The 113,646-nt window shown below is 34.6% G+C and overlaps 4 protein-coding genes across 6 annotated transcripts; 2 read left to right on the forward strand and 2 right to left on the reverse strand.

The window, feature by feature from the left end:
* The first annotated feature begins 17,454 nt into the window (after nt 1-17,454).
* On the forward strand, nt 17,455-27,076 carry LOC114303143 (aspartic proteinase 36). Its single transcript, XM_028248296.2, has 12 exons — nt 17,455-18,026; nt 18,115-18,235; nt 19,355-19,782; nt 19,891-20,047; nt 21,119-21,201; nt 21,278-21,374; nt 21,555-21,627; nt 22,717-22,923; nt 24,562-24,686; nt 24,799-24,900; nt 24,982-25,079; nt 26,606-27,076. Exons 1-12 carry the CDS (start codon nt 17,746-17,748, stop codon nt 26,775-26,777), a joined length of 1,944 nt encoding a protein of 647 aa, XP_028104097.2. The 5' UTR covers nt 17,455-17,745; the 3' UTR covers nt 26,778-27,076.
* Nucleotides 27,077-51,163: 24,087 nt separating this feature from the next.
* LOC114303127 (U-box domain-containing protein 4) lies at nt 51,164-61,489 on the forward strand. 2 transcript variants are annotated; one of them, XM_028248278.2, is made up of 5 exons: nt 51,164-51,353; nt 56,464-56,744; nt 57,968-58,084; nt 58,323-60,344; nt 61,113-61,489. In XM_028248278.2, the coding sequence occupies exons 2-5, from the start codon at nt 56,469-56,471 to the stop codon at nt 61,170-61,172; spliced, it is 2,475 nt and encodes an 824-aa protein (XP_028104079.2). In that variant the 5' UTR covers nt 51,164-51,353; nt 56,464-56,468; the 3' UTR covers nt 61,173-61,489. The 2 variants fall into 2 exon arrangements, with proteins under 2 accessions (XP_028104079.2, XP_028104078.2); XM_028248277.2 differs by having other exon boundaries at nt 51,186-51,353; nt 58,311-60,344.
* Nucleotides 61,490-65,955: 4,466 nt separating this feature from the next.
* On the reverse strand, nt 65,956-68,607 carry LOC114303126 (uncharacterized). Its single transcript, XM_082867296.1, has 2 exons — nt 67,704-68,607; nt 65,956-66,302 (listed from the first exon to the last, which is right to left on the reverse strand). Exons 1-2 carry the CDS (start codon nt 68,391-68,393, stop codon nt 66,219-66,221), a joined length of 774 nt encoding a protein of 257 aa, XP_082723422.1. The 5' UTR covers nt 68,394-68,607; the 3' UTR covers nt 65,956-66,218.
* Nucleotides 68,608-78,257: 9,650 nt separating this feature from the next.
* LOC114303131 (suppressor of RPS4-RLD 1) lies at nt 78,258-111,367 on the reverse strand. Of its 2 annotated transcripts, XM_082867297.1 has the most exons (24): nt 111,010-111,367; nt 110,761-110,870; nt 107,889-108,628; nt 104,101-104,145; nt 103,627-103,728; nt 103,434-103,514; nt 99,180-99,246; nt 98,578-98,678; nt 98,342-98,449; nt 96,606-96,676; nt 95,476-95,532; nt 93,707-93,815; nt 93,525-93,605; nt 88,441-88,527; nt 87,063-87,272; nt 84,015-84,337; nt 83,510-83,596; nt 83,327-83,426; nt 81,409-81,500; nt 81,222-81,260; nt 81,004-81,094; nt 79,361-79,458; nt 78,967-79,268; nt 78,258-78,533 (listed from the first exon to the last, which is right to left on the reverse strand). In XM_082867297.1, the coding sequence occupies exons 1-23, from the start codon at nt 111,132-111,134 to the stop codon at nt 78,980-78,982; spliced, it is 3,213 nt and encodes a 1,070-aa protein (XP_082723423.1). In that variant the 5' UTR covers nt 111,135-111,367; the 3' UTR covers nt 78,258-78,533; nt 78,967-78,979. The 2 variants fall into 2 exon arrangements, with proteins under 2 accessions (XP_082723423.1, XP_082723424.1); XM_082867298.1 differs by lacking the exons at nt 83,327-83,426; nt 83,510-83,596; nt 84,015-84,337 and having other exon boundaries at nt 111,010-111,335.
* Between the last annotated feature and the right edge of the window lie 2,279 nt (nt 111,368-113,646).

Raw genomic sequence — 113,646 nt, forward strand, 5'->3', positions numbered from 1 at the left:
AACCTAGAAGATTTTAAACAACCAACTAACTTAGAATTAATTTTTGCAAAAATAGGAAAAATAAAGAAAAAACCAATATACAGAAGAACAGAAAATGATTTAGATGAGATAATAAGATTAGCTGAAACAACAGAAATTTTAGGAGAACAGCCCATGAAATATTGGGAAAGAAATAAAATTTTAGCCGGTCTAGATATAAAAAATAAAGATTATAGGATTACCTCAACACAAATAGATCATACATCCGCTGACATAGAAGAATTTAGAACACAGATTAAGGAATTACTAGATTTAGGAGTAATTAGACCCAGCAATAGCCCGCACAGGAGCGCAGCATTTATGGTTAGAAATCATGCAGAGATAAAAAGAGGAAAAGCTAGGATGGTTATAAATTATAAAAGATTAAATGATAATACAGAAGATGATAAATATAATATACTAGATAAAGACCAACTCATAAATAGAATACAGACAACAAAGATATTTAGCAAATTTGATTGTAAGTTAGGATTTTGGCAGATAAAAATAGAAAAGGAAAGCATACCATGGACAGCCTTCTGTTGCCCTCAAAGACATTATGAGTGGCTAGTTATGCCTTTTGGATTAAAAAATGCACCTTCCATATTTCAGCGTAAAATGGATAGTATATTTAATAAATATAGTTTTATACTGGTATATATAGATGACATATTAGTGTTCAGTCCAGATAAAAATAGTCACATAGATCATTTGTATATAACATTAGAGGAATTCATAAATAATAGAATAATAATTAGCAAGAAAAAGATGGTATTAAATAAACCCTACATAGAATTTTTAGGAATGGAGCTAGGAGATGGGAAAATTAGGTTACAACCTCATATAGTCAAGAAAATTTTAGACTATCCAGATAAATTAGAAGATACAAAACAACTTCAATCTTTTTTAGGAATTTTAAATTATGCACGAATGTATATTCCTAACCTTAGTAAAATAATAAGACCCCTTTATAGTAAAACCACACCCACAGGACAGAAATATTTCAATCAGCAAGACATAGCTCTAGTTAGAAAAATAAAAGACATTTGTAAAAATCTACCAGACCTACAACTTCCCTTAGAATCAGAATACATAGTTGTAGAAACAGACGCAAGTCAATTAGGATGGGGAACAATATTATTAGTTAAACCTAGTAAATATGACAGTAAAAATAAAGAACGCATTTGTAGATACAGTTCTGGAAAATTTAAAGAAAAAGATACAACTATGACCAGCCTAGATTTTGAAATATTAGGAGTAGTATACGCAATAAATAAATTTAAATTATTTTTGCACAAACCTTTTACAATAAGGACAGATTGTGAAGCCATAGTTAGATTTCATAACAAACTAAACAAGCGTAAATTAAGTACTAGAAGATGGGCAAAGTTTTTAGATTGTATAGTAGGACAAAGATATAAAGTAGAATTTGAGCATATTAAAAGAAGTGATAATAGATTAACAGATTGGTTAAGTAGAAAAATTTATTTAGAAAAAGAAGATAACCAGTTTAACTTTTGTGCAGATAATGGAAAACAGCAAGACCATGAACTTTGGGGGATTTTCTCTTCCCATTCATGAAGGCAGAACCAAGTTTAGACCTTTAACAGGGATTGAGTTAGACCCAGTTCAACAGTGTCTTTTAGATAACTTTTGGACCAGTCAAAACCACTCAGCTAAACGCCTTTCAGCCCTAAACTCTCTCAGTATATATTTTTCAAAAATCCAAAACAAGCCCTTGTCTAAAAGTTTTTCTTTCTATGTAGTAGCTAAAGGAACCAAGCCTGGTATTTACCATGATTGGACAGAAGTAGAACCTTTAGTCAAATATTTTCCCACACCTCAGTTTAAAGGATTTTATGATTTTGAGTCTTGTAGTGGGACCCCCTGTTTTTTTTTTTTTTACCCATACATTCTGTCTGCTAGGTCGTCCAGGTCTGCCGCTGAGAGTTGGTCGTAAAAGTCATCCCCATCTCCCATGGGTGGTTCATCGTACCATTCTTGATCATTCTCTCCCATCACCGGTGATTCATGAGAGACGCCATGCTGATAGTTAGGGTATTGACTTTCATCGACAAATGTCTCTTTGCTGAATGGATATCCTGGGATGGCTAAATTACAATGTATCTTCTGATGTCTATCTTCACAGACTAGATGTCCATAATTTCCATTATAGGCTAAGAGAGAGTTGCTAGCAAATTTTCTCCATTTATTGAGCTGGTCTTTGAGTGGAAATCTTCTGCATGGCCAGGGTCTCCTATTGAGAAGTCCTGGGTATCCTGGGAATGTAGAGGTTCCTCTGAGGTACATTTTGTGTTTAACTGGATTGCACCATATTCCCTTCCACTCTGGTAGTTTGCTACCTATCAAAGCTTCCACATACGGATGATGTTCTTCCATTACGCATAGTACTGCATGAGCAAGCTATGTCCAAAGTTATCTGTCTGATCTGCATCTGTGAAAATTAGTCTAGAGACAAAGCCGTAATCTAACAATTTTGGGGCTGTTAGATAACGAGTTTCGCCCCTAATTTCTATCTCTAATGGCTCGACTGTAGCTAAATTTATCTGGCAAAGGCAAATGCTGAAGTCTAGGTTACACTGACATCTACCAAAATGTTCTGACCTCTTATTGCATTTTTCTTCGTCTAAGCAGGTGTAACAACCCTCATGCTGTTTACTGATTAATAACTGATTGATTACCAATAATCACCGATTACTGCTAAACGGAACTGATAATGACTGATAACTGACTGATAATTGAACTGATTAAAGTACTGAACTGACTGACCGAAATTTAAACTGAATTAAATGAATACATCTGTTTGAATTGCATTCTATCTGTTTGACTGTATGATTATCTGTTCATGCTTATATGTTTAAACTGCTAATTGAAGGCCTTATCGGCGGCCGAATCCAGAATTGGTCAGTGTTTTATGATCCTCATAATTAATGTAATTTTATGGTATAATTATCTGAAAACCGATTAGGTATGATTAAATTAGATTAAAATAAGCCAATTAAAGAGTTTGACGTAATTACACTTTTGCCATCTAGTGGGGCCTTTGTTTACTCATATTTGAGCCTTGTGTATGCTTTATCAAAACATTTCTTCAGCCATATTTTGAGCACACCACCGAACTAGAGAGAGAGGAAGTGAGAGAGTGGAATTGTTCTAGAGAATTGGCTTGAAAGGCTTGAAGAGATCATAGGAGATTTGCCTAATTGGACTCCTAAACCTTGAATACAAGCTCTAGGTAAGGATTTCATCTTCTCATTCTTGTGTTTGAACTGGTTCTTGCATGGTTCATGTCTAGTTGTAGAGCTAAGTCATGAATTGGTCCATTAATGGTGAATTGAAGCTCAATCTTTGCATGCATGTTAGTATTGTTGGATTTTGAGTTGAGTTCATGGCAAAAGGTTACATGCATGTTCATAATTTTGTAATGGTCCATGTTTTCACCATGTTTTGAAAAGAATTGGCTCCTTAGAGCATCACATTGGAGCTTCAAAATGGTTTGAATTCATGCATGTTTGCATGTTCTTCTTCTTCTTGAAAATTGTTTGAAATTGGGTTTGAATAAAACACCCTTGAGCTTTGATTTCCCAAATTGAGTTTTGAATCATGTTATTCTAAGTGTCTATAAATGTTTTCCAGAAAATGGGCCCAAGAGGATCGGTTTTAATGCTTTTGAACTTGGTTTTTGGCTTGGAGGTGCAATCTGGAATTTCCAGATTCTGCACTTCCGCTCGAGCGGAGGAAGTGCCGCTCGAGCGTAGAATTCGAGCATCCAGTATTTCTGCACTGTTTTGCAGTCCGCTCGAGCGGAGGATTGGGCGCTCGAGCGGAGTCATGTCTCACGCTCGAGCGGGCATCGAGCGGAGATTTCACCCATCCAGTACTTTTACAGTAAGCTCGAGCGGGAAAGTTTACGCTCGAGCGTGTACCTTTGTTGCATGTCCGCTCGAGCGGGGAAACCTGAGCTCGAGCGGAACTCTGTTTTTCTGAAAATGCTTTTAAATGTACATCTTTGCATCCTCATCTCATTCTAGGCATTCTTAGGCCTAGTTTAAGGCATCTTGTTGAGGATATAGATGTAGAACACACCGAGGCATTAGGAATTAAGTTATTACCGTTCCCAATTGGGTAGCTTAGTGTGTGTTCAATCTGTTAACTGTGTAGGGTTGGCGACTGGGGAGACACGCTCTAGCATACTGTAGCCCAAACTCTGTGAGTAACAATTGTGTAAAGATATGTTCAACTGATATCTTTTGAATACTGAACTGAACTGTTTACTGAACTGGTATTACTGAATGAATGTATGTCCTTTATTTCTGAACTGTACTGTGGCATCCTTAGTACCTACTGTTTACTGTTACTGTTACTATTACAGAGATCTCTGTCGGTTCCCTCGTGGAGCCACTACTGTTTACTGACTGATGGCCATCATTACTGTTCGGTCTTTTAAGACTTACTGTTACTGTTATGCTAATAGATGTACCACATATGACTGTTTACTGTACTGAACAACTGAAATACTGATTGAATTGAACTGTTTTCATTACTGTAAGGACATTCATTCTAAACCCCTTTACGCTTTATGTTATTCACTGGGCTTTAGCTCACTGCTCATATATATATGTAGGTGTACAGGCACCAGATCGGAGCTAGGAGCGTCAGGGTAACTCCAGTTTTGTCAAGCCAGCCTTTGTGCCTCACTGCGAGGTTCCGAGTTGCCATGCTATGGCTTTGGGGTGTTTTGTTTGTTTTCCCCCGCCTGTCTTCATACTGTCTAACTGTTCTGTATGGACTGAATGTTTACCGTACTGTTATCAAGGGATTAGGTCCCTGTACTGTGTGACTATAAATTCTGTATAGACCGTACTGTTTGTATGTATGAATGCATGAAAAATCTTTTTGGCATACAGACCGTCACAGCTCATTGGACATTGTTTAATTACTGTTTTGGCTTCCGCCAGGCCCTGTACTCTGTTTTACTGTATTACTGTTCAGCAGGCCTTCGGTAATCTCGGATTACTGGCCGGTTACGGTGCTAAACCCATAGGGTCGGGTTTGGGTCGTGACAGCAGGGCTGCTCTTCATCTTCATAGGTATAGGTCCATTGATAAGCTAGGCCGGGGCAGTCAACTCTTGCTATGGAGAGATCTTGAAGAAATTGCTGAATAATGACTAACTCGTTATTTCTGCTATCTTCGGCTAAGGTATAAATATAGGGTTTTAGGTCTTCCATGACTTGGCTTTTCTCACAAAAGGATCGAATGATAGAATGCCTGAAGAAATACATTCTAGCACTCAATTGGTCAAATTCCTCACTGGTGAGTTGTTTGATTTCTGGGCTAGGTAAGGAGGTAGGTGTTCTTTCTGGAGCTAATTTTTTAAGCTGGTTGGTTAGGGTTCGAACGGTTGCTCTCAATTGTTTTTCTTCGTCTCGGAGCTGGTCTAGCTCTTCACTGACCTTCTTGCCTTTATCCATAATTTTCTTGAAATTTCTGGAAAGGCCTTCACAATGTCTGCACATTTGGAGAGGATTCTAAGAATCTATCTGAGGGTTAGAACTACTACTGCCTGTACTACTGCTTCCAATTGTCTGGCTAACTGGAACTCCATCGGTAGCAAGAATGGTTGATCTCATCTTGCTCAATGTGTCCAGGTAATCTTTAGCTATCTGGCTAATAAAGTAACTGGCTCCTATTTGTTTTCGGGCATAGGTACTGGCTGACTCAAAATCATAAAATCTTTTAAACTGAGGTGTGGGAAAATATTTGACTAAATGTTCTACTTTTGTCCAATCATGGTAAATACCAGGCTTGGTTCCTTTAGCTATTACATAGAAAGAAAAAATTTTAGACAAGGGCTTGTTTTGGATTTTTGAAAAATATATACTGAGAGAGTTTAGGGATGAAAGACGTTTAGATGGGTGGTTTTGACTGGTCCAAAGGTTATCTAAAAGACACTGTTGAACTGGGTCTAACTCAATCCCTGTTAAAGGTCTGAACTTGGTTCTGCCTTCATGAATGGGAAGAGAAAATCCCCCAAAGTTCATAGTCTTGCTGTTTTCCATTATCTGCACAAAAATTAAACTGGTTATCTTCTTTTTCTAAATAAATTTTTCTACTTAACCAATCTGTTAATCTATTATCACTTCCTTTAATATGCTCAAATTCTACTTTATATCCTTGTCCTACTATACAATCTAAAAACTTTGCCCATCTTCTAGTACTTAATTTACGCTCGTTTAGTTTGTTATGAAATCTAACTATGGCTTCACAATCTGTCCTTATTGTAAAAGGTTTGTGCAAAAATAATCTAAATTTATTTATTGCGTATACTACTCCTAATATTTCAAAATCTAGGCTGGTCATAGTTGTATCTTTTTCTTTAAATTTTCCAGAAATGTATCTACAAATGCGTTCTTTATTTTTACTGTCATATTTACTAGGTTTAGCTAATAATATTGTTCCCCATCCTAATTGACTTGCGTCTGTTTCTACAACTATGTATTCTGATTCTAAGGGAAGTTGTAGGTCTGGTAGACTTTTACAAATGTCTTTTATTTTTCTAACTAGAGCTATATCTTGCTGATGAAATATTTCTGTCCTGTGGGTGTGGTTTTACTATAAAGGGGTCCTATTATTTTACTAAGGTTAGGAATATACATTCGTGCATAATTTAAAATTCCTAAAAAAGATTGAAGTTGTTTTGTATCTTCTAATTTATCTGGATAGTCTAAAATTTTCTTGACTATATGAGGTTGTAACCTAATTTTCCCATCTCCTAGCTCCATTCCTAAAAATTCTATGTAGGGTTTATTTAATACCATCTTTTTCTTGCTAATTATTATTCCATTATTTATGAATTCCTCTAATGTTATATACAAATGATCTATGTGACTATTTTTATCTGGACTGAACACTAATATGTCATCTATATATACCAGTATAAAACTATATTTATTAAATATACTATCCATTTTACGCTGAAATATGGAAGGTGCATTTTTTAATCCAAAAGGCATAACTAGCCACTCATAATGTCCTTAAGGGTAACAGAAGGCTGTCCATGGTATGCTTTCCTTTTCTATTTTTATCTGCCAAAATCCTGACTTACAATCAAATTTGCTAAATATCTTTGCTGTCTGTATTCTATTTATGAGTTGGTCTTTATCTAGTATATTATATTTATCATCTTTTGTATTATCATTTAATCTTTTATAATTTATAACCATCCTAGCTTTTCCTCTTTTTATCTCTGCATGATTTCTAACCATAAATGCTGCACTCCTGTGCGGGCTATTGCTGGGTGTAATTACTCCTAAATCTAGTAATTCCTTAATCTGTGTTCTAAATTCTTCTATGTCTGCGGGTGTATGATCTATTTGTGCTGAGGTAATCCTATAATCTTTATTTTTTATATCTAGACCAGCTAAAATTTTATTTCTTTCCCAATATTTCATGGGCTGTTCTCCTAAAATTTCTGTTGTTTCAGCTAATCTTATTATCTCATCTAAATCATTTTCTGTTCTTCTGTATATTGGTTTTTTCTTTATTTTTCCTATTTTTGCAAAAATTAATTCTAAATTAGCTGGTTGTTTAAAATCTTCTAGGTTCCAATAATCTCCCTTATAATCAATTTCTTCTAAATCATAATTTTCTATATCTAAATTTTCTAAAGAAGTATTTGCTATCTCATTACGTATATACTTTTGGGCTAGGTCGGGAAAAATATTTCTACTTGGAAATAAAAAACTAGCGGGAACTGAATCTACTCCTATGGCACCACCACACTTCGCACGCAACTCTGAGGAATGGGCGATGGTGCCAAGGGCATAAGCTGTTGGGGTATGTACAGTTCGCTTAAAGAAACTAATGTTGTGTTGATTGAGAAACATGCCACCTTGTAAACTAAGTATGAAATTAAGTCCTAAGATGAAAGGATGATTCTGTCGGGTATTTCCAATCCAAACCTGAGGTAAAGGAAACCATTCTATATGTTGATCTTGAGAACCTAGATGATGAAAACTAATCTGCGCTCCATTGATGCAATGTGTGTATATCTGTTTAGTGTCGTCGGCTATACTAACTAAAGCTGGGGTTGTTAAAGTTGTGCTCCATCCTGGGGGAACTACTTGTTGTTCAATATATGATTTACTAGCTCCTGTATCTATCATGGCATCTATACTAAGGGTTTTTGCTGCAAACTTGATTACACATGAGATCTCAACTAAATTTGGTTTAGGTATAACCGGATAATTGAATGGTAAAGATGTAGTATCTGGTTGGGCTTTAGAGTATTGGCTAAAGGGTTGAGAATCAACTAGGTTGACTAATTCTAATGAATTCATATGTTCTTCAATCAGTTTGTCTTTTAAAGGGTACTTATTGTGAAATTGTTCTAGCTGCTGTTTAAGCTGTCTATTCTCTAATTCTAAACATTCTATGTCAAAACTAGTCTTAGGTTCTATCTCATGTATTTGTACTTTAAGTTCTCTTACTTGTAGTTCTAATTCTCTAATTGTTAAATGTAATTCTCTGCTTTCTAGACTATGATCTTCTTTAGTATTTCCTAATGCTATCTTATGTGTCATATTTAATTTTTCTAGACAGACTATACAATAGGTTATACTGCATAATAAACATTGAGCTCGTTTATCTTTAGATGGAAACCAATTACAATAGCTGCATCTAGTGGTATCAAATCCTAATCCTATTTGAAAGTTATGCTGACATTCAGTATCTGTATTACATTCCATCATAAAGAAAGTATCTTGGGAAGGTGTTAGTCCTATTTCTTGGTTGAGTTGTCCTAAAAGATTATCTATATTCGTATCACTTTCTGAATCACTATCTGAACTTATGGCTTCTATTTGATATTCATAATCGCTGACTATACTATATACTTCTCAATCATCACTAGTTATGCTAACTATATCTTCTTCTAAGTCTTCTATAATATGTAATCTTTCTATCTGTTTATTAGTATTTGGTCTTTGTCTTTTTGGGTAGTTTTTTGCAAAATGATTGGGTTCTCCACATATAAAACAATAGCATTTTTTACTGTTGGGTTTTCTAACATATCTTTGTTTTCTTTTATCTTTTTCTTCTCTGGGTAATTTCTTATAATTTGTCCTATTAAAAGTTCTACTTTTTCTAATGAAATTTTGTTTTTTCCATGGTTTTCTATATTTTTTCTTCCAATATTTTTCTTTTCTATATTTTCCATATTTTTTTGTATTTTTTCCTATTATATTCATCTTCATATTGCTGAGGAGTATATATTACACTGCTACAAAAGCCGTAACTTTGTTTTTTCAAGTCTTTCTGTATTTTAACTTCTATACATTTTTCTCTGAGCTTATAAAATGTAAAAACTATTCTAGGTCCTATTCCTAAAGTTCCTCTTATTCTTAATTCTCCTGTGGCTATTTTTGCTGGTAAACTTGCATAATAAATTGACCATTTGTTTTCTATCTCTCTTCCTAATTCTCCTGGTAATTTTCTAAAATATTTATTTCCTATTTCTTCATCAAAACTTTTTCCAGTTCTTGCTGCTATGGCTAAGTATTCTCTACTAAAAGGTACAATATATTTCCAACTTCCTAATGTTATTTGGTCTAACTCAGTTAATGCTACGCTTTGAGCGGAATCATTTTCTCTAGAAGGATCATATCCTATAAGTATTTCTTTAATAAAATTTGTAAAATTCCACGGGTTATTTCCTAATTCTTTGAGCTGTTTAATTGTTTCTTCATATTTCCCTTTGAATGTTAAATAAATATTATAAGCTGAATCTCTTAGAAGTGTCTCCATATATTCCCACATATCCATTGATTCATAGGGACTAGTCATCCATGCTTTTACTGTATCTTTTTCCCATCTTTCTATTACTTCCTGCCATATCTGAGGGTCGAATCTAGCTAAATCTAAAAGGGTTCCTTGATTATGGACTGGCTGTAATTGTATACTCATATCTAGTTGTCTACGCTTTCCATGAAACTTATAGCTTTTATTTGGGTCTGCGTGACTACGTCGTGAACTGGCTAATGGTCGTCTTCCTCCTACTGCATAATGCATTGGTTCTATTGGATCTTCTACAGTTGGCTGTGAGTTATTGGTTCCTGAGCTTTCTGTATTCATATAAAAAGTATCTTCTAGGTTAGATTGTTCGGGTATTCTAAATATTTTGCTAGGATGTATATTATCTTCTATGATATCATCTACATATTCCGTATGAAATTCCTGATCCAAAAATGACACTGCTTCGTCATGGGTATCTCCTCTGGCTAAGTATTCATAATATCTAGCATCAAGTATTTTATTCATGTCTTCTAGGGTAAATTTTTCTAAATCTCTCTCATAAATATTATATATCTTATTTTGTGATATAGTTTTTTCTTCTGTCATTACGTAAAGCTGATTTATTTCACTACGATTATCTTGATTTTCTTCCCTATCTATACTATTAAATTCATCATCTTCAGATTTTTCTGGTGCTACATAAGTATACTGAGTAAATCTTACTGCATAATTTCCATCTGCTGTTTGGTATAATAAATTATCTTGAGGGGCTAATCTCTTTTGTCCTAGAAAATCTCCTAGTTTCCAATCTAGTGCTGCATTATCTTCAGAATTAAATTTTTTAGCTGGTAATGCTTTTATTCCTTTTGCGCCTAATAATTTAACTATCTGATCATTTGTAAGTCTATAGTGAGTATTGCTTTCTGAGACTCCTAAACCTAAAAATCCTGTGCAAACTAATAAATTCTTTTCTCCCTTTTTCATTTTATATCCTCTACTCTTTATTCCTATTTTTATCTTTTTATGAAAGGTCGAGGTTGGTAGTAAAAAATCTGGTATAAAATAAACTATTCTTCCTTTTGAATTCATATCTAGTTCATAGTTACCTAAAATACTCTGTCCGACATCATTAAACTTATCATCATAGAGACATACAAACACTTTAGTTCCTAAATTTTTTCTGGTTAAAGCCTTAACTCCTACCACTACTAATCTTAAATGAGTCATTTTAAGGTGTTCATTCACTGCATATTTATAGCTTTCTCTTTTTATTAAATTTAGCTCTATTTTCTCATCTTCTTGAGTTACACTAATCATCTGTTCACCATAGTGTTTAAATAAATATTGTTTTTTATGAATCTTACCTAGCTTATACACATATTTAGCTGGAATTAACTCTAACTTTTCTTTTTAAAATTTTTCTATTTGCTGTTCTACATCTATAAATTCTTCCACTTTAACATCTTCATCTTCATTACGCTTTTTACTACTACTTCCTTTTATTAGCTGTTTAAACATTTTTATTTTCTGTAAATTCTACAGGTGGATTTTCTTGGTAATTTAAGCTTTTCAAAATATCTGGCTATATCCTTTTCAATTACCTGAGATTAGGGTCTATTAGTTTGTCCTTCTACTCCTTTTCCTTTTTGAAGTATTATTTTTTCTAAAGAAGCTAGACGATTTTCTAAGATGTGTAGTTGTTCTGATAGATATTCAAATTTTTCACACAATCTAATTAAAAATAAAATTTCTATATTATTTTATCTTACTGATATTTTATCTGATTGATTTATTCCTTGATAACTACTAATTCCTTCCGGGTTATTATGAAAATCTTCTGCTTGTTTTAAAATAGTCTGGTAATCTCTATTAGCTTTCTTATCACTACTTATAAACAAAGACCTTACAAGTTGTTCTAAAATTTCTAATTTTTGTTTTAAATTATCTTGAATTTGATTAATTTGTTCTATTTGTTTAGCTATTTGATTTGTAGCTGAAATTAATGTTTCTATTTCTAGCTTAGTAGGAAATTTTTCTAAATTTAAATCTATTCTTTTTTGTAGGATAGAACTACACTGATCTTGGATATATTCTAATTTTTTATCTTGATCTTTAATTATACTACGATTATTACGGAGATGATCTATAGATGAAATAAAAAGATTACTAATTTTATCTATGTCCTTTTTAATATTTTCTGCAAAATTAATCTGATAATCTATGATACTATTTAGCTGAGGATTATGTTCACTATGAAGCTGATGTGTAAACGTCTCTTCAAAATTGCAACGGAAATTATTTTTATTTATGCTAAGGCGACGGTTATGGCTGCTGAGTTCTAAATCTAGATACTCTACTCTTTTCATGTACAAAATTAACTCCTACTTTAAAATTATTACAAGCTACTATGATATGAAATTTATAACTAAAATTCCAAAAATAAAAACTACTCTATTACCATAAGAAAAATGCATAAATTAATTTAAACTGTCCTAAAACCGAACACTGCTCTGATACCAATTTTTTGGGGGATGAGTTAGTGGTCTACCACTATTTTAAAATTGGGCTGAGAATTATCTAATTAATTCTGCAGTTATACTAAAAGGTCTTCTAGCTGTTGTATGGCTAATTTTAAGGCTTCTTGTTTTACAGTTAGCTGTTTATTTATCTGAGTAATTTTTAAACTATAATTTTCTAAGGAGCTACCAGAAGCTAATGATGAGAGAAACTGATATCTTGATATTTGATCTTCTAATTCTTGTATGAGTTCAGTACTAATTTTGATTTTAATCCTAAGTTTATCTTCTAAGGGCATAAAGTTTTGATTTTTTAAATTTCTTTTATGGACAATATTTCCCTAATATTTCTACTGAGGTTGCTCTCCTTTTATTCTAAAATTCTTTTTCTTTGGTAAAAACTATTTTTAGGCAATGTTTGTTTTCATTACATGTACTTTCACCTTGAAGCTAAGCCTCGTTTAACATCGTATATTTTTATTTTCTAAATTTTACCTTTCCCTTTCTGCCTACAATTTGCCCTCCAATGCCTAACCACGGCTCACACGGGCTCTTCAGCTAAGGTCACTCAATAATAAAATAGAAAATAGCAGATATTACGAAGGTTCAAGGCATGTAATATTAATGAGCAAACAAGCATTCCATAAACTTAGTTGTAAATCAAAGTATAAAAAATGCAGCGGATAAAATATTTAGATCATACCTTTAGATGATAGAACCTGAATTGAAGGATCTCGTGGGTAAATCACATGCTTCCAGAATCTGATAAACCAACGCAACAGTGAAGTGATATTACAGAATGAATATCACCCACACAAATCACAGTGCAAATGACTTGATCGTTGTTTCTGGAAAAGAGTCAGTATATGGGTAAAACTCAAACATACGTTCTTTCTCTCTTAATCACCCATAACCCATATACCAGATATATAATGTGTTATTATTATCTATCCATATTAGTTAATGGGATAATATCTGTATCCAGAGTGGTTATCCTAAATAGGTTTGAATTCAATTTCAAAACCTATTTGGATAAGATTTAAATTCAAATTCAAATGGTCATGCCACATGGGCACCCATTACTAACATTAGTTTTTCCAAAAAGAAAATAAATTTTTAGAATAGAAGAGTTACCCTTTTGAAATATTTAAGGAAAAAGAGAAACTACTCACACTTCATATTAATAAGAAGTATACTTACAAAGATTATATTACAGACTCTGGAATTCTGAAAAACTTAATACAAGTAGAGGTTTTTTGAGAGGGGTTGGAGATTTTTACAATGCAAAGTGAAGGGGTGTTTTTTCATTCTGCCTTCTTCGTTGGCAAACATGCCAATTTATACACAAAGTTGAGTTGAAACAATCCAAAAAATCTTTCGTCAAAAGTTCTGGCAAAGAAAACAAAAAAGTCTAAAGGCTATTTTACCTAGACCATAGACTCCTACATAGACTACCTAGATTCATACAATAATATCTATGCCATAAATGCATAGATTTGGACGTAAGTTATTATTATGGATAAAATCTTATCAATAAAGGATTAAAATAATGATATCGGGTACTGCTTTGGGGCCCATCGCATATCATTCAATCCTCATTTTTTGACAAAATTTTGACACTATAATTTATTACAAGACACGTATAAAGATTTTCACAACTTTTCTTTAATAAAGCAGGATAAGAAATATCCACTTTATTAAAGTAGTGAGTGAAGGAAAATCCTTATCACTAACAGACTCAAATAATTACAGACACAAAATATTTGCAAAATCTTTTTTGTCTTTTCTTGGCGTGCATTTTTCTGATATCTGAGGAAAATCCTTATCTTCTATGGATTTTGTCTTCTTTTGCTGGAGCGCCAATTATTGATGTCGACCCTTGGAGTGATTCTTCAAAGTTGGGTCTTCGTGGAAAATTTCCAAAATGTAAAGAGTCAAGAAATAATCTACTACAACATGTTCAAAATATATTATGAGTCTTGTAGTGGGACCCCCTGTTTTTTTTTTTTTTTTTACCCATACATTCTGTCTGCTAGGTCGTCCAGGTCTGCTGCTGAGAGCTGGTCGTAAAAGTCATCCCCATCTCCCATGGGTGGTTCATCGTACCATTCTTGATCATTCTCTCCCATCACCGGTAATTCATGAGAGACGCCATGCTGATAGTTAGGGTACTGACTTTCATCGACAAATGTCTCTTTGCTGAATGGATATCCTGGGATGGCTAAATTACAATGTATCTTCTGATGTCTATCTTCACAGACTAGATGCCCATAATTTCCATTATAGGCTAAGAGAGAGTTGCTAGCAAATTTTCTCCATTTATTGAGCTGGTCTTTGAGTGGAAATCTTCTGCATGGCTAGGGTCTCCTATTGAGAAGTCCTGGGTATCCTGGGAATGTAGAGGTTCCTCTGAGGTACATTTTGTGTTTAATTGGATTGCACCATATTCCCTTCCATTCTGGTAGTTTGCTATCTATCAAAGCTTCCACATACGGATGATGTTCTTCCATTACGCACAGTACTGCATGAGCAAGCTTATGTCCAAAGTTATCTGTCTGATCTGGATCTGTGAAAATTAATCTAGAGACAAAGCCGTAATCTAACAATTTTGGGGCTGTTAGATAACGAGTTTCGCCCCTAATTTCTATCTCCAAGGATTTTACAAAATAATCAAATTAAGAAAAAATATATGATAAAAACGGGTGTAGGTGTCATCTCATTAATAATATTAGGGTTCAAAAAGTATTATTTGTGAATAATAGAAGATAATTTTGTAACATTTGGATGAGTTGACTTGGTTTATAGAGGATGGACAAATTTGAAACTGTATGTCAATTAGCTTATCGATTTTTTATTATATAACCCTCCCAACTCGACTTGTTCTTGTTATACTACATACATGGAAATTGGGGTGCCTGTTGTGCGGTTTTATGGACTCATTTTGAGGTTGATTTTGATAATTTAAATCATTCATATTTTAGAGTATATTGAATAGAACATACTTGTCAAAAATCAAGTTAATCGGATATCGTTAACTCTTTCATTCACTCACATTTATATCTTGAAAAATAAATAACTTTGTGATTTAAAATATTAAAATGAATACAAATGTAAGTGGATGAAAGGGTTAATGATATCCGATTAACTTAATTTTTGGTTGGTATGTTTTACTCGATATACTCTAAAATGTGAACGGTTTAGATTATCAAAACGGACTCCAAAATAAACTCATAAGGCCGCACAGTAGTGCACCTGGCACAACAGACACTATATAAGTTGGTCTGGAATAGACAAGGTTGAATTTTTTTTGGTACACATTGCTGTATTTTTGTAACTAACATATAATTATATATATTTTATAATTAAAATAAAATATTATAATGCAAATTTTTCGCAACCATTGATCATTAAATAGAATTTCAAAATTAAATGCATGATTATATTGTCTAATGAAGTATTTTAAACAATAATGACATTATTTGATGAATCAATTAAGAAACATTTTGACTAGAAATAATGACATCATTTGATGAATTAATAAAATAATACTAGTGATGCTATTTTATAAATAAAAAATAAAGTCTATTAAACAAAACGATTAGTGGCACTGGCATGTAAAAGCACTACGTGTGTGATAAAACAATACCGATTACCTACTCTATAAAAAATAAAGAAATATAATGGTGTGATACACAGAAAGGATCACCTAATATTACTCAAATCATTTATCCTCTAAAAAAATTACCAATTATGTTACGTCTCACTAATATGACACCTCTAACTTACTTTTAATGATACGAAAGAGAGATAAAGAAAGGAGTGCGGGTTTATCCCTTTGCATGGTTCATTTCATATCACTGAGGGTGAATTTGTGATGCTAAATTAGTACTCTCAAATATTTTTTAATTAAAATAATTATGTGAAGGGCTAAACCCACACTCTTCTCTATATTATCTCTCTCTTTCACGTGCAAAGTAAGAGTGCTATATTAGTGAAATGTAACATAGTTATTTTTAATTTCATATTATCAATACTTGGTGTAACTTTTATTTTTATTTTATTTAATTTTATAAATATCTTTTTGATGAGATTTTATAAATAAAAAATGTTAAATATCTCAAAAGTTCTATCAATATTTTCATATGAGTGTGAGACCCACATAATATAAATCTCATATAAATCTCACACTCATATAAAATATTTAGGGCGAATTACACTAACAGTCCCTATGGTTTAGGGGTTGTGTTACTTTGGTCCCTGACTTTTCAATTGTAACACATTTAATCCTAAATTTTGAATCTTTTTCCAAATAAGGACAATTGAAGATACCATTACTTAATTTCAAGGGCAAAATTGTCAATTTGATAAAATATAAACTAATTTGAAAAATAAATATCAAAAAAATATTTTGAATTTTTAAAAATTATTTATACCCACTAAAGATAAAATTATGTAAAATTAATAAATATTTTAGACATTTATTTATTTATTTATTTACCAAATTAATTTTTATTATGTGTTGGATGATGATCATGTAATGAGTGGTTTTTATTTTCATTAAATTAGCTTATATTTTTTCAAAAGTTAAATATGGCGACAATTTTGATATCATTATTAAACAAATTCATTAAATAAAAAAATTCAAAACTAAAAACAATTCATATATTAAATATACAGATTACATATTAAAATCCTAACAACCAATCATTACATGATCATCATCCAAACACATAATAAAAATTAATTTGATAAAATAAATAAATATGTAAAAGATTTATCAATTTTACATAATTTTATCTTTAGTGGGTAGAAATAATTTTTTAAAATTCAAAAATATTTTTTTGATATTTATTTTTATCAAATTAGTTTATATTTTACCAGATTGACGATTTTGCCATTGAAATTAAGCAATGATATCTTCAATTGTCTTTATTTGAAACAAGATTCAAAATTCAAGATCAATTATGTTACAATTGAAAAGTTAAGAATCAAAATAACACAACCTTCAAATTATAAAAACGATTAATGTAATTCACCCAAATATTTAATAAAATTTTAAAAATTTCAAACATTATTCATTATGTTTATATCTTGATAATAGTCCAATGAATATCCCACCACTCATTTTCCAATCACATTAGAAAAAAACAAAAAAAAAACAAAAATCCTGTGTCAAACCAGCTTTTCTTTGGTTGCAAGGTTGCATCATACCATGGAATTTATTAGTTAGTTTGGCAAAGTTGAATCTACAAGTTGTGTGATAGATACATACATAGATAGATACACATAAGGAAGGTTGGAATGGAAAGTCAATTCATCTATCTCCTATCTCTCTAGCGAGAAGAGAGACCTACCGTGTTCTCACTTCTCTCATTGACCTCCAATTCCACCCACCAATGGCGCGGCCGCGGTCACAGGTCGCCACCACCACTGCCGTCTTGATCCTATTTCTCGTGGCCGAGGTCGTTTCCTCCGGCGAAGCAACCACCATCATCCTCCGACCACCCCACGGCGGCAGCAACCGCCACACCATGTTCTTCCCCCTCTTTCTCTCTCCTCCTCCTAGCAGCTCTTCCCGCAACTCCTCCTCTCCCTCCGTCCGCCGCCAGATTCAGGGATCCGACCCTCTCCACCCTAACGCTCGCATGCCCCTCTACGACGATCTCCTCCGCAACGGGTAATAGATCTTCACATCTTCTCCAATCTCTTTCATATGTATTCGATGGAATTGAAATTGTGTGAATTGAAAATTGGTGTTGTTGCAGTTACTATACCACTAGGCTTTGGATCGGAACTCCTCCCCAGAAATTCGCTCTCATCGTTGATACAGGGAGTACTGTTACATATGTTCCTTGCTCTACATGTGAACAGTGTGGTAGACACCAGGTGATCATCTAATCTTCAATGTTAAATCATTTGAAAACCCATTGTTCATTGATTTACACAACTGTATGCAACAATTTTAGGTGTTGGTATGGTATTGTTATGTCAACGTTAAAATTTTTTTTTTTTTTTTTTGTAGATATAGGTCGGCTTTGCCTTTTGAGGCAAGAACTTCAATACACGTAGTCGGTACTTGTCACTTGCTCAAACTGAGTGCCAAAGACCCAACCTTTATATCAGTCATTTAAGAGAATGTTGTATTCCCAATTTCATTTTTAAGACCGTGACTTAACTTGATTTCTTTCTGTGATTTTTTATTTTCCATCTTTTCTTTTCATAAAATGTATTTCATCTTTCTTGTCTGTTACTGTAAATTTTGATTGTGTTTGCTTTGTTATTGGTTAAGTTATTTGGTTGATGAATGAATGAATGAACATGTTTTTCTGGAAAAGTTGTTTTACGTGCAAGCTGTTTGGGCACATAATTGGCCGTATGTGGTGATTCAATTGGCTTGTAAACCTATTAGGATGTTTTTACACAGAAGGTGATTGATTTGTAATTCAAAACTGTTTGATAGATTGATAAGCAAAAAAAATATCTATACTATATTGTATAAAGTGTACACCTGAGTTTTGTCACACTTCTTGGTGTTCCTAAAATATCCTCACGTAAAAGCCTGTAACTGCTTGCCTCATGTAATTCCCCAGATCAAATATAGATAAAAATTTGTAACTTCTTGCTGTTTTAACAGCACACATATCATGGCTTCGTTTGGGAAGTTGCTAATTTAGTAGGCTATTTTAGTTTTTGGCTATTTTAGTAGGCTAAAATTTTTGTGTTTGGGAAGATGATTGAATTTTTTTGTGGTTGGATGTGATGTTTGTGAGAGAAAAAGTGAAATGATTATGGATTTGATGTGATATATTGTCTTATTAGCTATTTTAGCCTATTTTGTCTTTTTGTGAATTTTAGCCTAAAATAGGCTATTTTTTTCCTTGCCAAACACCCCCCATGTGTGCACACACAATTAGTATGTATATGTATGTCTTTTATATTTGGAGTTTTAAATTTTTTTCTTCTTTTTTCCTTTCTATGGTTTGAGACGTATCATTTGTTCACCAGGATCCAAAGTTCCAGCCAGATTTGTCTAGCACCTACCAACCTGTAAAGTGCAACGTTGATTGCACCTGTGATGGTGATAGGGGTCAGTGTGTTTATGATCGACAGTATGCTGAAATGAGTTCTAGCAGTGGTGTCCTTGGTGAGGACATTATATCGTTTGGCAATGAAAGTGCACTTGCACCCCAGCGTGCTGTTTTTGGTTGTGAAAATGTGGAAACTGGCGACCTTTACAGTCAACATGCTGATGGCATAATGGGTTTGGGCCATGGTGATCTCAGTGTTGTGGATCAACTTGTTGACAGAGGTGTAATTAGTGATTCCTTTTCCTTGTGTTATGGAGGGATGGATGTTGGTGGTGGTGCAATGATTCTTGGTGGCATTTCCCCCCCTGCTAACATGGTATTCTCCCGTTCTGATCCTGCACGCAGGTATGTTTCGTAATATTCATATTATAGATCCAAAACATTGTTTATTTTCCTAACATATATACACTTGATACATCTCACACATTTACTCTAGTTTCGGGATGGCAACAGTCCATATTACAATATTGAGCTGAAGGAGATGCATGTTGCTGGGAAGAAGTTGTCTTTAAACCCAAGTGTTTTTGATGGAAAATATGGAACCATCCTGGATAGTGGCACTACTTACGCTTACCTACCAGAAGCAGCATTCCAAGCATTTAAGGATGCTGTAAGATTCACTTTATTTAACCTTTACCTCTTCTATTTATATATATATATATATATATTTTCCATTTGAATTAATTGTGTTTATTCTGAGTTCAATTTATGTTTAAACTCCTAAACATGCTGTGAAATATATTCTTTAAAAATAAAAATAAAAATAAAAAAGGAAAAGCAAATGGTCTGTGAAACATATTCTAGCTTGACTGAATTCTCTCTGTGGCGGGATGTGATGAAATTATTTGGACTAATAATTTCTGGCTCTTATGTAACCGATGGTAGAACGACATAAAGTTTTTGTTAGGTGAACATATTGTTGATGCATTCTGACAGAGATTTAGATTAGTATTCTTTAGTTATTGCATAAAGTAATTAGCCCTGGGAGACAAAAAGAAAATTTGTAACAGACTTGAAGGATGTATAGACATTCTCCCTTTACTCCCTCTTTTTATTGCATATCAAATACCTCAAGCTTGCATTGCATTTTTAGAAGTACTTTCTTATTGACAACAAGGTTTATTGCGGCCTCTTAGATCCTAAACTTTAGTAGTTCTATGCTTTGAGAAGCCAACATATATAGCATACCTCGGGTTTATGCTCCTCCTAGGGTAGGCCCAAAGGACACTGCCTAGGACATGGTTCCCGGGTATAAAAAATAAAAATAAAAAAAAGGTGGCATACCTGAATTTGACCACATGCAGAAGTTGAGGTTTTGTCAAGCAAGAGGAAAGTTATACTTTTTATGTTCTTTCTTTTTGTTTAGAAGACTAAGTGAATTCTCATGGAAACAAATTATCGAGCTTCGTCAAATTTAAAAAGAAAAAATAAATAAAACAAAGAGTAGCAAATAAATAATGGAAAAAATAAATAAAACAGGAACAGAGAGAGCATATCTTCTTGCCCATGTCCTTCGGAGATTTTAAGGGAAATCAATTGATAGTTGTTGAAGTGTTTAAATTAATTTCATCCGTTTTTAGCTTATCACTTGTGTTTTCATTTTGCAGCCATACTTTTGGCCTCTTTTAGTTCATTTATCTTTTTTTCTTTTATTGTGATTTTTTTTAGTGTTTGAATGCAGATTGTGAAAGAACTCCATTCACTCAAACAGATTCGTGGTCCTGACCCAAATTATAATGATATTTGCTTCTCTGGTGCCGGGAGGTTGTGTTTATACTATACTAGTTTGATTGCTTATCTTTGTGTTGCAAGTAATGCTTAACCTTTATGTTTACTCCAGTGATGTCTCACAACTCTCAAAAACATTTCCAATTGTTGACATGGTATTTGGCAATGGGCAGAAACTGTCACTCTCTCCGGAAAACTACTTGTTCCGGGTAAGCATCTGAGTTCATTGTCTTCTTTATTTTCTTTATTTCTTTTTTTTTTGAAGAAGAAAAATGGCCCTTTTGAAATGACATATTTGGGTGGACTTCTGTTGTCCTTGCAAACATTTATTTAATAAGCAGTGACTGATGTTCTTTCTTTGCTTTATCTTGTTTCATGTCTACATAAAGCATTCAAAGGCACATGGTGCATATTGCTTGGGGATTTTCCAGAATGGAAAGGATCCAACCACCTTGTTAGGAGGTATATTATGCTTTACCAAATGTGTGGCAATTTTTCTCCATTATACTCCTATTTGATCTTTTTGTTTCCTCGGTTATGACTTGTTTTAGTATGTTCGTGCGGATAGGAGTACAATATAAGTAAACAAATATACCAAGGGGAAGGCATGTCCAAAAAAAAAAAAACACGCATTGATTTAATATGGTTCACTCTAATCAGACTAAGTTTGGGCAAAGATGATTAACAAACATCATTATGAAAGTAGATTACAACTACCGAACTTTTCCCCTAGAACTCCAAAATTTTATCCAACCTTAATTCAAAAAGAGTTGAAACCCAGATCCAAAACTTTGTAAGTTGGAACAACAATGGCACTAAAAGCAAAATCGTAACACGACACAAAGTGCGGTGCCTTTTAGGAGTATTTCCACAAAACATGTTTCCCTTGTGGGTTGGACCCCTCCTTCACTTGGGCATTACCAAATTCTCACTCCCAATTTTTATCATGCTCAAAATAAATTCCTTTTTGGATCAGAATATGAAAATCTTTTTTGGATGGAGTAAAGCGAGGAATTTGAAACAAAATTTTAACAAACTCCTTCCTTTATTTACATGTGTAAGCTTCACAAATAGTTAGCATATTTTCCCCTGAAATTTTTTACACTTACTAGAATAGCAATGCAAGAACTGGAGTTACCATTAGCTGAACTTGGAAACATATAAATGAACTTTTATGCTATAATGGAAACTCAAACCATTCACTCATAATTTTTGTAATTGCCAGAGACACCTCATGATTGAGTCCTGATGCACTTGTTGTGGTGTTAAAACGAAAATATAAATAGGGGTTGGTATAAAAGTGAAAAAAAGGGTAGAAAAATATTGCAAAATGAGAACAACATTAATCATACTAGGGTTTGTTGTGATTTTCCTACAATAGACCTTAATGTTAAATCCTTGTTAAATAAGGGGTAAGTAATCTTTCCTCCACAGAAGAACCCTACAAAACAAAATCCAATAAAATTGCAAATTTGAAACAGATGTTTCCAAAAATATGATTTTCTTTTCTTTTTTCTTTGTTATTAAGTTCGTAAATATAATTTTGTACAGGAATCGTTGTCCGCAATACTCTTGTGATGTATGATCGCGAGCATGAAAAAATTGGTTTCTGGAAAACAAATTGCTCTGAATTATGGGAAAGGCTTCACATTACTAGTGCTCCTCCACCTGTGCCTTCAACTTCTGATAGAACAAACTCAACTGCAGATGAGTCACCCACAGTGGCTCCTGTTGGACCTCCACAGCATAATTTTACAGGTATGATAAGCTGCAACATTTTTAATAACCTTTTCCTACCCATTTTATTTGAATCAACAGCTTTGTTTATCCTTTGTCACATTAATTTGGAACCGAATGTGTCTTATAAATACTCTCACATGGTGGGTGTGGTCATGGTTGGGTATATCAATTGAAAATGCATTCTTCGGCGTTGGAGGGAAGAAAAGTTTATGCAATCTAAATTAATTTTGCCTATCAAAAGGAGACAACTACATCTATTCTTTACTTTCCTTCAATAAATTTTTTTACGACTTTGATTGGTGTAAGATATTTTTGGCATGTTTCTTTCCAAATTCCGATAAACCTCAAGTTTCACCAATATTTTGGCACTTTTTTTTTGAGATTAAGAATTTGTTATTTGATACTTGCAGTATATGTCTTTATCCTGTTTGATTCTTTATCCCTTTTAATTATTTACATATCCTTTTCCTGTATACATTTTTCTCTCACAAGCAAGCTCAATTTCAGCTTCAAGCTGGAGCATGGAATCAATCCAGCTTGGTCATGTAATCGATTCATGGGCCAAGCTTGTCTGTGCTTTAGTTCATGACTGCATACATTATTCTCTCACATGCAAGCTCAATTGGGTTTGCTTTAAGATGAATCATAAGTTCATAACACTTCAAACATTGTGCTAGCACTGAGCGTTTCAAGAACTCCATTCAAGGATTAAAACTCAAGAAGTTATAACAGTTTACCTAGAACAACCTATCCTAAGACTAACAGAGGTGGAAAAAGAGTGCAGTGACAGTTTTAGGAAAGTACATTGCTAGAGCTATTTTATCTTTTCTGATGTCATTCAAAGTAGTTGACACCATGGAAGCAACTAATGAGTTCTGGAAATGGTCATTTTTCTTTACTACATCATATATGCTTGTAGATTAGGATTAGCATTAAGATCTTCAACTCTGATAGATCATAGGTTTGCATTTCTTCTTTCCTGAGTATAAATATCATGGATTTTATAGAATCATATATCGCTGCGCTCTCGAAGGATGGGAATGACACCAGTTGCAATCAAATGGGGGAAAGTCATTTAAGTGTGTTTTGGACATATGCATAGATGAATGGACCAGCAAGGAAGATTGATTAGCATTTAAAGCTAAGGTTCTAGCGAATTAGAGGAGTTGGATGAAGTCAGAAGAAAGTGAAGCAAACATGATGACTTACAATATAGTTAATGATGTGACCCCAGATGGAGCTGAATGCTGAAGAATTTATGTAATTCGCCTCGAGTATTTGGGATTTTAGTTGGTGAAGTTGACTCTTGACTTTAGAAGTTGAGTAAAAATTTCCATATAATGCCCACTTGGGTAGTGTAGGCTGTAAACTTCTAACATTCATTTCTTCTATGGCTATTATTTGCTAAATTGCTAACTTATCTGACCATTTGAAGCTCCTATGAGGTCAATTTTTATATTCGTGAAAACTTTTCAATGTGTATGTTAATCTGCTATGTTTATTCCGACTGAGCTCAAACTAGCTGTTGCATTTTGAAGGACATCAGGAAGGCAGTTCTTCGATATGTTATGAACTTAAACCATGTTCTGATAACATAATTTTCCTCATGAACTGACTTGACTCTGATGTAATTTTCATGTAACCTTTGATGTACAGGACAGTTTCAAGTTGGTCTTATAACAGTTTACATGTCTTTGAGCGTCAAATACCCAGATCTGAAGCCTCACATCACAGAACTTGCCCAGTTCATTGCCCAGGACTTAGATCTGAATACATCACAGGTAGCTTCATGTTGCAGCATTCAATCTGGAATTTTTTGCGTCACTTGTTGATGCATCCAGTTTACAAACTGTCTTACCTCGGGTGCCTGTTATCTGGGGTGAATGGTTTCAGGTCCAGTTATTGAATTTTACAGCTGAAGGAAATGATTCCCTAATAAGATGGGCCATTCTGCCAGCTGGATCTGCCGAGTACTTTGCTAATGCCACTGCAATGGTGAGTTTGCTTTTCAGAATTGCAAGGATTTTGCGTTCATAAAATTAGAATCATTTGCTCAGTAACTATGCTAATTGGCAGGGTATTATTGCACGGTTAGCTGAACATCGTGTCCGGCTTCCTGATACCTTTGGAACTTATCAGTTGGTCGATTGGAACATTGAGCCCCGACAAAAACAGTAAGCTATATTATTATTTATCTGCTGCAGCTCTCTTTGCATTATTTTTCTCCCATTATTTTCTGTATATGCATGCTCTGTCTCAAGGGCAGTGAGGTGGGGAGTGTTGTTGGCCATCTTTGTTCAAAATATGCTACTGGAGTTTGGTACTATTGTATCATAAATACTAAACTCCGTGATTAAAGTTTCTTTTTTTTTTTTTTACTTGTTTCTTTTTTCTCTTTATTATTTTTATTATTATTATTATTAAAAGGATGCACCTGGTAGATGAGAAGTTATTAGAATTTTTCAACAATCTCATAAACTTACTAGGATTTTCCATGTTTCGAACTTTTTTGTTTTTTGTTTTTTGTTTTTCCTTTTTCAAGAGCTACACCTAGTAGAAGAGATGTATGGTTTTGTTTGGGGTGGGTTTGAATGGTTGGGTTAAACATATTTTCAACAATCTTATATACTATTAGAATTTGGCATTTTTTGTCGTATGAACTCTCTGTATGGAAGTGTGGTTAAATTTAGTCTTCTCAACTTACATTTGGAAAGAAACAGTAGGGATTGGGGACTCCTTAATTTATAAACAATGCGTCCTTTGGTTGTTAGGAAGACTGAAAAAGATTGTGATTTGGAATAATATGATAGGTTTCTGTTCGAATGGCTATTGCAAAATTTTATCCTTTTTTCCCCTCCTCCTCAGTAGTGATCCCATGAGCATAAATGAAACATTGAAGAAACCGTTGGCTTCATTTTATTGAATGCATTATATGGGAAGTGGCATATGAGTATCTGAATGACATTGTGTTAATTCATATCTCTTCTGGAAGGCATCCAATGTTTGGTGTGAAACCAATTTCTGTGCCGGTCACTTATCAGATGCTAATGTGGTTTAACCATTGAGTGTTCATGTTTTCTTTTAGCCCCTGGCCCATCTAGTTTCATTTCAGCTGACATTATGAGCTTAGACTCCCCGCTTAGTGTAGTTTGAGCTCCAGCCCTCCATTGTGGCAACAAGAAAAAGCCTCTTGTTGATATTCAATTTAAATTTGGATAATGCAAATCACCTCTTTACTCCACTCCTGGTTTCTCTCTCTTTCAATCTAAAACAGTAAATGAATTTATAGGTTCTAGGGGATGTAAAAGGGTATGAACTGGTTGTAGAATGTGTCAACGACGCAAGTATTATGCCCCTCTAAAATAAAATAAAAATAAAAAACCCACAGAGACATACAAAACAAAGGAACATAAATTTTTAATAAAAATATAACTATGTTCTAGACAAACTAGTTAGCTTTAATGCGTGAGTGATCTAATGTTTGTTTTGCATTTAGGAGCTTCGACTGTGAGGTAATTATTTCAGGTCCGTCATATCTTGTGTTCTGACTGTGGACCCTGATTCTTTTTGCATTTTCTTTGCGACCCCTATTTGCTTCCTGAATTGTATAGAGATACAAATACCATATGATTCATATCTAAGGCTTTTTCTTTGTTTTCGCTGCTTTTTATTCATATTGCTTTTTTCTGGAACGATGCAGGACGTGGTGGCAGCAACACTACATGGTTGTGGTTGTAGCAATCATCGTTATGCTAATTATGGGATTATCAGCTACCGGGGGATGGATTATTTGGAGAAGGAAGCAACAAGCAATTGGAGCATACAAGCCTGTTGATGCTGCTATTCCTGAGCAAGAACTCCAACCGCTGTGAACACAAGTTGTCTTCCATGTTACAATTTATGTATAGTATGGTGCAGCATTTTTAATTCCCAAGTCATGATGACTGATTTCTGGAAGCATGGGTACCAAACTGATACAATTTTTGTCGATACATGTAAACCAACGAATCTTTTAGGGCTTTATATATGTTTCATTAAACTGGAATGGAACTGGAAAAAAGGGAAATTGTGCACATGTTTAGAATATCACATATTTATAAATTTGTATGTGAATAATGTAAGAAGACATCATAGAATCCAAGGTTTGATCAATAAACTAATTTTTGTGAAAGGTTTCTCTGTTGTGCTATCATTTTTAATGGTTAAATGAATATATTGTTTTATGTCAAAAACAATGTAATCGTTTTCACGAAAGTGTATCAACTTCATTTTTTGTTCTTTTTATTTTTTTTTTCCTTAAATTAATCAAGGGTTTGTATTTGCCACCACCTATCATGGCTGCAATTAGGGTAACCTGTAAATGTAAATGTGTGTGTGTGTGTGTCTCTCTCTCTCTCTCATGTATGTATGTATTTGGGTAAAATGTGTATTTTCTCCTCCTATTTTTTTCATCGTTGATTTTTTTACTATATTTTTTCTGTTTATTGTATTTTCTAAATATACGATGAAAGAGGTGGTCGGTAGTTGTGACGAGTTTAACCCAATGGTTTTGCCCAAACCAGCTCATAGATTGATCCAATCTTTGTTGTAGGAATGACAATGGAGGGCAATGGGGTGGATATTAATTCTCCATCCCCATTCTCCTATAATAAATTTTCCTCATTCTCCATGGGTACCATCCTCTCCATTTTTTAATGGGTATGGATTTTTTCTAACCCATTTTAATCCCCATTTTTATTTTTTATATTTAATGTTAACAATCACTTTTTTTTTTCTTTTTTTTAAGGTTCACAACAAAAATTAAATATACCTTCAATCTTTTTTCTTTCTTTTTTAATAGATTTAATGTTAACAAATTTTTTTTTTTTTTTAAGGTTCACAACAAAAGTTAAATATGTCTTCAATCTTTTTTCTTTTTTTTTTAATATATTTAATGTTAACGACCTTTTTTTTTTTTTATAAAGGTTTTAGCTAAATATACATTCAATCTTTTTTCTTTCTTTTTTAATATATTTAATGTTAACAACCTTTTTTTTTTTTATAAAGGTTTTAGCTAAATATACCTTCAATCTTTTTTCTTTCTTTTTTAATATATTTAATGTTAACAACTTATTTATTTATTTTTTTTTTTTTTTTTAAGGTTCACAACAAAAGCTAAATATACATTCAATCTTATTTTATTTTATTTGGTTCAACAACAAAATCAAATACACATTAATTAATTAATTAAAAAGTTTGTTTTATAATAATCAAATATATAATTTTGAGACAATCAAATAAGTTTTAGTAATTGAAAAAAAAAATGTGGAAGAACGTGGAAGATTAAAAAAAAATTACAACCATCTCTCTCTCACTCTCACTCTCACTCTCTCCCCTACATGTTATAAGAACCTGATTACAATGTTATAAGAGCCTGTTGGAAGAAATAAAATCTGAAAGAACCTGTTTGAAGAAAGTGTTATAAGACTCATATTAAATTGCATCAGGGCATAAACAAGGAATTGTTTGTTGATCTCTTAGCCACGAACATTTTAGACATTAAACCATCTTTCTCTTAGCAAATTTGAACCATTCATTTTAATTTATCCAAAATCTAATTATACCTTTAACAAATCTGAACCACTCATTTTAAGATATCTATGCATTACCACACGCAATCCATCCTCCATCTTCTTCCTTTAGTCCCCCACGAATTTTGTTATTTGTTACTTTTAAAAAACAAAAAATATTTTTTCAATTAAATTTTTACTAATTTCACAACACCATCACCACTATTCTCACTTTCATTGTCACACTACCATCGCCATAGCCACTACCATCATCACTGCCGCCATCACCCCACCACTATGTAACAATCTCTACTTTCATTTCGTTCCATCACCACCACCATCAAATATAAAAAAATATATTTTTAATTTTTTTAATAAAAAAATTTTTTCATTAAAAAATATTTTCTATCTAAATAAATAAAGCATAACATTGGGAAACAAGCTGATTTCAGTTAAATCTGATCATAACTAAGAAAAATTCTTTTAATTTAAAAAAAATTATTTAGTAAGACTTTGTATCCCCTTTTTATTTTTCTAGCAAATAAATCTTTGTACCCATCATTTCTAACCAATCATGACTCATGCTTGTTTTGATTCTCTACAATTTCCTTATTTTCAAATACATTCACATATATATATATATATATGTTGTATAAATTGTGTGATAACATAAAATAAATAAATTCATACTCGTTAATTGAAATTTCAGAACAAGCAAACCATTCTGAAAATTACAATACATAACAAAATAAAATAACATAGAAAAGCAAACCGAAATTTACACTAGACAGTGTCCTTAATTTTTTTAAATAAATTTAAAAAATTCTAGATATGCATAAAATTTGACAAGAATAATGTGACAATGTTAATTAATGTGTATTTGATTTTATTGTTGAGCCAAATAAAATAAAATAAGATTGAATGTATATTTAGTTTTGATTGTGAATCTTAAAAAAAAAAAAAAACAAAAGAAAAAAGATTGAATGTATATTTAGCTTTGGTTGTGAATCTTAAAAATTAAAAAAAAAATGGTTGTGAACCTTAAAAATAAAAATAAAAATAAAAATTGGAGGTATATTTAGCTTTGGTTGTGGATCTTAAAAAAAAAAAAAGGTTGTGAACCTAAAAAAATAAATAAATAAATAAAAGAAAAAAGATTGAATGTATATTTAGTTTTGGTTGTGAATCTTAAAAAAAAAAATAAAAAAACATATGGGGAAATTAGTGGGTACCAATCCCCAACCCATTCCCTGTAGATATTTAAAGAATATTATACCCTACCCAATAGATAAGAAAGAGGAAAAAACCCATGTATTTAGGTTGGGTCTCCATAAATACCCACAGAATAGGTTATCCATTGTCATCCTGTTGTTTTTTTTCTAACAAATTTTATTTCGTAGCATTATTATTAGTGACTGTAACAATATAGAATATAATAGGCAAAGGAAATAAAAGAGATATATGCAATTGTTTCTAATGACTAAAAATGTTTTTTTTTTAAATTAATTAATTTTTTTAAGATAATGTATGTATACTAAAAAAATCTGTACAAATTTGATGGTCCCACTTTTGATTTTATCAACATTCCATCTAATTTCAATTCATTAATATTCCGAAGAAGAAAAAAAAAAAAGAGCATTTCCATCAACAACTAATTAGAAAAGTTCTTGGTGAAACAATCATTAATGCCCTCGTAATTTCAGCCATTACTAATCACATACTTTAGACATTTATGCATACGTTGGTCCATTAATAGACCTGGCCAATTAGAAGGGTGGTGATTAAGAGCTCTAATAATAGAGCTCTAATAAGAGCACTAATGACGTGATAACTTTAAAAAAAAAAAAACAAAACAAAATAAAAGCAAAAACATCAAATCATACAGTAGGACCCACAAGTTAGAGCTCTTCTAGAGGTCACAATTTAGAGGTCTGCAGCATTTTTCGGCTTATAATTTGATTCATTTATCTATTAAGTTTTTATTTGTAATTATTTATTAAAAAATTAAATTGACTTCATAATCATAAACATATAATTTTGTCATAATTATTTTTAAAAAAAATCGATCATCTAATTTCAAAATCATATATGCTGTTTGTTTTTTGTTTTTTTAAATAAATATAATAAAAGCCATGTAACCATGATTATAGGAGCTTTTTTTTATTTATTTACAAATAATCCATATATAAAAGTCTAAAAATGAAGAAATCAAATCATTAAATAGGAGCCGTGATGAAAGTACGACTTCAGACTGTACAATTCAGTCCATTAAAGCAAGCAGATTAGAGATGAGTAAAAATTATAGTGTTCTTTTTCAATATATAATCACTTTCTTTCTTATTTATTTTTGGTAAAATCATCATGTGTCATTTTTATTAGGGCAAATTACATATATACCCCTCGAGGTTTGGCTAAATTACAGATATCCCCCTGAGGTTTCGGAAATTACATCCCGCCCCCTGAGGTTTGTATTTTTATAACAATTTGCCCCCTGAGGTTTATATTTCATAACAAATTACCCCCTAATTTCTTATGCAAATATAACATTCAGGGGGGAATTCGTAATTTCTCAAACCTCAGGGGGGCATCTGTAATTTAGCCAAACCTCGAGGGGTGTATATGTAATTTGCCCTTTTTATTATTAAGTAAACATACAACTATCTAATAAGGAAAATGTCTCGTAACTCAAATTTTGTGGTTCAAAAGTGACTCAAATGGCCAAAACGACGTCGTTTTGGCCATTTTTATGTTGTTCTGTACTCAAAACGACATCGTTTTAGTCATTTGAGCTACTTTTGAGTCACAAAATTTGAGTTACGTAGCATTGTCGATCTAATAAGTTGGATTTATTAGTCAATGGGCTTGTTCAGTGTAGTTTCTTTCAAGTTGATAACTGTTAATAATGTTAGAAATGGTTTTTGAAAAAATCTGATAAAATAGAATTTTTTTTAAACTTTAGTCTAATTTTTAAGTGAGACCCGTATGCCAAATTTGGCGGGTCTAAGTGGTAATGCGTTCTATGCCGTGTTGTGATTCATGTAGTATATTTGGTTGCTCAAAACCATTATCAGGTGAATGAGAAATTGAAACCAAAGTGTGTTCCATAGAAATAGAATTTTGGTGGAAAATCCTTAAAGGTTTGAATAAAGGCTTGTCCCATATTGGTTTTGGTGGGAAGAAATTTATGGGTTTATAAAGCTTTGAATTATAACTTGGGGAGGGCCCCAAGAGGCATTCCAAGTTTGTAGAAAGGAGAGGTTATGGACAAATTGAGTTAGACCCATTAGACCAAAAAATAGCCACACGCGCGCCGCCGTCATCGTCCTGGCAACCTGGGCTTGGGTGTTGGGTTGGGCTTGTCTGGCCCATACTTATCTTTTTAGGCCAAAAACATTTGAATTTTACTCTTCTAAAATTAAATTCTAAATTTTTTGAATTTGAATTTCGAAAATTAAATTCAAAATTGGCTTCGGTTTTTTTCCCATCCGGACATATTTGAATCTATTTAAATTTCAAAAAACCCGGTTGGAATGTTGTACAGGTTGATATCTATCCAAATTCAAATTTGAACCCAAACAGTTCCAATTCAAACCCAGCAGGTTAAGTACCTGTTCAAACAAGTATGCTACCTGTTTAATTCAAACTAAAAGGGTACCACTGCATTTATAAATAAGACAAGTCCCTTATTTGTTTTTCACTCCAATTTTCGTCCTCATATTTTGCTTTGCTATCTCTGAATTTTGCTGCATTATTTTCTTGTGAGAAAGAGTATAAACACAAACTGTGTTCGTTGTGCGAATAAATTGTAGTGCTGCATTTATTTGTTATTGATCATTTTATCATGAGAGATAGACGTCTGCAAATCTGAAAGTACCGTGGAGATGACGAATATATCTTAAGGACATAGTGTTAAACACTGAACTTGATCAGAATATTGTTCAAGAAATTAATCAAGTAAGTTGTTAATTTATTTTCTGATTTATTTATTTATATAAGATTTTGATTTTATTTTTATAACAAAATAAAGTCTATTTTTATTTATTTATTTTAATTTCTAGTTTGATTTTTTGTAATCAAACAAACTCTCTTCTTTCCTATATTTCTTTTATATTTTGTTTGTTGTTTAGTACACAAACACAATTTATTTTACTAAACAGTGAAGATTGTCCAACAATCTTAAGACATACTATTTTTTGGTGTCTTCATTGTATTTATTTTCCTGTGTTTTTACAAAATGATATTTTGGTTGGAAAATACAAATAGTAATAATATACTATTTGACAAATAGTAGTAATATACTGTTTATTTTCTTTGACAACTAGTAGTAATATACTGGTGTCATTAACAATTGTAGAATATTAATTTGTGTTCCAAAAAATTATTGTGGTATTTTATTTTTCTAATTTTAGTGACAAGGGAAAATAAAATTATTTTGTGTTATAATTTATTTTCTGGTTTTAGTAACTAAAAACTTAATTTGTGTTTTGGTTTTTTCTAATTTTTGTAATCAGATATCATGGCTACTATAACTGAAACTGCAACTGAAAGTGGTACTCCAATTGTTACACCAACTCTGGTCTCTATCCAGAACCATGTTCAAATTCCAATAAATCATGGAGAAAAATCGAAAAAATTTAACGGTACTGAGTTTAAGAGATGGCAGCAGAAAATGTTGTTTTATTTTGCAATTCTAAATTTGGCCCGGTTTCTCCGTGAAGAGGCTTCAGCACTTAAAGAGGGTGAAAGTGATTGGCAAGTTGTTGCTGCTGTAGACACTTGGAAGCATTCTGATTTCCTGTGCAGAAACTACATCCTCAATGGCCTTGACAACATGCTGTATAATGTGGGTGCTTGGGAAGTTACTATTTTAGTTTTTAACTATTTTAGTACGCTAAAAATTTTGTGTTTGGGAAGATAGTTGGATTTTTTTATAGTTAGATGTGATGTTTGTGAGAGAAAAAGTGAAATGATTATGGGTTTGATGTGATATTTTGTCTTATTGACTATTTTAGCCTATTTTGTCTTTATGTGGATTTTAGCCCAAAAAGCCCCAAAAAAGCCCTTCCCAAACACCCCCAATGTTTACAGCCCTCTGAAAACAACAAAAGAATTATGAGATTCTTTGGAGAAAAAATACAAGACAGAGGATGCCGACATAAAGAAATTTGTTGTCAGTAAATTTTTGGATTTTGTTATGGTAGACTCCCAAACGATAATTTCTCAAGTTCAAAATTTTCAGATAATTTTGCATGATATTCATTCTGAAGGTATGTCTCTTAGCGAGTCTTTCCAAGTCGCTGCTTTAGTGGAAAAGTTATCACCGGCTTGGAAAGATTTCAAAAATTATTTAAAACATAAACGCAAGGAGATGACCATGGATGAATTGATTGTAAGATTGAGAATTGCGGAAGATAACCGAAAGGCTGAAAAGAAGAATGGTAAAAATCCCATTAAGTCTAAGGCTAATGTGATTGAACAAGTGCACAAACCACATAACAAAAAGAGGAAGTTTACTAAAGATGGTCCTAAACAAGGTGACAACAATAGTAATAAGAAGTTCAAAGGAAAATGCTATAATTGTGGCAAGACCGAACACCGAGCTTCTGACTGCCACTACCCTAAGAAGGATCGCGGAAGTACAAACAAGAAGACCACCAATCAAGCCAATGTGACAGAATTAGATTACATCTCTGACGGGATAAATGACATCAACCTCTCTGCTGTGGTGTCTGAGGCTAATTTGGTTGGAAATTCCAAGGAATGGTGGGTTGACACTGGGGCAACTCGTCACATATGTGCGGACAAGAAGATGTTCACTACTTACAATGAGGCTGCAAATGGTGAACAACTTTTATGGAAAATTCTTCTACTTCTACTGTGGCTGGACAAGGAAAGGTGATCTTGAAGATGACATCAAGAAAAGAACTTACCCTCAACAACGTACTGCATGTACAAGACATCCGGAAGAATTTTGTTTCTAGTTCTTTGTTAAGTAAAAATAGTTTTAGGCTTGTATTTAAGTCTGATAAATTTGTATTAACAAAGAGTGGTATGTATGTTGGTAAGAGTTACATGAGTGATGGTCTCTTCAAATTGAATGTAATGATGGTTGTACCAAAACTTACTATGAATAAGAATAACACATCTTTTGCTTATATTCTTGAGTCGAATTTATGGCATGGTAGATTAGGACATGTGCATTTTGATGCTTTGCGTAGATTAATTAGTTTGGATTATATACCAAAGTTTGAAATTGATCCTAATCACAAATGTGAGATTTGTGTAGAAGCAAAATTAACTAAGGCTCCATTTAAATCAGTTGAAAGAAAAACTGAACCTCTAGAATTAATTCACATTGATGTGTGTGATCTTAAATTTGTTCAAATTAGAGGAGGCAAAAAGTATTTCATAACATTTATCGAGGATTGCACAAGATATTGTTATGTATACTTACTTAGAAACAAAGATAAAACCTTAGAAATATTTAAACTCTACAAAACAAAAGTTGAAAATCAACTTGAAAAAACCATTAAAATGGTTAGAAGTGATAGAGGTAGTGAATATGATGCACCATTAAATGAATTTTGTGCACAACATGACATTATTCACCAAACTACAGCACCCTATTCTCCACAACAAAATGGAATTGCTGAAAGAAAGATTAGAACCCTTAAAGAAATGATGAATGCCATGTTACTAAGTTCAGTCTTATCGCAGAACTTGTGGGAGGAAGCAATATTGTCTGCTAATTATGTTTTTAACAGAATACCCCACAAGAAAACCAACAGTACTCCTTATGAATTATGGAAAGGTCAACCACATTCCTATAAATACTTAAAAGTGTGGGGGTGTTTGGTAAAAGTAGAAGTTCCTGTTCTGAAAAAGAAAAAGATAGGACCAAAAACAATGGATTGTATGTTTATTGGTTATGCTCAGAATAGTAGTGCATATCTGTTTTTGACTTATAAATCAGAAATACCTGATATAAATGTGAACACTATTATAGAGTCAAGGAATGCTATGTTTTTTGAACATGTCTTTCCTTACAAGAAAGGACATGAATCAAGTTCACAGAAAAAGAACTTATGATTGTACACAAAGTCAAGAGACTAATGACAATCAAACACAAGAGACTAGTAATGGTCTCGACTAACAGGATTTAACTGATGATAAACCAAGACGACGTAAGAGAGTAAGAACATCAAAATCCTTTAGTCTAGATTTTCTGACATGCCTGTTAGAAAATGAACCTCAAAGCTTTAAGGAAGTAATGACAGGTCCTGAAGCACCTTTTGTGGAAAAAGACTGTTAATAATGAAATTGAATCCATTATGCAGAATCATATCTGGGAATTGGTGGATCTTCTACCTGGTTCTAAACCTCTTGGATATAAGTGGATATTCAAGAGAAAAATGAAAGCATATGATTCAATAGACAAGTACAAAGCAAGACTTGTAGTAAAATGTTACAAACAAAGAGAAGGTCTGGGCTATTTTGACACATATTCTCCTGTGACAAGAATAACGTCCATCCGTATGCTTATTGCCATAGCAGCGTTGTATAATTTAGAGATACATCAAATGGATGTTAAGACAGCTTTCTTAAACGGTGATCTAAATGAAGAGATTTATATGGAGCAACCCGAAGGGGTTGTAGTGCCAGGGCAAGAAAAGAAAGTTTGTCGGCTTGTAAAATCTCTTTATGGTTTAAAACAAGCACCTAAGCAATGGCATGGAAATTTTGATCATGCTATGCTTACTAATGGGTTTAAGATAAACGAATGTGACAAGTGCGTTTATGTTAAAAACACTGACCAAGGATATGTCATAGTTTGTCTTTATGTCGATGACATGCTAATCATTGGAAGCAGTCAAAATATGGTCAAATCAACTAAGCAAATGCTGAATAGAAGATTTGATATGAAAGATATTGGGGTCGCAGATGTAATATTAGGAATGAAAATAACTAAAACATTTGGCGGGTATGCATTATCTCAATCACATTATATCGAGAAAATTCTTGGTAAATTTATCAAGGATGATATGAATGTAGCTAGAACACCTGTAGACATCAGTTTTTATTTATCGAAAAATAAAGGTGATGCGGTGTCTCAGTTAAAATACTCCCAAATCATGGGAAGCCTAATGTACCTAATGAATTGTACTCATCCTGATACAGCTTATGCTGTCAGTAAATTGAGTAGGTATACTAGTAATCTCGGAGAAAACCATTGGAAAGCGATCATTCGGGTTCTTAGATATCTAAGATTTACCCGTGATCATGGTTTGAACTTTACCCGATATCTAGCAGTACTCAAAGGTTATTGTGATGCCAATTGGATATCGGATATTAAATATTCAAAATCCACTAGTGGATATGTCTTTACTTTGGGAGGCGCTGTTGTTTCTTGAAAATCCACGAAACAAACATGTATCGCACAATCCACAATGGAATATAAGTTTATTGCTTTAGACAAAGCAGGAGAAGAAGCAGAATGGCTTCGTCACTTCTTAGAAGACATTCCAATGTGGCCAAAACCTGTACCAACTATCTGCATTTATTGTGATAGTCAATCTGCAATAGGCAGGGCACATAATCATATGTATAATGGTAAGTCACGACATATTCGTTGTCGACATAATACCGTAAGACAATTGCTCTCAAATGGAATAATCTCAATAGATTATATAAAATCTAAAGAGAATATTGCGAATCCGTTAACAAAAGGTTTGACAAAAAAGCAAATGTATAGTTCATCAAAGGGGATGGGATTAAAACCTATTACATAAGAGTCATCATAATGGTAACCCTACTTATATGACTGGAGATCCCAAGAACTAAGTTCAAAGGGACAACTAAGTTATGTGTGGCTCAACAGAAATCACCAAGGGATTAAAATTTCCTACCCATTCCTATGGTGAAAGTGATATCTGCAACATTTGTTGTTTGCAGGGGTCTAAGGATAAGCTTTGCTTTTAATGATTACTTATATCTTGATCTAGGCATAAAAATCAAGACGAATACAAACTGGGGCCGGTTTTATGAGAATGAAGAGGCTAAATTCTCTAGAAGCACTCACGAACAACCAGGAGCGTTCAAGGCCAAAATGAACACAACCATGAGAATCACAATGTGTCAAAATATATTTTGTGTGAAATCTATTATCTTGGCTTACAAAAACGGCTGAACAATTTAAGGCATCACGTCTATTGGTTAGCTAGTAAGTCCAATAGGTTATAACTAGGGAAGGTTCAAAGTCAAAAGCTACCTATCTTGATGCAAGATATTTCGATTTATACTCTTTCGACAAATTCTGCATATTGTTGCATTTCCGTTGTCATCAAATTTCATTCATGTGGAGGATTGTTAGAAATGATTTTTGAAAAAATCTGGAAAAACAGAAATTTTTTTTAAACTTTTGTCTAATTTTTAGGTGCGACTCGTGCGCCAAATTTGGCAGGTCTAAGTGGTAACGCGTTCTATGCCACATTGTGATTCACGTGGTATATTTGGTTGCTCAAAACCATTATCGGGTGAATGAGAAATTGAAGCCAAAGTGTGCCCCATAGAAATGGAGCTTTGGTGGAAAATCCTAAAATGTTTGAATAAAGGCTTGTCCCACATTGGTTTGGTGGGAGGAAGTTTATGGGTTTATAAAGCTTGGAATTATAACTTTGGGAGGGCTCCAAGGGGCGTCCAAATTTTGTAGAAGGGAGAGGTTATGGGCAAATTGGGCTAGACCCATTGGACCCAAAAATAACCACACACGCACGCGCCGCCGCCCGGCGGACTGGAGCTGGGCTTGGGTGCGGGTGCGTGGTGTGAGGTTGGGTTGGGCTTGTCTGGCCCAATACTTATCTTTTTAGGCCGAAAACATTTGAATTATACTCTTCTAAAATTAAATTCTAAATTAGGTTCGATTTTTTCCCACTTGGACAAATTTGAATATATTTAAATTTCAAAAAACCCGGTTGGAATGCTATACAGGTTGATATCTGTCCGAATTCAAATTTGAACCCAAACAGTTCCAATTCAAACCCAACAGGTTAAGTACCTGTTCAAACAAGTATGCTGCCTGTTTAATTCAAACTAAAAGGGTACCACTGCATCTATAAATAAGATAAGTCCCTCATTTGTTTTTCACTCCAATTTTCGTTCTCATATTCTGCTTTACTATCTCTACATTTTGCTGCATTATTTTCTTGTGAGAAAAAGTGTAAACACAAAGTATGTTCGTTGTGCGAATAAATTGTAGTGCTACATTTATTCGTTGTTGACCATTTTATCTTGGGAGATAGACGTCTGCAAATTTGAAAGGATCGTGGAGAGGACGAATCTGTCTTAAGAACATAGTGTTAAACACTGGACTTGATCAGAATATTGTTCAAGAAATTAATCAAGTAAGTTGTTAATTTGTTTTATGTTTTATTTATTTATATCAGATTTTGATTTTGTTTTTGTAACAAAATAAAGTATGTTTTTATTTATTTATTTTAGTTTCTAGTTTGATTTTTTGTAATCAAACAAACTCTCTTCTTTCCTATATTTCTTTTGTATTTCATTTGTTGTTTAGTACACAAACATAATTTATTTTACTAAATACAGTGAAGATTGTCCAACAAATTAAAAATGAGTAATGCTATACAAATAAAAAATTTATGGGTAATTTTATTTACATACCATCAATCCTTTCAGTACACATCATTATTTAGTACATATACATAATAATTTTTAGATTGTTAAAATATCTCAATTCACACAATTATTTAGTAAATATACATAATAATTTTTAGATTGTTAAAATATCTCAGTTCACACCATAACTTTTTCTTTTTAACCCTAAGTTAATAAATTGGTACACACCACAATCAAAATGTTCAATTTTTTATGTATAAACATTTAATATTTGATCAATCTTAATAATTTGAACAAAATAATTTTGTTCAAATATAAATAATTGAACATTTTATAAATATTCAACTCTAATTCTTTGAATACGTGACGAACAAACAAGCCATTTTCTATATGGATGAGATAAATAAAAATGTAAAATAACCTTTTCATTGTTGTATTGTTCCAAATCAGCAATCTGAATGTTATTCATGGTATACAAATCTTCAAAATCAATTGACTTCAATATTCTTAAAACCCTAAATCTTCAAAGACAATAATGTTTTGAGTTTAGAAAATAATAGTGAAAATTACATTGGTGAAAATGATGAGTGTTGTGTGTTAGGTTATAATAGAAAATATGATAAGTGTAATGTATTAGATTATAATGGTGAAAATGAACAATGTTGGAAGAGAGATTTGTTGATATAGTGTATAGGTGATTGTGTGGAGAGATTTTTGTTTTCGATAAGAATTCATGGTATGTAAATAGAACCTTTCAAAATTCATACAGAATGAGGTGGGAAATTCTGTTTCCACACACTTAAATAACTTAGAGCACATATTTTCTCAATACACACCTATTAATTTATTTATTGATTAATTTTTTCAATTCACATATTAAAAATTACAATTATAACCTTGACTCAAATATTATTGTACACGCCACTTATCCCTCTCTTTCTTTCCGCACACTTTTTGAAAACTTGAAGACCAAAGTCTGAAAACTACCACCCAGGTGAAACCTTGAAAGCTAAAGTCTAAAAAATTCCAATAGCATATTTTAACGTCAAGAAAATTACTGCAATATATAAATATGTGGAAGGTAACGTCATGATCCAACAGCATACTTTGTGCAGGGGTATAATCTGTTGGACAATCTTCACTGTATTTAAAAGATTTAATTCTATTGTGTACAAAACAACAACTAGAATTTAAAGAAATAAAGAAAATGAGAGAATTTGTTTGATTACAAAAATCAAACTCGAAATAATAAATAAATAAATAAAAACAGATTTTATTTTGTTACAAAAATAAAAATAAAATCTGATTTAAATAAATAACAATAACACAAAAATTAATTAAATAACTTACTTGATTTAATTTCTTCGAATTATAATCTGATCAAGTCTAGTGTTTGACACTGTGTCCTTAAGACAGATTCGTCCTCTCCACGGTGCTTTCAGAATATGGACGTCTATCTCCCAAGATAAAATGATCTACTACAAACAATAGCAGCACTACAAATTGTTTGTCTAACGAACACACAAAGTGTTTATACTCTCTCTGACAAGAAAATAATGCAGCAAAATGAAGAGGATGTTTGCAAAATTATGAAGGACGAAAATTAGAGTTCTCAAAATCCAAATGAGGGCTGTCCTATTTATAGATGGAATGGTGGCTCTAGGTTTTTGAATTGAACAGGTATGATACCTGTTGGTTTTGAATTCAAACAGATTTGAATCTGTTTGGTTACAATTCAAACAGATAACAAAAACGAGAAGGGCCTTGTTTGGGTGTACAGTAAATCCGGATCAGGATATTTTTGGTTTAATACGGGAAGGGCTCTGTTTGGATGTATAGAAAAACCAAACCAGTTTAATTTGAATTCTGAATTTTATTTTACCAAAAATAAAATTAAATTCAAATATTTTTGACTCAAAAAGATTAGTATTGGGCCGGACAAGCCCAACCCAACCACACACCACGCACCCGCACCCAAGCCCAGCCCAGCCCGCCCAACCGGACAGACGGCGGCAGCGGCGCGCGCGTGCGTGTGGTGGTTTTTTGAATCCAATGGGTCTAGCCCATTTTGCCCATAACCTCTCCCTCTAAAACACTTGGGTACCCCTTGGGGCACACCCCAAGTACCAAACCCAAGCCTTATAAACGCATTCAAAACCTCCCACCAAATCAATGTGGGACAAGCCATTTTACAACCTTAAGGAATTTCCACAAAAACTCCATTTCCATGGAGCACACTTTGGCTTCAATTTTCCATTCACTTGGTAATGGTTTTGAGCAACCAAATATACCACGTGAATCACAACGCGGCATAGAACGCGTTACCACTTTGACCCGTGAAAATCGACGCACGGGGCCCACCTAAAAAATAGACCAAACTTAGGAAAAAATTCTGGTTTTACCTAGAATTTATAACCATTTCCAACAATCCCCCACATGAATGGAATTTGATGACAACGGAAACCCAACAATATGCAGATTTATCGAAAGAGTATAAGTCGAAAATATCTTGCATCAGGATAGGTAGTTTTCGGCCTTAAACCTTCCCTAGTGATAACCTATCGGACTTACTAGCTAACCAATGGACGCGATGCCTTGAATTGTTCAGCCGTTTGTGTAAGCCAAGACAATAGATTTCACACAAAATATCTTCTAACACATCGTGGTTCTCACTGTTGTGTTCATTTTGGCCTTGAACGCGCCTGATTTTCAGAAGTGTTTCTAGAGAATTTAGCCTCTTCATTCTCATAGAACCGGCCCCAGTTCAACACTCATATAGGTGATTCTTATTGTGAGTATCTCCTTATACTCATCTTGATTTTATGCCTTAATCAAGATATAAGTAAACATTAAAAGCAAAGCTTATCCTTATACCCTTGCAGATAACATATGTTGCAGATATCACTCTCACCATAGAAATGGGTAGGAATTTTAATCCCTTGGTGATTTTTGGCGAGCCATACATAACTTAGTTGTCCCTTTGAACTTAGTTCTTGGGATCTCTAGTCATATAAGTAGGGTTACCATTATGACGACTCTTATGTAATAGCCTTTAATCCCATCCCCTTCGATGAACTATACACTAGCTCTTTTGTCAAACCTTTTGTTAATGGATCCGCAATATTCTCTTTAGATTTTATATAAGCTATTGAGATTATTCCGTTTGACAACAATTGCCTTACGGTATTATGTCGACGACGAATATGTCGTGACTTACCGTTATACATGTGATTCTGTGCCCTGCCTATTGCAGATTGACTATCACAATGAATGCAAATAGCTGGCACAGGTTTTGGCCACATTGGTATGTCTTCTAAGAAGTAACGAAGCCATTCTGCTTCTTCTTCTGCTTTGTCCAAAACAATGAACTCGGATTCTATTGTGGATCGTGCGATGCATGCTTGTTTCGTGGATTTCTAAGAAACAACAGCGCCTCCTAGAGTAAAGACATATCCACTTGTGGATTTTTAATCTTTAGTATCCGATATCCAATTTGTATCACAATAACCTTCAAGTATTGCTGGATATCGAGTAAAGTTCAAACCATGATCACGGGTGAATCTTAGATATCTAAGAACCCGAATGATCGCTTTCTAATGGTCTTCTCCGGGGTTACTAGTGTACCTACTCAATTTACTGATAGCATAAGCTATATCAGGACGAGTAATATTCATTAGGTACATTAGGCTTCCAATGATTTGGGAGTATTTTAACTGAGACACTGCATCACCTTTATTTTTCGATAAATAAAGACTGATATCTACAGGTGTTCTAGCTAAATTTAAATTATCTTTGATAAATTTATCAAGAATTTTCTCAATATAATGAGATTGAGATAATGCATATCCGTCAGATGTTTTAGTAATTTTCATTCCTAATATAACATCTGCGACCCCCATATCTTTCATATCAAATCTTTTGTTAAGCATCTGCTTAGTTGATTTGATCATGTTTTGACTGCTTCCAATGATAAGCATGTCATCCACATAAAGACAAACTATGACATATCCTTGGTCAGTGTTTTTAACATAAACGCATTTGTCACATTCATTTATCTTAAACCCATTAGTAAGCATTGCATGATCAAATTTTTCATGTCATTGCTTAGGTGCTTGTTTTAATCCATAAAGGGATTTTACAAGTCGACAAACTTTCTTTTCTTGCCCCGACACTACAAACCCTTCGGGTTGCTCCATATAGATCACTACATTTAGATCACCGTTTAAGAAAGCTGTCTTAACATCCATTTGATGTATTTCTAAATTAAACAACGCTGCTATAGAAATAAGCATGTGAATGGATGTTATTCTTGTCACAAGGGAATATATGTCAAAAAAGTCCAGACCTTTCTTTTGTCTGTAACCTTTAACTACAAGTCGTGCTTTATACTTGTCAATTGAACCATCTGCTTTCATTTTTCTCTTGAATATCTATTTATATCCAAGACGTTTAGAACCTGGTGGAAGATCCGCCAATTCCCAAGTATGATTTTGCATAATGGATTCAATTTCATTATTAACAGTCTCTTTCCACAAAGGTGCTTCAGGACCTGTCATTGCTGCCTTAAAGCTTTGAGGTTCATTTTCTAACAGGTATGTCAGAAAATCTGGACCAAAGGATTTTGAAGTTCTCGCTTTCTTACTTCGTCTTGGTTCATCATCAGTTAAATCCTGTTGGTCGAGACTATTACTAGTCTCTTGTGTTTGATTGTCATTAGTCTCTTGACTTTGTGTACAATCATAAGTTCTTTTCTGTGAACTTAATTCCTGTCCTTTCTTGTAAGGAAAGACATGTTCAAAAACAACAGCATTCCTTGACTCTATAATAGTGTTCACATTTATATCAGGTATTTCTGATTTATAAGTCAGAAACCGATATGCACTACTATTCTGAGCATAACCAATAAACACACAGTCTACTATTTTTGGTCCAATCTTAGTCTTTTTAAGAACAGGAATTTCAACTTTTGCCAAACACCCCCACACTTTTAAGTATTTGTAGGAAGGTGGTCGACTTTTCCACAATTCATAAGTAGTGCTGTTGGTTTTCTTGTAGGGTATTCTATTAAGAACATAATTAGCAGACAAAAATTGCTTCCCCCCACAAGTTCTGTGGTAAGCCTGAACTTAGTAACATGGGTGCTGTAGTTTGGTGAATAATGCCATGTTGTGCACAAAATACATTTAATGGTGCATCATATTCACCACCCCTATCACTTCTAATATAAATCAATGAATTTTAAAACAAATTCAAGAAAAAACCAAAATAATTATGACTACTCAAGTCAGAATTAATGTTTTGACAAAATCATATTCTCATAAAAAATTTTGCCTAAGAATCAAACAATTCAAAAACCCATTTGATTGTATACATTCTTGCAACTCAATAACAAATAAATGTCACTGTCATAAAAATATTTGTGACAGAAGAAAATTAAATTATCTCAACTAATGCAAGAGATACACCCCCATATTAATAAAATGGTTCATGGTTTAACAAATTCTACTATGCAAGTAAAATAATTATTAATGACATCTCATGTCACATAATTCAATAATCAACATAAAAGATTTCTTAAATTACTTCCCAATTAAACGGATCGATATAATTACATACATCTTCATGTTTAAATTTCTCTGATGTTTAAACACCCATTCAAAATTGATTAGAAATATTCAAATTAACCTGCTTATGTCCAAAGTCGACATAACAATTTATCATTCCAAATCACTTGAAATTATTGTTAAGAAATAACTTGAATTGATATCATACATGCATATCAAACGCATCAACTAAAAATAATGAATTAACAAAATAAATTAACAATGCATGATCCCATCACTTGCATCATGAAATAAAAAGATTCTCAACTTATAAATAAAATTTAACGCATTTAAACTTTAAATTTCAAAATGACAAAACATACCTTTATTTAATAAGTTTGATTTGTACATAAATAAACAAATTAAATATGCATTAAAATGTTCTTGTGAATATATATATATATTTTCCGACTCAAGTGCAGAAACAATTCAAGACTATGAATCCACATTGTAATAAAAATAAAATTAGTTTGTAAAACTAATATTTTACTGTAGAAACAAATTCTTCCATGTATACTCACGATGAACTGTGATAAAGTTAAAATAATTAACACATTTTCACAAAGGGTTAAAAAAAAATGGTCTACCAAACGAAACCATAAGTTACTTACAAAATTAATAGATTGTGACCGAGTCACAAAGTTACATGATTGATTACCAAAATTAATTTTCTAGTTACTAAAATCAGAAAATAAATTACAATACAAAATAATTTTATTTTCCTTGTTACTAAAACTAGTAAAATAAAATACCGAAATAATATCTGACTACAAAAATTAGAAAACCAAACCACAAATTAATTTTCTAGTTACTTAAACCAGAAAATAAATTATAACACAAAATCATTTTATTTTTCTTGTTACTAAATCAATGTGGGACAAGCCATTTTACAACCTTAAGGAATTTCCACCAAAACTCCATTTCCATGGAGCACACTTTGACTTCAATTTCCCATTCACTCGGCGTAGATACCCCATTTTTGACCGCCCTTAAGACTTGGGCACTACTGATGGTTTGCTCGGTGTTGAGAGATGTGCAGGGCAAAGAATCAATTTCTTCGGCTAGAAGAGAGGCAAATCTTTCAAAACACTTTGTTTAGGGTTTTGGAGTTGAAGAAAAGAGGAAAGGAGAGGAGAAAACTAGTTTGGGAGAAGTTCGGCATGAATCCGGGTAGAAGCGAGTCGAGCAGCCCTCGCTGAATCGGGCTTATCTGTCTGTACACTTGGAGTTTAGCTATGGGGCCACCACCATCGGAAAGCTTACTTCCGAGGCTTCATTTTGCACTCAAGAATCTCCTAGAGCCAAGTCCGGGTGGGGGAGATATGATCAGTTGAAGTCGGGCATCATCCCGGTTGGATCGAATCTGCGCGGCTTCACGAAAAAGGGCATAACTTTTTGCACAGGAGGAATTTTGATGCAAGGTTTGCGCCATTGGAAAGTTAACTTCCGGGGCTTCAATTTGCATACCCACCGGCCGTTTTTTGACATTGGAATCATCTATCGGCAATCTATTTTTCCGACCGGCAAAATATTATGCCGACCGGCACTTTATTTTGGCCGACGACCAAATTTTCTGGCCGGTTTGCACCATTTGCACTCTCCAAGCCTGGTGCATCCCAGCTGTGCCAGTTGGAATGCACCAGCACACTCCCCCGTGCATATTAGTTGCTATTTTGAACCTTTGCACACCCTTTGGCCCCTTTTCTTGCACCCTTTGCTCAAGGCTTCTTGAGGAAGCCTTGACCCCTTATCTTGGCTTCCTCAAGAAGCCTACCAGCTGTCCAAGCTTCTCCAATAAGCCTTGACCTCCCTTTAAACCCCTTTGACCCTTTGAAGCTTGTCTTAGAAGCTTAGTATTGCCTATATAAGGAAGCCATCCTCCTCCATTGTTTTGGTTCAGCAAAAACCAGACCTAATACATACATATAACATATATATCACCTTCTCTCTCTATATCCCCCTCTCTCTCTCTACATTTGGGTGTGTTAGAGTGATCAAACACCCTTGTTCTTGGGCCATTTCTTCATCAACTCATAGCACAAGGCATCCAACGCCCATTCCAGCAGCTTGAGGTTGTTCTCCAAAGCTTAGGAGCACCTAAACTTGGTCCAAGAGGTGCTGATTTGCTGGTCTTCAAGGGTGAGTCCTCATCTTCCCTTTTCTAGCCTTTTCTTGCTTCATATCTAAGCCATAGTTTCTTGCATCTTTGGGCTCCGACCCAAACTTCAAATCATCATATTTTGAGGTCCTCTTCATGTTTGATTGAGGACCTCTTGCTGTTTGAGGATAGTAGCTAGCACTTCCTTCTTTATCTCTCCTTTAGGCCCTAATCTTGCATGTTATTTTTGGCCTATGTGTAATCTGTTTTTGGGCATGTAGTAAACTGTAGATAGGCTTATTTTGAGCCCTTCTTCAACATTGAAGAAGGGCTCAACACTGTTTCGGACCTCCATGTTATACTTGCCTTTATATTCTCTTTTTGGTCCCATTTTTTGCATGCCTTGGCAGCCCCTGATGTTGCTGTTTTTGGACCTTGGTCCGAACTAAAAGTGGCTTTATTTTGACCTCCTGAACATGTTTTATTAAGGGCATTTTCTTGTTTGGTGAATGTTTTGTATACCTCATGTTATAGCCACTTTTGAGCCTCATTTTTGCATTGCATTTCTAATATATTTGTATACTGTTTTTGGGGCTGCCATAAACTGTAAATAGTCTTATTTTGGGCCCCTCTTCAATGTTGTTGAAGGGCCCTAACCTGTTTGGAGTTAGAAGCCGTGAGTTGCTTCATAACCTCATGTTTAGGGCCATTTTTGCATGCCATTGTTGCCCTATCTTTGCTTGTTGTTTGGCCATGACTTGTACTAGAAAAATGCTTATTTTGAAGCTGTTTTGCTTCTGTCTTCATGCTCCATGTCCATATTGTGCATGCTTTGTATAGCTGTAAGCCATTTCGGGTGCCAAAAGTCCATGTTTCGGGACTATTCCATGTATCAGTTGTGTTTTCGCATCATTTCGGGGCTGTTTTCCCCCACATTTCAGTGCTGAAATTCCATTAGCATGATTGCATGCCATTTCCATGCTATTGCATTGCGTATGCCATTGCCTCGATTTGCGTGCCCGTGTGCACGCATTTCGAGGCACTCCATTTTCATTCATCGGCCTCTTATGTGAGTGTGGCTGAGGCTCTCTCATGTTAGTATAAGTCCATGTTGCATTCTATATGCCGTTTTAGCCATTGCATTGCATATGCCATTGCCTCGGTTTGCGTGCCCGTGTGCACGCGTTTCGAGGCACTTCATTTTCATATTATGGCCACTGTTTTGGGCCTAACTAGAGCTGCCTAATTCATGTTTAAGACCATCCTTTGCTTATTTGCATGCTCATCTTGCATGTTTGCTTGTATCGGCATGTTGCATCCTTAACTCGTATGCCTAAGTTGCATTGCATCTTGCATGCATCACCTTGCCTCTTGAGATGAGTATGATAGAGGTTAGGCCTCCTTGTGTGTTTATTTGGTTTGCATTGCATTTGAAATCAAAGTTGCATACTTGGTTCTTTGGGCCATCATGCATGGAAATGCGTGATTGGTGGTCCGAGAATCGAGGCACATGTCCCTTTGAGTCATTACAATGATAAGAGACATGGTTGGTGCATATATGCCTTGAAATGTGCTGCCATGCTTTGCCTTGTCCTCTGTTGCTGTGGGTTGCAGGTTCTGCAGGAATACTCTGCCGACCGGCAGTGTAAGGTGCCGGCCGGCAATCTTTTCTCTGCCGACAGCTTCAATTTTGTGCCGGTGGCAACATGTCAGTGCCGGTGGCAATTTCACCCAGCCGGTGGTGTCTCCCAGCATCCAAGGAAGCAGTCCTGAAATTTTGGCAGCCTCCAGAGGAGCATAGGAAAGAAAACAGAGGCAGCCTACGCATGGCGGCGCGCTTCCCGAGGCGGTTTACTGTTTTCTTAGAATAATTAATTTGTAATATTTAATTAGCTCGCGTAGTTAATTAATTTGTAATATTTATTTGGTCCCTCCGAGCGAGGGCAAACTTGTAATAAGTGTGGGTGTGTGTGTGCATGTCTTCCAACCCCCACTTCTTTCTCCCTTTTATTTACCTGCTTATGATGGTAGATTAGGGCACATTTATTTTAGCATACCTTATGCTATGCATGCGTGCATCCATACATTTGTACTGCATGCGTTAGGCTCGGTACATCACGCTAACTGCATTCGTACTTCAATTCAAAAATTGACTATGTGATAGTTGATCGCATTTCATATGCCATGTTTAGGGCTAGCCGAGCCTGCCTAGATCGCATTTTGCATGTGATGCATTAGCCACTTTTAACATGAACTAGGACATGCATGTTTGCTAACTAGTTTACTGTTTTGGCACGGAGTACGATGTAAGTATTTTTGCTTTAGCATCCAGCATGCGTGTGAGTGTTGCCATGACAGTATGCTTGCCATGCGGCTAAGTGCTTACATGAGATAAACTGCTTGAATGCCTGTGGGTGGAGGTCAAATTGCTTAAATTGGGATAATGCGTTAAAACTGCGATTTTTAAGCCCACTAGATAGTGGCAAAACCATCTTTTCCAAAAGCCCACTTGAAGGTGGCAAAACCTCCATTTTAGCCTACTTACGAGTAGCAAACCATTTTCAAAACGAACATAAAATGTTTTATTTCCAATTTGGGCGATTCGGTCTATACTTGTTTGCCGCGCGCATAACATAGTAATTCTAGGCTAACAATTGGTTTAAGAACACATAAAGTTTTCAAAAACGGATATCGCGGTTAGTAGAGGCCGGTCTTCGGACCGGGCGAAAGGGGGTGCTCATAGCTGACCTTCCCCGATCGTACCCAAGCTCCCGAGCCGAGACAACTCCGGTGATGACGGACATGTGGCCTTCGGCACCGAGTCAGGGTTTCCTAAATTCTCCCATAAAAAATATTTAGGTGGCGACTCTGTATCTGGCAAAGCAGTCCATGTTTGGCACTACTTTTTCAAAAATCTGTTTCTCAAAACGATTTGCCAGATTTGGACTCTTTGGTTCAGATTAAGAACCGTGACACAAATCGAGTCCGAACTGTAGTAGCGAGGCCCCTCCGCGGGCGCGTCTACACTCGGTAATGGTTTTGAGCAACCAAATATACCACGTGAATCACAACGCGGCATAGAACGCGTTACCACTTTGACCCGTGAAAATCGACGCACGGGACCCACCTAAAAAATAGACCAAACTTAAAAAAAAAATTCTAATTTTACCCAGAATTTATAACCATTTCCAACATAATCCATGGGTTTGATTTGCTGTAGAGGAATCAGATCAGAGTCCCAAGAGAAAAGTAATGTCTCCATCCAAATCACCCCCCCGAACATTCATCATTTGGATGAGGCCTGTTATTAGAGTCAACTGATATTAGTAGTAACAACTAACAAATAAGAAAGTTGTTTATACCAATCTGATATACTTACAGAAAAAGAAAATAAATCAAGCCAAAAATAAATCAAGCCAAATTTAACAGTCATTTAAAAACATCACAAGTGACTATAAAGTGAATAAAAAAATTAGGGTTTAATTTTTTTAATTCAAAAGGTGTCAATTGAGATTTTTTTTATTCCTAAAAGTTGTGTATAGAGAAGTTTTCTATATAATATTATGGGTATTGCTGGTAATTTTTATTTAAGATATAATTGTCATTAAATTAATATTTCATTAAATGTGTGCCCTAAGCTAATCAGGTGTGTAGAAATAGAATTTCCATAATGATATGGCTTGTTGTAAATTTTTCACTTCAAAATAAAATACCATTGAAAATGAATTTATTTACAATAATGATATTATCACATTATTCTTGTCAAGTTTTATATATGAATTTTATATAAGAATAATTTTTTTTTAAAAAATACAAGTTAAAAATAGCTCTCTCTTTGCTCATCAAGCCTCATTTATTCACTCTTTCATTTCTCTGTCTTCCTGTTTTGTTGTAATTGTAAAAAAATGAAAACTGGTTTAGTGTATTAAAACTTTTAGAATAAAAAATGTGTTTTTAGGTGATTTAAAAAAAAAAATTTACTCTCTCTATCATTTTTATCACCTTTGACCACCACTGATCTCCAACACTTCTAGTTGTCGACGAACCTTGACCACCTTTCGCCTGACCACTCCACTGTCAGTCACTGTACAATTCCACCCTCACAACGTACTATTTCTTTTTTAAATATATTTTTATACACAAACAAAAGCAAAAACCAAAACCAAAACGAAAACAATTTTTATTTATTTATTTTACATCATAAACACAAAATTTTAACAATATTATCATAATAGTAGTTTAATAATTTATTTATTAAATTTATTTAAATTATTTTTTGTCTACGCTAACACACACTTGACACACGCTTCAACTGTAAGTAACTTGTTATTTTGTTGGATACAAAGACAATATCTTTAATTAATAAGAAAAATGTAATAATATATAGTATTTTTCAACTACTACTAGACTAGAGTGGCATAAAATGAGTAATAAAAAAGACACCATGACAAAGGAAAAACCCAGCAGAGAGACCCAAACCAAAATTTCAGAGCTCCTTGTGGAGTAGGGGTTGCGAAGAGGGCCAAAGACCAACACTTTTGCTCTTGTCTTCTCTCCATTCTGGTTCTCTCTCTCTCTCTCTCTCTCTCTCTCTCTCTCTCTCTCTCTTGGTTTGATCCATCTAGGGTTTCAATTTTTTTTGTATCTGAATTTCGCTCTCATGCTCATGCTTCGAGAGATTGATCGATCAAGTTCTGCTCATCATTCCAATTAACCTGTTTCGATTTTGAACAGATGAACAAAGATCCATCTCATTTATACATAATTTTTTTTTTTACAGTTCTCTATATATATGCATACGAATTCAAACTCTGTATCGACTGAATTTATTGATCAGACTGTATTATGTCTTCAATTTTGAGTATGTTTCTGCTTATGTCTGTTGTTTTCAGTATCGAAAAATCTGTCTTTATGTTCTTTTTGATGGCTAGTTGTTCCTGGCTGCAAATTTTTGCCTGACAAACTGTTTTCTTGGAGATTTGTTGTCAATGTGTATGTTACAAGTTTCAACTTTGTGAGATTGTAGGATTCTGAATAACTGGTATGGATCGTGGTTTGTGGCATGGTCATATAGATGGGTTTGTAGGTTTTGGCCTCTCAGTCTCATTAGCTGCAGCCTGGCTTAATGATTCATTTTAACGTGATTAGATTATGTGATTGCCGAAAGCACCATCTTTCAATTTATTGAACAGTTTATGGAACGTCAGCTTGAAAGGAGAAAGGGAAAAATAACTAATTGGTAAATTTGTTATTATTCAGGTTAAGTGGGTATTTTCCTTGGATGAACAAGGGAAGTTCTGTCCCATATCTATATATTGGTATAGTTATCTTATTGTGCCGTTAATGAGAGTCGAATACAAAACAAACCACAACATGGGAAATTCGTACTTGAAATTCGAGACGTATCCGCCACGTATACGAATTTCCCACATTCATCTAGCTCTTGAATGTAACCATGGAATTGAATACAGGTTCAAGAAGCCACATGTGAAATTCGTCACCATCCATGAAAAAAATTTAAAAACAGTCATTAATTCAAAGGCATGTAGTATGTACAATAAGTGTCCATCCAATCAATTTTTTTAAGATACACATATACAAATAAAAGGACAAATAAAACTAGTCAATCTACACCTACTTGCAAAACAAAAATATAATATCTTTTAGGTTCTCTCTAATTATATAAGAAGCTTGTATGTATGCTGTATAAATGCCAAGCAATGTAGAATGAGGACAAGTTCATTTAAGCAAAAGGACTGAGGGGGAAAAATAATAAAATAGTTTTAATTAAGCTTCAAAAGCTGCTGATAAAGTAGTGATGAATGATGATGAGCTTCTTTTTATTCTCAAAAAAGAAACTCAATATAGTTTTAAATAATTTGCTTCTTTTATGAATAATGTGCTTTACTAATCATTGATTATTGTTGTATACAAAACAGGATACAAATAAAAATGGTCTAAAATCAATGTCTCCAGGCTTAGTTTGTCATCATTATTTAAAGGCCAATATATTGAGATGACCGTCATAGTTTTTCATCCCCACTGTCTAATCTTATCATAGCCCTTATCTCATAGATATTTTCTACATAACAACCATGATATCACCTTCATTGATAGCCTATTTGAGATAGCCCTTAAAGTCATTAGGGCCCACCTTGCCATCATTTCATAACCCCAAACACCACCTCCATCACACGACATCCCCCATTTCTTCGTCCTATTAGTCCTCGAAATCCTCTCGAATTTAACAAGCTCCATGTAGTCCTCCCTGTTTAAATGCCCACTGTTACGATTGACTAGATTACTTCTTCATCCAAAGCTGTTCTGCTAGAAAACTTAGTACAGAACATAGAGAGGGCATGTACTAATGTCGTGGTTGACATCAATCACATACCTACTTCTCTAGGCTTAATGTTTGATCTGGTTCTAGATTTATATATATATATATATATAGCAGGCATTTGTTTGTAGATGTTTCATTGTCTAAGAAGGAAACACGATATGTTAAGGAATGACAATTCTCACATAATGTCCATTTGGTAGTTTAAGTGAACTAAACTTGATTTTGTGACTTGGCAGTTGGGTAGAGGTTGTCATTCCATGATGTCTCTCTGGGTTCTTTTACATAACCAACTTAAGTGTCACTTTGGGTGGTTGGATATAGATGTAATAAAAAGAAAATGGAAAATAACGTAAGCATCAAAAGACTCAGATAGGAGAGAAGAAAGTGTTGTTTTTATAATATTATATAGATTAAAGTTAAGTAGTTGCTAAATTTCGTAGCTATTATGCCCTTGTTTGAATTAATTCCTAATTTGAAATCCCATCATGAGAATTGATGTGAAGAATTTAGATTTGATTTGTCTGCTATTGTGTTTTCTAATTGACTTTCTGTCTTTAAGGGGATTTTATTCTTTTATTCTTTTATTATTTTTTATTTTTTTAAATTATTATTTTTTAAGTGAGGAATTCCCTGATTCTACCTTCGGTGAAACTTGGGGTAAAACACCGGATCTAATTCACCGATCCGCCAAGCTGGAGTGCAAGAGTGTCTTTAATAAAAATACCCCAAGAGTGGGAGTGCCTCCAGAGAGTGTATAAATATATATTGTAACCCATATAATAAAGTGTTGCAGTCTGTTATTGAGTAGGAAAAATTAATAAAGAAGTCTGTTTTAAAACTTTCCATGTTGTTGCCAAACTATTCAGTGAGGCTTCTGTTTCAATATAAAAGCATCGCCCCAATAATTTCAATCCCACATCGGCAACAAACTAATGCTTGAAAGCCTTTGATCATTTTAAAAGCTGACTCTTCTTGTACTACCATTGTGAATGAGCTGTCTTGTGAGTAGGGAACCTGTGCCTTAATAGCATAGGTCCCACCTTGTTTCTGCTTTGTCAGAAGAAGTATTCTTACAACATTAAACTAGTTTAAACAGAATTCAATGACCATACAAATCCGCAAGTTTGACCCGTTTTTATATCAAATACACTAATTCACATTTTGTAGCGTGATCTGTCCACTATATGGACATATTAAGTGACTTAGTTCCGGATATGTGATGCCATCTGCTAGCCTCATATATCAAACAAAGTAAGGACTCTAACCTAAAACCTCCTGGTTGTTTATTTGGGAACTTACCATTTGAGCTAGCCCTCACGAGTCTCTCCTTAAGTTATTTCACAGTGATTTTCATGATAGAAGGGGTGAACTTGCCATAGTTTGTTAGAGTTGATGTTGACCTAGCCTCGGACAAGAGGTTGGGGAGGATGAAGTAAAAGGGGGGAGGGGGCATGACCCATGTGGGCATAATGTGTAGAATTTTTTTAGTGGGATACTTAAAAAAACTATGTAATAGAATAGAGGGGAACCAACTTATAATGATGTAGCACCAAGAAGAAGAGAATAAGAAACCGGGGATTCACAATTCCAAAATCAAATATCTCAATCAATATTCAAAGCATATCATAGACTAATTTTCTAAACCATTACATGGAGCCATATAAATAGATATAATCACTATCTAATTACGAAAGCACAATGAATAGGAAACTAATTAATAAAGAAATAAAAATACTATTAAATCATAATCACTAATTATACTAAAATTTTCATATTGTTATCTATTGCCTTTCCAATCCCCATCATATAATTTATTGTGGGATCTCCATATGAAATGCTTTTAGTGATATTACTTTTCAGGCAACCCAACCTATCTCTAGATCTGCTTCTGCACAATTTACCAATCTATATACCTTTGATTAAATTTATATAGAACCCACCAAATTACTTTTAAGGACCCAAGTAGATGCATCTCATTGTTTAGAATAAAACTTCTTCCCACATTGTTGCCAATATCTATAGACAACCAAAATACTTGAAAACACACGTTTGAAAAAATTAGAAAAATAACTAGACCCAAAAAGATAATAAGGTAAAAAGACACAGCAAAAGAAAGAGTACAAGAAAACACCAAATAAATCACAAAATAGGTGATTCACGAAAAACAGTGAGAAATTTATACATAATTACGACAACGATCGTATTGAAGCAACTAAAAAACAAAATTTTGGGTTCAGCAGATTCAGTTCTCACAGTATTTTTTTTCTTCTTCTTTTTAGCAGATTCTGTCATCATTTTAAATATATAACTTCATTTGACGATAAATTTATTACTTTCTTGTACTGGGTATCACCCGTCAGATAATTTAAAATGTGGAGATCGTCTCAATATGATTTTAATCTCTTGATACTCTGGGACGTGCTTTCTTCTCTAGAGTGTTCAAAAGAGGTTTTCTCATATTTTTGGTGTAATTTAGTTTCTGAAGGATCAGTGATGTGAGAAAAATAACTGGGGACATCAAATTGCAGGTATCTGAACTCTCCCCCCCCCCCCCCCCCCCCCTAAAAAAAAAAAAAAAAAAAAAAGAAAAAAAAAGAAAAGAAAAAGAAAGTGTGTCTCTTTTCTATCCAGTTGGTAGTCTGGTTATTGCTTGTATCAAAACTTGGTTGGTATTATGTACTAAACATCTGCGTTTTAATTTGTGTTCGATTAATTTTTATTTCTTCCTTATTGTGGCTGAATGCTGTAGTTTACAATTTTTTCTATTAGAGTTGTGTAACATGCATGTTTGCTTTTTTAGTTCCATAATTGCTGAGCCTTTCATGTATTGTGTTGGAGGTGCTATATTCAGCTACAATTATTGCTTTTGATTATTTTTTATTCTTCACCATGACTTCCCTAACTTTGTTAAAAATCCACTTGCTACCTCTGTAGTCTTGATAATTACACTGGCCTCTATTTATGACAGTTCATTTGGTGAAAAGTTAAAGATTCCTAGAACTCTGTGATCAATGTGCAAGCTTAATAATAGTATTTGTAACTTCTCTATGAGTTTGGCTTGTTATTTCCCATATAATCTTCAGTTGAAACAAAAACATAGATGATGAAAAGCCTAACATAACAGCTTATTCAACACATCAAATTTGTATTGCTGTTTATTTACAACAGTTTATTTGGTGAAAAGTTTCCTAGAACTCTGAGATTAATGTGCATTTATTGAAGAAGCTTAACTTCTCTATGGGTTCGGCTTGTTATTTCCCATATAATTTTCTTCATCCATGTGACTCAGTATCAATAACTACTTGCTTATCTGTTCTGTTCTTGACACAGGCGTGATGGCGATATCATTGTTAAAAGTACTTCTCAACAACATCTCTTCTTTCTTTCTTTTATCCTCTCATGACTACATAAATCATGATCCAGCTCAGAAATATTACCAAAAGATTGAAGAGATACTGAAGTTGCTACAGACTCTGCTTGATGCTGTTTTTGGCACTGACATAGTGTCTGAAGATCTGCCCCAAAAGGCATTTGCAGAACTGGTTCATTCTGTCAACGAATTGAGGGAGCTATTTGAAAATTGGCATTCATTGAGGAGTAAAATCTATTTTGTATGATTTGATTTTATACATGCAGTTTTAGTTTTCTAATTTTGGAAAAAGCATATCTATCTTGCCATATCATTTAATCGAGCCAAAATACCAGAAGACCTTGTAGGCTCAACAATCTCATGCTTAGAATGTTAATCAGTACAAAGATTGATTAGGCCCCTTAATTTCTTGTAGAGTTTTAATGACAGTGGTGTGGTGTTGCTAGTGATAGTAATAGTGATGGCATTTGCAAAGTATTGAAAGTGAGTCATGATGGTAGCAGTGGAAGTTCATTTAAGGTGGTGCATTGCTGGATGTAGAGATTATTATATATATTTTTTATTTATTTATTTTTGGGGGTTGGGTGGGGAGCCCTCCCTTTTCTCCCAATAGACTTCTTTTCTACCACCACCACATTCAGCATCATATAACCACCATCACCATTGGTTGTTGCTTCCAAAACTGGTTGTGGTAATGGTTGTTCTTGATTCCATTTTGTTTCTTTCTTTTTATTCTATGTTTCAATTGTTTCTTTCTTTTATTCATCTTTCAATTGTTGGTAGAAGGTTGCAAGGACCTTATTCCACTTTAGGATTGTTACTTGTTAGTATCATTTTCTGTTAAAACTTTATTCCTGGACTCGCATTGTAAGACTTGTTCTATGGGAAGGGTTCTACTGCAATCACAAAATCCGGAATTATAGTGACCCAATTCCAATTCTTCCTCTGGACAGTTGCTTTGATGTTTTGTAGACCCAATTTTTCTGGCAATGGTTTTCCTTTACCTGGTCTTACTGAGTTTACGGGCAATTCCTTCTGACTAATACTTTGTTTCTAAATAGGATGTAAACCTTCGTGACAAAGTTGGTGTTTATCTATATTGTGTTGGTGATCTGATACTGCCCCCTTCATGATATTACTTCTCCGTTCTGAACTCCTCTTTCCCACTTAGAACCAAAAAAGTTAGGTTTTTGGTTTGAACTTGGTGTATAAGATAGCGTCTCTGTGGATGGTTAGGATTTGTCTTTGGTTTGTTGTTCCTAGATCAAGGAGGAATACTTACTTTTCTGTGGCCTGTTATGAGATATATAATTGGATGCTCAGGTGTTTGAGTTAATTTCCTCCACCAACCACCCCCCCCCCCCCCCCCCCCCCCCCCCCCCACTAAAATGCTTATGGTTTGGAGCTGCTCTTGTACTGAACTCATTTTGTTCTAACTAGCATATTGTTGTGGATGATCTCTAGGTTCTACAAGTTGAATCATTAATATCTAAGGTTCGAGCTTCTGGTGTGGAAATCTTCGAGGTGCTGAAATCTTCTGATCAACATCTCCCAGTTGAATTGAATACATTATCTCTTGAGGTATCTAGTAATGATAATTTTTTCCCCCAAGTTTTACCTTCTTGAGCTGGTTTTACACTGAAGACACCTCATGCTTATCCAGTTCACTGCCCATTAAACATTGTTTCTTAGATGAAAACTCATCTTAGAGTACCGTAAACATGTGAATTCTTGGTCTTTGCTAATTGTAAATTAAAGACTAGCTCTTTCCATAGATTTCTATGATTAGAAAGTTTTATGGTTGCAGCTTTTTGTACAGAAAATAAAACAAATGGGTTTGGAACAAACATCAGCTATTATCAGTAAATCCATTAGGGAGCACGTGGATGGCTCCGGAGCCAGCTCAGAGTGCCTGGAAAAATTTGCAGATTGTCTGAGCTTAAGGTCAAACCAGGAGCTTCTGATTGAGGCTGTGGCCCTTGAAAAGTTGAAGGAGAACGCTGAACAAGCTGAAAGGAACGGTGAAGCAGAGTACTTTGATCAAATGATTGCTCTTGTTATCCACATGCATGAGCGCCTTGTTATGATGAAACAATCTCAGAGCTCTAACCCTCTTCAGATACCTGCTGATTTCTGCTGCCCCCTTTCACTTGAGCTGATGACGGATCCAGTTATTGTGGCTTCAGGACAAACCTATGAGCGAGCTTCTATCAGGAAATGGATTGATCTTGGGCTTATTGTTTGCCCCAAGACACGGCAAACCCTGACCCACACCAATCTTATTCCTAATTACACTGTAAAGCAATTGATTGCAAATTGGTGTGAAACAAACAATGTGAAGTTGCCTGATCCCATGAAGTCTATGAGCTTGAACCAGCTTTCTTTACTTGCACATGCTGAGAATATTGCCTCCAAGGATCCGCATATCCTTCCTCATTCAAGAAGCAACCAACATATGTCACCCGAATCAACTCGGTCTACAGGTTCACCTAGAAAGAACCTAATTTCATCTAGTGGAGGCCATCAAGAGGGAACCTCTCCATCACATCCCCGTTCATCTTCAGATGGAAATGGGCATGGATTGGATATTGATAGATTATCAGTAAATAGTTCTGAAGACAGGCTGGCTAACTCAGGAGAGCTAGGTTTGGAATCAGGTAGCCAACCCCCCATTTCACCATCAAGAACAGAACTTTCTAGTGCTTGTGTGGCTGATGAACGGTTGCCTCATGGCCATAATCGAACTGCCGCAACGTCCAGTGCACTTTCTAGTGCGAATATTTCACAAGGGATGTTGGCTGATGGCAACAATGTGTCTTCACCAGCAACAGCCTACAATAGTGATACTTCTGGGGAGCTTCCATCAGAGCCACAAGCTGCTAGCACCTTGACCACCCCACAGAGACAACGTGAGGTTCCACTAAGATTGGAGACAAGATCTCGAAGCCAATCAATGTGGCGCCGTCCTGAAAGGTGGTTTGTTCCAAGGATAGTTTCTTCACCTGCCATTGAAACAAGGGCTGATCTTTCTGAAGTTCAAAGCCAAGTCAGGAGGCTTGCTGAGGACTTGAGGAGCACTTCAATCGATGCGCAAAGAAATGCCTCAGCTGAACTTAGGCTACTTGCCAAACATAATATGGATAACCGAATCGCAATTGCAAGCTGTGGAGCCATTAGCTTGTTGGTTGATCTACTCTATTCAACTGACACAATGATTCAAGAAAATGCCGTTACTGCACTTCTCAACTTATCAATTAATGATAACAACAAAACTGTAATTGCCAATGCTAATGCAATCGAACCCCTGATTCATGTTCTTGAGACAGGTAGCCCTGTGGCTAGGGAGAACTCAGCTGCCACTCTTTTTAGTCTCTCGGTTATTGAGGATAACAAGGTCACGATCGGAAGGTCCGGGGCAATAAAACCTCTAGTTGACTTACTGGGAAATGGGACTCCTAGGGGAAAGAAAGACGCGGCTACAGCTTTATTTAATTTGTCAATATTTCATGAAAACAAAACTCGGATCGTGCAGGCTGGGGCTGTGAAATACCTTGTAGAAATGATGGATCCTGCGGCTGGGATGGTTGATAAAGCGGTTGCTGTTTTGGCAAATCTTGCTACTATTCAGGAGGGAAAGATTGCTATTGGCCAGGAGGGAGCGATCCCAGTTCTGGTTGAGGTAATTGAGTTGGGTTCTGCAAGAGGAAAAGAGAATGCAGCAGCTGCTCTTCTGCAGCTTTGCACGAACAGCAATCGATTCTGTAGCCTGGTAATTTCAGAAGGTGTTGTACCCCCATTAGTGGTATTGTCACAGTCAGGCACCCCACGAGCCAAAGAAAAGGTATACTTCTTTACACGCTCCCTCTTCCCCATGTGTTTAGCCAAATTCTATTTCAGATTAATTGCACAAATAGTTCCCAAAGTATGTATTATGTATTATCTACCCCCATTAGTGGTATTGTCACAGTCAGGCACCCCACGAGCCAAAGAAAAGGTATACTTCTTTACACGCCCCCCCTTCCTCATGTGTTTAGCTAAAATTCTATTTCAAATTAATTGCACAAATAGTTCCCAAAGTATGTATTATGTTATACACTTTAATCTCTAATCTTTTAATTGTTTTTGCAATTTGTTCCGCTTTAGTCCCTAGCATCAGCAATGTCCAAAAATCAATATCAGAAGGGGTATTTTCATAATTTTACAAAAAATAAATAAATAAAACAAAATTAGAAGATTAAAGATGAAAAATGAAAAATGCAAGAAAGTACATATTTTGGAGACTAAAATAAGACAAAACAGATATTGTAGGAACCAAAATGTTACAAAATGGATACTTTTAGTATTTGGTTATTTTGATTTTGTTGAGGCTTGTAAGATTTCAAAAATATCCCGTTGTTATTGATTTTGAATGACGCTGACGTTTTGGACTAAAGTGTAACAAATCACATACTTTGAGGACCCAAAGTTGGAACAACCAAAAGATTAGGAACTAAAGTGTAACAAGATGTATACTCTGGGGACTAATGAATGTACATTTTGGGGACCATTAGTGTAATTAAAGCCCTTCTATTTTGGAATACTAATGCATTAAGTTTTTAATTGGTTGCAGGCTCAGGCACTGCTTAGCTTCTTTAGGACCCAACGACATGGCAACGGTGGGAGGGGCTGACCAAAAAATGACCTATGGATGTATCCAATGTTTTGTGGTAAGATTCTATATGTTTTATGTACATCTTCTGATGTTGCAAAAAATGCTTGTGAAGGTTCTATTTCTCGAATGTTTCTTGATTTGATAAGAAAATGAAAAATACAAAAATGATCTGTGGAAGGCTTGATTGAGTCCTCTCATGAATATAACTTCATATGTGAATTTGGGAAATTCTTATTATTATTTTATTTTAAAATATACCTGTAAGTATAGTCTTTGAGCCTTGTGTAATCTGAATTTTGGCCAGACAATTGCAGATTAATAATCGTGTTTATTTTATTTTCTTTCATTATTGTTGTAGTGGTTGTTTTGTGACATGTGACTAAATATATACATATTATATTGTTATTGTTGTTGTCTTTCCGTCTCTCTCTGTATATATATTAATGCAAACCTGTGCTCTGGAGATTTTCCATTGTCGGATGCTTTGTGGGCTGTGCCCTTTACCAAAGTCTATAGGAACATAAAAATTGATGACAAAACTGGACACAACTTTCTCACTCATCTCTGTCATGTTTTTGGAGTTTTAATATATCTTCTAGTTGTTTTCAGCCCGCCCAGGGCACGGGCTCAGGCAGGGAAAAGGCCAATGGGCCATGCAGGCTTGGACGAGGTCGTAGGCCTTTGAGCCACATGATGAGTTAGTGTTAAGCACCTTGCAGTGCTCAAAATATGGGGACATCTGGCTTCAGGCCTGCCTAATAATCCCCATAAAAGTGAATTTATTCACGTTAGAATTTGACTAATCTAAAATTGTAGGCTAATCCAAAAAAATTGTGAGAATGTCAGTAGTGGCTTTTTTTTTTCTTTTTTTATAATTTTTAATGAGGTATAACATTACAATATTTATCCATCCTGAAAAAAGATGAGAGGAGATGACGGCCCCGTTTGGTAGAGCTGTGGGAAAGTGCTTATAGCTTATGCCTAAACAGCTTATAGCTTATAACTTTCAGCTTAAGCTGATTTCCAGCTTATTCTTAAAGCATCTCCTGCCCCACTCAAAGAATAAGCTGTTTTCTGACTTCCACAAAGCTATAAGCTATAAGCTATAAGCTAAACCAAACACATCAAAATAGCTTAAATTAAGCTGAAAGCTGAAATAAGCTGAAATTAAGCTGTACCAAACAGGGCCGACATGAGAGTTAAAATCCAAACAATGTATGGTAATGGAGGGACTTGTGAAGATCACTATATTCGGCAATTAAGTGAGTAGCAAGTGGATGGAGGCCATAAAATAGCAATAAAAGCATTGCAGAGGTTGCTGCCAAAGTTTTTAATTGGTGAAAGGGGGAGATTGAATCACGATAGTGTATCTAAAAGCCAATGGTGAAGGTAAAGTTCAATTCTAAATTTTATGAAAAAGGAATAAACACATTAAAAAATCACGTTAAATTAGTACACATTAATATGTATTTGGAAAGGAAAAGATTGAGTACACATCTTATTTTTGGTATAGTGCACAAAGTAGTTATTTTGTGACTTGAATCCATAATCTCAAGGTTAAAAAAGGAACAAGCACATTCTAATCAAAATATTCATTAAGGAACAATTTCTTAGAGATTGATAGATAGAGATTCATAGATAAAATTTCGTAGGAGGAGAGGCGTGACTAGGGCTTCACGACAATGATGAAGAAGGTGAGAAGGTGGTGGTGCCTAAGGTCGGGTGGGTTGGTGGGTGGATGGGTATCGGAGGTAGAAAGGGGCAGGGTTGTCGAGGAAGATGAGGGTGCTAAGGAGGGACACCGTTCGTGGGAGAAGGGATTGGGAAAGTGGCGAAGGAGGAAAAGGTTGGGAAGGGTGGCTGCAGGTGGTGGGTGGAGTGGGGTAAGGGTTCGGTTTGGAAGGTTAAGAATGAAGATAAAATTGTAATAAAAAAATAAAATGTGTTAATGTGTTGTATTAAGTTGATTGTCACCTAGTAAAGAGTGCAGCTAATTGAGGATAAAATTATATTTTTTGTTAAAGGATAAAATAAAGATTGATTATTCCTTGGATGTTATTTTTTAGAGTAGTTGTTGAACTTGAGTTGTATATAACTTTCCCGGTTGTTATTTTTTAGAGTAGTTGAACTTAAGTTGTATATTACTTTCCCGGACTTGTTTAGGCTCTAGCTGCTACTTGTTGAATTATTCATGTACTACTTGTCAAGTTTAAGTGTGTGTTTTTTTCATTATATGAGGCTATTGGGGTTCTAGTTATGTGATATTGAATCATAATCATTTCGTTTAATATACTTTTATTTATTTATAATTAATCTCTTAGCGAATGAAAAAAAATCCTTGGATAAAATGAGATGGAAATTGATAAAAGCATGTTGGGTCGCATTCACTTTTTTTCTTCTTTACTTTGCCTACGGGTTTAGAATGACTTGCGGTTGGAAGTAAATAGATTCCCTCATCTTATTGCTAAAAAATTATTGTTCGCTTTCGGACATTTCATGCCAAAAAGAATGTCACATTCTTACTATTAGACTAGTACAAAAGTACTGGTCTCCCCATTATTCACTGCTTTTTTTTTCTTTTTTTTTTAAAACGTATAGCCTCCCTATACCAAATCCACACAACTTGTGAGAGTTGAATCCTCAACTTCTTATTCATTAGAGTTGGGTCATACCACTGTACAACAAATTTGTTAGACCATCTCAAATCCTATATCAAATTCATCATTAAATTTGAATTTGATGAAAAATGAATACTTTTTCAACTTCAACGGTTTTATCAAACAGGTATCAAATTGAGAATATCAAAAATATTTCATGAAATAGAAGATGTCTAGAGCTTTCAGTATTTCACTGTTTGGTGCCGTTGATTTTGCAAAACCGGACGACTGGCCAGATATTCCCCAGTCATTTGCTTAGTGCTAGAAAACCCAAAGCAAAGCATACTCAAAGTGAGGAAAGATTACTTTTGTCGATTGAAGGGCTGGATATCAAATGAAATTTTTACTCAAATTTGATAAAATAAATGATGTTGGAGATGATCTTAGTCATTACTTATCTCTTAAACATCACATAAACAATGGGTTTTACTACTAATCATACGGTTTGGTATATGGATTGGATACATTTATTTGGAATTTTTCTCAATCAATTTTAGATTTCTTTAAATTAATTATATACTTCTCATAGTAATGGAACAAGTTAAAGAAGAAGCGACACCGATCAATCAAAGTACTTCCATCATAGCCGCTGAGAGTTGAGTAGAGTACTTAGAATTGAACGTAGGAAGGAGGTCCTGCGGCTTCGTTCACTTCTGTTTCTAAAGTAAAAGACATGCTGAAATGACAACAGTACTCCATGTAAATAGTGCCAATTTTTTTTTTTTTTGGTGTTTGAATCTTTAAATTATTACCAAATGGGTGTGTTTGATTGGACAGACTGGAAAATGGGGGATTAGAATCCATCGGACTTGAGTCCTGAGACTGTGAATCCCCCGGACTATTTGGTCGGATTGGATATGTATCCTGTGTTTGTTTTTTCATGGGATTAGATGTCTGGATAGGACTATTTTCAGTGAATCCAACGTTTGGTTGGACGGACTGGATAGGATAAATGAACAAAAGACTATTTTACCCTTTTTAATTGTTTACTAAGTAATAGCAATATTAAACATATCTTTAATATTTTAATTATTTTAAATTAAATAAATTCATTTTTTTTAAATTAAATAAATAAATAAATAAAATATCAATAAAATTTGTTTTAAATCATTACTGTATAACAAATCATTATTTTTTTTACATGCAAAACTTTACTGTGTTTGTTTATTTACACAATTAAATAAATTTATTTTTTTACACAATTAAATAAATAAATAACCACTAAATTTGATTTAATAAAATACTGTATAACCTGTATAAAAAATTTATATTATTATTTTAATTAAAATTTTAAATAAATTTTAAATAAAACACATATTAAAATTTAAATAATGAAATTAAATAAATTATAAACAACATTTTAAAATAAAACATCAATAAAATATCTATAAAAAATTATTTTAAAAATTTAAATAAATAAAACATCAATAAAAAATTAAATAAAATTATTTTATTTTTAAATTGAGACATTTAAATTTTATTGAATTTTATTAAATATAATACATAATTAAATAGTAGAGGGTCAAAATGGTCATTTTCGCATCTAATCCCAACAGTGAATAGTCCTCCACATTCTATCCCACCCCCCCACCCCCCACCCCCTAGGACACAATAGTCCCCCATATGGGGGACATGGAATCCGGCCGGACTCCATGTCCGGCGGACTAAAAAAAAATCAAACGACGGATAAGGAACACTATTTGGATTGTAATCCAAATAGTGGATAGTCCCCCCTCCAATCCTCCCAATCAAACACGCCAATGTGTAATGCAATTATATATATATATATATATATATTTTTACTTCATTTCTCATTTCCATTTTCTTTTTCTCTCTCTTCAAATTTCTTCACAAATACATAAGCCAAACACAACCTTCATAACTTTCATAACAGAGACAATTATTTTGATCTTCCTTATACATAATATGCCAAATCATTCGCAAATAAAGGTAAGGATGAGAAAAATGTTAGTGCTCTTGGATGGTCCAAAGGGAAGACAACAGTCAATATAAAAATCATATGGTTTCCCTCAAACTGTTGGGTAAAAATTATATTTAATAGGAATAATACAAAATAATTGTATTTTTATAGAACTGCAAATGAAAACTATGTTTTATGACATAATTTTTACATGCACCGAATCTGAATAAAATTTCACTTGCACTTCCATAAAAACTTATATTTTAAATTGTCCCCATTTAAATGTAATTTTGACCCAAACACTCCTAATATTACAAAGCCAATGTGTATAAATACCCACATAAGATCCAAATCAAGCCAATGAATAATTATACAAAAGTAAACATGGGGACACATCAATTATTTAAAAATAAAAAATAAAAGATAAAAAAGAAGCAAGAGAGACAGAGAGAGAGAGAGAGAGAGAGAGTAGTAACCAAGACTAGTCTAGAACAACCAACAGAAGGCAGCCCATCCCAACACCAAGCTTCCGACCACCATCTGCATGCACTTCAACTTCTCTGTCCCACTCTGCATATGCATATATTTATCATAGGGCAAAATCCAAAGATTTTTCAATCCATTCTACATACAGATAAAATTTTCCCAAAAAAATCCAAGAAATATTTAGAGCTTGTTTGGGAAGATGTTTTGGGTTAAAATACTCATATATGACAAAATATGTTATTTTAATAAATAGGATAAAATGTCACATTCAATTCATAATCATTTTATTTTTTTCTCACAAAAGCTGAAAAAGCCAAAAAACCTATTCTAAACAATTTTTTTTAATCCCAAATTAAAATAATTAAAAAATCAAAATATCAACCCAGATGTAATTGCGCTTAATTAATTAGATCTACCAAACTAAAAGTAGACGGTGAGAATAATGTCACTGTGCTATCATGCACCTGATCCGTGTTCATTTGCCCTCTCCCTCCCATTATTATAGCTGTCTTTGCCTCGGGTTCTGCAACAACTAGTTTTTACTCGATTTCATAATATTTTGAGTTCCACATTTGTTTGGATTCAGCTGTTTTTGTTCACAGCCCAAACAATAACAGAGAAGAAGCCCCACAAACTATGAAGGCGCGTGGACAACACATTCATGTCACTTAATTGTCGGCGGAAACAAAACTATCCATGCAATTGTATTTCATTCAATTTTTTCAATTTTAATAAAGAAAAATTGGAAGAACATTGATTGATAAGGATCGAGTACTAAAGCTGTTAAAGTTATTGATAAAATTATGTGAAATTGTACTATTAAAATAATTAAATTTAAAATTAAGAATTTAAGCGAAAATAAGAAAAAAAATTGACGCGTTTGTCATCACAACGCCTCAAGGAAATGTAATTGGAGCCTCAACTCACATGCCTAGAAGGCAAGCGGTCTAAAAGAACAATGCTATAGACCACTAATTTACCATCATTAATACCACCACTAGTGAGGTGGCAATTAAAAAAAAAAAAAAAAAAAGCACAAAATACATGTAGCAGTGGGTGGGACCCACTGCCACATTATTAGAGCCACCACTAATTAGTGGTCTAAAGCATTTTTGCGGTCTAAAATTGTGTTCAGGTTCCATGAATAAATTTAAGCAAAAATTTAAAAATAAAAAATAAAAAATATAAATAAAATATAATTACATTTTAATTATTTTTTTATTCTCTTTTAAATGTTTACTCAATTCCTAACACAGCCTAGAATTATGTGAGGGACATCGTCACCATTTGCTATGAAACCGACACACTGCACCGTTCTCAAGTGTTTACGTGCCCATGAGAGCAATGGCTCAACACGAATTTGAAGATAAACAAACAACTATTTTCATGGAAATGTAACTTTCAATGCAGATCTGGATGTATATTTGGCACAAAGTCGCATTTTAGAAGCAATGAACAAAAGATAAGCGAGCATAGAGTACACACCTGATCTGCCAGAGCTGGACCGGGCGAGATCGAGTCAGAACTCGGACCAGGGGCTTCGCTCGGCGGTGCAGGAGGGCTGAGCATCTCTGAAGACGGTGCCGGCGAAGGTGCATTGTGCTTCTTCTTAGTCTTCTTCTTGCTCGGAGCCGGCGATGAAACAGCCACAGCCGGAGGAGAAGAAGCCGGCACCGGAGGAGCAACAGCTGGCGCGGTGGCCGGAGAAACGGCTGGCGTGGTGACCGGAGCCGTAGCAGGAGAGCTTATCGGAACCGGAGCCGGTGGCGAGCTCACTGGTGTCTTGGCTGGCGGAGATGATACAGGAGCTGGAACAGTTGGTGTCGTCGGAGCCGTAGCTGGAGGAACTGAGATCGCTGTAGGCGGGGCTGAAGTTGGAGCCGTCACAGGAGTTGGAGATTTAGGCTTCGAAAGCGCCGGAGATTTAGGCTTCGAAGGCGCTGGAGATTTAGTAGGTGAGGAAGTTGGAGCTGTCACGGGAGCCGGAGATTTAGGCTTCGAAGGCGTGTTCACTGGAGCCGGAGATGTAGGCTTCGAAGGCGCCGTCGCAGGAGGTGAGGAAGGAGTCACTGTAGCCGCCGGAGTTTTGGTCGGAGACGAAGCTGGAGACTGAGCTCCGACGCCGGACACTATGAAGAACAGAAATGCAAAAGCGAACGCAGGGTTCCGAGCCATGGCTTCTTCTAGAAAGAGAAAGTAGAGAGAGAGAGAATGACAGTAGTGTAAAGTAGTTGTAGTAGTGGTTAGAGTTTTAAATCAATGTGTTGTGGAGAACAAACAGTATAAATAAAAATAAATAGAGTTAGATCAGACGCATAAGGATTCTTAAAGGAGGTTTGGATGGGCCATTGCAAAAATAAACGTCGTATTATAAGGGAGTGTTTTGAAAAAGTTGGTAAAAAAATAATTTTTTTGTTTTTATAATTTATTTTATCTTTTGTGAGTAAAAAATATAAAAAATAATGTGATTTAAAATGAATAAAAAAGTTAAAAATTAACTTTTTATCCTTTTCTCAAAAGATCCCAAGGTGGTGTTGGGTAAGTTTTACAGTTTATTTATTGTTTTTATTTTATATAAAAAAAATTAAATATGTTTTTCTGTTAAAATTTAAAAACAAAAATCGTTTGTTATATATATTTTAAAATTTAATTTGTTATAATTTGAAAATAAGTGATGGTAAATGTTGTTGGTGACAGTCAAATATAGAATTCGTTTGTAGATACCTTAAAGGAGTTTTTTTTTTGAAAAATGCTTGGGAGTACTAATTAGTACTCCCACTAATTAGGTGGCAGTGGATCCCGTTATTAATGATGTGATATTTTAGTTTTGGAGTTGTGTTTTTTTTTTTTTAATACTTTTTTAATGCATTAGTGTTATTAGTGGTGATATTTTTAGTGGGATGAATCATTGTTGTTTTTTTTTTTGGCTAAAATAATAACAAAAATAATAATAAAATAAGTTAAAAAATCAATAAAATAAAATATTACATTTAAATTTTAATTATTTCACTTTTTTCTCTCTCACAAAAATTAAAAAATTCAAAAGCCTAGCCCATATGAGATTTTTAATCTCAAATAAAATAACTAAAAAATTAAAAAATCAAGAGGAATTTGGTCAAAACCCCCCTCATAATAAAATTTTAATGCATTAAGGACAAATACAAAAAGTTTTTTTTTGAAAAGTCCAACAAATATTAATATTATCAAAATATTAAACTTTAAAATAATATAACTTTTAATGTAGATGTCGGTTTTTAATAAAATTAATATTTTTAGAATTCTCTCATCAAGATCTATCAAATAAGATCTATGTTGAGTGTGAAATTTTTTATTAAAAAAATTATTACCATTGAAATTGATGTAAACAGCAACAATAACATGTTACTTTGTTTGATAATTACTCTATTTGATATTAACATATTACTCTGACAATATTATCCAAGAAAGAAAGGAGGAAAAAATATATATTTTACTTTGTCCTTACTCAATTATGTGCTTTCTCCTTAGGGAGTTTATGAAAAAAAATAAATTAGACTATCATTTTCACCAAACAATGGTCCAATAGAAGAATTTTAACTAAATTTCCCAAAAATGAAACCACTTTTTAAACGAAGCCCCAGTAATAATGGCAAGATTTTATTGTTGGCCATCAAAAACCGTTTATGAAAGTAGTTGTTGCTAATAGGGCACGGTTAGCGGTGCCAAATAGGATTTTGAACACTAGTAGTTAGTAGGGATGACAATTTGAACTCAGCCTGACGGGAACTCGACTCCCTGACCTCGATTTGAGCAGTTTTTTCCCGAAAAATATCCCCAACGGGACGGGAATGGTATTCAAAAATCAATCTCCGATCAATTTCAGACCAGAGATATGGATAAGTGTCCTAGCCTCGTACCTGGCCTATCCCCGTCCCCGTTAGTCCCCGAAGTGAAATTACTATTTTACCCATCCATATGTATATATAAAAACCAAACCCTAATATCATCTCACTCGCTCACTCACTCGCTCAGACCGCATCTCTCATCTTTCTCTTTTTCACTCACTCATTCAAATTTCTCTCTCTCTCTTTCTTCTTATCATCATCATCATCATCATCATCATCCAAATCCACCACCGTGAAGCCACCGATCTGAACAGATCGTGGTCCGTGAACCATGAAGCCACCGATCTAAACAAATCGTGGTCCGATGTCTTGATCAATGGACTCGTCGGTGCCGGTACCAGTGCCGATAGAGGAATCAACGCCCAACTCTTTTTTTTTTTTTCTCTCTCTCTCTCTATATATATATATATATGTTACTTTCACACAAGTTCCATCTTGATTGTATATATATATATGTGTGTGTGTGTGTATAATAAACAAATCTGTTTTTTTTTTTTTTTTTGATGATTGTTGTTCATATATAGATTAAATTTTTTGATGATTGTTGTTGATGAAAAAATCTGTCTATATACACAAATCTGTCCAAATCTATTGTTGATGAACAAATCTGTCATTCTAGATTTGTTATTGATGAACAAATCTATCCATATACAGATTAAATTTTTTTGTTGTTGTTCTTGTGTGTGTGTGTGTTGAACAGATCTGCCGGAGATTTTTCAGGGTCGAGAAAACCCAATCCCCGTTAGGGGGGCGGGGGAGGTGATGGGTTTCCCATCGGGGATCGGGACGGGGATTTTTTATCTTCGGGAATTGGAGACGAGAAGTGTCATCCTTGGCCCCCTCGACCTGTTGTCATTCCTAGTAGCTAGTCATTAAGGCCCATTTTGGCTCCCCAAAAAAAAAATTGCTTCTTTTTTTTGGAAATTTTTTAAAAATTATGTCAAATTTTTCTTTTTTAAAACTTTTTTTGTTCATTTTGCCAAGACGAATATAAAATGTCTATTTTTTTTGAAAAATTTTAGAAAAAAATCATTAGAGACGAAAATAAACAAAAAAAATTTGCTTATTTTGGTTTATTTCTATCTTTTCAAAAAAAAAATTGAATTTTTTTATAAAATATTATAATTTTTCGATTCGTCTTGAGCTGAATCTAGAGACCTAAAACTTTTTGAAATTTAAAAAAAAAAATCATTAAAGTTGAAAATAAACCAAAAAAAAAAAAAGTAAAAAAGATGGTTAAAAGCGGACTTTTAAAAAAAAAAAAATTTTGAAAAATGTGTAAAAATAGAAAGATAATATAGCTCAAAATACATTAAAAGCCAAAAATTAACTTTTAGCCAAGTTTTCAAAATAGCCCAAAACACCCCTAAAGATGATAGTCAAAGGTGGTTACAAGCATAAGATGGTTGTTGGAAGTAGGGGTGTGCGCAGTATGGTTTAGGCGGTTTGAGAGTAAAATTACAAACCGAATAACAGGTTGGCAGATTTGCGGATTGTCAAATTGTAGTTTGGACGATTTTTGACGGATTGACAAATTGAAACATATTCTAACTAATTATCATATATTTACATAAGATATAACAATAATTTGTATAATATTATATATATATATATATATATAACATAAAGTAATTTTACATAATATATTTCATATATATAACTATTAATTTGTAATAAATTTCATATCTTAAATCTCTCTCACATTCATTCTTACATTGATATTTTATTGGAGGTTAAAAAATATATATGTATTAATTATAACAAAGCGGAACGGTTTGAAAGGCGAATTATAAATTTTAAAATTTAACCCGTGATTAGCGGTTAGAACAGTTCAAATTGATGCAAACCGGTGCGATTTTAACAGATTTGACGATATTTTACATAGTCCTAACTGCAAGTAAAATATGGTTTAGGTGCAACCAAAAGGAGTTATAGGTTGCAAGAGATAGTTGCTAGAGGTGGGGATAGTCACAAGGGGTGTGAGAAGAAGGGTTTTTATTTCCTAAACAAGTGAAATTATTATTTTTTTTTGGGTACAGAAATGTAGAATTTTTTTTTTTTTTTTGAAATGTTACAAATTTTCAAAATCTAAAATAGACACAAAATAAGTTTTTGTTTATAATTTTCAAAATTTGTAAATATAAAAGAAGATTTGTAAACATAACATTATACTGAACAAGCCAATTTGTAAAAATTTGAAGAATGTGTACAAATTGTATGGAAATTCTAATGTTTTTTTGATATTTTATTCCTCTTATTGATAACCTAGTGGACTATCAACCCTTATTAATATCACTGTATTATGATAAATTACACAATTCGTCTTTGAGATTTAGATAAGATCTCACTTTATTCTTAATCTCATCAATTTTAACTTATGTTCCATTGTAGTTTTTTTTTGGGTCAAAATTCAATAAAAATGTGTACAGTAGATGTCAAAAATTATTTTGAGTTAAAATTATTTTAATATGAAGATTAATAATTATTTTTTAAAAAATATTATTTTAAATTTTATATTAATTTATTAATAAAAACGTGTGGCCAAATATTCTTTAGAATAATATAATAAATTATAAAAATCTATAGGCAAACATTATTGTGATAAAATTTGACATGATTAGAAATTTGGCACAATGTTCCTATCGTGTCAAATTTGACACAATAAATAATATCACGCTATATATAGTATGATGAATAATATCTTGTCTGAATAGATTTTTTGTGTCCGTTATGCTAAATTTTAACAATAGCATAGTGAATGACACACTACTAAAGTTTCTCTTAAATCATAAAGTAAATGACTCACATTCCCTTAAGTTTTGAAGGAAATATAATTAATTTCATACTTTTAATATAATTATATTACTCTCCTATAAAATTTTAATTCACACAATAGTTAGGTTATTTTTCATTAGTAATTCTTTAGTCATATAAATAAAAAAATAATTCTGTCATATGTTTTCAACTAAAAAATGTATATCTTTATTTATATATATTAATTTCAGTCACATTTCATATTGAAAAAAAAATTACTATAATTGTTATATATTTTTTTTAAACCACACATGAGGTGAGTGTAATTTACCCTAATTTATATAGTTTTTTCCAAAATAAAGTGGGGGGTGAATTTCTCAAAATTTTGACTATTTCATGCACAACAGGGTCCAGAGCTTCAAACAAAAGTTAGATTAGTAATTGTAGTCATTGTGTGTGTGGATCATGAAGAAACAGAGTATGCCCTGTTTGGGAAGTAGTTTTTTTTGGTTAAAATAGTTAATAAAAACAAAATATGTTAAAATAGTTAATAAGATAAAATATCGCGTCTGAACCATAGTTATTTTAATTTTTTTTTCTTACATCATCAAATCAACTACAATCAACTATATATAATTTTTTTAATCAAATTAAAATAGCAAAAAAAAAAAAAAAAAGAAAACCAAATTTCCAGGCCATGTGGGGTCCCCAACTCCAACAACTAATATTATTATTAGGGTTGCATACTCATTAAAGAGAGATATCACCAAGTGACGACTCACGATTCAAACTCAGTACGACCTTTTATCTTGCAAAATGCAATGATCAATTAATTGATTATTTTCTGGCGTGTTTGGGTTTGTTTTTTTCCTTTAACGGTATTTCTTCTACAGCTGGAAATGTTTTGGTGGGGACAAGAGTAGGTGATCTTTAAAAGTGGAATGAGAATCACATTACTAATAGTAAAATTTGTCCATCGATGCTAGTTAAGTGTTTGATTTCATTAAGAATTTTCCAATGAAAACTATAATAAAATTGAAAATATTGTGGGTTTAATTGTCTTTTCTCTTGAATAGTTAACATTTCTCTTGAAATGTGAAATTTCCATGGAGATTAGGAGAATCGGACTATTACTATTTAATTTGGAAATATAATTCCTACTAAAATAGATAATAAACAATCACTTTTTCATTTTAATCAATTTCAAACGCTCGAACCATAAGACCTGAAATCATGTTCTCATTCTCCTCGAGACTACTATCATTAAGTTCATCCTATGCATAATCCTACAATATACCAATTCAATAAGAGCCACACTTTTTCTAGGTAACTAGGTTTACTACATGCTTTTTTAGCACACAAATTTTGGCTTAATTAATCTTTCAAGTATGTATAATATTCTGTCGTCCCACATATACTCTCTCACAAAACTCAAAGTCTCACATTTTCACCAATATGAAAATAATTTATACTCTCTCACATAGCTTAAGATCTCACCTTTTCACAGTATAAAAAGATAAATCATGATACAATATCTTCCACGAATCATACAAAAATTTGTATAAGATAAAAAAATAAAAAGCAACAAATCTCACTACTGTTATTTAATTAGTAAATTGTCTAACTAGGTGAATTAGGTCATCATCTACCCTAAGAACACAATAAACTATGTGAATTGGAGTGAAGAGGTAAATTGCTTTGTTGATAGAGCAGGAATGTTGAATAATTTTGAGTGGTGCCAAAGGTGAATTTGAGTATTTGACGAGTAAGAAATTATTTTTATGTTGTTCTCAATGAGTATGTCTAGAAGAAGAGTGAAGACAGTGAAAGTGTTTAGTGTATCTGTTAAAATAGATTATACATTTTAACTTAATAAATTGTAAATTATATCTTTAATTAAAAGTTGTTAATTTGTTTAATATAACTACTAAATTATAAATTTAAATATTGAATTGTGTTTGGTAAATAAGTTATGAAATAACTTTTGACTGGTGCTATTAGCATTTGATGAATTATTTTGGATCTTCCATTTCTTTGGGCCCCCACTTATAAATTTTGAAACCCTCAAAAAAAAATTTCCGTCTCAAGTAATACCAAAATTATTCTTGTAAAAACATTCCATCCATTAAGTGTACACCCCCCCCCCCAAAAAAAAAAAAACCTTCTTTCAAATAACCTTAACAAAGCCCACCAAAAAGAAAAAGAGCCAATGTGATTACTGTCTCTGCTATCTCATCCACTATTGTCACAGTTGATATGCTCTCTCTCTCTCTCTCTCTCTCTCTCTCTCTCTCTATATATATATATATATATACATAATTTCTTAGTTTTCTCGTAATAATTTCTTCTCCTGTAAGAAAAAAAATTATAATAATTGGTTTGATTGGTTTTGTTGATAGATTTTATAAAATTATGAGCTCAGCAAAGAACTACACAGCAATATTATCAAAGCTATGCATGAAGGAATAACTTTTGAACTTGCTAATAGATTTGGGCTACTTCTGATAACTTCTACAAGTGTTAAAAATTTTGACTATTTAATGTGTTAAGAAATTTCGATGTTCGGGCTTGTATTCCCGAACTTGAAATAATGAAAACTTCTGCAAGTATTAATAATTTTGACCATTCAATATATTAAGAAATTTTCATGTTTGAACCTGCATTCCTGAACATTACTTATTACCGAACAAATAAATAATGTTCAGGACCTGTATTCCCGAATTTAAAAAAATGAAAACTTCTGCAAACGTTAACAATTTTGACTGTTCAATGTGTTAAGAAATTTTCATATTCTGACCGGCATTCCCGAACATTACTTATTCGTTCGAGAATGCCTTTCCGAACAAATAAACAATGTTCGGGCCTATATTCCCGAATTTCAATCATATGTTTGGGAGTTCGGCCCTGAAAAAATGACGAACATATTTTATTATTTTTATCAATTTTTTAAAAGAAATTTACCTTTATAAGACCAATTTCCTTTGAACTAAGAACAACCTCAAGTTATGAACCTCTTCTAGGCCCCGTTTGTTTGGGGTTATAGGGAAGGGATTGGGATTGATAGTGAGGTGGGACTACTAAATGGGGTGTTTGTTTTGAGAGATGGGGAGGGGACTCCTAATCCCTTGGTATCATGAATGGCAACAGGGCGGGGCGGGGCGGGGCGGGACCGGGGATCCTACTCCCCGTCCCCGATCCCCGATGGCCAATACTTCCTCGTCCCTAGCCCCGATCTCGACGGGGAACCTATCACGGTCCCCGTCCCCGCCCCCAACGGGGATTAGGTTTCCCTGACCCCGAAAGTTCCCCGATCCAAATCCGTTTCAACATTCAACACAAAGACATACTCACATGTATACATTCAACACAGAGACATTCAACAACATTCAACAAATACATACATACATACATACATACATACTCACATGTATACATTCACAAGCACACACATGCATTATACATACACATAGAGACATACACATACATGTATACACAGAGAGAGAGAACGACGGAGGGGATCGGCGTAGATCAGCTGATTGGCGACGGCAAACGGCTGATTGGCGTAGATCGGATGAGATCAACATAGATCTGAGAGAGGGCAGCGATGGAGGTAGAGCGAACGGCGGAGTCGACAGAGGTGAAAGCTGCGTTGAGGAGGAGACAAACGGTGGAGACGACGACAAGGTGGACAGCGACTCTGGCGTCGCGGACAATGACGGCTACATTGAGGAGGCGGAGAGGAGAGGTGCGATGCGAGAGTGAGAGAGAGGAGAGGTGCGAGAGTGAGAGAGTGTAGAGGGAAGAGAGAGAGTGAGAGAGAGAGAGAGACAGAATAGAATAGTTGAGGGTTATATATTAACTATTAAGGGGCATATATAATAAGTTTGATTCGGGGGGCTAACGGGGACGGGGTCGAGGCCGGGGGTGAAACATATATCACCGTTCCCGGCCTGAAAATCATCGGGGCTTTATTTTTTAGTACCATCCCCGACCCGTAGGAGATATTTTTCGAGGAAAAACCGCTTTAATCGGGGTCGGGGGGTTGGGTCCCCGTCGGGCCGATTTCAAATTGCCATCCCTACTTGGTATTAGTAAAGGCCTTGGAAGGAGGATTGAGAAGGAGAAGGTAGAAATGATATTAGAAAAATAGTAAGCGGATTAGAAATTTTTTTATTTTTTATATGTTGGGAATTTTTTTTAAAATATTAATGTTTAATTTTTTATATTTTTTTATTTGTTTTATTATTTTATATAAAAATAATTTAACAATTCCTACACTAACAACTATCATCAAAACAAATATAATTTTACTTAATCCCTTCACTATTAATCACCTCACTATAAATCTCATCCATTCTACCTCTGAAAACAAACGGGACCCTAAGCTTTTATTGTTGTACTCCTCTCGTTTTATGGAGTTGTGATTACTAAAAAAACTTTCACTCGTTGTCATTGTCGGAGAAATATAGGCAGTCAAATGGTTGCCACTGTTACCACTGAAATATTGCTGCCAAAGAATTTTTCAAGTTTTGAGGGTGGATAAATTTTAAAAGTGATATGTGAAAAAGATGAATGGATGGTGATGGAAGTAGATGCTCTTATGAATCCTAATTCATGATATAATAAGTGCGCAAGTTTAATTGTGAGATGGACTGTCCTAAAAGTAATAATTTTCTTTTTAGTAATTTTATTTGAGATTATTATTGCAATAAAAAAAGTTAAAAATTGGAAAGTCCAAACTAATTTATATGGTACTAACAACAGTGCTAACTTTTTGATATGTAAATATCTTTTTTATCCCTACTAATTGTAAATTAAATTAATCTTTGTTAGTCGTAAATTGAACTAAACTGTTATTTTTTTTGTTATTCATTACTAGCCCACATTTCTCATTAAATAAAAAATAAAAAATTAATCCACAATCTATTTGGGTCTTTTTCTATTTTTATTTTTATTTTTTTTAAAAAAAAATTCTAAATGTATAATCGTAAATTAACATACCAAAAACACAAGCTGATAATCAAAAGCAAAAGCAAGGGGTAGACAGTTTCTAAAATTAATTTTTTTGGATTAAAATAAATTATTAGAATTTGAAATTGTTTGAAATAAATTTAACCAAATAGCACAAAATAACTTTTCCAAAGCTAGAGAATCTATAAGACCGCCAAAAAAAGCCACACCAAACACCCCTAGTAATGAGTAGAAGAAATCTAAATAACACAAACCAATCACAAAATTGGATATGAACAGACAAGATTTTTTGAAAGTGGATACTACCAATAAATCCAGTAAAATCTTTGTCATTGATGTTTATTTTGTAGTCCTTTTTGGGCTTGAATTTTATGAACTTGTTGGATATATTAAAGCAATGCATATCACACAATTGACAAGAGATCCCATATGAAAAACAAGTAAAATTTTCCATCTATGACATGATGTATATATAAACCTTAATCTGAGACAATTACTGAAGGGAAGAGGAAGGGGAATCAAACAAAGAAATACACGTGCAATTTCATCCTGAAGCACTACATAAAAACAATGTATTCAAACATGCATACATGTAATAACACAATTATACCTTGATCTCTCAATTGGTTTAAGACCCAGAGTAATCTGATCCACAGTGGATCACCGACCAGAAAATGTTGCTTGCTTGCTTGCTGCTGACAATATGCTGCACAGAATTAAATTCTGAGAAAAAGTCCGAATATTTAAGTAAAAGGGGATCTTCGTAATTCCAAAACAAACAATATAATTCCATTAAGTTTCAATTTTGCATGGCATTTAAACAAAGATATCCCAAGATTAGGGCTTCAAGAACTGACTGACGGTTTGTCATAAACTCAGTTTTCTGCAATGACACCACTGTGTTTGCACATGTTTAAGCAAATTTCTAAACAGAATTATTTCATGCCAAATGATGTTGCGCATACAGCTACACTTATTTTAAAAATAAGGTCTGATAAAAAAGAAAAACCTTGCTGCAATGTTATTCGCAGTTCTGTTTGTATAACATTTCTTCTTTATTAAAAATCCAATTTAAATAGAAAATTTTCATGATCGAATGCATTCATCTGACTTGTTAAGGATGTTAAATGCTCCCTCACCTTAAGGATGCTCTCAATCACTGTAGGTGCTCAGGGCAGCAACAACAGATCCCGTTGTCTCAAAAGTTGATACCACGTCAGGATAATCTTTCCACGATGTGGTGACCTTGAGAGATGGATACAACCAACTTTTCACGGAATCCACAAAGGAGTTTGGATCAGAGTTCAGAATTGCTTCCCAATCCACCTGAAAACCTTCAGGGATGCTCCCAGTGAACTCCATATTAGCAGCAAGAAGTAATCCAAGCAAAACTACAAACCCCACGGCAGCAGAGCCTCTGGAAAGTGGCATAAAATTGTACCTGAAAAGGATTACAACTTCGTTTATGCAAAGAACCTAAATATATTGCCTAGAGAACAAAAGATTTTCACGAAATAAAAATCACATGTTTACCAATAATATGTCATCCTCAAGATTGCATCTCTCACATTTTCGAGCAAACTGAAATCTGAAGACCCATATGTCTCACCACAATAAGCATTGCAAAGAGCCTGCATTTCCACAGGTGGGTACATTCAAATGTCAAGTTAGATTCAGTTCTTGCACATTCAAAATTGGGTATTATTATACTTTTATTATGTTAATTCCCTCAAGTTGTGCTTAGTTATGTATTTAATAAAATAATTTTATTTTTGTAGGAAAGCTTGGCAATTAAGATGATGATCAAGGAATATAGTTTATGGTGGGCCCTGAAGCAGCGCACACAGAATGGTAACCCATATTAATACACAAGTTGTATGACTTAGCAGCAAAAGCAAAGCTTGGCCAAGTGTTGATTGAGTAATCAATAAAAAGAGGATTTTATCTTGTGCCTCACGCGCATTAAGTGCAGTGTGATGTAATTCAGCAAGACAAAATAATGCCTGACATTACAAATGCTCCAGTGGTTTGGCTGCACAACACCAGTCATCTGGCAAATCCTAAATCATACAGAATATGGATTTCTCTTTCTTATTATGCTAGTTTTTAAAATTGTCCTTGTATTATAAATACCTATAAAAGTCATTATTGGGATCATCCTTCATCATATATTATTTTTCAATATGTAGAGTTTTTGTTCCATGGAGTTCTAAGCTTCTTGCTAAGACTAGTGGTGACACTCCAATGGTTCCTTTGTAAGTATTCCTATAATTCAATAATGGTTTTTAATGCAAGATTATTTTGATTCATTGATTTAATTATTTTTTAGAAAAAAAGAGTGTTCTGTATAATTCCTTACTCTATCATAGACCTTGGGCATAGAAGAAGTTTGAAATTCCCTGTGAATCAAAATACCAGTTTTTTGTTTTTTATTGTGGCATGAGATCAACTAATCAAAATAATCAATCTTTTTATTTTTATTTTTATGATATGATACTCTTTTTATCTACCAATTGAGAATACCCATTGTGTATGTCTCAATTGAGTTACAAATTAAATCTATAATATTTCAAAGGAAACATCAGTGGGTGATCCATTATGCCTCAGTGTCTTCTTGATATTATTTTTCTATCTTTATTTTTAGCTACTTAAATCTCTCAAACTCATTCAAATGAATACAACCAATTATTTATTTTCTTTTATTTCTCAGTTACTGCAATTGAATACACTGATCCCTCCCTGTGGATTCAAGACATCTGTTGGACTTATTTCAAGCCTTGGGTAATCTGCTTGACTAGTTCTGAAAGTAACATGAATTTAATAGTAGTATAAACAACCCTAGGCATGGTTGATATTCATATCTCATTTTTCATCTAACCTTGAAGTTGTTGGTTCGAACTTGAGGGCAACCACTTTGTACAAATTATGCCAAATGTTAGATCTATACCCATTTTCCCCCTCCCAGGCCTCCATCCAATGGGGACTAACTTGGGCGTACATTTTTTACCAATGCTTCTTACCGGTTTGACATGGTGTATAGCAAGTGCATAAAATACATCCAGGTGAGGTCAATAAATGACTCAAGTGGAAACATTCACAGCTTGGATTTCAGTCTTATTAAGTAAATTGATTAAATAAAGAGCCATCAGCTCAAGTATGAGTCTAGAGTGACTTACTTCCCATGCCCCTGCCATTTCTGCATCAAACCCTTCCCATCTGGAAGGTGTACAAGGTGTTCTAATGGCGAAATCAAAACCATGTTCTCCCCTGGAAGAATCATACGATGAATCTAAATCAGTAAACAATTAGAAAAATGATCCGTAATCAATATAAAGGGAATAAAGAAATAATAAAAAAAATTGGAACCAGCTATGTTTTGAAATATATAAATTACATTTTCACAAGAGTGATCCTCGTTCCTTCAAGATGTCTCCTAAAAACAAGGCAAATGATAAAAAACTTGAGTCAAGTCAACGAATTACAACCACTTAAGATATTATGTTTATCTAATAACTAGCAAGCTCATCAAAACATGATAGTATAAGCAATGAAAGGACTACAAACTCTTAAGTCATGATTACCCCTCGAATACTGTACTGTCACACCACGTTGCCAACCAGAAGTCCTCACCGACAACTCTGTAAAGATCGGAGCAGGATTCCGCTTTCATAATCTGCAGGTTATATTTAAAAAGAAAATAATCATAGATAAGTATTTTTATTTGTAGAAGTGGAAGAACTATAAGGTAATTGTTGAATAACTTGATATACATTGTTGGGCCTATTTTTCAACATCTTAAGCTTTTGTGACAATTAGTGGTCTAACATGATATCAAAGCAGAGCTCAAGTTGGGGGATATCTTGGGTACAAATCTCTCTGTTTGTATTTGTTTTGCGTTTGCATTTTGCTTCTCTATATGCAGTATATTTGCATCTCCATGTGCAGGAGGGGATTGCATGTGAGGGAGGGTGTTGCATAACTTGACATGTATTGTTGGACCCATTTTCCAACAACTAAAGCTTTTGGGACAAAAAAAGTGGTGATCTACAACTAATCAGAAGTTTGCATCATCAGACAACAGGGAAACAAACAATCCACTAATTTAGCATCCTGTTTTACTGTTTTAGTAAGTGAAGGCTTTTCATTAAAAAGTGCCAAGGGGTAAGCAACTCGATTATTAAAAAATAAATAAAAATACACTCTGTAGAGGAATCAACCGGTCATGTAACTCAACAAAACAGTGCTCCAATAAACTGACATTCCAACATAAAAGTAGACACCATGCACAATTAGTTTCTAATTTTTGGAGTGGTGTGTGGGTCGGACTTCTTTAACCGTTGGTGTGGCTGAAGAACATAAAGTAGGCTCTCCCACTCCATCAAAAGACCATTGATTCCACTCCAAACACACCAGATCAAACACAAAAGGGAAGGAAAGCCTCCCTCACTTTCTTCCTCCACCTTGGCACCCGTGCCTCTCTCCAACTACAAAGCCAATCAGCCACTGTATGATGGAACACTGCTTCAGACTAACCAATTCTTGTATCAGGCAGTCAACCATGAAACTCATGTCCCAGACAAAATAAATGTACCTTCAAAAGAATTAAAGACCACACAACTTTATAGGCCTGCAAGACCTCACAACTACTCTTAAGTAAATCAAAGCACTACCAGCTACAACTAGCCCACCACCACATCATCGCTTCCATCTACACTCCTATGGATGGAATTCTGAAAAGATTTAACACCACTACCAACTCCCGACATGAAAACACCTTGTAAAGAAAGAACTTCAATACATTACATGTCCTGACCATCACATAATTCTCCGCTCAGAAAACTATATGCACTGCTATGCCAAACAAATCAGAATATTCTTCCATTACAAGGACCAAAATACCACACTAAATAAACTTTTAAATCTATTAATTGTCCACCCCAGGGCTTTCATTATAGGCTTAAAATATTTACCGCATAGCTTCCCTATGCTCACTACAGATGGCAACACTCAAGTTTAAGAAGGGATGTCCTCCTTAACCCCGCCCAAAGAATGGAGTATCCCTTTCCAAACCCACATCAGGGTGAGATGGCGAAATTTTAAAATGGGGCAACTTTCCTGGCAGTTTTTCAAAAATTTAAAACAATAACATTGATTATTTCTTTACCAGAAATAAAGAAATAAAGATCAAAATATTTAGGGAAAATCACAAAAACACCCTTTCCAGTTTCAGACAGTTAAAGGGGCTTGCCTTAAATTTCGGTAACAACAATAGACAATTTAAGGGACCCTTTAAACATTAAAATATAGTTCAAAGAGAGTTGAATTTAAAAAATGATGTTTCACTAATACTCATCTGTTGTGAAGCAAGACAACGAATCTTATGGTAGAAACTAGCCTATTGGCCTATGGCCCCATTTTCATCAAATGGCAACCAGTGTAGAAATAAGAGTAATGCCCTCATGCAGTTCAAAAAGCAACAATGAAAGTAATATAACTCACATCTTGCAATTTTCCATCTTCGGATAGATCAATGACATTGTCTTCCTTGTTGAACACATGCATTTTTTCCTTAATGACAGCCTTTGCAACATCTAATGTTCTGCAGCATTGGGCAATTGACAAATAATGATTTATTTTTTTTTTTAGTCAAGTTTTAGAATAAAATAAGGGTATGCTGCTCACCTTTGAAAATTTGGGAAGTAGCGAACAACTTTCGCTTGCCCTAGAATAAGTGGTGTGTGAGACCCAAATCCTGAGTTGAACTCCTCACTGAATTGAAGAAATGCCCACATTGACATCAGCAATCAACACGAGCAACAGTAAGACTTCTATTTTGAAGAATTCAAAAGATAAAAACAACAGATAAAACTACTCCACAAGGGGGCAGAGAATGACCAGGGAATCATACTCTAGGGAGAACTGGGCAAGAGAATGCCCAGGGTTTTCTCAAGTAATCAAAAAATATAAAACCCAAAAGAAAAAGGATGCCGGTATTGCCAGCACAATTCTAGCTTTTGCCAGAGCAATGGATAATTATTTAGAGCATTGAATGGCTGTACATTGCTGTGGCAAAGGAGCAAAGGGCACAGCTGCTTTAGCCAGTGCTTCCATGACAATAAAGCTACACAGAAAAAGAACTCTTTTATTTGGGTCAGGTTCAATAATGAACAAAATCTAGAAGGATTACCTTAACTTGTTGACCCACACAACTGGGTCACAAGGTTCAGAGATCTGTCTCCATTTTACAGCCGACGAATAAAGATCATGCCACGATTTCATATGACGACCCGAAGATCTATCTTCTGTAATGCCATACGAAGTTGATGTTTCCAAGGAACTGCTGGTACAACAACCAGAACCACCTCTATTCTGGCTGGGAATATTTGTTTTTTCCTTTCTCCGGGCATTCTTGCCATATTTTGATGTGTTTTTATTAGAATATTGCAAAGAACGCCATGCCTTAGAGACCTTTTGTGCAATCTCAATAGCAGCAAATCCCGCCATACGATGCTGGTAAACATCAAATTAGATATGTCATCAATAAATACAGTTCAACTAAAAAAAAAAAAAACAGCACAATGAAATATTACTGCATTGCTGTGTCCATTTTAGCCTTCGACCCAAAGGCATTATCACAAATTTTCATCTTTTTGTGCTAATACTGAAAACCGTTTAAAAATAGAGTTGTATGTCCTTTATATGTTGAAAAAACATTTGCATCATCCATAAATTTAAAAGAAGATAACAAAAATATCCAACTTCTAAGGATACAGAAAGCTTACTTAAATGAAGCATATAATTGCATAGATGTGCTTGCTCTCTAGTTTTGTGCTTTTGAAGTTTCTTACTACATCATTGAAGGATCTTAAATTACCATCACACTAAAGAAGGAATTTTTATTTATTTGACCATTCTAGAAGAAAGGGGAGGTATGGGGGGAGCTGTAAAGGGGAACAGGATGTAGAACTATGAAGGGGAAGTTGAAAGGTTTTTTGCCCTGCTGCTGTGTGTAAACTGGGCGCATTTTAGAATCATAATGTAAGATTGTTCATTTAAGGGGAAATTTTTTCTACATGGAAACAGTCTCGATGAAGAAGTGGATAATCAAAATGAGGTGAGAAGCCTAAAATAATATGAGAAAGTTCCATAACAATTAATGTCAAGATGCCAATTCAATTCTACTTTGAGGAGTTGTTTCGATGGAAACTTCATTTGGCATTAGTCTTCCCTACGCACAAACACTGATTAAGTTTCCAACTCAAACAAGTTGAGAAACTAATCCAAATGAAATAATGTCTACCTTGACTTTCTAAATTTCAATCTACGAGTTTGGTTACATGGTCTCTGGCAAATTAGACCAAGGTATCCATGTTGAAACAACATGACACAGGTGTGGATATGGGACACGCCTCAACACAGTTGTACCCTAGTCTGGTTGATAGAAGAAGACGACGATGATGAGAAGAGACGGAGAAAAAATACAATTCTTTTCATGAGATCTAATGTCGTAGAGCCTAGATCTGCTGCTGTAGAGCCAACAAATATGCTGTTGTAGCTCGCCAAATGAGACGGTCGTTAGGATTTGATCTGGTTCAATGACTAAAGGAAGATCAAACCTGTTTGTATATAGGGTAAATTACAGTGGCCTACTGAAATTGACTTGTGACACTAAACCCCCTGGAGTCAATATCAAAGTGAAAAAATGAATGGACAAACGTAACTCTCTTATTTCTCCTCTTATCCTATCTCCTCTCTTTTATCTTTCCTCTCTCATCCCACCACCCAAAACCACCATCACCCTCCACCACTACCAATCACCTCATCCATCACCACCAATCCCCAAAATCACCACAACCACCCACCACCACCAACCACTGTGACCTATCACCACTCTTCTCCCATATATTCAATACAAGATTTCATACCCAAAGATCTGAACCTAGAAAATGATTTGCTTGTATTTTTATATCCTTATTACTATACCAACTACTATCACCCCATAGACGAATGATTTAATCAGCAATGCACAATTTCCAATGTTCATATCCCTGTTGCAGCCCCTCCCTCACCCTTCTCACCATAAAATACTCGCATACAGTCACACCTTCAGTTGCAAAATTATCTCGCTTGCAATCTTGAATTCCACATTTTGACCCATGCTACCCATTAGTTGCCCAAAAAATGAGCAATCATCAAAGCAATAATCATCAAAGATGAACCCACCGAATTGGTTCAAGTTGTTCTCATTGATGCAGGTGTAGAACTACTTAATTGTATTAGATGGAGAAAGCAGATTAGAATAGAGAGACTCCCTTCCTTCTCCCCACCCCTAGGCTAAAGGGAAAAATATTTAATTTTCAAAATTTTAATAATTCAATATTAAACTTAAAAATCAAATTTTCATGTGTTAGGCAAACACAATGTTGTTAATTTAGATGGAAAATTGCATTTTTATAGTTTGGTATTGACCCATGGGGCTTTAGTGTCACAAATCAAACTTTAGGGGGCATTGTGTTTTTTGGCCTAATCCTAGGGGCAAAGTGTAATTTACCATTTTATATAATTGCTAGAGATTGCCAATAAAGAGCCTCACACTTCAAAGAATTTCCAAGTTAAAATTAATTTTGAGCCCCTCATAATTTAATCAAGGACCTAAATAAATAATTAAGCTATTTAAAACAATTTCCAACTTAGCAAAAAGATTTGCAAATTCACCCTTCCTCTAAAATTCTTTTTCTTGTCATTAATACCCATACCCACTTTAAGACAATTCAACACTAATATTTGTGTCCCCATGTCATAAATTTGGAAACTTGGGGGATTACAAAGACACAAACTCATACTCAAAACCATACACGAGCCCATGTAAGAATAACTCAATGAATCTAACATTTTAATAGATCTCGACAACAAAAATATGCTATTAGTGATTGTTTGATTCAATTCATTAATCAAATTGATACTGTTCCATATTCTACTTGTGATCCCAAATTGAGAGGGGGGATCACCAGAGCCGGAAATCAATCACTTTCCACAAGTTGATATTGAAGGTAAAGTTTCAGACATGTTTAAAACTAAGTGAAGGTATGAATATATATTTCAAGAAGACGACATGTTAATTATGACGAACGTCCAAAAACAAAGAAACAAAAGAATATATCATGAGAATGAATGGAAGGCAAGAAATGATAAACTATAAGAAATACTGATTTTTTTTGTTCTAAACATAAATCACCTGACGCCTACTGGGCAAGAAGCCAAGGCAACTATATTGAATCTTCTTGCCAATAGAGTCTGCAGCCCGTGTGAGAGCAGTCTTCTGCTTTGTGACAGCAAAATCTTGCTTTCTTAGCTTATTACCCTTCTTCAGAGAATCGCGCAAGGTTGGTTGCCTATAAACCTTTTCACAGACATTTTTGGGGTGCAGCCTTTTGCACCAATACTCCTGGGAAACAAAAAAAAAAAAAAAAAAAATCATAAAATAGATGCAATAAGGGCACACACCATCAACGTTTACATCTTGTGAACTCTTTCATACAAGATCATGTGCAATGTCTTAGATAATGAAATCTCAGACACATACACTTCAAATCCATGGAGAAGAAGAATATTCAACCCTGCTTCTCTACTCATAGAAAGGTTAAAAGACTACATAATTAGGGCCGCAAACGAACCAAACTATTCATAAACAGTTCGAAGCTTGGCTCGTTTACAACTCGTTCAAACTCATTTATTTATTAAACGAACCAAGCTAGAGCCTAACAAACGAGCTCAATTTGAGATAAGCGCCACTCGATTAGGTTCGACTCATTTATATTAATTATTAATATTATACATATATTTTTATTTTTTTATTATTTAATATATATAACTTCATATATGGTCAACCAATCTTTATAGAGAACTAGAGGATGCCTAATGTCAACCAAGCAAAGTTTTCAAAGGCTTTACTGAGGCTAGCCTCGATGCTCACCTCGCCTCGAGGCTAAGGTAAAACGCATCGAGATTTTGATTTTTAGGCTACTAGCCCTAAAGGCTAGCGCATCACAATCTAAGGCATGCACCTTAGGTGCGCCTTGTATGCCTTTTGTGCACAAGCCTATGACAAGTATGCATATGAATAGGTTGCCTTAGACTCTTGTTAAACTTAGTCTAGTAGATAGTTTAAACATCAAAAAGCCAAAAATATAAAAGAACCCCTTTTTGTGACTATATTCTATAGAAAAAATTAAGTATCTTTTATAGAAAAAATTAAGTATCTTTTATATATTGTTTTCCAAGATATGATCTATTCCTATCCTCCACTGCTCTCACTGACAACAAGAAAGAGGATTGACCCTTCCCCATGTCAGTCCAGTTAGAAGGGGAGGGCCCACTGATCAATCGATCTATGTTTCCTGTCAATTCGCTAAGTAGACTCACTCTGCCGAACAATATTTAAATTTATTATTTGCAGCACAGCTCAAAGGAGTAAAAAACAAAACAAAACAAAACACAAAATGGAAATGTAACTTCTGCTCTAACACTGAAGCATTAGTAGTAAGCAGACATAGACAGAGAAATAAAAGCTCAAATTAGTAACATACAGAAGTATAATCTTCATCACATATTACCTTAAATAGGGGATTAATATCTCCATCAATATCAAACCAACAGAATTCACTATTGATCTTTGAAGCAGTATATAGAGCAATTTCTTTCTGCAAGAGAAGGTCATAAAAGTATGAAAAACAGAAGAAATAATAACTGTAAACCTTACAGAATAAGCTATGGTTTACAAAATCAATAATTAGATAAAAAGTAACCAATATTGCTATGAAAAATGAAAGATTTAGATTATTTCATTCAATTTACATAGAAAGCACAAATTACAAAATTAAAAGTTTACAAATATGAGTTCATATCGCATTTGTATAACAAGTTATGTATACACATAAACAGTCATCACACATACAATAAAGATATATGTATGTGTATGTGCAGAAAACTTGGCGCTTCTATAGTGCCTATATATATGTCCAAATGTGGATAATAGTGGTTGGCTGGTGAGTGTCAACTAAGTATGGTAGAACATGTAAGATTCCACTAAATCAATAAAGACAAACCAGGTGAAAGCTAAGGCAGCCTGAGAGAGAGAAGAGAGAGAAAGAGTAGTGAAGAACCACCAATGAAGGTGTGGAGAAGAACCAGAACCTTTAGGCAGGAGAATATTGCTTAGAGATAAAGGAGATCGAGACCTAAATATATACAGTTTTAAAGTGGGGTTAGCCATGTAAAGGCCAGCTGGAGGCATGTATCAGAAGCAAATGCCCGAGCCCATACAAGGTATAGATGGTTTCCTTTACTTAGCCTCACTACTTTAGTAACACAGCTTCAACTAGTGGTGGTCCCAGTGGAGTCAGCCTACAAAGAGAATGGGTGAACTCAAATTTGGGGCCATATGGAGCATATGGAGGATGCAATGTAGAAAAAGTAACAGCCAGAAAAAAATATGTATATATACAGGTTATACGTACATAATATGCCACATGCACCATGAGAGAGGTGGCTTATCAAGTTACAAACTTACAATTGTTACTGCATGTTTGTTAAATGTAAAAATATTGATGTATTATTGATTGATGTATGTTATGTTCACAATGAGTCCTATATATAGAAGATTAAAGAAGGTAGGTATGTAGTAGGTGGAGTAGTAGGTGGAGTAGGTGAAGTGGGTGGAGTAGGTGTAGTGGTAGGTTTTGGTACATTTTAACAGTCCCCCGCAAACTCAAGGGGGATAGGAACTAACCAACTTGAGTTTGGAGAGACTAACAAAACAAGAAAATAGACGAATACATAAAATAAAAGAGGATAGGAGACACTGTATGGTCGTGTCAGACCGTTATAGAAGACTGTATGGTTATGGCAGACCGATGTAGACGACAGTTTATGGGGTCATGTCGGACCGTTGTAGCAGACAATGTTGTGACAGTTGTTGTGACAGTTTACGGAGTCTTGCTGGACCCTTGTAGAAACTAACCGGAATCAATGTCGGGACAGTTTCCAGAGTCTTGTCGGACCCATAAAGGAGCTAACCAGAATCAATGTCGGGACAGTTTACAGAGTCTTGTCGGACCCATGAAGGAGCTAACCGGAATCAATATCGGGACAGTTTACAGAGTCTTGTCGGACCCTTAAAAAGTCGCACCCTCAAAAGGTGTGCCCAATCTTTCAAAAGGCGTGCCATCAAAAGGCGTGCCCAATCCATAAAAAGGCGTGCCATCAAAAGGCGAGCCCAAGTCATAAAAAGATGTGCCGGACATGATGGCGAGGCGCGTCACCACATTGGCTTGCGCGCCCGTTTTGTCGTCTGGCGTCAAGTGGCGCGCAATGCGCGTGTCTGCCTTGGCTATTTAACTAAGACGGATGCTGAGGCTGAGGCTGAGGCTGAGGCAAAAAACTGGCTAAAAACCTCTGAGAAACTCTTCGTTGCCTTGAGAGAGATACTCTGTAACACTCTGTAACCACCCTTCTCTGAAACACTCAGCAACCCATAACATGGCCTCTTCGTCCCGTAGTCTGCTCACTCTCTTTCCTGACCTCAACGAGTCCACAAGAGAGGTAACTGGTGCGGTTGCCCGTGAACCTCAACCAAGCGCCCCTGAGTTTGCTCCGTTGACCTTTCCTATGCGGTCTGTGGAGCAAAGAATGGCAGCGCAATCAGATATTGAGGCGAATCAGTATACATTGAAGTCATGTGTTGAAACCATGACTGCGGTCACAAACTTGTCGCACCGGCTGCAGAGTAGGACAAATGAGGTGCAACAGTTAAACGCCCAACTGGCTTTGCTCCAACGCATGTATAAGAATGCGCGAGCAGAGATAAGTGTGCTAAAGGCGGAAAATAAGGAGCTGAAGCGGAAGGCCACCGTTATGTTCCGATTTGGAGGGCCGCCATATGCTGCAGTAGAGGAGCAGGGAGTAGTGATCGTGCCCAGTGGAGTGGGAAACACGAAGGCAACACCGTCAAGGGCCGCCCAGGACGGAGGCAAGAAGAAAAGACCGGCGGAATAGGCGAAGAAGTGAGGTCGGTGGGTGGCCGTCTGCAGAAAAGAAAACAAATCTTTTGGTGTTGTGTTTTGATTTGTTGTTTTTTTTTTTTTTTTTTTGTGTAAAATTGTGATCGGAGTTGATCCCTGAGATGAATAAAATATGGTTTGGTGTGCAAAGTTATATGGTATGAATGGAATTGGAAAAAGATTAAAAATAATGTGAAAGAAAAATAAAGAAAGAAATAATAAAAATATATTTGAAATCAAAAATGAAAGATGGAGGAAATAAGGAAAGTGGTTTGGAGAAAATAAATAAAAATAATGGAATTTGAAATCAAACGGAGGAGAGATGATTTTTTTTATTTTTTTATTTTTAATATAATATAATAAAAAGAGATATATATATATATATATATATATATATAAAATAAAGAAAGTGGGGAACAAGAGTGTATCAAGAGCACCAATCGGTGTCCCCCATGTTTTCCTCCTCCAACTGAGACCCAGAGAGAGGGAGATTGAGTGGGTGCATGATGAGGATGTTGGGTCCATGGAGAGAGAGAGAGAGAGAGATTGCCCTCCTTGAGTTTGATCTGGCCAGATCCAGATCCAGAACAGGTACCCCTCTCTGTTTGACCTTTTTCTTCCCCACAAGTATCAATTTTCAAAGGCCTTGGATTAGTTTTTATACTCGAAGCTCTGATTCAGGATCTTCAGTCCAGCGTAGGAGTATGATGAGAAATCTTGCAGTGGGAGTGGTGACAATCTTGCTTGTCGTGGCACAGCTACCGTCGGGGCTGACCCTCCCATCCACGGTACCTGCATTTCTCTGGTCACCTCACCAAGATGGATTGTTAAACATCAGAGTGAAGGAAGCTGTAAAATATCAAACTCTCTCTTCAAAGGAGTTAGCCAATTCTGTGATGTCTGAAAGGGGGCTGTTCTAGCTTACTGTGTTCGGGGAATGAAGCTCAACAGCCTCTGGATCTTGCACTTCTTTTTGTTGGGAGAGAGTTACAATCGTCGGATATTTTTGGAGCCAAACATGCAGACTCAGAACTTGTGGACTTTCTCAAGGTCTCTTTTACAAGGGCCAATTTTTCTTTGGCATTCCCCTATATTGCTGCTTCAGAGAATGAAGAGGTGATGGAAAGTATGTTGATTTCTGAGTTTACAGAAACTTGTGGGCATAATTTTGGTGCCAGTAAAGTTGCTTTCCTGGAGTCCTGTTCTTTAGAGGGAGGAAATTATGAAAAACTTGCAGAGAAGTTCAAAAGGAGTCCTTACAGCTATGTTTGGGTAGCTGCTGGTAAGCAGCCAGATCTTGAAAAGCATTGTGAAGACCAAACCATGGGATGGTAAGGATGGAGAAATATTTGAGGAAGATGAATTCTCCCCTGACGAACTTATGGGGAAAGAATCTGTAAGCAAGGATGAGTTGTAACCAGCCCAGATTGTTGCAGACATGGTGTTCGACGAAATGTCCCAGAGGGATTTTGGGTTTGCTTCGGCGAGGTGGTGTTAGAGCTAATGCACAGCAGCCAAAACTTTTTGTTGGAATGATCCTCATTCTCATCTTTGCTGAAGCCTTGGCCCTGTATGGTCTGATTGTTGGCATCATATTGTCTTCTCGAGCTGGTCAATCCAGAGCAGACTGAGAAGATGGTTTTCAGAGAGAGAGACCGTGGGTTTGTATTGTTGCCATTTGTTTTGTTGCTTTTCTCCCCGACATTCTGGACTCCAAGGCTGAAGGAAGGAACAAGTATCTAGAGTGAAGGTATGTGTAGCAAATTCTAGCGGACTAGGTTGAGGTCCGGCGGGCGGCTAAGGTGAGGTTGCCGCCCGCCGGGGAGGCGAAAATACTAGGTTCTAAACCTGCTCTGATACCATGTAAAAATATTGATGTATTATTGATTGATGTATGTTATGTTTACAATGAGTCCTATATATAGAAGATTAAAGAAGGTAGGTATGTAGTAGGTGGAGTAGTAGGTGGAGTAGGTGAAGTGGGTGGAGTAGGTGTAGTGGTAGGTTTTGGTACATTTTAACATTAAATCTATAAGAGGATCACTGGGATGAGTAAGAATTGACCAAAATGAATTGTGGATCAAAGGTTTCTCTGTAGATGTGGGTTCCATAAGGAAATAATCAGCCTATAGAGGAGCCTAAGGTAAATGATAACTTTTAAGCACTAAATACCATAACCATGTGATGTAGCATAGCAGGCAAAGTAGAAGAAAAGTAAGGCAAAGAGAAGAAGAAGAAGTATAGGGAAGGGGAGACGGGCAACCAATCCCAAACAACATATCAATTCTTCAATATTCAAGCCTAGCCACAGGGCTTACTCATAGGTATCCTAGGAAATCCCAATTAAAGTCACCAATAAAAAAAACACAACAACAATTAAATATTAATAAAACCTAATAAATAAAATTAGAAGATAATGCCAAATAAGTTAATAAATCTCTAGTCTTCAATTTAACTTCATCCATGCCTCCACCTTTCCCATCACCATGATTGCAAGCACGCTAAGGCATATGCCAAGTTTTAGGAACTAAGTATCAGAGCCGATTGCAAGCACATGATAGAGATAGAAGAAAACTCCCATAACAATGCCTCATATGTCTTACTCTTTTAAATACAAGTAGTCAAATATCAAATCGGACCTGATAGAAGGCCAGGCACTGAAGCACAAATTTTTCCATCGAGTCTAGTTCCAAATCCAGAGCAGCGTCATAATCCTTCACCTTTATCATAAAATCAAATTTCAGTAAATCAAAGCAAAGAAGAATTACACATGACACCCAGTATTTAAACAGGAAAACAAAGAAAAAGAATTCCCCAATACCGCTTCTCTATATTCTCCAATAGCATGGTGGCAAGAAGCTCTTAAATATAAACACTCAATATTTGAGTTCTCAAGGCTCAACCCAACTGATAAGTCCTTGATAGCATTCCTGCAACAGTCAAATGGGAATAATTAACCACCAGGAAGAAAAAAGGCATCTGTTGAGAGAGAGAAAACCTAACAATAACAGAATCAAGCTGTTTTTTGAAACAGTAACTGTATCAAGTATACATGTAGAAAGCAAGTAAAAAAGCCAAGATGTAGCAAGCTTTTGTGCCTGGGGCTAGATATCGAACCAATGCAAGACCTTTCAGTCCTGGCACTAGAGACCTAGAAGGGTGGAAAAAATGGAATGGAAGAAGGACAATACTTCCCTAGTGAAGGAAACTGTTTTCTCCTTACATTTGGTTGAGTAGGAAGGAAAGGAGCAAAGTTGTTTGATTTTACCACTATCCCATCACATTTGAAGGCATGGTGTTGTTTGATAGGCAAAAGCATGTGGAAAAAAGGCTCTCCCATTTTGCTTCTTTTGGCAACTTTCCACAGGAAAAATATGGTGGGCTTGAAGGGAAGGCTATTCCCTCCTCTCTTCCTTTCACATCATCATTCCTTCCCACAAAAGGATATTGTATTATACTAAATAAGTAAACAAGGACTAGCCAAATGCAATTTCAGAAGGAGTATTAGAGTTAATAGGGCTATTTTAATGGTTTAATATACAATTTGGGTAAAAAAATAGATTAAATTAATTTTGAATTATAGTAAGTGAAAAAAAAGGACATCATTAGGCATGATAATACTTTGTTATTATAATTGTACGAAGGGGAAGACTGCAAGTAAAAGGCAGGGAAATCACATTTAATCAGTCTACATTCCTTAAGAAATAGCATTATTGTTTTACCAACTACATCGAGGGCACCAAGGAAGCAATAGGTTAAAAACTTATATGTAGAACTTTAGTTGATTATATTATAATATAGGCTATGCCATTATCATTGATATTGATTAACATTAATAGGAAATAACATGAAGTTATTATTGAGCAATGAGATTATTATTGTTGTCTGTTAATAGTAAAGAACTTAATGGAAAAATAAACAGGGACCAATGCTTGGTGCATGGTGAAAGATCAGGGCATGAAACTGTGGTTTCTAGTCTCAGCGCAACCACTTTGTATATATTACACTAAAAGTTGGGGTAATTCTATTCACACCGCACAAATTCTCATTATGTACCATTTGTACCATTTAGATATCGACTTCTGAACAAAAATCCAAATTCTGACATCAACTTCTGAAAAAAAATGAATTGTTCGGATTCAAATCTCGTTCAATAGTTGATATCTGAACAACAGATCTTGTTCGGAAGTTGATGGCCGAATATTTTATCTTTGTTCGAAAATTGACATCCAAACGGCACAAATGGTGTGTATTGAGATAAGGTGTGATGGTGGGCGAATAGAATTACCTCTCATACCCAATCTACCACTCCTAGTACCCTCAATAACTGAGAACCAGCACTAAAAACGGAGTATGAGATAAAAGACATCAGAGAGAATTTTGGCATAATGCAAAAGCAGTATACAATTTGCACAAAGGAATAATAAGAAAAAAAGCACCAAACAATGCTACTTATAAAATGAGTTTACCCGTGCTCAAATAAAATCACAAAGACTATTCACTAAGTGGTAAGTGGTTGCACTAAATTTTTTATCGGACATACCACAGAGAAAAAGAGGGAAAAAAATAAGAAGTCGGGGGACAGTTTACCTGTGCTCTCCCATTCCATGTAGAAGTAGTCCACGCAAGTAATATGATTTGGCATACCTGTTAACAAGTATCTCAAACGTATGCGTCAAGAGAACAAAAATCATATTGGGAATCAAACACCACAAAATTAGTGTAACTAAAAGATGGAAACAATGTGGATCCACAACATCAGAGTTCTATTTCCAAGAGTGAAATGTGCAAGCCAAACAATGCTGTCATGGACATGAGAGAAGATTCACTCTGATGGAGAGAAGCCTCTCAGATCCATTGGGTTGCCACTTTAAGAGCTAAAATGGGTTTATCAGAAACTCCAAGAGATGTCAAAGAACAGAGTGGGAGCAGCAAAAGATATGGAGGTATGTTTTTTGGATGGATGTTCATGGTGCAAGTGGATATGGAGGAATATTTAAGGATATCCAATTAAAGGGTGTTATGAGAAATGGAGTGGATGTTCGAGGCCACCACCGAGTTTTTGTGCTCCTTTATAGAGTGGCACTTTCTCAAGATGGAGAGGAGGCGATACTAGAAGGCTTCCGTGGAAGGGCATTTGAAAATTAGAGGTACCAAATGAAGTGTCTTTTTCCAGTTGGACAGCTGCCCTTCATTCCGTTCTGAACATAAACAGCTTGGGCAAAGGGGCTTTATGCTTCCTAATTGGTGTTGAATGTGTCATAAGGCCGAGGAGTCGGTTGATCAATTATTGCTACATTATGATGTGGCAAGAGATTTGTGGAGTAGGCTCTATACTATTTTTGGTTTACAATGGCTGAATCCAGTTTTTGTTTGCAAGTTGTATGAGTTAGGCAGAGAATTCAATTCAAAGACAGAGCAGAAGGCATGGTGGTGGCTATGTGCCTACTGTGGAGTGTGTGGAGGGACATGAAGCAATGGACTTTTGAGAAAGTAAAAATAATGGTACATAGATTGAAGATGACTTTGCTTTGTTGTTGGCATCTTGACTTAAAACAAAATATTTTTGAATCTTTATTTTCATTTCTAGTTTTCATAGGAGAGCTTTATTTTAGAAAAGAACTTTTGTTTTAGCTTGTATGCATCTATTGTAATAAAGGTTGCACCCCTCAGCTTGTTTTGCAGACCTACTTTACCTGTCGAAAGAACAAAGAAAATACCTTCCATCAATTTGCAGAACTTGATTAATGCATTCGACAGCCTGTTCTGAATTTGCCAAATCATGATATAACTGTCAACAAATCAAACATTTACCACAACAACAATTGCCAAGTTACTGGACACATGAAAATAATGCACATGTTTCTAATGAAATTCATATACATCGGCACAAAAAAAATTTAAAGCGCACAGAATTTCATAATTAGGTACAATCGAACTGTTTCAACATTTATATTTATGAAGACATTAACAACATTTTTTCAGAATCCAAAGGAGTGAAGCCTACCAAGCCCATAATAGAAATGCCCGTGACTATCAACATCACCCATACTCAAATATAAGACATAACATAACATGTAGGTGATGCTAACTAATTACAAAGAGTGTTTGATATTTGATATCTCTCTTAGCTGTTAACAACTAAAAACTTTTAGTGGTGTCTCTAATAAAAGTGTGTGATAGACACAATTAGTTACCACCCAAGAAGCACGGATGCTTACAGTTCTATGGAGGAGGCATGTGGTGTCGGACACCGAAACTCTATGGACACTCCTAAAAGTGTGACCAACGCTTTTTCAACGTGTCTTAATTAAAATTTCAAATTCATAATATCAAACACTTCACTGACACATTTTGAACATTCTGAACACGACCTATGTGATGAATCTCCTTATAGTAACAATGTTTTGCATTCCTCGGAATGCGACTTGTGCACTTTAAATATGCTTTGGGACATGTATAAAATGAATACATCATGCGTATTTTAATGTTCTACATTTTTTTTCATTATTTAAAACATTCATATATTTCACTTTTAATAAATTTATTAAAATATAATTTTTTAATGTGTCCCAGGCATATCATATCCTACATTGATTTTAAATGCCGGTGTGTCTGCCGTGTTTCATGTTCATGTCGTGTTGCGTGTCCTTGTCTGTGATACTTAAGTTACCACTTGGAAAACAATATATTTCAGCCATAAAAATATGACTTCTTTAGTGAAACTGAACAAGCTTGGTGAAAGGTAGATTCAAAATGAAACAAAAACACCATTCTGCAGTCCAAATTTTCAGTCATCACAAAAATCTTACAGCAGCGCTAATTCATTACTAAAATTTTAAACGCCAAATTTGGTTTATCAAACAAGCCCCAAGTTTTCTAGCATAGCCCAATATCTTCACACCAGAAGAATCCCAACTGTTAATATCATGGCTCAAGTGTCCAATGACTTAGATGCATATAGATCATCTAAGAGTATTAAAGTAGATAATTAGCTGCACTACTAACCTGATGTAATCACCTGCAAGGTGACATCAATAGGATATTAATTTTTATTTTTATTGCCAGACCAAAAATGTATCTAAGAAAAAATCAATAAAACCACTAGTCCACCAGACCACAGTATAGCACAGAAAATACTGACTCAACAAGGTATTGCATGTACAATAAAGCTACATATTATGAACCATTAGTTTTCCCTACATTTTATTTCATCAGGAGTTAGCACTAAAAGGCCAATGGCAAGTTGTACGAGACAGCCACAAGGAGAAAAACTCATGTTGAGTTGGGCTTATGGCTTGTTGATTTGAGTTGGTCAATTAGCACCAGAATAAGTGTATTAACCACTTCTCTTTTTTTACATTATACTACACTGCGAGATGCACTTGGCTTTACCAACTTGAACATTGCATGTGGTGCTTAAAGGTGAATAACACTGAGTATTTATTGTGAATACCTGTGTTAAATGAGCCCATGCCTCAAGGAAATTTGGATCAAGTTGAATTGATTTCTTATGTGCCTCTTCAGCTCTTCTATATTCACCAATTGAAGATAATGCCAAGCCCTGCAAAAATCAAAATTTGCTCCTTCAATATACTAAACATAATTTTTGACACGTGAAAGTGCATGAACTTTCTCATGCTAATTGTACTAGACCCTAGATCAGCAAAAATATTGGAATCACAAACTCACCAAATATGTGTAAGCGGATTTGTTATCCTTATCAAGCTTTATGGATGCAGATAGGTCTTCAATAGCAGCATGAAAATCCTTAAACTTGAAATTAACAATCCCTGCATTAATTCTAATGCTAACATTACTAGTACGCCATACTTCTTGTGTGTTATGCATAAGAATTGTCATCCTTTTGCTGTTACGTGATATTTATAATTAGTAACTACATATGTATAAAACTAAATGGTGACATTCAGCCATTCTGTTATTGATGATTTCAAGGTGACAATACAACAGTGTCAGAAGACTCTGAACCATAAAACCATCTACCAAATTTTACACATAGATATGAAAAATATTTTTCTTTTTATATTTCACCCAAAACGATCAATCTTTCATTCTTATTAACTCATGCTTCAGATTAACACTCTTACCTGCATCTGTATCTACTCATACCTGAAAAACTGAAGGAAGATGCATACAATCATAAATAGAAAACAAGAATTTCCAATCCAGTCCTCATGTTCGAACAAAGGGAATTCACATATTACTCATACATACCACCAGAAAGGAAAAGTTTTCAAAAAATATGGAAGAGCTGAGTTTAAGCAAGTCATTACCCCTTTCATGCAATACATCTTCCGAGTTTGGCTCGAATTCTAACGCCTTGGTCAAGTCTGCAATGGCCTGATACCAAGAGGTAATCAAACATGACATAAATGTGTGTACGAATTATATGTTAGAATAAGTACTGAAAATGTCAACCACTTGCATTATTAATAAAGACCTGGTCAATGCAGTCAAAAACAAATTAAACATGACATACAATGAATTGTAACGCCTTGGTCAAGTCTGAAATGGCCTGATACTAAGAGGTAATTAGACATGACATACATGTGTGTACGAATTATATGTTAGAATAAATACTGAAAATGTCAATCACTTGCATTATCAATAAAGACCTGGTCAATGCAGTCAAAAACGAATTAAAATTTCAAAACTTTCAATCATTTCACTTCTGTTTCTAGAGGCTAGATTTCCATATTTAGTATGACATAAATTCACAAGATTAGGAATAACAGTTTTCCTAGCTCATGTAGAGGGACTTCTTGAAGACCATTCCATGGGTGGAACAAGTTGATTTAGAGGAGGATTGTCTAGTCTAATTGGAAGGATCAAGGATAAAACAGAGGACCTTGAAATACAATCATCTTTTAAAAGTTTGTGATTCTTTGGACCTGGAATTCATTGGAAGGCTAGAGAAGCCAATAAAAGAGCAGAAGACTTAATCAAAAGAGGGATACAAACACTACAGCCTCCATCCTTACATTGTCATATAGGAGGGATTTTTGTGATTGACTTAGTTCTCTTTCCTTCTATGTATATTCACTCGTCTTTCTAAAGGATTCAGAATTCAGAACAAATAAAGAATGTAATCATTTTATCTTTTCCTGTTCTAATGACATATGCAAAGAAAACGGTCAAATTTCAGGGCAAGTATTAGTGTACAGAGGGAATAGGCAAAAAGCTGACCATTCCAAATGCCCTCTCGATCAGCACTATCAGCACCAATGCCGCTGGAACTGAAAATCAAATCTCCAAACATGCTGTAGAAGGTTATTTTTAATATATATAGATTCATTATATTGTTTCTATATCTCCTGGTATATTTACTTGTTCTATTCAATTCAGGATTCCTCATCCTTCATTTGCACCTTTTTTTTATCTTAACAATTTTTTTCTTTAATAGAAACAAGAAAACAAAATGATCATTGGGCTCAAGATCACCGTAAACTACTCTTAGCTCATCCTTATTTGCCAATCTGATTTGCTTAGTTTCGGTTCATAAAGAAGCACCCATAAAGAAAAGTCCTGCCATCACAAAATGACTCCGTCTAATTACTTAAACCTCTGTTTGAAATCTTAAAATATGTGAAAAAGATAAATAAGCTTCATGAGCTCACCCTTAAATGTTCATCTGATTTGCATTAGTATTGGAGCATTTAGTAGCACCCATAAAAAAAAGTTTTGACATCACAAAATGACTTCAAAACCACCAGGACAGAAGAACATGAAAAGAGAAATTCTGTTTGCACACCAAGCATCATCTCAATATACACCATTCTCTCAGTTCACAACACTAAATTTAGATTCTTCGATTTTTTTTTCTCAATGCACATCATCTATATTCAAGTAATACCAAAATGCCCTCTTCTCTTCCAACCTCAAACCCTAACCCTAACCCTAACCTAGACACCACCCATCACCGCCATCCTCCCCCTCACTAGCCCTGTCGCAACCCCGTCCCCACCCCCATCTCTCTCTCTCTCTCTCTCTCTCTCTCTCTCTCTCATGCGTGAGCTGCAGAGGTTGTGGGTCACAGAGGGTAAGCAGCTGCACGGGTTAAGCATCACTGCAGATGGTTGGTCGCAAAGAGATAAGAACTGCAATGGTGGTAGTTGTGTAGTGGTGGGTCACCGAGGAAGGGAGTTTGTGATGATGGTGGTTGGGGGTTGGTAAGGCAGTGACAAGGTTGGGAAAGGGGTGATGCTGGGGCGATGGATCTAGGAAGACAGTGGCAGTGAGGCTGAGAAGGGGTGGCAGTTCATTGCGTGGGTGGTGATTGGTGGTGTGTAATGGTGTGTATTGGGAGATTAGACTTTAGGGATTTGCCCAAAAAGGTAATTTAGTTGAGGGATATAATGGTAATTCAAAAAAATAGGGCATGGTGTGAATTGAGAGAATGATGGTGTGTAAATAGAATTACCCACATGAAAATATCCATGTCACAACTGTCGCATTACAATAATTGCCCCACAATATAGAATTTGTCAGTCACGGTATAGCTCAAGGCACAAAATATCACCATACTAGCTACCAACATTTGATATCAAAAAAAGGAATTCACTTTCTCCCCACATCTCAAAACATCAAGGACTGCTTAAAGTGGAGGCATAAGGAGACGTGATAGTTTTCTCCACACAAGCTAGCCAATCAAAAAACTCCCAAGCAATGCAGAAAAAAATGGATTTATACTTCCTACAGGTTCAGACAAAGAACCTATATCTGAAGTCAAAAGAATTAATATTAACCAACCAACCAATGAGTCAAATAGCAAGCTACCCCGTGCACACAAAAACCAATATATATTCATTCTTGCCCCTTGTCCTTGTATATAACCCAGCTATTAATAGTCTTTATATACAACCCCACAGCGCTATTAATAGTTCAAAAGGAATAAAGAAATGAACTGGGAAGTTTGCAGAGAGACATAAGTTGAAATCCAGAGAAAGAAAAAGAGAGTTTCACATATGTAAGACAAGACAAAGACCTATAAAAAATAAGAAAAAGAGAACCACATGGAAATAACTATCATTGCTTTTCATGAAATGTGATCTCATGCCGCATGTTCTCGCTAGATGTGCACTTCATACATAACAACAACGCTTCATCTAGAAATGCTCTAAAGAAGGGTGTCTCCAAATCTTGGTTATACAGGACTTATTGGAAGTTGGGTATGATAATTTTCCGGTTCCCTTAAAAGTTGAGGGGGAGTTTTGTGATGGATAGTTCTTTTCCGCATTCTAGATGATATCTGAACCAAAGTTTTTAAAGGCGAATGCGTATCTCGACGCGTTTTACCCCTCATGAGGTGAGACGTAAGCCTCAGGGCGTTGAGGCGTAAGCATTTCAAATTTCAATACTTAGTGAATAAATTAAATATTTTAAAATAGTAAAAAAATAAAAACAAAATTAAATATAAAAGTTTAAATACTTTTCGCTTTAATGCGTTGAACATTTTACTACATAGAAGGAAGTTTTCCTTAACTGAAAATGAAATTGATATTCTTAATTTCAGTGATTGAGCTTATCACTTGACCATTAACTGTGTTTTTTCTTGATTGATCATTTCCTTAATTTTTCTTGTAAAATATAGTTGCAAAAAGGGTTTCTTTTTATTTTCCTATATTTAAACAATCCAATAGACTAAGTTTAACAAAAGCCCAAGGCAACTTCTGCATGTGCATACTCCTCACATGTTTATACGCAAAAAGCGTACAAAGCGCACTTAAGACGCATGTCTCAAACTATGATGCGCAAGCCTTTGGGGAGTAATGCTTAAAAATCAATGTCTTGATGCGTTTTACCTTAGCCTCAAGGTGAGGCGAGTATCGAAGCGAGCGTCAGGAAAGCCTTTTAAAACTCTGATCTGAACGCATCTTGATTTTCTCTCTCAAACAAGGGTGTTACTTTATACTGAAAAACATGTGTTTCTACCACTTTTAACATGATATAAAAGAAAGATTATAGCCAATATTAAGATACAAGTTCTTTCAAATTGAAAAGAAAAAAAACAAAGGTAAAAAGTTGGCATTGTATCTCAATTCCCAGGAAAGGCAATACCCAAAATAAAATCTGGCAAAGGGAGTCTCTCGCAAGCAGCTTTTTTGAATATGCATAAATGTTCAAATGCCTAGCACCGGAAAATTACCTAGGTGACTAGGCTTGCTAGAGAAAGACTCAACTGAAAAGACCAAGCCAGCTATGTTGCAAAATTACTTCAAGGAGCGATTTTGAGCATCCGCTGAAGTATTAGACTCCATCCAGTTGACAGTTTAGTAGTCAAAGCACAAAAGGTCATGAAAGTTAACAGACTAAAACTGAAACGTACATGAATACAAGATTCTGAAATTAGATTTCATGCGGAGCTTCAATTGTTTTGAAATTAGAATTGATCCAGGAACTTCCTGGAGATGCACAAGGTTTTGTGCACGATATAAGAAATGTCAAGGACAAATTACTATTTACCACAATTGTTAACTCATTGTGGCAATAGACACTAAGAATTAAGGAATAAGATTAGATTTTCTCACCTGGTCAGATTCCCCTAAGGCAGCTCGGGCCTGCCCTCTCCGTTTCCATGCCTCAACAGCTGATGGATTTGATTGAATAGCCTAATATATAAATAACGAAACCAATATTTATTATGATAATATAAAAGACAGAAGCCATTTGCATTATGAACATAGTATTTAGCATGCACATTAATTTTGGAGCTTAAAATACCCTTGTGAAATCAGCAATAGCAGCATCAAGTTCTCTTTGGAATGCATATGCCGTTCCTCTTCCTATTAGTGCTTCAGGATAAGTAGGATCCTCGTTTAGTATCTGTGTATATAATATTGGAAAAGATAAAATTCTATGAAACCCAAAGATTAATGATATTACTGTTGATTATCTCACCCTCAAAAAATAATATTAATAAGAGTCCCCAACCAAAAAAAAAAAAAAAGAGAGAACAGAAAAATAAAAAAGAAGAACGAATAAAACAACCACGAAAATATTTATCAATGATTAATGGTATTAATTATAGCTGATTATCGCCCTCTCAAGAATAAATAAAGAGTCCCCCCAACCAAAAACATGAAAACTGAAGGGAAAAAAAAAATGAAGAAGAAGAAGAGATAAAACAACCACAAAAATATATCTCAAACACATAGAGACCATGAGGATAACAGTTTAGGCCAAAAGAAGTATAACCTGGTCAAAGATGGAGATGGCACGATCATATTTCCCTTCATTTACCTGCAAATGAACTGGATTATATTACCAAAGAGTGTAATTGCTTCAAACATGCATAGCATAATATCATAGAAACTTCAATTGCTATATAAAAATGATGGCACAAGAAACAAATGTCATTCTTTCAAACAAAGTGAAAAGAAAATTCCATTTCTTTATCAGATTTTCACAGGCAAAAAAAAAATGTGCTCTAGACAATAGTGAAAATAATTAATTACAGCAATGATGTTTAAATCAGGAAATATCTGATTGTCATCACCGAGCATTTTCCAAATACTAGCAATGAATCACATTTAACTGGTAAGTGTGATCATGAAATTGATAAATCTTCAAAATCTTATCACTTCTCAATCCCAGTAATATAAAAACATCACAATGCCTACAACCCCGGCATGCACTCTTGCAGTTAATGCCCTTTTCTGACAATACAATCAATTGAAAAAGCCTTCGGCCCCAGGCAGGCTACATGATATTATATAGCTTTTTTTTCCTTTTATGTCACAAACCAGAGGGTCATTGTTGTAAACTTAGTCCTGACCAAGCAAGGCAAATCTGAATTCGGATGAAGAAGCAAGGCCTCTTTTAGATTGACCGTTGGCAGATTGAAATTAAAAGCCAATAGCAACAAAGTGTTTTCACTACTTGCAGTAGATCCATCTAGTCAAAGATGCTTATTTCTTTCTGTTCAGTCTCCTTTACTTCGCTTGTGATGAAGTTTGGCTAGTCCCTTTTTTTTAGACACTCTGTTCATTCTTTTTCATTTATAAGGTGATCTTCAATGCCCCTGTCCCAAGCGCTAAAAGCACATTGAGTATCCTTTTCATGCTTTTATTATCGCAAGTTCAGTTTAGAGTTTTTTTTTTTTTGGTTAGGTTGGAGTGTTGACAATTATTTTTCAAAAGAATTATGTTCAGTCATATTGGACAAATAGGGCAGATGAGCTATATTGGTCTGTGGGTGTAAAATGTTTATAAATAATTAGGTTAATTTGTCAACGCAAAGGACAAAGGTCCACAATATAATACCATTGCAAGTTTCAAACCTGGCAAAGCAAACCCATTCCACAATCCTCATAAATCCCCCGTCTTAATGTTCTTATCATTTTCATTTAATTTATTTAACGTATAACAATAATTCAGCCCATAATGAACTTTTCATTAGTTCCTTCTAATTTTACTCAACCAACAAAATATTTGGTAGATACAAATCAGAATTTTGCTTTTAGTTGATTTGGACACCCACATGCACACATATACACAGGAGAAGAAGAAGAGGGAGAAGAATGGTGAAGACAGGCTCTGAAAGGGGCTTTTCAATTTATGTGCCAGGAACATGGTGTGGCAGGATATTGCAAACTGTAACCACCATAATGTGATGGTAGTGTGCCAAATCAACAACTACATGAAATATAGAACGATATAGCAGTTGCGCCAAGGCCCTTGTATTACATAGAGGCTTTTGTGTACCATAGAATTCATGATTTAAAGCCTAGATCACAAACTAGAAAGCTTTGAGCAATTTAAAACTATTCTTAAGATGTAAAATTGAGGCTTCAATATCAATTCTGGAATAACAGTCAACACCAATTAAAGCTTGTACACTTGATACGCATGCAAATGATAAACCACACCCTAAGACAAAAGATTTAGAATCTGTAAACAAAAAATGCTGGCTGTTTACCTCGAAAGTAACAGGTTGCAGTACATAGATGATATTAGGTGGTCAATGTTTCCTTGAGAGGTCTTAAATACTCGATAAGGAATTATATCACATGACATCTCACATGGTATTGACCATGAGACATCCTGACTTTGAGGAACAAGTGAAACTCATATTCTCAATAAGGAATTATACCAAAATTACATAGCCACATAGATATCTAAAATGAGACCTCCTGATTTAGAGGACAAATGAAACCCATATTTGTCCCGCAAATAGCAACAGAATAATTTTAGAGCTTCAATCATCAATGTAACTGCTCTTTAACCTGGAAGATGGTACAGTAGGATCGAGATGGATCAAGTTTAGAATTTGGTTACTTCATAAAAATTACAGGTACCATCAATTGGGCTCATAGCGGCCAATATTATTCATAAACATTATAAGTACTCAACAAGAGATTACACCACCATGACACAGCTCCGTAAGTATTTAAGTTGAGATTCCAATTTTAGTGGGTACATGAAAACTATATTTACCAATGTATTAATTAATTCCATAATTATTGTAAAGTCTCTCCATATGAATTTATCTCATGCTAAAATTGTTTGGGAGGTTAAGTTCTTCAATGGCCATCTTTTTTTCGAACAGCTTTACCTTGAATTAAATGGTAAGGTATGTAAGTTGGCATCTAGCATTTTAGAAGACGTGAGTAGACATGTCAAACAGTTATTATTTTATGTTTCAAACTTTGAAATATCATAACATTCATTCTACCATCCGTTTTTTATCAAATTGATTTTTTTGGAACCTATTTGTTGAGATTATCAAACAAGATTGATATTGAATATGAAATTGTGTTTAAGAAATAAGCCAAGAAATTTTCAATTTTTGAAACTTTAAAATTTTATGAAATTATGTTTAAAACAAGTAAACTGAAAATTTTTAATATTTGAAACTCCGTAATTTTTTTAAATTGTGAATTTTTTTCAAATTTGGAAAATTTCTCAAACCTATGAAATTTCTCAGTTTCAAATCAAGAAAATTCTCAATTTCAAAACTGTGAAATTTTATAATTGTAAAATTTCTCAGATTTAACTCACAATTGTTGACGCTAAAAGTTTATAGTTTAATTTGAAAAAACTAAAAATTTAATGTTTAATTTGTTATTAGGCGAAAACTTTTTAAAATTTTCCCCAATAAAAAATGTTGATGTCCGTTAGAAGCTACTACTAGACAAGCCTGATCAGTTTGGGTTCTCTATTTCAATTCAATCTCAAGAAGCCTCCGTTCATCGACCCCATGGACACTGCAAAGTCGAAGCAATGAAGCAATTCATTGACCACGGCAAGTGTGATCCCACAATCCACGGTGATCCTTCTCTCTCATTCTTCAGGGACTATCTCAAAAGGTAACATATATACCCACATAGGTATGTCGATATATCCATACTTGTATGTGTTTATATATGATGTATATAAACATCCAATTCGTCGTCCAAGGCAAGGTCTCCTAAAATGACCCCAAAAACCAGAAACAATGAAGGCTGGAATGGCAAGATGAACAAACTTAGCGACAATCGAAGTCGAAGACATTGGTGGAAGGGAGACTTGGGTGGAGAGGTGTAGAGAGAGTAAAATGGATTGAGCTAAGATGCCTACCATGACTTTTCCGCCTTTGGTCTTTCCGCGATATAATGATTGGGTGTTTTAGTCATATGACTGGGTGTGGGACTTGACGTAATGTTATATAAGTTCATTATGTGAGACCTATATCCATAATCCCCATTATTAATCAATTATTAAACTGAATGTATGGGGACTTGTCCCCATACTATTGTGTCATCCCCATCATTAAGTGGCACAAACAGGATCATACATTGATTTACAAGGCTGTATGAGAAGCTACCACGGCCAATTTCATATGTGAACTCCTAAGTGAAGTTTCAATATCAATATCCTCAGCATACAAATACCGAACAGCAAAACCTTGCTAATCGCTATCCTTAAATCCAAAAATATAAACCATATATAGCAAGCAACATTATTTCAGGTACCAATATACCAAGGAAAGAAGTAGAAACATACCTGTGCAATTCCCCTTGATAATCGAAAATCAACACTTATCGACTTGGTCTTTGAAATCCTAGTAACGCAGAACTTTTTATTCTTCTTGGCTTCACCACTTGATTCATTGCTTACATCAGATTGGTCACTTAACTTGCTGCATATCTCAGATACATTACTCAATTCTCTGCAAATCACAGATGGTTTATTGCATGTATCACTTAATTCACGACTTAATTCAGACTCATCACCAGATTTGTTGAGAATGTCATTTGTTCCATTTGATTGGCTACTATAGGTTCCATTTGGTTGGCCAAAAGAGGTTCCATTTGATTGACCATTATAGGTTCCATTTGGTTGGCCATTATAGGATCCATTTGGTTGGCCATCAAACCTTCTGTTCATCTTGACTTTATCACTTGATTCATTGTGTATGCCAAATGTATCATTTGATTCACTGGGGAACTCAGATGTATCACTCAACTCGCTGCACAGTTCAGATGCACCACTTAACTTATTGTGATTATTACAGGTTTCATTTGATTTTCTTGAAATAACAGGCCCAGCTTCAGATGCAGTCCCAGATGACTCCATATCATGGTTCTCACAAGAAATACTTCTATTTTGTTTTGCAACTGTCAGAAGCTCCTCCAGTTCCAGCAATTGCTTCAAATCAGCAGACTGACAACGAGCATATTCATAGCCTTGCTCCCAAACCAAGAGAGCATCCTCTTTCCTTCCCAGAGCAGAAAATGCATGGCCTAGATGACAAACACTACAAGATTAAGCTCATGAAATAATGTGGGATCGTTAAATGATAAATCAAATGGAAATAGGTACAAACTTTCATTACAAAAAAAATGCAAAGAACCAATCAAAAGAACAATGAAAACATATTTTGAAATTGACTGTCACGGTAAGATTCTTCATCAGTTCCACAGACCAACCACAGGTATGGCTCTCATCCTATAGAGGTTGGCAGGTTACAATTTTCTGGTCTAAGCACGCAATGTCCATGCACTGTAAGCCATACCTTTATTCACTTCATTAGTGATAGCTACACAGCTTTGCAAGCCTCCAAAAATTAAAGTTTCAAATCACAAAAAGTTACCCATTAGATGCATTCTAAATTCATTTATTCTTGAAAATCTATACCATAAGATTATATTTAGATTGATGAATTTGAAATGAACATATTAGGATATGAACAAACTGTAGATTGAAGTTGGATTTAACAAGATATCAAAGGATTGGGGTATTATATTTCTGGTGGATTTGAAAAATAAGGTGAAGGGGGGTAATTTGAAATCCACCTTATGAATTATAGTTGTAAAAGCCTGCAAAAATTAAAGTTTCAAATCACAAAAAGTTACCCATTAGATGCATTCTAAATTCAATTATTCTTGAAAATCTATACCATAAGATTATATTTAGATTGATGAATTTGAAATGAACATATTAGGATTTGAACATACTGTAGATTGAAGTTGGATTTAACAAGATATCAAAGGATTGGGGCATTATATTTCTGGGGATTTAAAAAATAAGGTGCAGGGGGTAATTTGAAATCCACCTTATGAATTATAGTTGTAAAATCTAGTTGGACATGTCTCTCCTCTATCTACTTTCCCTTGCCTCTACCAATCAACCTAAATTGTTTTTTTCATAAGTAAATGTATAGAGTCAAAAGGGGTTCAACCTTGTATACACAACATATACCAAAGGCAAAGAAAAAGAAAACCAGCATAATGCCCTTCAGAGCATAAATCAAACTCTCCTTCCCATGGGAGAAAGCCAAAATTAATATATCATGAACATTCAAGGAATTGCAAATAATATGTGGAGCTTTATATAAAAAAGAAAGAAAGAAAAATCAATCCCTCTGTTGGTCACACCCTCCCTCCACCGGTGCTCTTTCCCTCAACAAGATCTACAGTTTCTCTCCTCTCCCTCTAGATGCACCAAATAAGACAGAACGGAACAATATCCCAAGCCCTCCTATTATACCTCCCCTGGGACACCTTATTTTCTAACAAGCAAAAAGGTATCACAAATGCTATAAAAACTGTGAAGAACAAACTCCACACCACCATGGCCACTGTACAATGCAACAAAATATGATTCACTAACTCCCTTGCACATTTAAACAAGCAACACCAATTGATCAATTCATAAAATTACCCCTCTTCCAATTATCAATAGTCAAAACATAGCCTCCCTCCTCACCGCTGATAATAAATAAAAAAAATAAACTGACTACAGGCTCTTAAACTAATTACTAGATTCCTAAAAAAATGGTTTCTCACCACTCTTTGAGCTTAACTATAATACAATACTGAAAGTAGTACTTTTTTGTCAACTCATCCTGGCCATATCGTGGGCATAGGTTTTCTGTAGAAATTCTGATGGATTAAGTAATGGGCAAACTTCACTTTACCCCTTGTGATTTGGGCCATGCGCGGTTTACCCTAACGCTTAGAAATGACTTCATAACTCCCACATGGTTTGTAGACTGAAGTACACTGTTAAACATTCTGTCCAACTTAATAGTAAGTGTGAAACACGTTAAAGGGTTATATGCTTCTTTTTCAAATTTCAGTGGGTATATCACACATGAAATAAAGCACAAGGAGTTAAAAGTACACTTTGTCTTTCAAACAAATGACAAAAATACAGGGGTTATGTGGTCATTTGCAAACCTTGGGTAAACCACACATGGCCCAAAGCACAGGGGGCACAATAGCAAACTGCTATGCAAATATAAGTCTCCATTTAGAACTTCCATGCACAGTTTCAGATTTTGTTTCTTATCCAATTTCTGGCAATCCTAAATTTCATATCATGTAATTCAGTTCACAGCAAAAGATACGCAAAAATTGAAGATCAGAAAAACCTTTGAGAATGTAAGCTTGAAGAAGCGTAGGGTCAAGCTGAAGGGCCTTATCACAGTCCTTGATCACATGTTTGTGAAGCTCCAATTGACTATAACAAAAGGCTCGATTACTGAAACTCACAACAACAAAACAGTTTCAGATCAATCAGTCAACGAATTCATCATCAAACAAATACAGATTCGAAACATACAATTCGACATAAAAGACAGAGAGAAATGAAAATTGAATTAAGAAATTTGTGTACGAACCAGATGTCTTGGATGGAAAAGGACTGGGAGAGGAGAGAATCGAGAACGCGAATGGCCTTGGACCAGTCTCGAGAGCTGCAGAGCTTCGCGAGCTCGACTCTCTCCGAGATTGCTGGCGACGCCATGAGAGACAGAGAGAGAGCGGATCGGAAGCACTTCTATCTTCTTCTTACCCCTTTGTGGGGATTTTAGAGAGAGAGGCAGAAATGATAATAAAAAAAATAAATATAAAATAAAAAGTCGCCTAGAGAGAGAAAACGGGAGAGAAGGGTAGAAAAGTGAATACGAGTTGAAAGTTTAGAAACAGAAAGGAAAGAGAGACAGACAGAAGCGCCGTTGGAAAATAATCGATTTACTTAGAGGGCTTTCGCGGTTCGGATTTGGATGGTTTGCGGATTAATTTGGATTCGCTCGCATTTATGTGATTTAAAAAAAAGATAATCCGTAATCACTTTCATTGTGGTTTGTTGTTTGTGCAGATAGAGTTTGCGAATGTGCGGATAGTTTGCGGATTAGACTTTTTTCTTTAAAAATTTATTTTTTAGCCTTACTTTTTTCTCATTTTGTAAATATTTATTTTGGGTCATTTTTTTTCCATTTTCTAAAATGCTCTAACATTAATAATTAATGAATTAAAACTTATAAGACTAAAAATATAATAAAATCAATTTGTAATACAAACAAATCATTCAAAATCTTAAATCAAATCATAAACTAACACAAGCATATATTTCAAAATCCTAAACTATAACTCCATATTTATTAAGGAATATAAAATTTCAAATCGCACTTCATTCGGGACAAGTTCAGTTATGTAACAATAATAATATGATCAGTATTTATTTAGTTTCAGTTGATATAATACTATTAACAAATGTAATGCTAGAATAAGTTCAAAAAATAAAGGGTGTTTTGTTTTGGACAAAAATGTCTAGGTGAGATATAGAAATGAAATAAATAGTTAAGATAAAAATAAATAAATAAATAAATAAAGTGCGGTGCGGGTTAAACCCGCAACCCGCAAAGATGTCATATTTTAAACTGCATCCGCCCGCATTGTATTTGCGAAACCACCCATTTATATACAGATTGGACGGGTTGGGCGATTTTTACGAATCGGATAAATCGTTGCCCAACCCTGAAGTTATTGATGAGGATCTCTTTCTCTTATTATACTATTTTTATTTTTTTAATGTTTTGTATAATTGCAGTATTTCATGATAATATTTTATTTTATTTTCAATAAGTTTGCTTAATATATGGACTACCCGCATAGTTCTTTGTTTTTGCTTTTCACCTGTTTCTAACTGAGTCCAGATCGTCGGTCGCCTTTTCCTGCGGTGCGTCCTGCGGCACCTCCAAAATGACATCGTTTTGGGAGAAATTTCAAAAAAGAAAAAAAAGAGATTGAACAGAGGCAAACCAAAGACGGTGGAGAAGGAGGGAGAAAGAGGAAGCTCAGTCCGAACAAGGCATCATTAAGTTCCAAACTGAGATTCAGATGCTATCGAAGGTCAGGCATCGCCATTTGGTGTCGTTGATTGGTTATTGTGATGAGAACTCAGAAATGATCTTGGTTTATGAATGGATATATATATATATATATATATATATATATATATATATATATATATATTTATAAATCAGCGAACCAACACACAGAATCAGCGAAGAGAAGGAAGAAGAAGAAGATGAGAGAGAAACTGGGGGAGAGTGAATGAACAATAATTGAGAGTTCTACGATACGAATAAATTGTCTGTCATTTGATTATCATGATGCTTACAATACATCCAAAACCTATTTATAAAATTGAAGCAGTGAAAAGCCTCAAAACAACGAAATCCAAACAAAAGTAAACACAGAAATCCCAATATTAAAGAAAAAGTTGAAACCAACCCAATTTGTGTAACTCAATCGACAATCATGAAGCAGATTGAACAGAATTGAAAAACCAAAAACACAAAAAGAGGGGAAAAAATCACTTGCGAAAAATCATTATTATTATTGTTGGATCATGGAAATCGAATCACAGAACTCTTAATTATTGTTGCTCTTCCTTTTTTTTTTTTTTTTGGTGAATAAATTAAAGAAAGAAAGAAAGAATGTTCCAGTAATTGAAGGGCCTGAAAAATCAGCAGAATCGGATCAGATTCAGGCGAGTATAACTGGATAGATTATGGTGTCGCAAGTTTTTTGTATGTATAATCTGTTTCATCAGATTAACATAGAAAGGATATATATATATATATATATACTAGCGGCCGGGCACACGCGATGCGTGTGCATACTCGTTTAAAATTATAATATGATTTTGATATTATTTTTTCTAATAATATACATATAAACCATATGAATAATTATGTACAATGTAACATTTGATATTAACGTATTTGATAAATAAAACATATGCACATTACAATATGTACACGTGTTTTAAAAATTGAAATATTTACTAATCTTAACTAAAAAAATTGTACAATAAAAATTCATATAAAATCTAAATTTGATAACATGAGACTGGAGATCCTGCAAATACTGCAAAATATATATATATATATATATATATAAGATATATTTATCATGAGATTGCTAATAGTATACATTGATTAAAATTATATTTTACGTTATGAGGCATA

This window comes from Camellia sinensis, chromosome 4, assembly GCF_055761805.1.
Source record: "Camellia sinensis isolate YWXY chromosome 4, ASM5576180v1, whole genome shotgun sequence".
NCBI lineage: Eukaryota > Viridiplantae > Streptophyta > Magnoliopsida > Ericales > Theaceae > Camellia > Camellia sinensis.

Coding starts and splice junctions, on each gene's coding strand:
- LOC114303143 (XM_028248296.2), top strand. CDS start 17,746: ATGGCGCGGCCGCGGTCACAGGTCGCCACCACCACTGCCGTCTTGATC. Junction 18,236..19,354: donor AACAGTGTGGTAGACACCAG/GTGATCATCTAA, acceptor TTTGTTCACCAG/GATCCAAAGTTCCAGCCAGA. Junction 21,202..21,277: donor TGCTTCTCTGGTGCCGGGAG/GTTGTGTTTATA, acceptor TGTTTACTCCAG/TGATGTCTCACAACTCTCAA.
- LOC114303126 (XM_082867296.1), bottom strand. CDS start 68,393: ATGGCTCGGAACCCTGCGTTCGCTTTTGCATTTCTGTTCTTCATAGTG. Junction 66,303..67,703: donor GTCCAGCTCTGGCAGATCAG/GTGTGTACTCTA, acceptor ATGCATATGCAG/AGTGGGACAGAGAAGTTGAA.
- LOC114303127 (XM_028248277.2), top strand. CDS start 56,469: ATGGCGATATCATTGTTAAAAGTACTTCTCAACAACATCTCTTCTTTC. Junction 56,745..57,967: donor TGAGGAGTAAAATCTATTTT/GTATGATTTGAT, acceptor GATGATCTCTAG/GTTCTACAAGTTGAATCATT. Junction 60,345..61,112: donor CCCCACGAGCCAAAGAAAAG/GTATACTTCTTT, acceptor AATTGGTTGCAG/GCTCAGGCACTGCTTAGCTT.
- LOC114303131 (XM_082867297.1), bottom strand. CDS start 111,134: ATGGCGTCGCCAGCAATCTCGGAGAGAGTCGAGCTCGCGAAGCTCTGC. Junction 103,729..104,100: donor CCATCTCCATCTTTGACCAG/GTTATACTTCTT, acceptor TTATATACACAG/ATACTAAACGAGGATCCTAC. Junction 93,606..93,706: donor TTGGAGAATATAGAGAAGCG/GTATTGGGGAAT, acceptor TTTATGATAAAG/GTGAAGGATTATGACGCTGC.